The sequence below is a fragment of the Python bivittatus genome, unplaced genomic scaffold, assembly GCF_059951505.1.
Source record: "Python bivittatus isolate LINGU-HERP-01145 unplaced genomic scaffold, Pbiv_v1 ctg000480_np1212, whole genome shotgun sequence".
NCBI lineage: Eukaryota > Metazoa > Chordata > Lepidosauria > Squamata > Pythonidae > Python > Python bivittatus.
In genome coordinates, this window is record NW_028277075.1 from 76,707,428 (window position 1) to 76,821,882 (window position 114,455).

Genomic DNA, 114,455 nt, shown 5'->3' on the forward strand with positions numbered 1-114,455 from the left:
CCACATTTCCCTGTTTTGAATCTCCCACTATTCTTGATTGGATGAACCCAAGTTCTACATGAGAGGGAAGGGGAAAAAATCCCTTTCTCTTAAGCATTATTTTATGTACCCCTCACATACTCTCCATTTTTTTCCTAAACCAAAAAGCTTCCTAAATTGTAACTTTTTCATATAATGGAGTTTCTCAACCCCTTTGAGCCTTTGGGTTGGTTTTATTATACTTTTCTTTCCAATCTGCACTACTTTTTGAGCGTACTGAGCAGAACGATATGCTGCATTCCAATCACCATAAGTTGCATTAAACCATTTTGCTAAGTGTCACATATACATTTTAATCCCTTCCTCCTGATCTCTAACATGACTTAGCTTTTAAGATGTTAAACTAGGATTTCAAAAATTGAAGTTAAGACCCCTTCATGACCATGGAGCTCACTAAATGACCCAATCATTCTGCTTCCAATAAAAACCAAGTGGAGCTTCAAATCTGCAGAGCCAGTAAATTGCAGAAAACCCAATACGTACTATAGCAAGAAAACGCTGAGGCCTAGCCATCTCCTTCCTGTACTGTATAGATGTAATAATGCCCTTAGTCAAAGCTACATCAGAAGATACCTATTTGTGGGGATAGAGTAAAAGGAAACCCCATCTATACTTCCTTGAGGTAGAATGTAAATACTAATGTTAATAGCAATAGCAGAGAATATACATAGCACATAGTTGAAATGTTGGGAACTGGTGTTCAATGAGCTTGCTTTTCTTCTTGCAAACATTTAATGACCAAACTAGGGAATATCATGGGTGCTTTGCAGGAACAACCACAGACGACAGCATACAGGTAAACCAATCAGAAACAGACATATAACAACTCTGATTAAGATACGTAGGTCAAACGCACCTAACAAGCCTGCAAAACTCATTCTCTGATGTCAAAGCACTGATGGTGTTATCTAGATTGACAGTGAAAGATCCGGAAGAAGAAAACCCAGCTCAGCAAACACCAAGATCCCAACGCAACAGTTGTTGCAATAGTTCTGCTTTGCTTACGTTATCTTTTGATTTCAACCGTTTGATATCTTAAGCCTAAACGACGGAATAGCTCAAGCATCCTTAATATCTCTTGGGCTCAAGCCTGCATAGAATCTGGGGGCAAGGCCTGAAAGACAGAAACAACTCGGTTGGTGCAGTTTGTAATCATTGCGTTCGCCTCTTGGGGGCACCTGAGTTGTATCTCAGGGTCTCTCCCTCTCTATTTTTCCTCCTCACAAAGAATAGGAAGTTGAGCGCGGTTCCCCTCACGGCCCTTCTTTTCCTCCCTGGTTCTCTGGATTCTTCCAATCCACGGTCGGCCGCAATTTCCAAGGGACAGAGTTTGGAAAGAGCTTCCGAGAAGGCCTGGAGGAGGGGACGCGGGTGCCGAGCCTCGTCTCGCCTTGCCTTAATCGTCCGAACGAAGGCTGTGTCGAGGAGGAGGATGGGAGCCTTTCGCCTACACAGGCTTCGCTAGGCGAGGAGGGCTGGCTCTTTACTTGGAGCTTAATTCTTATCTGGGATTCGGGAACTACCTGAGAGTTATGTCAGGTTCGATCCCTCGAACCTGGTCCTCCCCCGGGGGCGCTCCCCAGGTAAAAAGACCGTGCTCGGTGTTGGTGGGCGATTCCTCCAATTAGGGTGGGCGGGACTCCGCCGGTCAATAACTCCCTATACCGAGCGGAGGTGGCCCCGTGTAACGGCTGCAACCTGAACTGCGGAGCCAGGTGGCTTCAGAATTGGGCTCCGTCGTGGGAACGAAGCCGGCCTTTTCTCGCGGAGCGGCCTTGTTCTTTTGACCTGGCGGGATGTTGAACAAAGCGGGAAGGAAGGACCAGACCGGTGATCTTTAAACTACGGATTCGACAGCGAAGGGGCTCTCGCTCAAAAGACATCTCATCTTTCCCTCTGTAACAAACGTTGGATTTGGGAAAGGGGGGGGGGCGAAGAAAAAAAGAGAGGGAGAGAAGAAAGAGAACTAAGGGGAGGGGAACTCTGGAAAAATGCCCTGAATGAGGCAGGGCAATTACACGATAACTACTAGTTAGCAGAGTCTTGAAATTTTGAAGTAGCAAAAAATTAGGTCAGGCTTACTCTGTGTTTAGAATTGCCTCTACGAGTTGCATTAGGTTGCCCCAGGGACTGCTGAGATAAACACAAAATGAGTGATCCCCCTAACACTAGGAAGGGTAGAACTCCGAGGCTAAAGAGGTTTCCTGTAGAACAGTATAAAGTGCCAACAGATATTTTGGACCCTAGCCTTAAACTCTTTTATCAGAAGATGTTTGAATCTGGTGCTTTAACAGCTTCTTTTAATGATGTTTATATCACTGTAATCTTTACCTCAGATAAATATGTATTGTGCAAGTGATAGGCCTTTTTCATTAGTGAATCTGGTTGTTAAAATAATATCTGGCATTCTTGCTAACCAATTCCAGAAATTACTGGCATCACATCTTCTGCAAGTGGATAAAGATTTATTATTGACAAGGAGCTGACAATTTGAGACTACGGTATTAGAAAATATTTTATTTAAATCATGTCTCATCTGTATTATGTGGTCAAAAACCCACAAAGTAACATTAAGGTAGATCCTGATATAATTATCTTGTAGGATGTAGAGAAGGCCTTCAGTAAAATTCATTGGCAATAACTGTATTTTATTTTTGCGAAATGTTTTTCTCAGAAATTTTAAGATGGTTTACAATGTTATTTTTTGCAAATACAACTAATACAATCTCATCCTGTTTTTGTGCGTGAGAGAGAGAAATACAGCAAAGTTGGTCTCTTCTCTGTTGTATATTTAGAAATTTTGGTGGGTGCTTTTCAACAAAATAGTGGGAGTTGTAGTTTAACAAATGCTAAACAAATGCTATTCATTTATGTTGGCATTTATTGATAAATCTGAGTCATCCATACCAAAATTAATAAAATTAATGTAAGGTTTTGGACTCTTTTCTTATAGTATCAGTTTGATCTAAATCTGAGTGTATATCTTTCTCAGGATAGATTTGATGGTGCCTGGCAAAATGTTTTGGGCTGAGAATATCTAGAGATCTTTGGTATGATTAAACTAAATTTAAATAGAAATAGCAACAGATTTGGAAAGATGAACCAATGGTGGTGGATTTAAAATTAACAATCAGTTAATTAAAATATTTGATGTGTTATACACCTATCTATTTTCAACTGGAGATGTGGAGCTCAAAATACAACATTGGTTCATGTGACGTAATCATGCAATATAGTTTCATTTTTCCACCCAGAAGTTATTTCATTCATTACAGTAATTTTATTCTGGAAGGTTCATTGGGTTTTGTAGATGCTTTTTAAAAAGTATATATGAATGGTTTGGAAACTAATAAGAGAACAATGGAAATGGATATTGCACGCCCTTAATAATTGCCATGAAATATTGATAATACAAGGCTGGAAAGCCCTTCCATTTGTGACCGTATCACAGCTGTGGATTTTAGAACAGAGATCCTTCCAATGACACTTCCCCTTTCTCCCCGTGTGAGCTGAGATGTATGTGCCATCAATTTCATCATATGTGGTTTACTGGCTTCATCCTTGTACATCTAATGGAGTTGTTACTAAGGGGAAGCATGATGAACAAACATCTAAAATTTGTACATGTGGTTCATGTTTACTTTTGCTTCCTTGAAATGGAGTTAAAAATATCCAAATATGGGTAAAGGGTTTTTTTTTCCCTTGATGGTTTGTGGATGTTAGTAAGATGACACAGTGCATATGTGAGTTAAAATAGGCCACAAGGAACTGGAGTAAGTGAAAGTACTGAATGGAGATGTGATATTCATATTCATTTAATCACCCTGTTGTTCCTTCTCTTCATTTCTAATTGAATGCGAACATTATACATGTTTCTAGCTGGTTAATAGCTTCCAAATGTTCTTTCCATAGAGACTTTTGTAACGAGTTTTTTCCCCTTGCCATTACACATACATGTATTACATATCATATTTGTAGTGTAATGTTTTAAATTGTGATTTGTTGTGAACCTTTTAGAATTCTGTAGAAAATTGGTGGGATATAAATATTTTAAATACATAATACTGGTTGATTAGATACAGGCATTTCCACTACACAGCACTGGTTTATGAAAATATTATATTTGAATGCCACTTGGAAGTGTACATGTCTCTTTTAGGGATAGGCAGAAAATAGTTTGTAACCTCTTGATCAATCTTAAGGCAATTGACAGTGGTTTCTGATTCCCAATTATCTAGTAATATGAATAACCCTCAATTCCCCTCTCAACCTTGGGAGAATTTTTGGAATGGTTTTTTATGTGAAGAGACATGACCCCGGCTTTGGCACTGATCAAAATTCTGGGTCTGAAAATGTTCTCTTAGATTCTCAGTTCCATAGTTCTTACACATATCCATCTGCCTCGGCTCATTGATTATTTCAGATTTCTACTGAAATACAAAATACAAACTCGATCTTAATCTGAAGTTTGCCCATCTTGATTTTGACACACACCATTTTTACAGACAGAGATGAAATGAAATGTTCTCAAAAACATTAATGATTCCAAAAGTTCTATTCATTATCATTCTAAGCAAGTAGTCCCCTGTGCTCAAGTTTACAATATGGGAAGGTCAGACTCAGATTTACCATCTCTGAGACCCTTAGCCATCATTTTTACTTTGTGCAAACTATTTGGGGGAAAGTGTAGATTAAATTGACCAAATACGGTATTATGTTTTAGTTCATCTTGCTGCTTGGCATCACTTTTTTCAATTGAAATTCCATTCATAGAACAAGCTTATGTGTTTTGAAGAAGCTACTGAAAATATTAATCACATCAGGATAACAGCCTGCTTGGGCATATTTGCATATTCGCAGGTTCCATCCTGCTGATTTCTACAGAAAATGATTATCCATTTTGTACTTTCACTTTCAAAGACAGATCTCATCCCTAATAGTACAACACCATCAAATAGGCATCTTAGGACAACAGTAGTGCATGTTGAGTTGTTCCTTTTGCTTTATCTTAACTCCTGGGAATGTCTGCTTACCATAATAATAAACATTTTTATTTAACGTATTTTTGAAATGATTCCTATGGAAATGCATGTCATAATTAATACATTAAAACAATATAAACAATTTAAAAAGTGGAGAGAAAAAAAGAAACAAAAGGTTATTTCATGCATTACTCATAACAAAAGGGGCAATATAAAGGCAAATAAATTATGGATTATGCTCACAAAAGTTTGCAAAATAAAATTATTTTTGCAGCCCTTTAAATGCAAGCAGTAATGGACTAACTTCATTTTAAATGCCTGAAGTTGGAAAGCTGCAGCTTACGAGAAAAAAAGCAAGAGAAGTAAAATGGTAAGATTAAATGCAAAATCAGTATTGATATAAGTTTAGATTGGCACAAGCCTGTTTCTGGGTATCAAAAATTTTTGGATGGTGTATTCACAGCGTAGCTATTTTTATGTGCAAAGTTCCAGAATAAATTACTGTACACACTGTTAGTCCAAATAATTTTACAGACATTGACTTGAATTCAGAAACAAAAATGTGGCTTGTTCATTTTGTACTGTATTTAGCACACTGTTTGAACATAGCTGCTGTGATTTGTAAAGCGTAGGTTCATCATTTAGCATATGATATGAATCCAACTATTTATTTATTTTTATTTTTATTTATTTATTTAACTTGTCCCCGCCCATCTGCCCACAATGGGGGACTCTGGGCGGCTTACAACACACTAAAAACATAAATACAATTAAAAGTTATAAAAACCAAACATTAGAAACATAAAAAAGCTAAAAAATCCAAGAGGCCGATAGGGGCCACACCAGGCCGCTAAGGGGCCAGCCAACCCCATTTCTGAACTAAACTAAACTGAACTAAACTAGTTGAAGTTTATTCAATAAACTGTAGTTAAATGAGTCAGGCTTAATGTGATGCATAAACTCAGCTGTTAGCTGAGAGCAGCTCTCTAGAGTTTCAAACTGGTGTCTTTTTACCCTGCTTGAAGATGCAGATGATTGACTCTGGGATCTTCTGAATACAATGCTGAACTACCACATTCTCCCTTGTTATGGGTGCAAAAATGCCCCAGACTTACATTTAACATTTTTATGTATGTATGCATGTATGTATGTATGTATGTATGTTTCTTTTTTAAAAAAAAGCTTTGCAGAAATTAATTTTTTAAACCTTAACAATCTAAAAGATAGCAACAATGTAAAAGCAAATTAAAAAGTATGCTTCACTGAAATTTACCAAAATAGAATGATCTTTGAAGTCCCTCTAAAAATTAGGGATATCTTCCTATTATTATTTTGTTTATAACTATAACTGCTGCTAATATTTCAAAAAACAGAATTACATGACAAATGCATATCATAAGGAAAATAAATACAGAAATAGAATAAAATGATCCTTGTGTATTAATATCCTTTTTCATTGGTCATTCAGAAAATTAATATAAGGACACAGAAGATGTTGAAAAAAGTGGCTTCTGTGCTTTTAACCATTTGTGACTGATAACTGTTGCCCCCTTTCTGTCACTGCTCTAGAAAACAAGTTTCTACTTTTTCTAGCAACTACTCTTGGAAAATAACAATTGCTGCCAGAGGCAAGCAATCCTGATATTTTCAGTCATTCTATTTTTCCCCCCCAATTTGCTTTGTTCAATAAGATGAGGTAGGTACTGGATGGTAAGAACCCCTGCCCCACTGCCTCTGAGCAATCTGAAGCCCTCCAGATATTGAACTTCGCTTCTTGCATCCCACGCTGTGGGCTGTGTTGGCTCTGGCTGCTGGGAACTGAAACTCAATACCACTTGGAAGACTACAGGTTCCCTACCCCTGCTAAAGACTCCCCTCTTTGGGGTACCTGTCAAAACAGAGTAAGTTAAAGGTCCTAGAAATCTCCCCCTTCCTCACTTCTGAGAGCCATCTTCACTGTAGGAAAACACACCGCATCTGATCCATTTTGCCTTACTGTTTATGCCTGATATGCCTTCTTGGATTGCACTGGAATAGCAATACTAGCTTTGTTAATTTAGAATAAATATTGTAGGAAAAGGGTGCTACTTCAAGTCTTAGCACATTATCCCTGCGCTTGGACAACAGATTACCCTAGACTAAAGGTAATTGTGGGAATCCAGTCATTATCTTGACATAAATCAAACCATTGCTTTAAGGTGTAATAAGGTTTATTTGTTTGGACATTGCATTTTATAGGAATACAGCAATTGTGGTTTTTGTACCTGCATTTAGTCTTGTTTCATATCCTCTGTGTGTGTGTGTGTGTGCATTTTTGCATTTATGTATATGGTTTTGTTTTAAGCATCTCAAAGTTCACTTATTTTTCAGGTGCTGGACAACATGGAAACTCTTGGTGTCCCCCCCCCCCCCCCCCCCGGTGACAAGAGGTCTGGAGCCGAAGGTGGGAGAATGCAATCAGCACAGCCAATTAACATGCAAAGATGTTAAATGAAAATATTGTAGAGAATTAAGGGGCAGGAGAAGGAGTGTTGGCAGTCAGGAAAACTGTGACTTAAGACTGTAAAGAGAGGGCCAAGCTGGACAAGATATTAAATACATATCTTTATTTAGAATTGAGGCGAGGGCTGTTACTGGGGTTTCAGAGTACTAATCAGTGGATAATAAGGTATACTAAGAAGAAGTACGTTCAGCCATTGTTTTAATTTGCATCCAGATAAATACAGCAAAGCATTGCCACAATCATGCCTAGGAGATCTAGTGTGGAGCCATCCTAGCACAGCTACAATTGCCATTTTGTCTGAAAGGTAGTGTTAATCAATGTTGCTCTTTTTCGCCTTCTCTTAACAGGTGATAGAAGTTGCGAGATGGAAGAAGGGGATTTCCGAATTGCATATTGGGGTGGAAAAAAATGTTAGGCAAACCTTCGTTTGCAAGGTAAGTCTGATACCAGCCCCATTAGGTAGGCCAGACCAAGAAATCAACTCCACAAGAAGGCTAAAACTACTTTTATTGAGATCAGCTAAAATAACAGAATCTGACAAGTCTGATTGTGCTGTGATTCCTCCCACTTCTTATGCTTCAGTGAATGAGGGAGGTGTCTGCCTGAGCCACTTTTGAACGTCACCATGTTGTTTGGGACTTAAAAAGTCTTTCAGCCCCTTTTGCCTAGGCAGTGGCTCCTGCTTATCTCCATCAGGGTCATCTTCCTTAATCTCTACACTTGTGCAAACTATAGAACAGACCTGCACAACATGCGGCCCACCAAGCCGCCTTGTGTGGCCCACTAGCTTTTTTAAAAAAGTCAATTCATTTGCTGCTGCTGCTGCCCCAAAAAACGTGCTGTCGAGTGTCTCCAACGCCTTGCTGCTGCCACCCTGCTAGCCGCCAAACAGCCGATCAACCCCCCCCAGCTATTCCTTTGTGGCCTGTGATTATTTTTAATTTATCAGTGTGGCCCTTTCTCCTCTACAGGCCTGCCGTAGAATCTCTCCTGAATCAGATGTTGATGTACTTGGTGCATATCTTAATGAAATGAAGTATTTATCCCCCCACTTTAAAATGTCCTTCATGTGATGCTGGTTCTTTCATAAGCCTGGGGGGGGGGGTGGGCGGGGGAAGAGAGAATGATCAAAAGTCTTTTTGTACAAAAATGATGTCCACTCTCAGTGTTAATTCAGAGCACCGTGGAAGGAATGTGACATACATCGATTGGCCTGTAACCTTTTGCATTTGAACCTGTGGTTGGCTGGGGGGACTTCCTGGACCTGCACTAGAAGCGGCAAGAAATTGGAAGGGGGGATCAGTGAAGACACCTTTTTTTTTTTTAAAGCCACATCTCTTAAGACAGTATTATTCAATTCTGATCAGCATTTTAATCTATTTCACTATAGATTAAGGCTGTACAAGGAAAAATGGTATTTCAGTACGTAACTTAAGCCAAGCCTGTCTCTTCCCATGCAAACTCTGGAGGGTAGCCAGGCAATCCTGAAAAAATATGAAACTGTTTTAAGGGTTGCTAACAGATGTTGCAGGAACATCCCTGCCTCCTGCAAACCATCTTTGCCCCTTCGCATTTGACACATTGCCCAGCCCTTCTCTCTGTGTGGGTTGATACAAATGCTTTGCTTCCTTGTGTGCAAGACCACTGCTTGGGCTATGTTTCCATTTGCAGAAGCTTTCCTGGATCCAAGCTCTTTTTTCCTAATGAGAAGACCACTTCCAATCCATAAAAGATTACCTTTCAACTTGATAAGAAATGACTAAATCTAAACTACTGCAATAAAATCCATAAGAGAGTCTAATAACCGAAAGACAAATGTTACAGTAATAGGTTATATTAATCGTATTACGAATGATTCATACGGCTGTATCTTTGGTCAGTTTGTTGTGAGTGAATCTGGAGTTGGGACTAAAGTTTACTAACAATGGGCCAGATAAAATGGTCAGTGTTTTAAATTACGGTGATATTTTTATTGCGTCGATAAAACATGACTTAGTGATACAGAGATCCCTGAATGGTCTGGAGAGATGACGTGTCTCTAGTTAAATTGGCTAGGTGATAAACCAACAGCTCCCTTACTCTGTCTAGAATAGAAATTCAAAAATTGGTGAAAGCTCCAGTCAGGCTGACAAAATTCCAATACAACATTATGACCCCATTTTTTGTCCCCACCCCCAGCATCGATCCCAGTCAAACCTAGACTAAATAAACACACTTTTTAGTTCTTTTATTTATTACATAGTGTGTGTTTCTCTTACTATTTTCTTGTGTTCATAATATTAAATATTGTTTCTAGGATGCATACATCTCCAATAATATCTACTCCAAAGGGGGAAAAAAAGCCAAACACTTTGTAGTTCTGCTCTTCAAACTTTCTAAAAGAATGCTGATAATCTTGCAGCCTGAGTTAAATTTAGCATATTTCTGGCCTGGCCTGTATGATCTAATATTTCTGGATACTTCATAGCTGTATATTTCATGATTAGCTAACTGGGATGTGTGGTCTGTTAATGTGAACAAATTATCAGCCATCTGTTGGAGATGCTTTAATGTGGATTCCTGCTAGGAGCAAGCTCTTGGTTCAGTGGTTTAAATGGCCCCCTCTAACTTTGTGAAGTTGAGAAAAGACATGACAAGATGAAAATACTCCATATAATTCAGCAAACAGTTTTAATCTTTGCATCAGTTCTTGCTGCCTTGCTGTGTGAGCATCTAAATATAGTCACCCACGACTTTGTTGTTTTGCATTTTCAATTTGTGTCTTCTTTTGTCTTTACAAACAGATTTACAGCATCGTCATCCTCCAATTACTACTGACTGTGGCAATTGTTGCCGTCTTCATCTTTGTGTAAGTCTTTATGGGTCCAAAATAGACAAAGCAGTCCAGGTGGAGATAGAACTGAGAATGCACGATGGACAATGACTACTGATACCTTGCCAGACGCATATCAGTCAGACAGAAGAGAGAGAAGGGCTGCACTTTTCCTCTTTTTTTGTGATGCATTTTGGCTTCCCCCTCCCCCTTTGGCTTCTGAGAGTAGGGAAATAAATTATGTTAGCTCCAGGGGAGCAGGGGGAACCTTAGTTCCTGATGCTCCAAAGCCTTCTGTAGCTTGCCCTGTTGTCAAAGGAGCAACCCTGATAAAGCTGTCCATTACCATTGTATGATGCTTCCAATGGCAGACTTCCCTCTCTACTTTTGGAGAGTGGAATCCCCAAAGTCCTATTATTCCTGAGATGTCCTAAAGGTATGGATTAGCATAATAGAGCTCTTTCACCAAGTTTCTGGGTTCTGACAGCGTAACTTAATTCCATCTGGAAATTCTAATCCTAAATGAGAGAGTTCTGCCCCTTTGCCCCCTTTTAAAAGCCATTCATTTTGATTTTACATTCTTCTAATTTAAAGAAAATAAACCTCTCTAGCAATTTCACAGTGGTGAAATTCTTCAAGTAACTGTCTTGCTATGACATTTGGGTGTGTGCTGTTACTTAGAAGCTGGAGGTAAAACCTTTATTTTATTCAAGTCTGGCAATTTATTTATCCCCTCCATCCCTATAATGTTATCAGCAGGGAAAGTGGTAATGTGTGTAGCTTCCCTCCACATGGACTAGTAGAGTTACTAGTGTATATATAGTGCATTCAAGCAGAAGTGAAGAAATGTATTTCCCTTTGGCTCCTTTTGTTCATATGCTGGAAACCTACAGAAGTGCAAAAAATTGGGTAAACTTGGTAACGAAAATGCCTATTTGCTTGAAAGCCTCTTCTTTGTATTAGGTATATATGTTTCAGTAACTGCATATCAAAAATACATAGCGAGTACAAACTAATCAGCAACTAGATGCAAGCCAAGCTCTGGGTGTGGCCCAGTTAATGGATGAGGTGTTAATGGTTCTTGAACACAAAATTCCAGTGGGAAATGAAAATGTAGACAATCTTAATGGAACTTTAGGCTAATTTATGTCAAAAGTGACTGACAGTCTAGTAATACTTGATCTCATGTGTCATTCTTCTCCACAGGACTCCTGTGAGCATTTATGTGATCAGTCACATTCCATTATATTATGTATCTTAGTAAGTATTATTCAGATACCATTGTTGATCCGTTGCTCTGCTGTAATCTTCCCTAACTTGGTGTTTCGGGAATACAATCGAAGAACTCCAAGCCATGACGGGAATTACCCATGATGTATTGGAATTCTGGTGCTGTAGCCCCAACCCAGATTGGGAAAAGCTGGTCTGTAGTTGACTAAGCTATAGCCTGTAAGATTCTCTGCTCTACTCTGACTTCCATCACCACCACTCATAAGGGTCTTATCACTGTGTAACTGCATTTGGTACTGCTTTTCAGAGGAAGTATGTCCTACCTTCTCAACTAAGCATAGTGTAATAAAACTCTATGAAAAGTCTGATAAAACTTTAATATGCATGTTCAATTGTACGGCTTAAAGGACTTTCTTTGAAAAAAGTTTACTAGATATAGAGGGTAGCTTGCTGTTTAGACTTGTCAGCATCCAGTTTGAAATAACTTGTCTTTTCTACCTTCCCAGTGGTGTATGTTTGATTTGTTACCTAGTGCTGGTGCTTTGTCAAAAGATCCAGTAAGTATCCTTAGGTAACATCTGTGATTTGATGATGATGCATCAAATTCAGAATCTGCTGGGAACTCTGGGAGGAAGGGTGGAGAAGTAGTAAAAGGGTTGGCATTCTGACAGTGTGGAAATACAGCCTTGCAAGATGATTTCTGCCATTTTTTGTCTGCAGCAGAATAGAGAGATGTAAAAATGAGGCCTACATGAGGCACTTCTCTTACTTCCAAATGATGGATGGGGAGATATGTTCATAGGTTTATAGTTGTTGTAGCTGAAAGATAAATTTGGATGAAAAGCAGAATAAGAATAAGAATCAAAGGGCTTAGGGTAGGTAAGCAATGAAAAATAATGGGAATGTCATCTATAGAATAGTTATACGGTAGTATAGCAATGAAGATGCACTGTCACAACCCAGGGATCCGAAAGGCCCCAGGAAAAGAGTTGTGGGTTCAGAAGAATTGGAGTGAAAACTTTCTAACATAGGAAATTGCCTGTATAATCTTTTTGAGGCTTTTTTTTTGTATCCCTTCACCAAAATATGGTTATTGTTGACTTTCTTTGTGATGGAACCCAAACTGCTGACTTTCTCCATATAGAAGTTAGATTTATACCTTTGTTAGTAGGAAAGCAATTAACCCTTTTTCTTAGATGGCTTTAAGAGATTTTCACTATATTAACTCTTCCAGCTGTGGTTTCTTTTATATTTAACATTTTCTTTGCAAATTTCTTAATTGTTTTAAAGTCAGGATGCAGAACCTTTTTTACGCTAAAGGTTTCAAGCTATAGTGGCTTTGCTTAAGAAAGGTGGAGCTAGAGATCAAGATGTAGCTTTTTAAAATCTTAGTCTGGGAGCTGCCTGTGGCCAAAGTAACTTGTGAATCTTGCTCTTAAGAGGCTTCAAATAAAGTTCTCCTGAGTGTGGTTTGAATCCTAAGGCCTTTTTCCCCCCTGCCTTGCTTGTTTTGCCAGAACCAGTATTTTTTTCTTTGCATCTTCTTTGGACTCAAACCATATCCTGCTAAGGCAACTGCTTGGCATAGAACATGGAGGAAGATGGGTGTATCTCTGAAACAGTTCTTCCAAAATATACTTTTTCTTGAAGTGGGGTCATTTGTATGGGTTCTGACTTGGTTTCTCTGATCTCTTTCAGGAGATGATTTCCATGGAAAATAATCCTTATGACAATCTTTGTAGGTAGAATGTTGATGTTACAGGTTGGGCCAGATTTATTAGATGTGAAATCCCTGACATAATGGTAATGGTAATGTAATGGTCGTAAAAGGGCCTAGGATGGACATTAAAGAGGGTAATGTATTTGCATTATTACAGACCTTACAGTAAAAGTTAGTTGCAGTTTATTAAAACACTTGGCAGGAAAATGATTGCATATCCTCCAAATTACAAATGTCTCATTACATTCAGACAGAGTATCTAAATATTGTATTGTTCCTTTTCAAATAAATAGATACACAAGGTTTGTTACTGAGGGAAAAATGGCCTAACATCCATAATTTGGCATTGGGGTAAAATGCAGCACCTAGGCTGTTAACCAGTACAAGTTCCAGAAATTATATAATGCCTGTACTGAAAGATCAGAACTAATTGCCAGTTGCTTAACTGCACAATTTAAGGTGTTACTATTAATGGCTTAAGACCTAATTAAGGGGGACCATTTCTCCCATTATGAACTTGTCCAGTTGTTAAGATCTGAAGGTGAGCCATGTTTTTCTGAGCCATGAGAAAGGGCTTCCCCTGGGCTTCTTCCAGGCTACAAAATACACATCCCTGGGAGTAGCTTTTGCCTCTTCTACCCTCCTAGCTTTTAAAGAATTGAAAAATTTATTTTGCCAGGCTTTAGTTTTTAACTGATTTTAGCATTAATTTATATTTCTAACTTTTAAAATGCTGCTTTAGTTGTTAGCCACCTTGAGCACATGCCAGAGTAAGGCTAGGTCTATATTAACAAAATAAAGAAAAACTACGCAGTATTTTTGGTTGTAATGCTAAGAACTGCTGATCCAGAAGTAGCCAAGATTGTTACAGGAGAAAAGATGCATTCTGCATTCTTTCTAATAGAAAAGTGTGTGTGTTGTATGTTAGGGAGAGGACTCCTCTCCAATTCCAAAGCTAATTTTTGTGACTCCTCTCCTATAGAAAATATATATTTGCACATGTAAAACAGCCAGCCAGTCCTGCAGTCTTTTCTATCCACATTGAATTAAGCAGAATCTCTAAATTACTGATTCAGGAGTCGTAAGATTTATGTACGCTCCGTTTTTTTGTTTACCATCCCTTTACCAAAGGGAAGTGATTTCAGCTTACATTTTCCAGAAAAGACTTGTTGAATCTTGTATCCTCCAATTCACCAGAACAGTATTTTCAATGATAGTTGGTTGCATCTTTGGCTATGAAGTAATATCATTTTGAAAAATATCAAGTGAAATACATTGATGTGGGAATTAGCCCTTATCAACTCTGTCCATATGGCAGCTCCATGGCTCTGGCTTTTATTGCATTAAACAGGCTGCATTGTTAACAGGACTGCTTATTCTTGCTGAAGATGATATAATAGCAATTGAATGAAATAGCCTTGATCTGGGCTTGCTTCTTCATTTATGCTTGTTCCCTTCAGAATGGGGAAGAGAAAAAGTCACAGTGGAATAATAGATAATATATCCATCTTTAGTTTGCTGGCTAGATCAACCATTGCATGTTTGTCTAGATACAGCCAATCCAGTACTACTTAGGTAATGCTTTGCTAATTTTATGTTTTATGTTTTACTTTTTTCCCCAGATGTTGGCCTTGGGTTTTATGACAGGTACCATTGCTAGGTACTGCATGAGGGAGTAAATGAAAGCGGTAAGTCTACAGTGGGGCAAACATGCTGGATTTTCTCAAAAGATAGTGGCAAACTGGTGAATATTTATTGTTGGAAAATGATTAATAACCATAGGCTTGAGAAACAAAGCTTCCTATTTCCTTAAAACTGCCAACAAGCTGTTTTTTTACTTTTGTCCATAAATTGTCATCAGTGGTTGGGCATTGTGTTATGTGATTTATTTTTGCCATTGGCTCTTGGATGGCTAAGCCCTCTTTTAATATAAAAATAAAATCAGATTTTCCTCTTGTGGATGATTTTGTACTAGAACCATTATACAATTTGCATTTGGCTGCCCTCTTCAAGTCCTTATCAGTCTAATTTTCATACTGAAAAAACGTGAGTGAAAAGATGGAAACATTCTGAGCAAGGATTGAATGACTTTACCGATGAACCTGGTGAGCTTTTTAAAAATAACCGTTGAAGGATGGCACAGTAACATTTCTGGAAAGGTTCTGCCTTAACTTGACTAATATGTTCCTTATTTATGTGGGATTAGAATGAGTTGCACATGAGGATACCATTGAAGTTTCTTCAGAAACTTTAGTTGACCTTAGATTGGTGTCAGGGATATTCAGGTCATCTGTTGATCCCACAACACTCCCACTGGTTACCAGGTTGTTTCCAGGCATGATGCAAATTGGTGGTATTTATTTTTAAGAAGTAAACTGGCCTAGATTGAGAATATCTGACTTCCCCTATACCAGCCTGCTACTTTTTGCAGTCAGTCAGAGAGGCCCTTTTCTATATTCATTGAATACAGAAAGTAGAAGTTTGGATAACCTCATTATGAACACTTTCTGCCTGGCCTGTGAAGAATTTTCATTCTTGTGAATCTTGTATAATAATAACATTGATAAAAGAAATCCTAAACACATTTTTAAAAATTCTTTTTTGCAGCATGCATGAGACCAAGGCTGTAATCCTTGCCATGATCATCACTACAGTTATAACAAACACTGTTGCTATTTTCTTTTTCCAAACAAAGGTGAGTTGTCCTGTCACTTTAATATAGTTTGCAGGTTTGGGGGTGTTGATATGCCTTCCATAAAGCACCATCAACATGTTTTAATCTGACTTCTCAATTTTTATGATTATTCTGGTCTTTTTATATATCTCCATCAGGTGATTGGATAGATAGAATGTTAAGATAATTTATTTACTATATTTTTATTTTGCTAACTTTTTATATCACTGTATTCCTAACGTTGTGGCAGATTTTTACTAAACCAAGACTTGCTTTACCATTGTGTTAGCTATGATGTTGTTTATTTGGTTTGGACTTGGCATGTCATGTCATGTAAACCGAGCCATTGCAGTATTTAAATCATGGTTTATGGTTAAATGTGTGAACCCAAACTAATTGTGGCTTATTTCATAAACTGTGATTAAAACATGGCAGCTATGTGAACCTAGCCTAAAAGTATATATGATTTCATAATGAAATATTTTCTAAGCCTTTCTTGATAGCATGCCAAGCTAAAGGTATGCTGGTGTTGTTACGCAGCTGGCTCAATCAATTTAAAGGGATCTACTTCAAGCATGAGTCAGCTTTGTTACAATCTAAAGATTAAAAAAAGATTGTACAAGAGTGTGCTTCTATTCACTTTGTTATACAGTGGTGAAAGTTTGGTATGTCAGGAGAAACAAAAGGTACTTGAATGCAGTGGGAATGGGTCACTTAAAAAGTTTGTGTGGTAAAGCAAGAGGGATCGTCAAGAATGAATTGGTGCTGAATACAAAAGTGAGTGATCAGTGTGAAAGAAGTACTCCAGGATGGTTTAATCATGTAGAGAAAATGAATGAAGATCAAATCACAAAACAAGTATGGGAAGAAAGAGTATGTGGGTTGAGAGGAAGGGGAAAACCAAGGGAGTCATGGTTGGATGGAGTTGATGAGATCCTGAAAGAGAGGCAAGAAGTTTAAAGAACAAAAGGAAGTGTGTGAAACAGTATATTAACATGGGGGAAGCAAGGATGGTTTGCAAGGATGGAAAAGTATACAGAAGTACAGTGCATGGTGTTAGTATAAACTAGATTGAGTTATATTCGATTTTCTTTTTTTTCTCATCGCATCTCATTTCATACTCCCTTTTGCATTTTGCATAATATTGGCTACCCTATGTATGTATATATTGGACAATAAATAGTGTCGCTTGTGCTGTAATATATCATTCTCGTTGGCAAGTGAATCTCACAACCTGAACTGTTTTTTTCTGTATACTGGCAATTGTCCTCTTAATGACTTCTGTCATCACTACAGTTGTCCTGATAGGGAAATATGTAAGTGGCTGGAGTGGGCGACTGGTTGAAATATGGTTTTCAGAAGTACATGCATTAATTAATGTCTCTATGTGTTTTCATTTGGAGTATATATGCTTTGATTGGGAAGCTATGACAGATAATGAATGCCTCTATTTTTCTTTTCTAAAGAATTGATTCCCCTTCATTTGATTAAGGCCTGTTTTGAAATTCAGCTGTGGCCTTACAGAGCCCTTCTATTCATACTGTGTTGTCCCTTTAATAATGTTAACCGGGCTCTCACTAATTGACTGCTTGAATTTCCTCTTGCAGAGAAATGTAATTAACTGGATCTTACCTATCTTCTTCAGATCTATTGGGTCCATATGCTTTATTCAGCCATTTGTGCTATCATCTTTACCCTGGTTAGTAAGAAATTATTTCCTATTGCCCTGAGATGCTTTTTATGAAGATAATAGATGTACAGCATTTTGAACACTCTGTGCACTATGCAAAATAAGATCATGCCTGTGTAAAACAACTCAGCAGTTCATTGTCTAACTGGAAGTGATTCATCAGAGGCAGCCTTTCACTGACCTGTCATAAATAACAATAATATGAAATGCCTAAAGGATAAATGAAGCTGAAGAAGCACAAAAATAATAACAACTCTGGATGGTGGGTTTTGTTCAGCTTCTTCACAGGCCTGGCCTGTGATATTTTTATATTTACTATTATTTTTATATTTTTCTTGTTCTTGACTAAAAATATTTGGGAAATTATGCCATACCATTTATCTTCAGAGCAAATAGATGTGTGCTAAATCCAAGGGAGTGAGGTAAATATTGTGGGAGATGTTTATGAAGGGTCTGCTAGAAAAATGCCAGAAGTGCTTTGACTTCAGCCATGCGAACAAAATGGCAATGTTTGTATGTACAACCCGAAATTACACCTAATTAAGTTAAGCTTTGATATGTTCTAATAAAAGGAATTTGACAGTTTATATTAATGGCAAGTGGGGAATTTGCTGATTTTTTGGTAAGGTAAATTACTTGATGTGATGGGATCACTTCTTTGAGTGCTGCTTCCAATTAGAATATGGAGAGTGGTAAGGAGTACATCATTAAGAAACAGCTCTCTCTCTGGTTGTGGATTATAGGGATGCTAGACACTTCTGTTTTTTTTGATATTTTATCCCTTTATTATTTTTATAAATAACTCAAGGTGGAGAACATACCTAATACTCCTCCCTCCTCCTATTTTTCCCCACAACAACAACCCTGTAAGGTGAGTTGGGCTGAGAGAGAATGACTGGCCCAAAGTCACCCAGCCAGTTTTTCATGCCTAAAATGGGACTAGAACTCAGTCTCCTGGTTTCTAGCCTGGTGCCTTAACCACTAGACCAAACTGGCTCTCTTAATCACATGGTCACATGATTGCTATTTCCGATGTTCCCTGTGGGGTTCCCACAAGCAAAGTCAATGAGGAAGCTAGCAGGAATTTGAAAGTTGTGATCACATGAGGTCCTCACTTAACGACCCACGTGGTCCTCATTTAATGACAGCAACGGGGTCTGCTGGAATTGCTGTCACTAAGCAATGTGGTCATGTGACATTGCACTTTACAACCACATTGCTTAGTGACAGAGTTCCCAAGCCCAATTGCCATTGTAACCCAAGGACTACCTGTATCTCTGAAGAAAGGTTCACGTTGCATCCTAATATAAGTAATATTTATTTAAAAACAAAATGAATTATTTATAAAGTTTGATAGCAATCTTATTTAGAAGACTAGACTTACTAAGCAACTACACAATTTACCAGGCACAAGCATCAGACATATAATAAAGTTAATGAAATAAAGATATACATTATTCTGAAGTAAAATTTCAATTTAGTTGCACTCAGATTTCCATTTTGCTACATTAAAAAATTACTGTATTAAATTAAAAAAAGAATCTGAAATTTTGAAATGAAGCCAAAGGAACTCAACAGGAAAAGAGCATGTTGATAGGATCGCAAGAAACCATATAGATCAACCACATTTTAAATGAGAATGAAGCAACTGATTAAAGATACGTGGCAAGAAATGATTGGCTGGACACTTGCATCTTTAGATGATTTCTTGAACTATGAGACTAATTGCTGCTTTTGTGATTTCCTACAGTTCCTTGCTTATGATACTCGGTTGTTGTTGGGGAACAAGAGGTTTTCCATCAGTCCTGAAGACTACATTTATGGGGCAATCCAGATCTATGTAGATATCATCTATATTTTCCTTTCTTTTTTAAGACTTGGGAGCAGATGTTAGGGAATTTTTTGTTGGCAACTTAAGGAACATTGTTTTCAGAACAGAAGTATCTTTGCCTTCCCCCATATGAATCTGTTGTTTGCTTAATACTGTCATAACACATTCTTACAAATTTTGTTTCTGTATTATCATTCCCATTTTATTGTATTATGTGAAAGCACTGTATACTGTATGAAAACTCATTTTTGAGTATATGGGCTGAACCCAAAGTTCAGTAAACTTAAGTCCTCTGAAAGTATTATGATACTGTCAATGCATGCCCTAGTGGCTTCATTTGGATTTAATTAGATTTTCCAGGTCCAAGCCTAAGTTTTACTGCAACATCTGCATCCATGCCAGAGCTCTTACCTGTAACTATTAAAATTAGAATAATTCATTCATTCTTCCGTTAACATAAAACAATACAACTAGTATATTAATATAGCATACAGCATACAGCCAGAATGTTACTGTATTTCCCTCATAGCACATATACATTGGGAGGCTTGGTCATAGCTATGATCTTATTAGAATTCTTAGATTAGACCAAAGGCCCCTCTAGGCCAGGATTCTGTTTCGCACAGTGGCTTCTTGGATGCTGATGACAGGGCTGTTGTGGTTTTTCAATGACTAATTTAGTTGCCATTTTCTATACCTTTCCAAGCCATACAGTATCATTTTGGAATACCCAGTTGTCGTGATTGTATGTTGCTTACCAGTCATTCACAATACTGCAGGCTGCCAGTCAGACATGGAATACATTCTCATGAAGAGATTCTCTTTATCATGTATGTAGAGAGTCAGATATTCCAGCCCCTTCCTTAGCTGGAGACAGAAGTTTGGTTCTTTTAAAACAAAAGGCAGCAGTTGCTAGACTAAGACTGTAAATTGTAGAATTTACCATTTCCCCAGCAGCCTCCAATTTAAATGGAATTTTTTTACCCACCCAGACTGGAAGAAGTCCAGGTAACTGAAGTAAAGGAAACATGAATGTCAAGAATCTTTTATTTCTTTAGAAATAAAAAAAAAAAGTTCTAGCCAGGAACTTGCACAAGTTTTTGTGATGTGTCCAAGTCTAATGTTCTTTATTTCTTTATTTCTCTGTAAAAGTTAAAGAATTTGGTTTCATATCAGCCTTGAATCATATTGCAGGCATGTGCAAATAGATATACATTTTCTTTACAATTTCCTTGTGATCTGTAATATAAATTGGAATCCCTCACATATCTCTAGTAGGGATTCTACTAGAGCCTAGTAGGGATCATGCCATTTGTGGCAGACCAGCAACTGGTTGTGGTCTATCCAGAGCATTTTATTCCCTTCTGGACTCTTGTTTAATTTGCCAGCTACTGTTTTCCTATGGGTTTCTAATTTGCCAAAAGTGAATGCTTGTATTTTAATGTTTAAAATTTCTTTTTACGCTTTTTAATAAAACTTCATTTTGTTTGTCTCTTATTATGAGGTTGGTTTGTCTCCCAATAAGGAAGGGCTAAATCCTCTAGCAACATAATTCTACACTGCACTGCCAGGAAGTTACTGTACTCTACTGAAATTATTTCCAGCTTTTGCATCACAGGTTGTGAGAGACGTCTCTCATACACAGACTGAATTTAGGGGGTAGAAGGTGGGTGATAAACCCTTTAGAAAACAGATGATGGCAGGAGTAACTTCTGAGACAAGGATAGGATATGAAGATCCAGAGGGCTTCTGGGTTGAGACCTCCAATCTTCCAGCCTGCAGGCTCAGCCATCCGTTATACCAGTATTGCAAATGAATTGCATAGTATTTTTGATCTACATAATGCTGGCATTTTTATTTTCAATTCCTTTCTTAATGATTGCCACAATGTAGCTTGACTTTTTCAAGCTGCTGCTTTGAAAAAAGAGGATAGCTACAGTCATTCAGGAAAAGGGAATCACAATGAATAAATAACTATATGGTTGGCACTCCTCTTTATCATTGTGCTTTCTTCCCCAGATTAATTTTACAAGAAACCATTAAGGTGCAAACCACCTTAGATCTATTTGTGTAGGTGCAATTCCTCCATGTTTTTGTTGTTTTTTAACATGCACTGGCCTTATAAGTTACGTATGATTTGTGAGGTGGGAGCTGCTCAGTTTACATATTACAAGCATCAAACTAAGAGTAATACATTTTTAAGTGAAAATCATGCATTTAAGAGTATGGATGTTTTGTGTATGTGAAGAAATATGCCCAACTAATGAGAATAAAATGCATGTTTAAATAGTGGGGAGATTCTGAATATTTGCATAAAGCTATGCTATTTAATTATTGCCTAGTTATACTCCTGTAGTTCTAGAGAAGGCAGGTTCAGGACCATAAGATTGTTCAGAACAGACCTCTGAAGACAAAGGGTGACGTCTATTCCTGGAGGAGTAGATCTGTTGATGACCCTCCTAAAATCTGCACATTTACCTTTAGGCATTTCCACACAAACAGGGGTAAAGACAAAAGGGGGCCGAGCACCAGAGGTGTGTTCACAGGTGAATTTTAGCTCCCAGACTAAAATTCACCTGTGAATACCAATCTGCCTGTAATATAAATTCTCTCCCATTATAACCATTTGGATGAAAGGTAAAGAAAATCTGCAGTAGGAAGAGCAAATAAGTGGAGAATAAATCCTTCAAGTCTTTTGAAAAAGAAGCCCCTCGTGATCTCACCTGCACCCTGGATTGCTTTTCTTGTATAACGTCTAAGCAATGAGTGGTTTATGGAGCTGACTACGGCGAAATCTGCTCTTTTTGCCTTGTGTCATAGGATCATGTTATGATTATGCTAAGAAATGGACGCTGTGAGCGGAGTTGTGCCAATGTTGCATGATGATGAAATGAACATAGAACATAAAACTTCTGTAGAAAGCACGGGTAACAATAAATCTGTCAGCAATTACTACAAATGGAATTTTCTCATAACAATGTATTGTTATAGACAATGTGATACATTAAAAAGAACCCTGTAGTTTTATCACTAGTTTTAGGAAACTCAGACTAGGCTAAAACCTGTATGTGAAATCTGTGGGTTTACCTTGCCTGACTGTTGGAATGGAACCAATTAGCTTGCCATTCACTCAAAACTGCAAGATTGCTTGGATTCTTCCTAACTATCTGCAATAAACTGCTCTGTACTTTTTAATTTTTAAAATATTTAATGAGCCCAATATTTCACGTAAATTTGGTAAAGGTGCAATGGTGTGATCTGGTGTCATCTGCTAGTCATAATATGAAGAAATACAACTGAAAGAACACACAATTATTCCTAAAATAAGCTGCTCACAAAGTAGAGAAAATAAAGTACAACTTTATTGGGTTCTCATGGCCCACATTATCATTGCTCCTGTGGCTTAATCTTTAATTATCCAGACTTACCATTAAATTCCTTCAAAGCAAAAAAACTAGAATACACTTTAAGCCAGACCACTGTGTCTAATGCTGAGGATTATTGTTTGATGGGAATTTATGATAACCTTGATTCATAGAAATGCAGAATGAGAAATCAGTTAATTTGAAATGCTCTGCAGCACAGTACTGTGCTTCAAATAAGTACCAGAATTTGAGAAGCTGAAGACAGTAACTGAAGGATTGAAATGTACAGTTCCAGTAGTGCTACCATCCAAAACTAGTCTTAGTTTCTAGATGCCTTTCTGCTCTTTTGATGCTATGCTGTTTTGTGTAGAATCATATTCTTCTTTATTGGCTGCCTTCATCTGTTGGCGAGCTTTCATCTGTTTCACACGTTTCTTCTCCACTTGTTTCTTAGCAAGGAAGAAAAGGGCGAATGCAGAGGGCAAACCAATGACCCTGAGGAGATTAAAATAAGCTAAAAAGCATCTGGAATTTAGACTGAAGAAGGCAAGACAACTACCTCCTCCCCCTGCACTGAGAAAAACATGAAATATTTAGTTTTTTATTTAATACAATTTAGGGAATGCACAGGAAATATAAGGGATACGATTTTAGACTGGGAAAATTTAGGTTCTAGGCCACAATTCACCATGGACTTCAACTGGGTGATTTCGGGCCAGTCACTATCTTATAGAATTGATTCTTGAAGATAAACATATGTACCATCATCAGTTTCCAAAAGATACAAAGATAGTCACTCTTTTTGCTAAGGACTAGGGTTAAACCAAATTTTGTCACTCTTTTTTTTTTTTTTTTGAAATGGAGAATGGATTCCAGAGTAGAAATGGGAACAGGAAGCCTCCAATGGACAAATCGCTTCTATTCCCACCTTTAAAATTCTCCAAAATTATAATGGTGTTTCTTCAGTGCCAAATGGCCATATTTTAATGAATAGAGTTGGGCCATTTGTCACTGAATTCTGCTAACGCAATCTCAGAAGGAGGTTATGAGTTGCCTACCTTGCTTTGGAACACAGAAATAATGATAAATGCAATGCTCACCAAGCGATAGCTACTGGGTTCTTAGAGGTCTTGAACCTTCTTGGGGCCATATATTCTACATGTCTATGCATTTGTTCACCAGGCTGTACTTTCTTCTGCATTTCTTCCAAAGCTCTTCGGCTACTGTGAAAAGCTTGAGTGGACATTCGAAAAGGCACCATTACGCCTGCAGACTGTGTCAAAGTGGCAGGAAGGTAGCCTGCAAAGGAAATATGTCATTGCATAGACATGACAAATCATGCTAAGCTCTTTTCTTACAATTATTACTAGCTCAAAAGCCTTGTCCAACCCACCTACTTTATCTTGCCTGACAACTCACAAAGTAGAATGTCTCACCATAAATAATCATTTCCAGTTTTGAAAAACAAGTCCAGTATTTTACATACGGAACAAAATAGGGTATTCCAACAGAAGAGAATATCTGTAGCTGGCTGGGGAATTCTGGGATTTGAAGTCCACACATCTTAAAGTTGCCAAGGTTGAGAAACGCTGCTCTGAGTCATGGCTTGTTTATACCCATGATAAACCCAAGGGGGCTGGATGCACATAACGGACTAAGCCATCATTCCCGTTTTCCAAAGCTCAGTGTCTGGTATCTCTCTCTCTCACATACACACAAAATACACAAAGCCAAACATGCTACATTATGTGAACAAGTCGTTTTTCGTTTTCTCCCTTAGCTACCCTGCCTCCCACGTGAGGACAGAAAAGATGGGCAAAGCCTATATAGGCCCGTCCTTCTGAAAAGCACTTTTTAAAAATCTACTAAGCAAGGGGGAAGCCTCCTTTTCACTCGGGCTACACCTAGGGAGTGAAAGGTGACCTTGGAGGCACTATTCGGAACTGTTACAACACAACACGTGCAAAAACATGCTTTGAGCTTGGGAAACAGGGGAAGCATTAGGAAGAGACGCCGACTGGTACCGCCCTGACTCTCTGGGGCATAAGAGGGAGGGAAGGAAAAACACAACCAGGCTTTCAAAGGTCTGTTCCTGTATAGCCTACATTAATAGTTCCGGTCAAACTTGTGGAGTCTGTTTCCTGATCATACTCCTCTCTCGAGAAACAATTACCCTTCTCACTTAGCTCGCCCGAGCCAACCTCCCTTCTTTCCGCCACAAAGTCCTGCACGGGCGCCCAAAGGTCGCGCCTCTCCTACCGAGCATCCGAAAGCAAAGAGACTCCGTCTTGCCTGGGACCTCTCTTCTGCTGTCTGCCGGGTAGCAAACTACGGGGAGGAGGAACCTGGAACTCCAACTCCCATGACGCCCTTCGCTTCCTTGAACGAACGGCGGTGAAAGGCCAAAGTGTCTTCCCAGATACGTCAGATGCGGATTACATCGACGTATCATTTAGAACGTGAAAGTAGCGAATGAGGGAGACTGTGTTGGCAGCTCCGATTGGCTAGTGTTTTTTCATTCTTTCGTGGGATTGGCACCAGTACTTTAGCTCCTCCCCCGCCACAGGGGGCGGGAGCAAGGAAGAGAGCCCCTAGCAGGACGGTGGAGCCGCGTGTCCGGTGACGGCGGGAGGTGGGAGTCAGCATGGCGGAGCCCGGAGAAGGGGAAGAAGTAGAGCCGGCGACGGAAGCGCTGTTGCTCATGGCCGGCGGCGATGGGGAAGGGGATGCAGAGGAGATCGTGGAGGTGGTGGAGCTTGAGCCTCCTGGACCCGGTAAGGGAAAAGACAGCGACCGGGGCAGGACCCTGGAAACCAAGGGTCTGACGCAAGGCACGAGACTAGAAAGTTGAGCTGCCCTGAAAGAAGTTTGGGGGGGAGAAAAACTGCCCCTGACATCAGGAGAACTAGTGTTATGAGTTCCTTTCTTAGAGGGAAGATGATGATGATTACAGTTGCTACAGTTTAGATTGTATTGTATTCTTATAGGAAATACCACCTTTTATAAAGCATGTGGTAACAATTTTATTAGTGGTGTTTCAGAAGTGCACAGACAGGTATTTGTTTGCAAGGACTTACAGTCTAAAATTCTTTGTGCTGGGAGAGGAGCAAGGCCTCCTTGAGTGGGAGGGATTATGGAAGTAGGGTTTGGATATTTGTAATTTGCTGTTTGCTGATGCAGATTTGTGACTTGTGTTTTTTTAAGTGAAACCGACAACCTGCCTTGTGAGCTATACCTTCCTTAAAGGGGTTAGTGAGAGATCAAACAGGGATTAGTGGGACAACAGAGTGATCGGATAGCTTGCTACATCTGTTTCACATATGAATCCAAGGATGAAGCATTTGCTGTTGAGTAATTTTAAAACGGCCTTTTTCTTTCACTGCAGATGATCTGGCTGATGAAATAGAAGATGTAGATTTAGAAGGAGAATCTACTTGGGAGGAAGATGAGGGGGTGGAGGAAGGCATGGCGGCCCAAGATGACAGTGAGGTCACATTCTCTAAGCATACAGGTGAGCTGCTAAAGGGATGGGGGATGTCTTCTTTGTTACTCGCTGTCCCAAATTTGAATGCCTTGTCTTGTCATTTGGAAGCTTAGGAGGAGTCTGCACTTTTGGTTACGAACTGCCAAGGCACGGAGGGTGTTGAGTAAGAGGTTTGGGGTGAACCTCTCTCTCTATGAATTGAAAAGATGGGTGCTTATGCATGTGTATGTATCAACTTTGCTTCTGTTGCCAGTGTTTATGGTAGCCAAACACATGCATATGGACACATTCTGCGCTGTCTCTTCAGCCACGTATGGAGGGATTGCTGTGTGTACAGCATAGACACCATGATTTTTGTTATATATATATATATATGTGCAGTGTGATGGCCACTGAGCATTTGTCGCTAGCACAATTATCCTGGCTGGTAAAGATTTAATTCAGGTATGATATGGATCACTCGTTTATCACTGACTTCTATCAGTGCCTGTTAATGGGCCAACTGTTATTTATTATAATTCCTTCCATCCACAGTTTAAGAGAAACCTCTCAGACTCACAATCAATATAAACAATTATAAATTAAAGTGCAATAAACATTTTGCAAAAATCAAGGAACAACAATCTTTTAGGATTTTTCTCACAGAATAGTTGGTGGTTAATAGTCTTTTGATATGCCAGGGAAGAGATATCTATGGTGGTTTTCTCTTGCCTTTCTCCCTCTCTCATCGGCATACACAGAGCTGTTGGCAATAATGATCTATAGGTTACAAACCACAAAGGCTAAGCTAAAACCGAACAAATTACATGGTGGCTCGGTGTGATGTGTGAATCAGGCCACTGGCTAATCTGCTCACGTTCTACTCTAGAATTCCATCTTGGCCGTTTAAAATAACCAGTGGTAATGTGAATTGTGCTGTTTCGTTTTCTAAGCTGGAAATAACATTTGTCGTAAATGGCCAGCTGTTCCTTAGCAACAAAGCATGTGAGATCTCCTGTAGAATAGCTTAACACATGAAGAGGAACTATGTCAACTTTCTATCTTGCTTTTCTTTAAGTACTGCTGGATGTTTGAAGCAAAAAAAAAAAAAAGCTGGCTTATTTATATAGTATTTTGCTGGGTTTCTGTTTGGAAGTTTTCCCAAGGACAAATCCAGTTCTAGCTTTAAACAGACAAGCTAAAGTCTTAAGATAGCATGAGCTGGGTGAGGACCAGTGTCCTCTCCTGGTCTCTGGCTTTCATTTATTTGATTGTTCTTAAGTCATTGACTATATATGTTTATGAGGTTTGCAGAGATTTCTTCTATTAACATTGTTCTGTTAATTCTCCCCAGCGTCAGTTTTCTGTGTCAGTCTTGACCCAAAGACCAACACGCTGGCCGTGACAGGTGGTGAAGATGACAAGGCCTTTGTGTGGCGTGTCAGTGATGGCGAGCTCCTTTTTGAGTGCACAGGTGAGACATGCCAAAGCTGGCAATCCTGCTTTCCATGGGTGATAGCTTCTGTCATATTGTTAGGCTTGCAAAAACTACAGGTTCAGCAAACATACTTCTGGGTACTTCTCTTGGCCTGTATGCCTTTTGATGGCAAAACATCAAAAGAAAAGCCATCTGCCATATTTCTAAGCTGGATTAATTTCTCCCACCTCATTTTTGCTTTTGGCATTCAAGACACTAGCTACAGGGGACCACGTGTGAATGGTTGCTCCAGTTTTTCCCAGTGTTGTATCCCCTAGATGTGTGGGGTTGCTGTTTCTATAATTTGCAGGGATCCTGGCCAGCAGGTGCCTGAGCCTGAAGAAGGGATAACCCTACATATCTGAAGGGTGCAGTTTGTGGAAAGATAGATTATGCAGTAAGAATATAGCTCATAGTGGCCCTATTGCATTTATACACACATGCATATACACACATATCATATAGTTTATTAAGCTGAAACAGGGGAGGATAGTATTATTAGGCGTAATATGAATACCCATATTATTAACATTACTGTTTATATAATGCTTTAAGTCTAGTACATTGATCTGATTCACACATTGCACTAAACCATTTTAATGGCTAGCTTTATACAACTTGTGAAGCCAAAACTAAACCACATTATGGCTTAGTGAAATTAATTAATGAATTACACTTGTGTGCCAGCCAGCTCTCAGTGATGCTGGGCAGCTCACAACAATCAAAGAAATTACAATAGAACGTAGCAAAGGAAAAAAGATGGCAAGCATGATGAAGTGAGGAGTCTCACTCTTCCTCGCTGAAGGCATGGATGCTCTTCTAAGCAACAGCAGAGTGGGGGCCATCTGGATCTTGGAGGGAACCTCGTTCCAGAGGGCAGGTGCTGCTACACAGAAGGCGCATTTCCAGGATCCTGAGAGATGACAATGTTTAATCGAAGCCACCTCATATGCGCCATTTATTATCTTATTTTACCATGTACAACAGTACATGGTACTGTACTTTTCAGTGCTGTTATCCTGATATTGCAAGTGTGTCTGATGAGGGCAATTCATTGGACTCCGTTACATTTGTACAGAAAGGGACTGTCTAAGACAGCATTTTGTTGGAGATGTAATAAGGATAATGCTTCTTTAAAACACATGTTTTTACAATGTGCTATAGTTACTAAGTTTTGGGAGAACGTAGTGGACTATATAAATATGAGTGTGTGACAAAAGCTAAAATTTTCCACAGGAATTGTTGACGCGGATAAAATAAGGTTTCAGCCAAGTATTTCCTGTTGCAGCTTTGGTTGCAGTCTTATACCACATACAACATGGAAAGAACATAAAGCCCATCTTAGTTCAGCATTTGTTTCTTGTGGCCAACCAGATGCCTCTGCAGTGACCACAAGCAGGAAATATCAGTTTTCAGCCATTGTCCCCGACCCCCCATCCAGAAGTAGTTTTGAATCTTCAAGACTGATAGCATGTGATAGACCTGTCCTCACTGAATTTATCTAATTGCCTTTTAAAGCCATCCAAGATACTAGAAGTGGAATTCCACTTCTAGCCAACATACAAATGGAAAGTAGGATAGTCATTGATGGAATGAGGAGACACCAGCTGGACATTCTGGAATTGTGGGACAAGAAATTGTTTTGCTAAAGCTTAAATTAAGTCCCGATTCACCTCCGTCTTTCAGCTGTTTGCCATTGCAAACCAGTCTTCCTCAATTTGGTATCTCTAAAACCTGTCTGCTCCAAAACGTGATCATTTTCTTCCCACTCTCTCTAGGTCACAAAGATTCTGTCACTTGTGTTGGTTTCAGTTATGATTCCACTTTTGTGGCCACGGGTGACATGAGTGGACTCATTAAAGTCTGGCAAGTTGACACCAAAGAAGAGATTTGGTCTTTTGAAGTGGGTGACTTGGAGGTAAGCCTGTGAGTTCCATGGCAAAAACTGCCTGAAAAAGACAACTGACTTTCCCAGTGGAGAGCATAACAAACCTGATAAACTATGGTGGCATTGCCCCTAGGGGTGGGTAATCCATGACTGCATGTGGAGCAGTAGCACCCCTTTTTTGGCCCACATCGTTTTGTTAGAGTTGTGAATATTTTATCCTCTTTTTCACTGATGAGGGGCTTTAAGGAGCAAAACCAGTTGTAAGCCACCTAGAGGCTTAAGACATCCAAAGCACCCTTTAAAATCCTCCAACTCCTGCCCCCAGTGGGGAGATACTTTGGGGACAGTATAGATGCCTAAACTTCTGCAATGCTTGAGGCATCAATGCCACTCCTTAAAACCTCTCCAAAGTGGAAAATATGTTTTAAAAGTCCAAAGAATTGGTCCCCTCTCATACTTGCGAAATCAGATTATCCCTGGCTATGCTCTCTGCAGCTTCCAGACAGAGTAGGAAGGCAAAACATCAGAACAGATTGTTTGCTCTTGCCCTGACTAGCTGCACTGAGAGAAGGTGCTGGGGAACTTAAAAGACCATAGTGTGGTGATGGGTGCAAAATCATACTCTTGATTGAAATGATATATTCAAGAAGCTGCTGCTATATGGTCTTTTCTCTTTATTGAAGAAGATCACTTTCCTTGCTTGATGATTGGGAAGTATAAAATGTGACCTTTTCAGAATTAGATGAGATCAGTCATCCAAAAGAAAATTGTCACTGCGTGTGAGGGAAGAAAGGAGGGATGAGCATGTAACCTCTGCATTTCCCACCACTACCTCCAGCATCCAGTGAAGCTCTCTGAGCAAATTTAGAAACCTGACTTATTTCAAGCCTCTTTCTACTGAATGGTTCTTAATAATAAACTGTGATAATTTAGATGTTATGTATTCTAATATAAGTGCCCCTTGAGTGACTATGAATGTCCTAGGTGATCTTTAGGAAGCTTGTAGTTCTCTAAGATGCTATTTAAATCCCAGATATTATAGTTTTTAGTGATATGCTTAGGTCTTAGCTCATAGTTAAATGTATGATAGTTAAATGTATGAATAAATATTCCTAATGTAGGAACATTGACAGAGTTCATACTTTGCACTAAGCCATGGTGTATATAACGTGTGTGTTTTGCTTTGACTTAGCATACATGAACCCAAGCATTATGTTTTTCATGGTTTAGCATGAAGTGTGACTCTAGCCACCTCTGTAGAGTGTTCAAACATTCTGGTTAAAATAAATCATGGCATAAGTGAAATGGGTGAAGAGTTTGTTTGATCAACTGGACAAACAGCCATCTTCTTTCCAGCTTTGTTCATTTTCCAGCCTGTTGCTTGCTTGCTTCTTCCAGTGGATGGAGTGGCACCCCCAGTCCCATGTCCTTCTGGCTGGCACAGCTGATGGCAACTGCTGGATGTGGAAGATCCCTGGCGGAGAGTGCAAGACCTTTCAAGGGCCAAACTGCCCAGCTACATGTGGCCACGTCCTTCCTGACGGTGAGGAGTATTGTTTTTGCTGTTAGAATTGCTTCAGGGATGGGACTGCCCCATTGCTTTGCACTTCCAAACACATCCTCTATTTCCTTTCACAATGAGGAACAGCATGGGATTGTTTGGAATTTTGGAATACGGGCGCAAAAGTCTTTGGGGCCTTTTTGAAATTAAATTTGCCTGGATACGCCAGAGAATGACTAACACAAAGATGCTTCATGCAGGGAAAAGAGCTGTTGTTGGCTATGAAGATGGAACAGTGCGCATTTGGGATCTGAAGCAGGGCAACTCACTGCATGTTCTGAAAGGTACCAAATATTACATGGAAGGGGACCTTTAGAAGTCATCTGGTTGAACCTCCATCCCACTGGGGCATAATACCTGTATCCTGGTCATCTCGCCTCTGCTTAAAGAATTGTGTCTTTTGCCATTTCTACTGTTTTAGATCTTCCTGGAGAGTAGGGTAAGCTTCACAGAAGAATCTCTTTTCATAGCTCCTCCTTCTGAAGAATACTGAAGGCAGGATACAGGTTTTCAAGGAGATACAGAATTCAAAGATATTGATGGGGCTGGTCAGTTAAAATATATTTCATTGTGCAACCTGTTCAGATTTCCATTTCTGTATAGTTCAGCAAGTTGGAATTACCAGGAGTGCAACAAAACATGGCCTTGAGATGCAGTCATAGATTTTAACTGTTACAGTAGGAAGTTAATAGATAAGCATTTCTTGTAAATTTGCATCACTAACATGGCATTGTAGTGTTTCTGTTCACAGATAACAGGAGTTTGGGAATCAAGGTGTTAGCCAAGATAGCACATGAAAAAGGAAAGGGAAACCCCAGCCCTCTCCTTCATTGGATGTGTAATCTTTGTCTTTCCAGGTAATGATGGGCACCAGGGTCCTTTAACTTGTGTGGCCAGCCAGAAGGATGGCAGTCTAATCCTGACAGGTTCTGTTGACTGCCATGCCAAGCTGATAAATGCTGCAACTGGAAAGGTGAGTGCTTCCCTTCCCCTTCCTGTTAGATGTCTGGATGAGCAAAGCATCTGCTTCATCCATTTAGATAAGGTTGTTTAGTAATGCTGACAACTACACATTTATCCCAAGTTTTCTTCAAGGTTTTAACTTACTGACTTAATGATTGGTGTGGAGCTTTCCAGACCTTTGTTTTGCATTCTTGGCTAAGAGTATAGGGTTGTTGATTTTTATTACACACTGCATACTTCCAGCCTGTACTTCCAGCAATATGTCAGTCATAATGTTCTGGTTCCTGAATGCAGAGAAAAGCCCATATTGGCTGCCTCTTTCCTGCAGGTTGTGTCCGTGTTCAAGGCAGAGAGCAAGCCTTCAGCTGGAGAGGCAGAGGAGGCAGAATCCAACTCAGTGGAGTCCTTGGGTTTCTGCAGCGTGTAAGTATTCAAGGGGAAAGGAGATGTTACTATGAGTTTAGTGCAGATGGCTATTGTTTTGTTCATAGATACAGTAAGTAAGAGCTTAGTAAAGAAATAGCCAGTAAATTTGGCTTAGAAAGACATACTGCTTCTCCCACTTGGCTGAGGTTCTAGGTCTCCTTCCCAGATCTTCATGATGGGTATTCTTCTGGATGTGGGCCACAAAGATGAATGGAATTTAAATTTAAAACCAGGATATATAATTTTTGTTTTGTTTTGCTTTGCCTTCAGTGATACTGACCAGATGCTAGGACCTTATTTCTTTCTGACTCCAGAAAAAAATTACTCAGTTCCTGTTTGGCTTTTAGAAACTACTGGGAGTTGATCACACGAAGAGAACGAAAGGAACACCTGCCTGCAATATAATCTAGCGCATGTGGCCTAGATGCCACTATGCCATGAGATCTTAATTGTTAATTGGCTTCTATTTGGCATTACCCACATGATTTCAAAACCATTTCCACTCATAAGGGCTAGTACCTTGTTTTGAACCAGCCATCCTCAACCTGGCCAAGTCATCTCTAACCATCATCAATCAGACAGCAATTAAGGAAGGACCATGGGAGGATGATCTGTGTGGCCTGTAACCCGTTCTGCACTTGTGCAAGTCAGCTGCAGAGCAGGCAAGGTTCCTGAAAGCCAAAATCATACGATATATATCTCAGCTTCCAGGAAGGGAGGAATGATGGTGTGAACCAACCCAAACAACATGCTTTTCTAGCGATCACTGCATGGTTTCATTTTCCAAAGGAGAGAAAGCCAGGTGAATTCTTGGTGCCGGCCTGTGTGGATGAGCCCAGGAGCTCTTTAGCATGCTAGGCGGGAATAATACTCTGATGACTTATTTAATCTTACTACCTTTCCTACAAAACTGGGCAAAGCAATTTCCAGTAAAAGTCCTTCTCTTTGGCTTTCCTGTTGCAGGATGCCATTGGCAGCTATTGGCTATTTGGATGGGACCTTGGCTATTTATGACCTTGCTACGCAGACTCTGAGACATAAGTGCCAGCATGAGGTAACGGAGCATGTTGTGATCACCAGGGGGCACACTAGGAAGGAAGATATTGGCCAGAGGCATTCTGGCCCAGGAAGCACGCTCTTCTCAGGAGCTACTGCTGCTTCTCATGATTTCCTGGCCCCGGGGAAGCGCCAGGGTGCTATTCCAGGTTAATGTTCTAGAGGAAGGAACTGAAAGACAAATGTTCTAGCACTTTTTTTTCCTCCTTTTCAATAGAGAGAAAAGATAATACTGCATCTGAAAAATGCTGTGTTTAGGAGGAGGGTTTTGTGTATTAGTTGCAACAGTTGAGGGCATATTGGCTTCATCAGTTGGCCTCTATGCCTGGCAAATCTGCCTCTGCTTCTGGCTCTGTGTCATCTTCCCCACTGTATTGTGATTTGGTCCTTTTTGCCTTCCAGGAGAGCAAATACTGCAGAGTTTACATTTTGAAATTGCCAACCTTGTAGTTAAACCCTTGCCTGGAAGCACTGGTTAGAATGAACTCCATGGAAACAAGGGAGCAGACTGGCAGGGAAGGAATGGCATGCTCCCTCCTTCTCCTGTGTGCCACATGGAAAGCAAGCAGGCTGCTGGCAAAGAGAATTCAAACTTGGCATCCAGCATAGGCATACTGTACACAGGCAGAAGAGATGGATCTCTTCCTTGTTTGCCTCTCCCAGCCCCCAGCAGTTAGTACACATATTTGCAAGCTGTTAATTTCTGTGGTCATAATGTCATGCCTTTGCTCCTGTTTGAGTATACGTGTTCCCGTTTTATGTAATTAGTATCGTTCTGCCATGCCAACCTTGATTTTGGCATGCCCTGTGTTTATAGGCCAGGCATGGTGCCCAGCCATTTTGCTTATTAGGCAATCTATAAACATGTGTGCATACACACACTCTTACCAGGGTAGGGAGAGAGATTTCATTCATTCATTCATTCATTCATTCATTCATTCATTCATTCATTCATTCATTCATTCATTCATGGCTGCTCAACTCCATAGTGACTCTTGGTGGCTTACAATTAAAAAATTTCAAAGAAAGCAACATATATCAAAGAAAAAGAATACAGCTGACTGGAAAAGAAAACCAAAACTCAAAGGGGCTCAACCACCATCCTAGCCCAAGGCCTGGCAAAACAACCAGGTCTTTAACAATTTGCATAAATTCAGAAGGTGGGAGCAGTATGGATCTCTGAGGAAGTTATCATTCCACAGGACAGGAGCCATCACTAAGAAGGCACACTTCCTGGGTCCCCCAAGGTGACGCTGCTTAATCATTGGGATCTGAAGCATGCCACTCTAGCCAACCACTGGACAGGCAGAAAGAGATGGAGATAGGTGGTCCCTCAAGTAGTCAGGCCCTATGTCATGAAGGGCTTGATAGGTAATAATCAACACCTTGAATTCACTCAGAAGGCAACCAATAACTAGTGCAGGTCACATGAATATAATGAGGCATGCCGGTCACTGTCCACACCACTACTTCTGGACCAGCTGTAGCTTCCAGCTGATCTTCAAGAACAGACCTGTGTAGAGTACATTACAGTAGTCCAATCAGGAGGTGACCAAGGCAGGAGTGATTGCCTGAGGAGCTTCCTGGTCCACAAACGGGCACAACTAGTGCATCATATAAACCTGTGCAAAAGCCCTCTTGGGCACAGCTGCTACCTGCTTTTGAGCAGGAGCTGTGAGTCCAAGAAGATCCCCAGATTGTGCCCTAGTCTTTTATGGGGAAGTGCAACCCTATTAAAGACTAGAGGTGGAATGTCCCCTGAATCAGTGGGGTCAGACAAACAAAGCCACTTGGTCTTGTCAGGATTCAGCTTGAGTCTGTTCCACCCCATCCAGGCCCACACAGCCTCTAGGCACTGGGTCAGGATTTCAGCAGCATCACTTGATTGGTCAGGCTTGAGGTGTAAAATTGGGTATCTTCAGCATATTGATGATACCTGACCCCAAACAGATAGATTACCTCACCCAGTGGTTTCATGCAGATGTTAAAAGGGAAGACAGTTGAGCCCTGTGGCACCCCACAAGTGAGGTTCCATAGGCATGACTTGTCACGCTCTGTGAGAGGGTGAATTGAAGCTAGCCACAGAGAAAGGAGAAGAACCACCACAAGCACCTCCCACCCCCAACCCCCAAAGCCAGCCCAATAAGATTCTGTGGTCAACAGTATTGAAAGCCACTGAGAGATCAAGGAGTACCAGGATGGATGCTCCACTCCCATACCAGCTCCACCACAGGTCATTGCCAAGCATGACGAGTACTGTCTCCATACTGAACTTTGGCCTGAAACTCAGTTGAACCAAGTGCAGTCACTTTCTCCAGGGTCCTCTGGAGCTGAAGCTGAGTTATCCTCTCCACGACCTTCCCTGGAAAGGAAAGGTTGGAGACTAGATGGAAGTTTTTCAGGATGCTGGGTTCGGTGATGGTCTCTTGAGGAGCGGGTGATCAAAAGAGAATATGATGGATTCTCCTGGATTCATGCCAAGAGCATGGGAATGCTACTAATGCCTTTTCCATCTCCATTTACAGTCAGGTATTGTGCAGCTCCTTTGGGAAGAAAGTTCACCTGTGGTCTATACTTGTAGTCTGGATGGGGCTGTGAGCCTCTGGGATGCACGCTCGGGCAAACTGATTAGCGAATACAGGGGCCACTCAGCTGAAATCTTAGACTTTGCTTTGAACAAGTAAGTACCTCAAGCAAGAGCTATTTAGATGGGAAGATGCTGGTGTAGGGAGAAAATGAAAGAAGGAGAGGTAGAAAGCTAGGCTAACTCAAGGTTAGGTTGAGTGATACAGTTACATCTTTACCCCAGTATATGGGGCACTGGAATCTCATGACAGGATTATAGGGTAAGTAGGGAAATGGGCTCAAACTGAAATGTGTAGCAGGTTGGGATATTCAAGAATTGGGTTGAGTGGGAAGAAGAGGCATACTGTTTCCAGAGTGATGCTCTGCATAGGTAACATAGTTTTCATCTTCCCAGTTCCCTCCTCATTTTTGTCTTTGGTGGTTCTCATCATTTATTTGTTAGATTTATATCCCATGTTTTCTTCAGGTGCTCACGGCAGTATCCATGGTGTCCATCCTCCCATTTTTTCCCCCACAACAGCGATCCTATGACCTGCTTGGCTAAGAGAGTGACTGGCCCAAAGTCACCCAGTGAATATCTGTGACTGAGGATGAACTAGAACCCAGGTCTCTCTGGGGCCAGTCCAACACCTTAATTACTACACCACAGGCTCTGAGTAATGGCAAGAGCAGGAAAATAAAATGGATGATCTGTCAGCGTCATAGGCTTACCAATAGAAGAGAATATATGTAGCTCAGGGTTGCATTGTGAAGTCCTTGGGGTTCTCTGAGCTTGGCTGTTTTCTTGCAGACATTTCATTACCCGGCTAGGTAACATCTTCAGTGATGTTACCTAGTTGGGTAACGAAACATTTGCAAGAAAACAACCAAGCTCAGAGAACCCCAAGGACTCCGTCATAGGCTTAGTATGGGGCCTCCGAAGCTTGACTTTTTGATCTTTCAGCTTGTTATTTCTACTGTGTGATTGTTTTTTTACCCACACTGGTGTTATGAAGATGAATTGCACATCTACTTGGGAATAAACCCTGCTGAAATCCATTGGATAGATAAACATAGATAGGATCGAGCTTATAAATGACTATGTGGTTGCTTATTGGTTAATATTTTAAAGGACTTTTTTATATTAATGTATTTGGTGAATCTTAGTTGAGGAAATTTTCCTGGTTATTTCTGGGGACTGCTGCTACATTTCTGCTTCTAAGTATTGATTTTTAAAAACACACTCATTCAAAACATTTTTGCCCTATCCTTTAGTTCCGTGATGGCGAACCTTTTGGGCTTAGTGTGTCAAAAATTCAGAAAATGCCTAACTTGGCTCTGCTGGCATGTCACCCCCCCCCCCGAACAAAAGAGAAACAGTTCTTTACATACTCATTTATTTAAAAAAAATGTAGTCCAATCACGTGTGGAGCTATGTATTATATAAAGAAACATCAAATAATTACAAAAATGAAATACGAGTAAAACAAACTCAGTTTCCTTGGCAACTCAAACAGGGGGAATAGTTATGGGGTGTTGGTGAAAGCTGGCGTGTCATCCAAAATGCTGTGGCATGTCACCTTTGACACGCATATCATAGGTTCGCCATCACTGCTTTAGTCAAAGAATCTCCCAGAAGTGCTTATAAATATTGGCACTAAGATAGCCCTTGCCTTTCGATTTACAAAAATGTGACGGAGGAGGAGATAAATAAGCTGATTCTTAAAAATAGCAGTGTTTATATTATCAGCTGGGATGGAAATAGTTTGTATCATTTGATAGAAGAGTTCCTGCTAGCTGATAGTTAAGGAAGGGCCTAAAACAGCTGGGGTCACAGCAGAAATGATAGCATGAGCCTGCTTCTCTTTTCTTAGCATATTTTAATTTAATTCTTTACTTGCAGTATGGTGGTATTTTTTGCATATCTCCTTTTTCCTTTTGGTTTGGTTTAAACATTTTGGAAATGTGTGTGTGTGTGTACGCACATATTTTAATCATTTCTTTTTTTCTTGCAGAGATGCTTCGCTTGTGGTTACTACTTCTGGTGATCACCAGGCCAAGGTGTTTTGTGTGCAGCAACCTGACCGCTAGCATTTAGGTGACACCGGCCGCGGCAAGGAAGTGTGCCATGTGGATGAGGGCAGCCATACCAGTGGACTGTGGCAGGGTGGATGGGGTTAGCCTGATCACATCCTGCAGGGAGGCAACTAAATGTTTTATTATCACCATTATTTTGAAAAGAAAACTTTGCCACCCTATCCCCGATTGAGTCCAGGGCTATCGCTGGAGTTTTCTACGAGAGGCTTTTAAGTATTCACGTCCCTGGTGTTTTGTACACAAAGCTATGAGAAAACACAAGTGGTGGGGCCTGGATCAGGGTCTGGGCAGTGGTAGGCTGTGAAGTGATGTACCTCAGAAGAGCCTCCGTATGTCTCCCAGGTTCAAAGAGGCTTCCTCTCACATAATTTTTAAGGTGTGTAAATGGAGGTCAGAGGTATCACCTTCCATGTTCTTCTCGTTAAGATGAGGCAAATGGACTGTTACGCAGCCTCTGAAATGACAGTGAGGCTTGTCCTTCCCTTTGTCATTTTGAGCTTGTGCTTCCCCTTCCAGCAAATCACATGGATTTGTTCAAAGCCAATCAAATGATGTTCCTGAGATGATAGCAGGCTTTGGAACTCTGGTGGAAACTGAATAGATCATCCTGGGCTTGAATGTATCGACCTGTCAATGACAATAACAAGACTGCTTGTTCTTGCGTCTCTAGACGTTATGACAAAATAAAAAGGAAGGCTGCCATCTTCTTGAAGGTCTTGCTTGGATTTGTAGCCTGCTAGACCATGGTCTCGTGGACTAGATAGCTAGTCCTTGTGGCAACCAATGACCAGCCTGTTGTCCTAGAATGGACAAGAGGGGAAAACATAAAGAAGAAGGTGTTGCATTGTTTCATACAAGAATTATAACAGGAAGGAGTGCATCAAGTAGAACCATGTAACCATTTCGTGTAAGATATTTTCAGGGTGGTTGGGTACAGATACATGAACAGTGGAGGGGGTCTCACAAATGCTCCCCACTTTTCAGACAGCTGCTTGTTGCTAGGTATTGTGAACTCAAACTAGCCAAGTATTGTGGGGGTTTTTCCTCTATGTTCAGAGAAATTTAATTCCAGTCTGATGGAGAAGGTAAAGAGGCTAAGGATACAAAAGCAATTCTACAATGTGCTTCTGGTAGTGGAAGGATAAGGAAGTATTTACAACAAGATACAAGGATGATTTCTGAGAGCCTACTCAGCTAGAAAAGCAAAAGCTAGAGTGAAACTTAGTTCAGGAGCTTGTCTTACCTGTGTGTGATCAGGGCCTGCTGCCAAAGTGTCCTTTGAGTTAGTTAGACATGGTCTGGAAAATAGTGCTGTTGCCTTCACCTTCCCAGTGATTTTTTTTTACAGTCAGCAGGACGCAACTCCAAATACGCTGCCTGTTGGGCTTGTGGGAGTTGTCCAATGCATCTCATTGCCCAGATTACTTTTCTTCCAGGCTCACCAGAGGACCTTTGTACTATCAGCCTTTTGGCCTGGTAGGGCTTAGAAGCAGTTTATTTATAAAACCATTCTTGGTGCTGCCTGGATGTCCTTGTTTTCATGAGGGGAAGTCCAATATTTCTGATTCTGGCATGCCCTGCAATCTGTAGTAGGTTGAGCGTAAGAGAATCTTTGGTCTCATCTGACATAAACATCCTTTGGATTCTGCTTTCAGACTTCACCTCCTGTTTTCAAACTTCATCATTGACTGGAAAACAGAAATATGTATAATCCAAGATTATACCAACTGATACCACAATGTGCTGGTAGCCAGAATTTCTCAGTAGAGTTCATCCTTGGGTTAAAGCAAATACTCCCTTGCTCTTATTCTTTCTGAATCTGGCCACCTAAACTGTTGTGAAATCAACATAATGCAGTTCCCCAAACACTGCTCAGTGGATTGACCACAGTTCTCTATATAACTTGACCTTATGAAGACCCTAATGAGACTGTCCTATGAGATGTCCTGATTTTTTAAAATAATTTTATTAGAGATTACATTATACAGATAAAACTAATACAAACTATAAAAAAGAAAAAAGGTAAAAGGTGCAGGGAAGAGAAAAATATTTTAAAAAAGAAAAAAAAAGTAACTTCCCCCTCCAACCCAGCAAGAATAAACAATTTTAACAACTTATCACCATTTCTTCAAGTACAACCATCTCCTCACTCCATCTCACCTCTTCCTCTATAAACAAATCTTCAAAACATCACCATCTATTCTAATCAGCAAAAGCCAATTAAGGGTTTCCAGACATAACCACATATCTATTATAATCTTAATCTAATAATCCCACTTGAATTCCTTCCTTTTACATTTATATTTGATTTTCTATTTTTTAAACAAATCCCCCAAGCCTCATCATTCAAATACAATCAGTAAAAATCCAATAAAAGTTACCAGAGAAAACAGCATAACTATTTTAACCTCAATCAATTAAATGTAAAATGTAACAAATAACCTCTTTCCCTTGTAAACTCTTATCTATAAAACAAAACCTTAGATTTAAGTCCATATTTGAATCATTTTCCTATGCTGGTCTATGACCATAATAAAGATTTGATTTGATTTGATTTAAATCATTTTCATTCTTGCCCTGTAGAACTTGTTCCTCGTCCACAGCATCATCTATTTTATCAATAAGGGCAGAAATCCTAAAAAGTAATTTCTGAGTTATTTGTTCACGCATATCTGTCAATACAGGTAGTCCTTGCTTAATGACCATTTGTTTAGTGACCATTCAAAGTTACAACAGTGCTAAAAAAGTGACAGCTGGTGCCTGAAGTTACGACTGTCACAGCATCCCTGCGGTCATGTGATTACAATCCAAGCGCTTGGCCACCAGTTGCAGTTACAACGGTTGCAGCATCCTGGGGTCATGTGATCGCCATTTGCAACTTTCCCAGCTGGCTTCTGGCAAACAAAATCAATGGGGATACTGTGATTCACTGAATGACCATGTGATTTGCTTAATGACTGCATTGCTTAGTGACCTAAATTCCAGTCCCAATTGTCATTAACTGAGGACTACCTGTACATCCATTGTTTTATTTGCTTCTGGAGCCCTCTAGTGTCCAACCTTCAAAGTCCCATCTTGTTATTTTTATTCCAAATGCAAAAATATATCTGGTTTCCCATGGGAAGGATTCTTATCCTTAATTTAAATCCATTTATATTAAATCCATCTGGACTCTTAGTCTGTTTATGACTTTCTGAAAACAACACTCAAATCACCTTTTTGCTATTGCCCAAAAAACAATTTTTTTATAAATCCTTAAGCTCATACTTAAAATTCTTTTGTAAAGGTTGAAGGAAACTCACCCAGTGAAAACCAAAGAACTTGCCATTTCTGGAGATTCTCAATATTTAAAAAGCAATAAAAAAAATTAATTCCAAAGTGATTAAGAAAAGAGGATTGGCTGAACTTTGAGTCCAAAAAAGCTACATTAAGACTATGATGGAATTTTCTCTTGATTCCCAGCCACTCACCAGCTGATTGCAAAAACAATGGTTTCTGCAGTTTACTCGTGAGGAGTAGCTGTCTGGAGTGCGTGTGGGCAATCTCAAGGTCTCTCCTTTCTCTGGAGAGATTTCACTGGCTTGGCTCCTGCATTCAACCTTGAGTTTCAGCCGTAATGTTCCCATTTTTCAGGGATGTCTTCAGTTCACCCTGCCTCACTGGAAGTCTTCAAGATGTCCTGATCTTTTGACATCCTTTTCCTTTGCATGAATAAGATTCATAGAAGAGAAGTCATCAGGTTCAATAATTCTTGACTCCATGACAAATATCACTGCTCCATATGTGCGTTGTGTGGTAAGGGCAGACAGCTTTGTGCCCTTCAGAAGTTTTCAGTGGCAACTCCCCATAATTCTTTCCCGTTTCTGTGGCAGATATAGCAGATGAAAGCTGAAATCCAACAGTTTTGGGGGGGGGCACATTGCCTTTCCTTGATCTACAGTGCAGAGGTAGTATATGATGCATTCATCTTGGATTCTATTCCTCCAAGGTTAATGAAGGAGGCCACACAGTTTGATTGCATATTGGAACATGAGGTAACTAATACAGCTAGTCCCCCACCTCCCCTGGGTTTCAAGGAGAAGACTACACTGGGGCACTTCTTTTAAGTGACACGTGTGAATATGTAAGTCCCCCTTAATATCTTCTGCTAAATTGGAGTCAACAAATTAGACTGATAACTGGTGGGGAAATAACACCTTAGCAGTGTGGTTTGAAGGCATGGTGCTAGAAAGTACCCCTTTCTCTCCCCTTTGGAATATAGAACATGCCTGAGTAGACACCAAAACAGCTTAAATCTTTCCAAATTAATTACGTCTGTGAATAAAGTTGGGATTAATACGGCACAACCTAAAGAAGGTACAGAGTTGCAGAACTCACAATCAAAACCAGATACAGGGGAGAAAAAACACAAAGTCTCCCTCCGCTTGCTCTCTGCCTTAAACTCCATTGCCTTTTCCAAAAAGGTGAGAAACTTTTAGTCTTATTGGACATGATCAGAGGCCCACCAGCCAGGCCCAAGTTCTTGCTATGTCCGTTTGCTAATCCCAGGCTGCCCTATACAAGGACGAAGCTAGTAGAAAATTGGTTTGACGTTTTTATCACTAAAGATAGAAAGTGAGAATTCCTAGTCTGCAAGATTGCAGGATAAGAGGCAGTAATGGCTGCCAACTTCAATTGTTTTAAAAGGGAATTAGACCAATTTATGCCAGGAGAACTATATTACCTCCCTAATGGGGGCATTATGTCCCTCAGTCCTAGGTATTAAGAAGCATAAAGGGCAAAACAGTATTCTTGGCCTGCTTATGACCTTCTCACAAGCATCTGCTTGTCCTCTGCACAAAGACAAAGATTAAATGGGGTGCATAAGTAAACCTGCAGGCTAAAGAATAGCCCGGGCTCAACCTGCTGAAGTTCGTCACCAAATCATCAAATCTTAACAGTGATTTCTTTCCTCTCTCAGCGGCCTTTATCAAGCTTCGCACCAAACGCAGCTGTAACCCTTGTCTCTTTGGGAACTTAACCTTCCATTCAGTAGCTAGCAGAAGCTTCATTGACTCAATACAGCTTAGAAAAGTTGTTTTATTGCAAACAAGAACTGGTATTTACACAGAAGAGCTAACTATTGCAGAACACATAAAACTAGCCCAACATACAGCATCTGCCAGTTTTAAGGTGTAAATTAGGCTTTTTATCCTACACTTTTCAGTCAGTGAACGCATGTCCATTCCTTTCCCAGCCTTGAGATTAGGCGACGCCTGCTCAGAGTTGGTCCAAGAGTTCTGACTCACCGAAGCAGTGCTAGCTCCTCCCTCACCTGTTTCAGCCCTTACAGTCTCCAGTGTCAACTGGACAGAAGCAATTCATTGCATCTCTGGTTTAGTGGCAGCCATATGTTGTTGTTGATAATGTTGAGAACACCAGGAAAATGGGGGCATTTCTCAATTTAGCTTCCCTCATCTGTAAAATGGGAATAATTGGACCCAGCCTATCTCACAGGGTTGTTGTGAGGGACCAGCTAAGGTCAAGATCAACAGAAGTGGAAGATCTATCTATCTATCTATCTATCTATCTATCTATCTATCTATCTATCTATCTATCTATCTATCAATCATGCCTTCATGCTGCATGAATCTAAATCTCTACAACAGAGATAATTGTTCTTACATTGTACAGATTTGATTTCAGAATACAGTCAATATTTGGTTTTGGCTTAGTCTGCTTATGCAAGTTGAGCAGAATATGTTTTGACATATTCAGTGAACCATATTAAAGAACCCATGGTTCATTGTGAACCCAGTCTACTGTATATTCAAATGTCCCAATGGCTTGTCACCTCACTATCCTTCACATGCAATGCAAGGAATTTAAGGAGCAAGGATTGTAGAACAGCTGTAGCTAAGGCTACTGAAGTTCATTTGCTGTCTTCTGTTCTGAGATTGTTACAATGGAGAACCAGGAACTTCCTTCCATATGGGGAGAATGGCAAAAGGGGAGTCAGTATAGGCAGCAGACCTAGAAGGCAGGAATTAAGAAATAAGGATGGGGTGGGGGGAAACAGCAGTAGAGCTGTGTGGGAGGATCTATTCAGAACTCTGCTGGTTCTTTTTCAACTTCTCATGAAGTGCTGGCAAATCAAAGTAAACGTGTGATTTCAAGGCAGCCCAACCTCCTTTGTGCTCTCAGTTCCAGCACTGCCAGAGAAGAGAAAGGGGAACATCCTTTTTCTTTCTTCACCCAGTTTAGATTTAGCTGAACTTTTGAATGGCATGGCATATTAGATCCCCAACCAACAGCAGAATTCTGAGCTGGATGGGGGGTGGGGGGGCATGACTGGAAGCAAACATTCCAATTCCATTCCAAGCTGAAGGGAGACGATTGACACATTTGTGCTGCCGAATGGGCGGGAGGGGATTTGATGACTCCCCACTGGAAAGTATCACCTTGGATTTTGTATGTGCCTTTGTGCTGCAAAGATTGCCACACAGCTGGTTGGCTTTGCACTCCTATCTTCGGCAGCAGGCCCGATAGGCTTTCATGGTCATGTCACTCCAAAATTGGGTATATTGATGGTTGCCAAGACTGAGGATGATGGGTACTGCAGCAGCACTGGCAGTGCCTATACAGATGACAATAGCAAGGGTGATGCTACCCTTTATTTCTAAAAACAGTGACATATGCAAACAAACAATATATGGCACCCAGCAGACCAGGAAGATGGCAGATACACTGGCGATGCTCTTTGCATGCCTCAGTTCCAGTTGTTGCTCCAATTCTGATGGGGTCTGGCTTTGATTCACTGAATTAATCAGCTTTTTAATGTTTTTAAGCTGCTTTCGGGCGATGCAGAGCATTCGGATACCCATTACAGCTATTGCAAAGATGATTGGGATGATGAACACATAGGTTTCTACACAGAGGTAAGGCCAGGGGAAGACAAGTTTAGCAGAGCAGTTCATATTGGAGTCCCGTTGATACCAAGCCAATGGCATGGAGGCAAAAATCAAGGGAGCCACCCATGCTAAGCATATGTAAAGACCAGACCAGCGATGAACCCAGGACTGGTGGTAATGCAGTGGTTGGATGACACATGTATATTTGGCATAGTGCATCACCAGCAGATTGGCTAAAAAAGAGAGGAAAAGGAAATTGGGCGTCACATAACGGAAGAAGCAATGGTAGTAGCCCAGATCATTATCAAATGACATCTCAGGAACATAGGGAAGGGCTCCCCCAGCCAAGAGGTCAGCAATGAGCAGGCTCAGGAAGAACCAGTTGATGGTACCATGGAGCTTGTGGTTGAAGAGGATCCCAATTATAATGAAAATATTGGCCAGAATGATGAAAGCTGATAGGGACTGGGAGAATAAGGATATAGGAAACTCCTTCAATTTGTTGTCCATTTGTGCATCTGATGAAGAATTCTCCATCCTCTGGGCTTCTGAAATAACTTCCTCCAGGAAATAAGAAAATAGTCTGAATTACTGTTTAATAAAACCAGGAGAAATCTGTCAAATTAGCATTTGTCTTTCTTAGCTATTAATTGTATTTCTTAGCTATTAGTTGCTCGGCTATTAGTTGTATTTCTTTGCTATTAATTGTAATACACGTTATGATAAATTACACAGCGATATAAAATCTATAAAAATAAAATAGCTGCTCTCAATAATGTGAATACCCTAATAATCTACTAATTGGTGTAAAACATCCATGACTTTAGGTAAACTGTGTAAAACAAATATTACAAAGAGTACCGCATAAATGTTAAGGGTACGTTTTAACCACAACAGAGAAGTAAATAATTGCAACTCCACATTTCAGAAATCAATATGTATCAAAAATCCTACAAGTCTCTTACAATGCAGTCCTTCGTATACCTGCTCAAAAATAATCCCACTAATGTATTGTCAACCAAACATATATAATTCTTGCCAGAGGAACTGCATAACAGATCTGGTCCAAATGTGATGTTTTTAAAAGGATGGGTTTGGAAGCATTCAACTGTTCTATATCTTCCTCAACTAAGAGAAGCACAACAAAATGTGGGGATGGTGATTTAAAAATAGATACTTTTATGTAAGCGGTAAGCAATCTGGTGCCAAGGACACCTCTCTTGCGTCTGACAGATTCCCGTCTGGTTTTTATTTTTCTAGATGCTTTTCAGTATAAATTGGACAGTGACATGTTGTAAAACAAAGCACTTAGTCTCAAGTTATCAACTTTATTTTAAATAATGCTTTAGGGCACCACACAAGTACTGCACAGGTTCTTTTAGAAATTAAAAATGGGAGGATCAATATCCTCATCCATTTTTGGTAAATGGATGGTTTCTGATAGGCCACCTTGGCAACTTTCTTGTGAATGAACAAGACCTGCCTCCATGATAACCACTGTGACATTCTTGGAATTTCAAAGGTGCCTACTGTCCAATCCCTGGTTTTACACAGTTGAAGGAACCGTTATTTTTAATTTTGAAGCAAAGCATGATGTTAAATATAGGCTGCCCAAATTGCCAATTTGATTCTGTATGGCCTTGAAATCCAAACACGCTATAAAACAAATCAAAACAAGTTTTATCTCCAAGAGGCTTTTCCAGTTAAGGAAATGAGTAAGATAAAATATCTCCCATTGCTCTTTCTGTGAACTCCATGGTTTCTTAAATCTCCTTTCACATGCCCAACTATGGCCAAGTGATACTTTCCTTTGAGTCACACAGGTACTTGGGAAAGTTGTGGAGAACATCCAGATAGATTGCTGAACCCTTAGAGTTTAAATTGTTATTCTTTGTATTAGGACATGGACATGCACTTTGCTATGGTCCAAAGGCTACATGTGGTCTTTTGGAATGCGACATCAGTAGCCTATGGGCGAAGGAAAATAAGTGCGGCCAATGCAAACAAAAAACTAGTGAGCAGCAGTGTGTAGATCTCCTTTGCACACATTTTTCTTAATCATCCCATGTGCTTCTTTCCATAAATAGCCCTTTCCCCCAATTCATCCTTTCCCACTTTCTTCTGAAACCAGGAAGCTTAATTTTAACTTACTTGGAAATCTCTAGAGGCAGCTGTTCTGTCTATAGCTTGAATTCTTCCCTGACAGCCATCTCATCAGAGAGTGCTCTGGAGTGTAGCCACTGAGGAGAGAGCAAGGCAGCGGCAGAGACTGTGCACTTCCGACCTTTGGTGGTAAAACCTTTCCCTCTTCTTAGCAATGCAGTAACAGGCCAGTTGCTAGGAAAGGTGCCAGGAAGTTGGGGTGGGGGTGGAGAGCTCCATGGCATCACCTGGGGTTGCAGTCACTCCACAAGCAAGAGCCACAGAAAAGGAGCAGGAATGTTATTTTAACAAGCTCATAAAGAAGCAGCAACAGGCACTTAGAAGGAGACTCTTACCATCTGGCTAGGTATAACAGGAGTCAATTAAGCTATTACAGGGACAGAATTGCCGGTGGCAGAAGCCATCCTCAATGTGACACCCTCTAGTCTTTCTCAAGAGGTGGAAAACAGCTTGGGACCTCCTTGATGGAAATGCTCTGAACATTGGGAAGGAGAGAAAAGTGGAAAATCCCACTTGTTTTTCAAGAAGCTGGGTAAACGATTTGTTAAATCTTCTGCACTGTTGCAACTGCTTTCCAAATTTCTAAGGAGAGATGTTTTATTACTTTTTTTCTGATCAGAAATGGGGAGCCCAATTCACATTTACACCCCCAAAATACTTAGTTTTATAGGCGCTGGTAGTCAAACTCTGAAGGGTGATGCAGAAAAGGCAAAAGGCACTTCTTAGACAGAGGTATTGTCTCACAGGTTTAAAAGTAATAATGGAATATTGCACATGGATGTTCCCATCGCCTGTATTTTCTCTATTTTCAGATGTAAATCCTATTGATCTTTATCAGTAGGATTTGCAATATTCACATAACTGTAGCTTAGGATGCATTGTGATAAAAGGAAGCACTCTGTATTTATATATCTATAAAAGGGGTACAACTATGTATTTGCTTATTTTGGAGTAAACCATAGTGTACTCAGCAGGGCTTACTTCTGAACAATTATGCCTAGGATTGCATGTAAAAGTATGAAAAATCCAGTACTGAGGCAGCCAAAATTATCTGATTGAAATACTTCTTTTCTGTAGTTAACACATTAAGAGTATTAATTATTATCCCTTAGAAGAACCCCAGTTCAACTCTACTCCATTGTGTTAAGCCATAAAGTGAACTTTGTTTTAGAATTGTTTTCCTAAGCTTGGGACCCCACTGTTTTTGGATTATAACTTATATTATCCCAAGGCAGCATGGACGATGGGATAACATGATTCACCCATGATGGGAACTGTCACCCAACAATGTTCAAAAAGGCTGCTTGAAGCTTAGGTGTAAACTTAATCCCAATCAAAATTAAAGACCCAGGACTGTATTCAGAAAAGGCATTAACTAACCTGTTGCAAGTGATCAGCCTCCTCTAGGCACAACAGGAATCCTGTGGATCACCACCCATTGCATGCAAAATGTAAGGAGGCTTCAATTTGGCAGGCTGTTTGGCTGTACTTCTTCTGCCAAGAGCTGGTCTTCCTTCAGCTCTAATAACACCACCTCCTTATCCAATCTAGAGAGAAAGAAGCAGGCGGTCAAAACAGTCCCTACTGAGGAACAGGAAGAGTCTAGATTGCTATCAACAGACAATGCGTCTCTTTTTCTTTCTGGCCAGTCACTCCCCTTGTAATCTGCCAAGCCCAGCCTTGTTGAACATTACTTCTCTAGGATGCTCAGCTGCCTCCTGGTGGCTCTCAGTTATGTTAGAACAGTGTTTTTCAACCTTGGCCGCTTGAAGATGTGTGGACTTCAACTCCCAGAATTCCCCAGCCAGCATTAGAAGTGTTAGAAGGAGCATTATTGCAGGCTACGAGAAAGAAGAATCTTCTTCTTAGCATCGGATGACATCAACACGTACCTGCTGAATAACAAACTAGTAATGTTATACTATTTGTCTGAATCATCATCTTAATGTAACGGACCAGTTAAAATCAATCTCTAGCTCTGCTGAGATAAAGACTGGGATATTCCTTTACTTGTGCTATCTGCCACACCAAGACTTTGGGTACTTTGCCCTTGACGAATGACCAACTGGGGGTGAATAACCTTTGTGTTTTCAGTATGAAAGATGGGAGAGAGGCAGCCATTAATCTTTGTTCTTGACAGTTAAGATGTAACTTAACTAAGACAACACTACCAATGCATTTAGCCCGCAGTCTCCATCTTAAGACTGATTTTAGACTGCAGACGCTTGAAATAGCTGCCTAAATTGGGGACTTTTCTCCCTTCCCCCCTCCCTTTTTTAAAAAGCTAACTTGCCTAATAAAGGTTTCTGGAGAAGTCAAAAGTCTGTCATTTGTGCTATTTGAGTTGATTCTAAGATAAATATTATGTATACAGTAAGTACGTATGTGGATATTTTGTGAAAGATTCCTCTAGACTGCTTTTGTTTTCACAAAGAAAAACAAGCGGAATTTAATCTGTGTTTAGAGCTCAACTCAGAAGCCCATATCAGAACTCTGTTCCTCTTCTGCTTTTACTGAAATTTTATCATTTTCGGTTTGTTGATGCTCTTTTACATTTATTTTATTGCACTGCTCTCTATTTCCATGCTTGTTTTACAGACAGGTTGTTATTTCATTTTCAGATAAACAATCAGAGAAGGTGACACTCATTTCTACATGTTAGATGTGGGTTCAGCCACAGCAGTTCTTCTTCTCTCTTTTTGCAGTTTCTACCCCCAGCCCCTCTTCCTGCTGAATGCAGAGGAAGGTTGGAGAATCTCTGCTCGTTCAGTGCCATTCGATTACTGTACGATCCTCAAGGTCCCTTTAAAACTGCCGACAATGGTATCTATCCACATATTTTCTCTTCCTTCCTTCCTTCCTTCCTTCCTTCCTTCCTTCCTTCCTTCCTTCCTTCCTTCCTTCCTTCCTTCCTTCCTTCCTTCCTTCCTTCCTTCCTTCCTTCCTTCCTTCCTTCCTTCGATGTACCTGGACTAGTCCCTGCAGTTTTCTTGGCAAGATTTTCAGAAGTGGTTTGCCACTGCCTGCTTCCTAGAGCTGAGAGAGAGTGACTGGCCCAAGGTTATCCAGCTGGCTTTGTGCCTAGGCAGGACTAGAATTCACTGACTCCCGGTTTCTAGCCTAGTGCCTTAACCACTACGCCAAGCTAGCTCCACACCTGGAATACCATAAATGCCACCCACACACTATAGGGGTGATTTGGCAACACAGATAAATATTGTGGTTATTCCAGAGATGAGCTTTTAACATATAATCATCCTGCCTCATTCACAGAGTTTTGAGGAATTTGTGGTTCAGATAGAAGTCATTTCCCATTTCTAATATGCTTGGGTTTTCTCAGTTTCTCTTATAACTATGTCTGTGTTCATTCCGTCTACAAAAAAAGAATATTCTTCCTTAACTGAAGGGGGAAAAAATGGAATGCAATATCCATATGATGATCTAGTTCCCAGAACAGACTCTGAAAATGGATGGGTTCCCACAACACACTGAGCCACAATCTACCCAATTCCATTTTTATCCTAGTGAAACAGGCAGTATCTTTTAATTGGTAATTTATCTAGATCACTCAAGGCCTCTTAGTCCACCACTGGTTGACTGCAGTGGGAAAAAAAAATGTGACAGGATGTGGCCATGAGTCTAAAGTGAGTGATTCCCACAGTGGTTCAATGAACAGTGCTTCCATTTATAGATATCCACCACATACAGTTTACAAACTCTGCAGATAGCGTAGGGCTCTAACTCCCATAATCTCTCAGCCTGCATGGCTACTGGCCAGGGATCCTGAGACTTAATGGGAGTTGATCAGGGAGGTTGGCCAGTGATTGGTCAAATGCTTTTTTAGGCTTTGCATTTGCCTCTTATGTTCTCAGTTATATTCTCAGCTCTCAGTTGCTCAAGAAACAGGATGTCTGCTGTCTGTCTGTCTGTCTGTCTGTCTGTCTGTCTGTCTGTCTGTCTATCTATCTATCTATCTATCTATCTATCTATCTATCTATCTATCTATCTATCTATCTCATAATAAGTCTGTCATTACTCTCACGTATGTAATTCTTTTGAAACCCTCCTATACATCAAGATCCACTTTTCTCCACAATTTGAAGATTAAATCAACTCTTCCAGTGTTATTGATAATTTAATTTTCTTATGAGCTCGAAACTATGTAGGCTTAAATGATCCTGTTATTCCTGCAAATATTCCATATCCTCCTATCTCTTGTTAATTTCAGTATTTCAGAAAATCTCTCGAAAGACAGTCCAATAACCTTAGAGTCAGATTGTTATGTATCAGCCAAAGATTGCTGATTTCTGATCGAGGTCTTTAAAGGAAAAGGACATTATTTCTATTTTTTCTTTATAGGGTAACCTTATGTCCTATTCTGGGGGAAAAAATGAAAATGGGGCAGGGGGAGAGAAAACACAGTCACCTGACATTTTAGCTCTGCCTCCTCTTTTTTCCTTAGATGATATAATGGAGATCTACTTTGCCCTCATCTTCCATACTGGAAGCCTGCAGCTAAGTTGGCGTCGGAAACATGGTTGGGGAAATGATGGATATAAAAAGAACTTGGGAAAACAGGACTAATGGAGAGAGCAAAATCTTGGGAAAAAATGACAGAGGTGGAAGCTGAGTTCCCAACCCCCCTCTGTTCACATCCACTATTGATTGTTTGAGTTCGCCTCCAAGATAATAGATTACGAAGGATAACAGATTTTACACACCTTAAGACTCTCCTTGTCGGTGAATGCTACTTTTAGACCAGTACAGCTAATGATGAAAGAAGGCAGTCTCACTCATGAGATAGGGCAAGATCATGGGGACAAGGAAGGAAAACACTGTTTCTGAGCACAACTGTATTATGGTTAAGTGCAAATGGAGACCAGGATTCAATCACTCCTCTCTTCTCCAGATCTTCCACAAGCAGAGAACTGCCAAATTTCTCTAGATGACTTTTAAGAAGACAACTCAGCCGATGTATGCCCAGGAAGCGACGTCTGCCAGTTTTACAGACTCTCGTCTAGCTGAGGAGGAAAACAACTCAGTTTTCAAAGACATGAAAGATCTAACTGATGAATATGAATGGCCCAAATTCAGAGCTTCTGCGCAATCATTACTGCTTTGGGAAGGGAATGGTGTCTCAGAGGGTTAAGGCTGAAGGGCCTGCAGCCAACAGGTCTGGGTTCTATCAGAGGATGAAAGTCAACCAAGGAAGTCTGGACTTTCAAATTCAAAACCTCCTCGGTAGGATCAAATGAGTCGATTTAAAGTCATGGGAGCAACTCTCCGCCCTATCTCAAGCAGTGTTTGCTCCCATTTGCAAAATGGGCAAGAGTTCCATAAAAGACCAGTGTATTATTTAAACTAGATTGCTTCCACCATCTTATTCCACAGCTGGGTTTATATAACATGCTGGACTAGGCTAAAATGGGGTTAGGTGGTTGGTGTTTCTTCATGAAGTGGGAATATAGCCATCGCTTTAGCATGTTGTGTGAACATTAAGCCACAATACAGTTTGTTTGGGCAGAGCATAATATGACAACACCAAAAATACATTTTCTTAATCCAGGTTTAAGATTAAACATGAAGCCACCCTGTGTGGACCTTCAGGTCTGCCTGAACGCTATTGTGCTGCATCGTTTCCTGAAAGCTGTTTCCTAGTCTCTCTGTCACTGAACTGTGTTTTTGGTCTGCCACTGTAACTTTTCCACATATTCCCCATATATCAATCTCCACTCTGAAGGGGAAAAGATTCACTTCTAAGGTTGCCCCTCTTGTGCTTTTTGCCATAATAATTTCTTTAGGCAATTTCAGTTTATGATAAAGCCTCAGAAGAACAAAAACCTGAGAAAACGTTAGCTGGGGAAAGAGGTGAAAAAGACATTACAGGTTTGCAGCTTTTTATACAACCAACTACTGCACCATCTCCTTTTAACACTCATACTATTTGACTATAATCCAACAAGGAAGCATGCACAACGCCTAATTTTAGATTCAAAAAAACTGACATCCTCTACCCATGGAGTACGCAATGGCCCTCTTAGCACAACATGCTTAATTGTATTAATGGCATTTTTAGTATGTTGTAGAAAACCTCAAAATGGTTTGACTGTAACCCGAAGGAGGGGGCTGCCAGATCCAGACCGCAAAAAAATGGGTGACACTCAAGGACAGCAAAAAATAAAATCAAAGTGTTGGAAGGATCTCAGAGGCATCTAGTCCAACTCCTTGCCTGATGCAGGAACTGCTAAATGAACAGATGGCTATCCGTTTTCTGTCTGAAGACTTCCAGGGAAGAAATCTGTCTTTTATGTTACAACACTTTAAATATCTGAAGACTGCTACCACATCTTCCCACAGTCTTCTCTTTTGCAGGCTAAAAATATCCAAATGTTTTAACTGTTTCTCAAAAGATTTGGTTTCCAGACCCCTCACCATCTTGGTAGCCCTCCTCTGAACTCGTTCCAGTTCATTATATCCTTTTTAGATATCAGTGAACCAGACACAATATTCCACATAGGGCCTGAGAGTACAGTATGATATTTATTTCCAATGATCTGGACTCTATGCTCCTGTTAAAACATTGCAAATAGCATTTAGCAGCTGCATCATACTGTTGGATCATGTTCAATCTGTAATCTACTAGAACACCCAGATCTTTTTCATATGCATGACTGCCAAGCCAGGTTTCCCTCCCCACCCTCCTTTGACATGCCTTTCATTTCTTCTCCTCAGATGCAGGACTTTACATTTCTTCCTGTTAAATTCCATTCTGTCCCTTATGACCCACTATTCAAACTTATCTAGATCTTTTTAAATCTTCTCTTTCTCTTCTAAAGCTCCAGACATTCCTAGTTTTGTACCATCTGTAAATTTGATAATCATCTCCTTAATAATTTCATTCAGATCATTAATAAAAATATCGAACTGCAACAGGGCCCTGTGGCACTTCACACACTATTACTCTCCAGTCCGATGTGAAGACATTACAAGTACTCTCTGAGTGTGCTCATTTAGCCAATTATGAATCCAGCTAAAGGATATCATGAAAAACTTGGTCAAATGCTTTTTGTGTTCGAACTATACTACCTCCATAGCATTCCCCAGATCTTTTAAGCTGGTAACTTTGTCATAAAAGGTTAGTCTGGCTTGACTTCCAAGTATTCAGAAGAAAGCTGTTTGATAACCTGCTTGAGGACCTTACCTATAATAAATGTTAACCTGAAAGGTCTATTTTGGGTGAAATAAAGAGAAAAGAAGAAGAATTAAAGAAATTTCCAGAGAAGATAAGTATTTCTCAATAAATTAAGCTAAATTACCATGACAATTATCTATGTTAACAGTAGAAGAAATGGAAATGGAAATGAATTATGTAAAGCAAAAATAAAATTGAGTTTGCAGATAAACCAGGGGAGTGGCTAGCATATAAAATACAAAAAGAAAATGAAAATGATATTGAAATTACAAGAGGGAGGTACTGCATTAATGAACAATGCAGCCATACAAAAAGCATTCCATCAATATTATTCCAATTTATATAAAGGAAGTGATGTCTCACAAGAGAAAATATCTCCCATTTCTGATTATTGCTTTGCATCCTTCTTTGGTTTCATACCTCCCTGCCTCCATTTTCTATGCATGTTTTCTTTTCAGCATTTTAGAGAGGCCTGTGTATCCACACCAGTCTCTTTAGAGGTCTCCCATTTTTTTCTTCAAGAAGGAATTGTTTGCAATTTAATACTTCATTCACAAGATTTCCCATCCTTCCCAGACGTTTTTCTCCTTCAGAGTTGCAAGTCTGATCTGGCCTACCTTCCATCTGAATGTGTCAACATCCATTATTCTGGAATCTAGTTTTAGGCAAAGAAAGCAAATATATAATTTTTGAAAATCTTGAATAAGCCAATCAAGCCTTTCGAGAACATATCACCAAATTGTAATTCCGGATGTGGGAAAGGGGGAAAATGAGTAAATATGTGGCAAACAATCATATTAACTGCATTAATTAAAATTCCAATTACATTTACACATGAATTGAATTAAATTGTATTCAGTTTTTGTCCCAGCCACATTTATATTTGGGAATATGCATCCTTCAAAACACTAGCACAGAATGTATATATGTATGTATGTATTTAATTATTAAATTAATAATAATGATTAATTATTAAACTTATATCCTGCCTGACTTCCAATGACTCTAGGTGGCTAGTTGCACAATATTTCTCTACTCACTAAGTATATATATATATATATATATGTGTGTGTGTGTGTGTGTGTGTGTGTGTGTGTGTGTATATATATATATATATATATATATATAGTTTCAAATCAATGTTTTAAAGATATTTAAATTACCTCTAGTTTATTTACTGTAACAATTGTCTAGTTCCCTTGTTTGTGTTTTCTGTTAAGGAACCAGTGTGTTTTGCTTAAGGATAAAGGCAAGTATGAATTCTACTGAATTTTATATTTTCCAAAATCATTGTCTGATTCTTCCTCCCAGCCATCACATGGACAGTTCTGTATGCAATCTAAACATGTGAACAAAGGGGGAGCCAAATCTGGCTGTTGACTGACTCTTCTCCCGCATTTCATTTAAATGTTCATTTATGCCAGTTCTGTGACTTCAGTACTAGCATAGATTCTTCTTTCTCCCTCAACTTTCTTCATAGACACAGCTCAATAGGAAAACATCTGCTTTGAATCCAGATGGTCCAAGTTCAGGTCACAGCAGGAAAACCCCTGAACAGTAAAAAACACTGTGTTAAACACATCTTTGCTCTGACTGAGGATAAAGCAATTTCTTGAGCTGTTTTGAAAAGACTAAATATAACTTGTCAGAGGAAGATATGTGAAAAAAACGTGGAAGTTTGTATATTGTTAAAAAGGCAGCACCCTAAGATAGGTTTATCTTATCTTCCATTTTCATCCCCACTTGAATGTTTGTGAACATTTTAAACGTAGACTGATGTTCGTTCTTCTCATTTTGTGGATAGCGTCCCTCAAAAGCTTACGTAATGCCACACTTCCCATGCCAAAGGACCAGTTAGCCTTTTAAGGGCAAATAATGACTTTCATTTCTTAAACTATCCTGAAGTATTGGCTAGTCCCTTTTTGAAGTGACATAAGTGGACAGCTAACATCCTAGTTATCCAGGATTGGATAGAACAATTCAGCATCTTTCAACTATCCAAGGAAGAGCTCTTTTCCTGGCTCTAAAATAACCACTAAATCACCATAAGCAGGGTGGAAAGCCTTACAAACTTTCAGCCTTCACCACCCAATCGTAGTTGCTGTTACAAGAAGAATTTCGCTGTCTCTCATTTGCTCTGCTCTGCTTTGCCAATCTCAGGACTGACATGAAAGACATAAAAACTTAAGTACCACACTCCTTAAAATAGGGAGGGAAAAGTTATGGACCTCCAGTTGTTACAGAACTACAAGTCCCAGCAGGCCCAGGTGGCATGAGGAATGCTGGAAGTTGTATTTCCACAAAATGGGGATGGGTTCAGGGTCCCTCATCTTTTACTCTCATGCCAGTTTTCATAGAAAGTATTGCACTATGAAGTCAGTCTCCTGAGCACTTAGCCCTTTTCGACCTTTTTACAAATTGAGGGGATAGACACAGACAGGCTGTAAGTATTTTAACTACCATTGTCTCTCCACAAAACTCTGGGATCTATTGTTCCATAAGAATGCTTAGGCATGTGCAGTATAATTCCTGCAATCTCCCTTATCTTTCCTTCCTTCCTTCCTTCCTTCCTTCCTTCCTTCCTTCCTTCCTTCCTTCCTTCCTTCCTTCCTTCCTTCCTTCCTTCCTTCCTTCCTTCCTTCCCTCCCTCCCTCTTTCTCTCTCATGCATCTACACACACAAACAATTCCCAGGTTCTTGGAAGAAACTATGACCTTTTAACATTAACAGAAATGTATAACATAGAAATATCTTAACTTTTGGTTTGGAAATGAAGGCTCGTGTTCATACCCACTAAGAAGCAAGCAAACAAAAAATCTGCCGAGGAAGTTGCATCTGTAGATGAAACAGCAACATTTCCTGGACATGAACATCAAAAAACCACCTTATAGTATGTTAGTGTATTTCAGTGTTTCTCAACTTCAGCAACTTTGTGTGGACTTCAATTTCCAGAATTCTCCAGCCAGCATGCTGGAGTCCACACATCTTAAAGTTGCTGAGGCTGAAAAACACTGGTCTATATAGTCACTCAGCATCCTCCACTTTGTGAGACAGCAGCTTTCCCAAATCTCTGGCACTGGTTTTTGTTGTCTAATTCATTCACCCAGATGTGGCAGGAATTAAATTGATCAATGGTCAGAAAGAAATAGGAATACTACTACCTCAGATCAGCCAAGCAGGAAGCCCAGATCAACCTTCTCCAAAGATGGATTGAGCGTATCATAAAAGCCAAAAGCTTATTCAAGGAGGCAGTAAGCAATTAGTTTATCTGGGCTGATTTGTTTGAAATTCTGTGTTTATGTGATTATTGCCTTCCCTTGTTTTCTGTACATTTCTCTTTCCCCAATAAATTCATTTTTACATCTAGAGAGTTGGCTTCACTGGTTTTACATACAAGAGTGCATGGTTACCCAGCCGCTGCTTGACCCAAGGCTGGTTTAGTTCTATATTTCTGGGGTTTGACCTGGAAGATCCAAAACACTTTTCTTCCAGTTGGACTAAGAGGTGGCAGGACAGTCACCCTGACTGATGGCTGCTTACTATAATTATCGTTTACCAGGATTTACCTTAGAAAAAATGTTTAAATAACTCCCCTCCCAAGTTGTAACAATTATATATCAACTTGTATATTTATTATATAATAAGAGAACATTGCAAAGCACTTCTTTCAGCAGGAAGTAATTTCTTGCAATACAGCAAGGAAAGTCAATGATTTTCCCCTCCGGCCACATCCTTGCTTCATTTGGTGTCATATATTCCTCTTCCCCCTGCCCCCCAAGTCTGAACAAGGATGTTAAGGAGCAGATTGGGAGAGACTGCAGTTAAGTATGGCAAAGAGACATAGGAAATGCTTTAGAACAGTAGATGTCTGAGTTGTAGCAGAAGGAATGCTGTACAGCCACACACAGCTGTGTATTTTTCTCCTTCAGCTACTTCCTGGTATATCCTCCAGACTTCTAACTGTGGCAGAAATGATCTCCTTAACTTGAAATCTCCACTCCCCCTATAATCTGAGAATTTGTACCTTTGGCACAATTCTTTGTGTATGTCCCACCTAGAAAAATCAAAACTTCCTGCCTCAGCACAAGCAGAGAATATGATACAAGCTACGAAAAAAAGACAGGCCCTAGATGTGCATAGAGCTGCTGACAGAACTCATGCAAGAAACTGATACCAGCAACACATTTTTCAGGAGCTTTAATAGGAATTGGTACATAGAACATATTATCTGCACCACTTTATTGGCAAGGTAAAATTCAGCCATTGTAGCTTGAAAAAGAAATAGCACTGCAAGGGAGAAAATATGGAGGTATATGAAGTAGGTTATCATTAGAGACTATAAAAACAATCATTTATTTTTAAGTCTTGAAGATACATCGACTTTTTGCTGCTTCTACTACAGTTACTTCGCTGAAAAATGACTGGCCTCTGAAATGATCTTCCCATCCTTGGTCTCAATGGTCTTGATCATCAAAGGCCTCTTCAGTGAGCTGCTGGTGGTGACCGAAGTCCCTGCAGCCCCAGTGTGAGAGGGAAGTGCTGTTCCCTGAGTCAGGAGTCCAGCTGCAGAAGCAATGGATGGATTTAAGAATCAGATCACAGGAGGAAGAAGACCTTAATGAAGAAGTTTCTGATTGGCTCTCCAGAGTAATTTGGCAAAAGAGGAGACCAGAGGACCCATGCAAGCAAGTCAGCAGGCAAATTTAACCAAGAAACAAGAGCTTGCTTAAAGTTTCCTTCTCCATCCTGCTGTCCTTCAAATGTGTTGGGCTTCATCTCTCATAATCCTAAACTATGTTAATTGGCTGGCATTGATGGGAGTTGTTTTCCAATATATCTGCTGGGTGACTTGCTGGAGAAAGCTGGTTTTGACAGAGAAAGTCAAATGCAGGCAAATCACATCAGACTGAGAAATATTTAATCAAACATTGATTCATGAAACATGGATACTCTACAAGGCTCACAGAAGAATCTAGAGTTCTGTTCCATTATCTCAAATGGGCAATGCAGAGAAGATAGCATTATTCAACAATCAAAAGATAAGAAGATGAATTAGATTTAAGGATTATTTTACACACTTCTGCCAATCCTTAGATGAATGCTTCAAGGGTAACTGCATGTAGTGTGAAGCAGCAGCAAAGAATACTACAAGGAAGGCCTTGGGTTCACCCATGGACCTTTCTTTTAGCAACACATGGCTACGTGGCTGGCAGTTCTATTGTCCCTAATTCCGTGGAAATAACGCACCAAGTCAGATTCAGAGCTGGAGCAAATACTTATAATTCTGTATTGGATTAATTTCCCATGCAGTCTTTGGATGAAACCTGCAACTTCAAACTTTGAATTCAGACTGTTAAAATTCAAAATTCACATACTTTACATTTGTTTGCATCTCCTATTTGTTTTGATGTTGGCTGATTTCAAATATCCACTGTTAAATACTATTTCCCATTGCATGTTCTCTGTCAGGTTCTAAATAACCTTACATGTCACCCATTAAATGCAACTGTATGTTTGCCATCAATATATAGCAGTGGTTTTCCAACTACGTTTTAGGAAATCCAGAGCTGTCTTAAAAATTTAACGGCAGTTCTTCAATGAAATAATAATCAATAAATGTCTCCCAAAATCATGTTGCCCAACACAGCAGATATTTTTCTACAATGTACTGTATAGGTAAAGAACAATTTCCCAGTAGATAATGGTGATGCTTATGTATGTAGAATAGTCCCCAGATAATCCTCCACAGTGTGCAAGAGTTATACAACAAGCACAAATGTTGAGATCTGTTTGAAAGTTTAATATTTAACTACTACCACTATTTATCATTTATCACTAGTGGTAACCTCATTGCACATCAGCTTTTGAACTTGAAAATTAAATATCATTATAGCATAAGTGATACCACTATCTAACAAATAATTTAAAGTGCAGGAATATGGAATGTCAAGAGTGACAAAGGAGGATTTTAGGTAACTGTTGGCCTCGATTTGTTTCAGCTTTTTTCAGGATATGACCCAAATACCCAGATGGGGAGAATCAGGATACTGCAAAACATTTGGGGAGAACTGAGAAGAGTAAAGCTATCACATTACCAAAAACCTCAGATGGAGAAAGGTCAATAAAATAGAGATGCTTGATCACCTCCACCCATCAGAACAGGAAGACTGCTTACCTAACTTGTTAATGGCACTGGCCTGTTGTGTTGGAACCTGACCAACCATCCTGGGGAAAGAAAAAAGCATGTTCATGAGTTTGGAAAGTGTGCGAAAGACAACACTGCTTCTTTTGGAGGAAGAGCCACAGCTTACTGGTATAGCATGTGCAAAAGATCCTATGTCAGTTCTGGGAACATCCAAGCAGGGCTGGGAGAATCTGCCTGAAACCTTGGAGAGCTGTATTAAAATATGCTTTCCTAAGATGCTCATGTTGTCCTATCCTAAATGACAGTGAGAATCTTGACTCACAGGTGTGTTTCTGCTATCTGTTCCTGAAGGATTCAAGCCCCTCGTGACCTGATTATCTTCCTGCAGTGCACTTTTTCCTGTTTCTGGCTATTCTAATCATTATGTTCATATATTTGCAAGCTGGCAGATGACAGCATCAAAAGGCCATGCAAAGCAGCTTCCCACCCATAGAAGTTGTCCTTCCCTGTTTTCTTAGATCAACTGACCTCAAACTGTTATCCTCCAGCACTACCCAATTAGGAATTCTGGGAGCTGACATCCAACCTTTTGGGAGAGCCCTAGGCTGGAGAAGGTTGCTCTGGGTGGTCAAGTGCAGAGGAACCAATTCATACACATCCGGCACCCGTGCACAGGAAGTCCAAGCTGACTCTTGCTTACCGGTATTCTTCTCCTTCCAGCAGCTTTCTGTAGGTGGCAATTTCTATATCAAAGGCCAGTTTGAGGTGCATCAGATCTAGGTATTCTTTTGTCTTGGTGGCCATGTCAAGTTTGGCTTGCTTCAGTGCCTCCTCCAGGTCTTGGGCAGTACTCTTGGCACTTTGCAGAGCCTGCTCCCCTTGTTCTTCAGCTGAGGCCACAGCATTTTCTAGATTGGCTCGCTGGGCAGGAGGAAAGAGGAACATTTCTGTTTCCACTATCTGGATGGGAAGCCTTATGGAGAGTCCAGCAGCTAAGAAGAGGCAGCAAGGGCTCAGAAGCAAAGCCTCTCTCTTTAAGTATGATGGGAAATACGTTGCCTATTTTGAGCTACAGCTGCTTGCCTTCCAGTTTGCAAAGTTATTGTGGGTGGCCAAGAAGAGTGCGAAGAAGTTCCAAGTGAAATAACTTCCCAATGTAGGAAGCAGCTAGAAGTCAGCCAAGAAGAGAAGCCAGTACTGGGCTCAGACATTGTGTTGAACCCAAAGTTGTGCAGCTTTTTTCAGGCTGAGGGTTATACTTGGTCTTTGAATGGCATGGCCATGGTTCCCTTCCAAAAAGCAATGGGACCAATGATTGCTTCCAACTGATTTACTACTTTTTGCCTTTGTCACATTAGCAAATATTATTGGTAACAACTGTTAGAGGAGAATGGTAATTTGTTTGCGTTATATATCTCTATATATCTTTATATCTTCTTCCAGGGATATTACACAAGGATCATTTTATCTTCCTAACAACCCTGTAGTACTGGGCTCAGAATCACTCAGCAAGTTTCCACAGCTGAGGTGGACTGCACCCAAGACTTTGGAGGGACAGAGGTTGTGCACCCCTATCCCTACTCCAAACTAGACAAACCACACCACAGCTCAGCACAATTTATGAGCCCAGCTAAGTTTTTGGGTTGAAGACCTTTGGAATGATGCGCTGGCATCCTGACCACAGGATTCATCTAGTGGTGTTAATGGAGTAGAGGAAAACTTACAGCTGGTGGTTTTGAGAAGCCTGTCCTTCTCATAAAACATTGTGCCCTCTTGTGTTTTATTTCAGAGAAGGAGAGGACACTTGCAGCTGGACAAATTAAAACTAGACATGAAAATAGTTACGAAAGAGAGCAAAATGAACAATTGACTGGAAAAGTTAGGCTTCACAGAATGGATTGTAGGTAGAGTCTCTGTGGCATTTCCCCCCAGCATTGTGTGTTCTCTGTTTTTATGAATGTTTTGGGTTAAGACTTGTGATTCTGTCCAGAGGCTGGCAGCTTACCTGATTCTTTAAGGCCTCAATTTCTCCATTGATATGCTGGGCATCGCGAGTCAGCTCAGCAATCTGACCCTTGATGTTTTTCATCTCATCTTTATGCTTCTGATTTTGCCTTACAATGTCATCAATCTGAAAGGGAACAGAGGGGTAAACAGGAATCACTATGATAGTATATTCAGATGAGTAAGATGCAGGCTCCGTAACAAGAATACTAGGACTCTGTCCAAACGTGTGGGCAGGTTTCCCACCCTCATATCTTCTAGATATGCTGGACATCATACACTAGACTCCTTCTAGAACAAACATTGGATAAAATCTAGGAGCATGGAAGGCATAATTAGAAGTCAGAGAAGTTTTCTGCATGAGCTGAAGTCCTTTCTGGTAGTGCAAAAGATTGGGTCCAAGTCATAATACTTCAACCAGGTTCAAAAACATGTAAACATGTATGCTTCATTATTACAGCTAGGTGAGGCCTAACTGTCAGTGAAAAGATCAGACCACGCTGCACTACTGGCTCTGAAATTATTATTGGAATGACAGTTATCCTGAAAATTCAGACATTGGTCAGGCCTTACCTAGAGGATTACAGCAGTTTAGTTGAAACAGTCCTCTGATGGACTTGCAAATCCTTAAAATATTTTCCTAGATTCCACTGAGTTGCAAAACAATGCCAGATTCTTTTCCTTGTTTCTAGAATCTGATTGTTCTGTTTATTTGGATCTGAAATTAGATTGCTTTAATCTGGTAACAGTTCGTATTGGCAAGCTGGATTTCTCAGTTTAATATTAAAGAGGTAGCAAAATAAGATCATCCATTACCAGTGCTTGCATCTGTATGGATTATCTATCTATCTATCTATCTATCTATCTATCTATCTATCTATCTATCTATCTATCTATCTATCTATCTATCTATCTATCTATCTAATCTATCTATCTCCCAATCATATTTATATAGCCGCCCATCTCACACTATGCTTCCATGATGTGGACGCAGGCAGATAAAAGTGAACCAGTTACCTTGCTTTTGTACCACTGTTCAGCCTCATCACGACTCTTGGTAGTCATGGTCTTGTACTGTTCTTTCACCTCATCGATGATGTGCTTCATCTCCAGTTCCCGGTTGTTGTCCATCGCCACAGTGACCATCGCATTTTGGATTTGAGATTCCAATTCTCTGATCTCCTGGATAGGGGCAGGAAAAGCATAATGAGTTGTAGATAACATTGTAGTCCATCTGGGGGTGGGGGAGGCTTAATCATGGGGCAGAACTTGATCCCAGCCACTGCATTATCTGTTCTTTCCTCAGCGCTCTTGCAAGGAGCTACTAGGAAAGAAGTGAAAATGAGAGAAAAATAACGTACCTGCTCATTTTCATCAACTATAACAAATACATCAGTAATTCATTCATTTTTGTCTCTGGTACTCACCTCTTCAAAAAGCTGCTTAAGGTATTTGATTTCATTCGTGATGCTCTCTAGCTTGGATTCAACATCTACTTTCTGCAAGTAAATATCATCCAGGTCCTGCCAGAGTAGAAAAGCAGACAGCAGGATTCTCCTCTGGATACTTGTCATATTCCTTGAATCTCACTAAGTATTGTATGAGGTGGAAGTTTCCAATTTTTGAGTTGTTTATTTAAAAGATTTCTATGGCTGCCCATCTTAAGCAACTAAGTTAATACAGGGCCAAATATATGACCTCAAACCTTTTGATGAGCCTCTAATTTGCCGCCAAATCATAATATTTAATGTGACTGAAGGGGAAAATTATTAAATGGACATTGGGAGTAATCAAAATAATGGCATGTAATTTAATTAATTTAATTTTAATTACAGTCATATTTAATTAAGTCAAATTTAGTTCTTCTCTTGGCCCTATCCATCTTTTTCATGGTGGCCCCTAGCACATCATACAAAATTCAGCAGGCCCCCACCCTTTTAGCCTTTCAGAAGGCCATCAAGACCTGGCTTTTCACCTAGGTGCTGGGGTAGAGTGAGGACGTCTGGAGTTGGTTGTGGGGCATCCCAAGGAGACGAATGAGACACTGAGTTTTGGTTTGGTTTTATGGTTTATGGTTTTTATAGTGGTTGTGAGCTGCCCAGAGTTGTGTTTTTAGATAAAGGCCATACAAATCTTTTAAATACATACATACATACTTACATACATACCAAGTACAGTTGTTACTTAAAAAAAGAAAGAAAAAGACTGTGCATCCCTTATTTAGTACTTCCAGTACTTCAAATCAACAATACTCAGGTGTGTTTTGCAGTGATTCAGGAAATTTGGGGATATCATTTGTCAGTAAAGACACATGGGGAGGATGTGCAAAGCTGTGTCACAATATCATAATGGGGTAGGGGAGCATCTGAGGTCACTGAGCTGCTTGAAAGGGTTCAACAGCTTTTTGGGAATGCTGTACTTTTTCCAGATAGCAAATTTCTCTATTTGATAAGCTTGGTCTGGAAGCATGAGCCATCTTGCATATAGTAGAACAACACTGTTTTTAAAAGTTTTGGAAACTTGAGCAAATCTATGCATTTTCTCTAGTGGGCAGGAAGAAGGTATAGTTGTAGTAAACATCATTTGGTTCTCTCTGGCTGAAGTTAAAGGAGAGTGGAAATCAGGTTAACTCTATCCGTCCGTCCGTCCGTCCGTCCATCCATCCATCCATCCATCCATCCATCCATCCATCCATCTTGTGTGCGCTTTTCCTATTTCATAGAAAGATGCACAGTGTGGAGACAAAAACATTTAACAGTCCCCCTTCCATCATACCATATAGAAACCAGCCCTCTGTCATATTGCCCAAAAAGAGAAGACAAAGCAAGGAGAATGGGTGAATATGGAAAAGCAAAGGAAAACTGAGACTGAGAGCAGTTTGAACTTCTCAAGAAAGAAAGTTGTGTAAGCTGGAAGTTGCAGAAGAGAGAAAAGCAGTCTTGGATTGGTCAGGGGTAATAAAAATTGGTCAGGTCCCACCAATTTTTAGGCTCCAATACTCATTTCACCTTTTTAGTCACCACAAACTCATTTTCCAGCTGATTACGCTGATTTATCTCCTCTTCATACCTACAGATCAGAGACAAGAGATAATGCTTGTGAGGTGCAGTTTAAGATGACTTGTCCAGTGGGTATGTACCATTTACCAACTTCCTGTTCTCTAGCCTCTGCAAGAGTTGCAGCTTGTCTTGAAAGCATCCAATATGTACCATTTTAGATTAATGTTGTAAAATAAATATGAAAACTAGCTAAGTCTGTTGATAGTTGTAGCACTGGGAATATAATAGCTGGAACACTAACACTCAGCTGAGGTAAAGTAAGACTGAATGTGAATTGTTTTTCAGAATTCTTCATCTAATGTGTGGGCAGAGAAATGGGGTGGGTGATTTCTCCAGGCAGAAGAAATAAACAACTTCGCAAGGCACGAACATCTCTTACTGGTGACATTTTCACTGCTACTGAAAATGCCCCATGGCAGGATTCCCCTCATGATATCTTCCCTTGGGATTTCATGGAAGTGTGGGAAGCCAAATGGCAGGTTTCTCCCAGCAAGCTGGACTGGAAACAGATAAACAAGCCCTCAAGGTTTCAAACACTTCTGCTAAGTAAATTTTCTGTAGAAAAACTAGAGAATCCCAGTATCTGCTGTGTATCAAATACAAGACTTATTTACAGAGAAATTATTGTTCAAATTCTTGCATCTCTTTTTCTCACCAGTATGATGTAATGGGCTAGAAGCTATTCTCTTTTGGGAGGGAAGGACAGTTTCCACTTCTCCCATTTTAGTAACGGGCAGATCTGGTATCAGGCTGTTTGCTTGTGACCATTTGAGAACTAGTTCTTACACCAAGGTGGCTGCAGTTGGATTAGTGCACCACCATTCATAATATTTTCACACATCCTGAGCACTTTATAATAAAGACACAAACACCACATTCCACTCATGAGAAATTCACTGAAAAAATCTGCTCCCTTGAAAAAAATTCTGAAGTCAATTCTTTTTCATCAAATTGAATGAGAATGAGTAGAAACAAAAATGCAGGAAAGTTTATTTGCCTGCCACAAGCTTTTATACACTTTTACTACTTACAGCTCAGAGGCCTACAGTATATATTGTGAAGAAGGAGAAGAACCACGCACAACACCGTCGGTGAAATCTGGCTGCCATCAGATCATTCAAACATAATATCTCACCACATACAGAACAATATTTCACAATATGGTGCCCTTGAAATGGTTGCACAGGAGTGCCCATCTTTACAAATAGCATGCCTAGTTTAAATCTGGAAAACCTCCCCCTGCCACAGAGCTACAGCCCTGATCTGAATTTGCCTTGGCTACATGAAGGATATTTAGTTTAAACAGACACATATGTGTATTCCAAACATACAAACGGAATATTAAATAACACATCTCTCATTATCTCTTATGATTTGCTCACTGGCTTTTCAGTTCCTCCAGAAGAGTCTGCGTGTGGTCCAGCTCATTTTGCAATTTCACCTTATCTTGATTGAGGGTCTCTATCTGCTGCTTAAGGGGCTGGCTGTGGACTGTCATAATGTGCCTCACATTGGATTTGTATTGGTCTTTGTCCCTCAGAAGTTTCAGCTGCGTCTCCAGCACTTTGTTCTGCTGCTCAAGTTTGCGTACCTTGGAGAGAGAGAACAGAGAGTTAAATCAAAAACTAAAAAGCGAATCGGGGAAAGGCATTTAAGATCCTTTGATCAAGATGCAGGATTCCACCCCACCTCAGGGGCTATCTAAATAGGCAAAATTTTTATTTGGCTGTTTATGGACAGTCCTACAAATCCACTGTGTAAGAATCTGTGGCCTATCTAGAATTTGCTCTCATATGAAATTACTGTTGACCACTGGCTTATGGCCCAAATACTTGATGGAAAATAAAAGGCTTTGGTTTTTGTTTGTTTTTGAGGGAAATCGTTTTGTAAAATTTTCACCACCATTGTGTGGTGCCAAGAGGTGCAGGTTTGCATGATTGCTCTGCTTTGAATCATAAACCCAGTTGTTTGCACTCTCCCTGGCTTCCCACATCTCAATTAAATTCCAACAAAAGATATCCTAAGAGAACTCTTGCCATGGGGTTTTTTCTAAACATAAAATCACAACTGGTCCAGAATGTGGCAATATGTGCAGTTTTGGGTGCCCCACGATTCAACCATGTTACACCATTGCTGTGCGAGATGCACCTGATTATGATTATGTGCCATCAAGTTATTTTTGACTCCTAGTAACCACATAGATAGGTTTTCTCCATGATGATCTGTTCCTAACCTGGTCCTTTAGCACTTCCAACGATGCACTCATTGCTATTGTAACAGTCCATCAACCGTGCTGCTGGTCATCCTCTTCTTCTCTTTCCTTCCTTTCCCAGCTTTAGAGCCTTCTTCATAGAGCAAGTTCTTCACATAATGTATCCAAAGTAGGATAATTTGAGCCTGGTCATTTATGCCTTGAGTGAGAACTCTGGGTTGATTTGTTCAATGATCCATTGATTGATTGATTGATTGATTGATTGATTGTCTGTCCATGGTATTCTCAGGAGTCTTCCCCAACTCCAAAGTTCAAAAGCATCAATATTCTTCCTATTTTCTTCTTCAAAGTCCACCTTTTGCTTCCATAGAACGTCACAGGGTATATCATGGCTTGCACAGTTCTGATCTTTGTAGGTATAGGGACATCACAGTATTTGAATATTTTTTCCAAGGCCTTCATGGCTGCTCTACCAAGTGCTAGTCTGCAGCAGATTTCTTGGCTGGTTGTTCCTTTACTTTTGATGGTTGATCCTAAAAGACAAAAGCTATCCACCACTTTGATACCTACATTGCCAGTTCTAAGGCTGGTTGCTCTATGTTTTGCCATTAGTTTGGTCGTGAGCTGCACTGGCTTCCAGTTTTTTTCTGAGTGCAATGCAAGGTGCTGGTTATCACCTTTAAAGCCCTTCATGGCACAAGGCCAGGATACTTTAGGGACCACCTCTCCCTGAAGGTATCTGCCTGTTCCACTAGGTTTTATAGGGTGGAAATGCTCCAGGTCACTTCCCTTAAATGTTGCTATCTAGTGTAACAAAGGAGAGAGTGGGTGGGGAGGAAACCAGCAAAGTGGTTGCAAATTCCCAACACAACTATATCATGTGCATAGGATGACTAAAGACAAAGGAGAGAGGGCTCTATAACTTTGATAACAGGTTAAAAGATAAATATTGGTGGTGGCAAATTTTTGTTATTGCTATTGCTGCTGCAAGAGGCCATATTGTTAGAGAATGAGAAAATTCTTCTTCTATAAAAGTATTATATGAAACAAATGCAAGTTTATATCTTGGACTCTTCTCTTTAAACACCCCTCACTGATATGATAATCCTAACAGCATAGTTTTAAAAAGTTATTTCTACAGATCGTGTTGAACTAGGTGGCAATCCCTAATCAACTTTGGCTCATCTCAAAAAAGCTCACCACTTGTGTTAGATGGGAGTAACTTACAGCACGTGTGTAGGTTAGACCAAAAGGTAAAAAGACATTTCTGAAGGTAGCAATGGAGAACTCCTTCCATATTAGTGTAAAGAAAAAAAAAAACTAGATGGGTGCACTTGTGTAGTTATTAGCAGTCAAGCCTGACTTAAGCTTGTGTTGGCTAACACGGCTTTAACTAACTGTTAAGTTCTCGTATAGGATGGTATAGCTAATAATTGTGGTTCTTGATAGAGAAGATATACTAGGAATAGAACTTGACAAGAGTATATATGCTACTGGGATGTTAAGTAGCCTCCCCATAAATGGGATTGTAAATGCATCTTAAGGGGGAAGTTGATGATAGAAGTTGATCCCAGTTATCTTATTATATATTAGATGGATAAGGGAAAGCCACTAATTTTAAACTGCATCTCAGAACAGTTTCTATGTTTAGACTGCTAATTTGTTAATTTAAACTGTAACTGTTTGGGGGTGGTTTGTTTGAAGGAACATTTTCTCATTCCCTCCATTTATTTATTTAAATTATATTTTAACTATAAATTATTTCCACGGCCTCATGCTAGCTGGTATTCTTATCCTCAACAAAGCTGCAATGTAGATGAGACAGACAAACAGTGACTGGCTTATAATGATCCAGGTTACTTCATGACTGAGTGGGTATTCATGCAAAGTAATAGTTCTACTTTTTTTCAAATATTGTGTCCCTTTCTGGATGCTGCATTTTAAGGAGGATCCAGGAAGAAAAAAAACTGGATTCCTTCCTAAGAGATGAATGAGTTTAGAACAGGCTATGAGGATCATCAAGGACCTAGGAAATATGTCTGATAAGAAGAGGATTGAAGGAGCTGGGTATGACTAGCCCTGAGAAAAGATGAGGTGGGGGATATGACAGCACGCTTCAGAAATCTGAAAGGCAATTACACAGAAGAAAGACACAGTCTCTCTTATTCCAGAGGGTGGGACATCGGATAATAGATCTAAGTTACAGGAAGGCAGGTTCCCATCGAATGTTAGGAAAAACTTCCTACCAGGAAGAATCACCTGGTGAGGTGGTGGACGTGCTCAAGTGGAAGCTAGACAGCCATCTCTCTGGGGGGCTTCAATTTGACAGGTTGGATTCAATGGCTTAAACAGCCCCTTTTAACTCTCTGCTTCTATGAATTATCTTTAGCCAACACTGTAATTATACACCATACACCAGCTCTTCTGGCAAATAACAACAGAATAAGCATTTGTGATGAAAAATCCATTCTGGATATACAGTTTATAAGACAGATACCTATGGATGTGGAAAACCTTTGACAACTTTCCCAAAGCCATACGAATGTACAATTTCCCTAACTCACAACTTGGAAAATATTAGTAAGCTGAATGCATTGCTTCTGAGAGGCACATACTTTTGATCACCAGATGCAAATGGTTTACAGTAAGTTCTTGTCTGACTTCCTAGTCTTAAAACAGAAAAACCTCAAATTTACAACTATTCTCCATTTCAGTGCAACTGAACAGTGTGATGTTTAACATATATATGTTATAAAATATATAAGATATATATGTTATAAAAATATAAGAGCCAATTTGGTATAATGGTTAAGGCGGTGGACTAGAAACTGGGCAACCTCAGTTCTAGTCATCCCTTAGGCATGAAAGCCCAGCCAACCTCACAGGGTGGTTGTTGTGGGGAAAACAGGAGGCGGAAGCATTATGTATGCCACCTTCAGTTGTACAAAAGAAAGCTGAAACATAACTCTATAAACAAACAAAACCCTTGACCTGGATTTGGAGACACTGCAGAAACTTTGCTGGAAATCAGAGCAGAGAAGTTGTCACAGTGTGACTAGTTTCTTTCAGAACCGGAGGTGTATTTAGACTTACAAGGATGGCATTTGGCACAGAGAAACCAAGACAATGGCGGCCATAGAAGTATCTTTTTTCATATTCATAAACATCGAAGACTGCATAGAAGCAGAAGGTTTCCGTGTAGCGAGAGCCATACCCAACTTCTGAAAGCTTTTATTAAAGGGATGTTGTTGATCTGGGAGAAAAAACTTGCTAACATGGGGTGGATGAGAGCGGAAGGAATGTGCTGAACTCCTGCAACTGCTTTATCTAGCACAGCACCGCTAGCAGCCTTTCAAGATTTGAGACAGAAGACCTTTCCCACCCGGAGGTCCTAGGGATTCAATCCCCCCCGCCTTGCAGAACATGTCCTCTACTGCTGAAATCTCGTCCTTGAAGAGATCAGTCAGGTATTATAACCCTATCCTAAGATCTGATTTTCTATTTCTTTAAAATCTCTTTTCAAGCTAGCCTGGGAGTACCCACATGACACTGGAACCATAGCAAAAGGAGAATTAGCCATGTTTCCCCCACCCCTCATCCAATCCCTTGGCTCGTGCTACCGTTACCCAGTTCAGAAAACTCTTAGGATATTCTGGCTTGCATCATTTTTCTTGAGTTACTCACGGAAGGAAGGACACCTGAAAACCACTATTTTACCCTCCCATCTTGTGTTGCTGTCCTTGTTTATTATAGGTTTATTATATTTTTTTCTTCTCTTGCGCATTGTTTTCATGGTGCTCCATGGCTGTTGGAATCCTTATAGTGATTTTGGTCTCATGTTTACATTGCTATGTTCTCTGTTATTTCAGTTAAAAAATTTTTTTTTTATAAGCGGCATTCTTTTGCAATAAAGGTAGCTTTAAAAAATCCCCCCTTCTCCAACTCTTAACACAACCCTTGATGACTTTATGGACACATCCATGTAGTTTTCTTAGCTACAAGGTAAGAGAATTACCACTATTTTTTTCCTGAATTTTATTTACTTTTATTTTATTTTCTTTACAGTCTAATGTACAGCTTTAGACTATTAAAATGGTGTCTAGGCTAGTTGAAACACTAAACGGGACACATAACTTCGAATCCATGTAGGTCCGTGATACAAACTTTTAAAAATACTTTTTCTTCCAGAACTCTTTATTGCTGGCTGTGCAAGCTCCAACACATGGACGCAAAGTTACACTTCCCTCTCTCACCCATGCACACGTTCGCCTTAATACGCGTCTCTGAGGCCGCACCTTGTCAATGAAGGAGGCTAACTGGTTGTTGAGCCCCTTGATCTGTTCCTTCTCTTCCGTGCGTATCTGGTGCAGCTTGGGGTCGATCTCCAAACTGGGCAGCGGGGAGAGAAAGAAAGGCGTCGAAGTAGAGAGGGGATAGCTGGAGACATCCCTGAAGGACCCTCGGGTTAAGAATCCCGAATTGGCTCGGTACAATGAGCTTCGATTAGGAAGGGATCCGTGGGAACGGCTGCTATAGTTCATACTCCCAGGGCGATGGTAACTGATGCTCATGGTGCAAAGCACGCTTCGTCTCCGGAGGCCACTGAAGTGAGTAAAAGAGCTTCGCTGCCTCGTCCGAAATAAAAACCTGGGAAGATTCTGAAGGCCCCGCCCCGGCGTGCCCAGGCGTGTTATTGGCTGAGGCGAACGCCCACCGAATCTTCACCCTGACGTGGAACACGAAGGTCTGCTTTCCTATTTACGTTCACCTACCGTGTTCCCGCTACCTCATTAACATAGCCCCACCCAAACAGCCACGCCCGCGGCGCGATACCTGAGCGGCCAGTGTTAATGTCCCGATTTATCCCAGAGGCGAGCAAGAGTCTTTCTGCGTACCGCACCCCCAGCCCTCCAACGCCTATATGAGTTTTGCGCTTCTCTCGTCAGTCTCCGTAGCTTGGTTTTCCGACGGGATATTTTGCGTGGTCTAAATAATTTGCCTGAAGATTTGCTGGGCTACAGTTAAGGCTGACCTAAGACACTTTCCCTCGTCGTGTGACTAAAAGAGATTCAGGCGAATGAAACGCTCCTTCACTGGCTAGTTTCTCTCGGTCCGTGCAGATTACGAGAATTCGCGGGTGCTCTTCAACCAATGAAAAACACAGCGCTTTCCTCATTGGCTGGTCGCCACCTGGGCATGCAAATGAGAACCCCAGGCGATATAACGAGGCGGTAGGCACCAGGGAGCCCCGGTAACACGATGGCTTTCTCGCCTCCTCATCCCCGGAATGGCTCCCTCTCGGCGGGCTCCGTGCGTCTCTTCCCCGGTTCTTCCGCTGCTTCCGTGCGCCGCAACTCCAGCGGTTCCGACGTTCTGTTAACCCGGCTGCGTGGGGCGCTCCCGGCAGCCCGAGCCAGTGTAGCGATGGCTCCTTTGCTGCTGGGCCCGGGCCGGCAGCAGGAGGCGTTGCAGGGGTTGAACGAGCGCCTGTCCGGCTATCTGCAGCAGGTGCGGGGGCTAGAGGCGGCCAATCGAGCCCTGGAGGAGGAGATCGCCGCCGTCCGGTCGAGCAGGGCCGGGGCACTTGGTCCTAAAGACTGGGAAGCCTGCGAGCAGCCCCTGGCCGAGCTGCGCAAGCAGGTGAGGGGAGTCGTAAACAGGGCGGGCGAAGCAGCTCCCCGGAAGAGACGGGCGAAAGACCAGAGCAGACGGCCGCAAAGAAACGAACGGGGCTGCCGCGAGAACGGGGGCACTCGCCGGAGTTTGAGCAAAGGATAATCCCCGCCTTCCTCAACCTGGTGCTCGAGAAGTGCTTTTGTGTTCAGTTCCCCTAATTCCCAGCCTCGTTAGAAATTATGGGAGTCGAAATAGAGGCTGAGGGGTCAAAGCAGAACTCCTGGCAATGGCTCCGTTGCGTCTGGGTCATGAGGCCAGGTGGGAGGGAGAGGAGGCAAGCAGGCTAACTGGTCATAAGTATTCATTTTACTGTATTATCTTTTTACTTTAGCCATTCTTTTCTTCTTTCCAAGCAAATAGGCTGGCTATTAGGGCAACAGAAGCATATCCCATTTTATTCCTGTAGTGATACTAATACTATGATTTAAGTGTGTGCGTATGAATGAAGCAGCGCACAATAGATTTTAAATAGGTAGGAACATTAAGTATGTACACTGCCTTGAGTTGACAAAAATAAAGGCAGGATAAATTAAAAATGAATAATAATTTTTGTTCTAGTTGTTTTGGCGAAGATTTCCCGCCCCCCTGTGGTACAAACCAATTGTAGAAGCAATTATAAAGCACAGGATGAGGAAAAGAAAGCAGCCAGATGCTCCTGGCATGACTAGCATAGTACATGTGGCCATTTAAAGCTCCTCCCAATATGACCATTTAAACTCTGGCTCTAACATTACTTTACCACCTCAAAGCAGCAAACAAAATCCTGTCACTTTATTCCTCACAGATTTTTTCATCCAACCCAGACTGTGATGTATCACAAGTAGTTTATAAAGCCAAATAAAACTATACTGACCTACTTGTCATTAGATGCGTTCTTGGAGCTCTCCCTGTTGAATTTCACAGATTTATTATCTATCATATCCCATAGCAAACATCAAATAGACTCTTAGTGGCTCACAACATAGAACAAAACAATACCTAATAAAAATGAAAAGTACATAAATGTACAAATTATCAGGTAAGTTATATTTTAAATGCTGAAAGAAATAGTGTATCAGTAGTCATCTGTCAAATCCAGATGAGTCAGACAAACAAGCTGGGCATAAAGGAACATAAATGATTGCATATGAGTGAAAATAATAAAATGTGGATGAAAAGGAGCCAGGGTTGGGTGAGTGAGCCAGGAGATGCATTATAAGATTTTGAATTAATCTTGAATTAATCAGGAAGATAAGAGTAGGAGAAGCAGGAAGAAGGCAAAGTGTAACCTTACTCTCATGTATTTCTGTACCTTGAAAATGCCAAACAGCTTGTTCAACCTGGTACTGTCCAGATGTGCTGGATTCTCAGCTCAGGCCATGCTGGTTGGAGAAGGCGGCTTTAGAGCATTCAGAGTCCTTTATGTACACTTATAACCTCAAAACAGGTCTGAGAAGTAGATTAAACTGCTAAACTTCATTGTTAGAAAGAGGCAATTAATAGAAAAAGTTATAGAGGAATTACATGGTGATAAGTATATTCCAAATTTATATGGAAGAGGGAAAAGATACACTGCATGGGAAGCAAACTTCTTGTTTCCCAAATCTTGGGAAATGGGCTGCAGAGCCACAATTGAAAGATTTAAGTTGGATGCACACTTTTTTTTAAAAAAGTAGAACATCTCTAAGGAAGACTTGACTTGATCAGGTTAAATATACAAGCAGTAACTATGTGGGGGATGAAAGAAGCACGTGCATGATGAGATTCTTTAATAGATATTTGCCCATCTCAATGATGCACGTTTGTAGCAATGGGAATTTGTTGGTGCAAGGTATGGCAGAATGTAGCATAAATTGGGGGACTATCACATGAGGTTTTGCCACTTCGAAAGTGATACTGAACCTTTGCAATCCTGTGATATCAGCTGTGTTTGAGGGCTGACCTATTGTATTTTTGGATCAGCTGTGTTGAATTTGCAATCAAAGTAAAACCAATCTTTGTCTTGTTTTATTGTTGAGGCTGTATCAAACTATTGGGTGATCTGTTTCTATACTTGCAAGAATTACTACATCATCATATCTCCTGATGTTGGGCTGCAAGTCTTTTGAAGAGATGGATAGCTTGATGTATTTTTTAGCTCCCATTCACAGAAACAGCTGGGATGTTTTCTTTTTGCAAATGACTAGACAAATGCACAGAATAGGAAGGTCATAGGCAGGTGGGCTGGGAGTTGGATTAAGGGGAGTTTTGTTACCGCAGGACCTGCTGCAGCTTGGGGCAAGGTGGTGTTATTTGTTCCTTGGTTGTCTTGAGATTGACAGGTTGGATTGCAGGTAGTCTTGAAATTGCTTTGGAAAAAGGGGATTGGAGTGGTATTTGTATGAAACTGCCCTTAGTTGTGGCTATGTCCTGTTGCAATCAGTTGACAAAGCATTCATGCAAGGTATCACATCCCTGCTTCCAACCGGATTTTGCTTTATACTAATATTTACTTGAATAAGCTCCAAACAAGGAAGAGAATTAAAATAGGAGGGCAGCCCAAGTACAGGGTGGATTTTATAACCACAGTATTTTCAGTAAAACTAGATTCCTGGTCAACAAAATTAAATGGATGGAATTTGCTCAATACATTTAAGAGATAGATTCTTTTAATGATTCTTCCACCCTTGAGCAGTTGCTGCAGAACATTAGCTCTTGGGCAGTGAATTAAGGACAGTATTACATTCCTTTTGCCATGTGTCCCACTTTCAAAAATAACTTCTAGGCTTTGAAATGCTCTAGTTTGGGATAAAATTGCTCCCTTTTTTTCCCCTCATATCACAGAAGCTATGGTGGTGTAGTTGTTTTAGTTTTGCTATCCAGGTTTGAGTTGTGGAATGGTGTAGCTCAGGAAGCTAAGTGGGTTTCAATTCGGCTTAGATGCCCCCACGTAACAATCTGAGCTTTCTCGGGGCCCAGGTAGGATATTCAAGGAACAATGAATGGGATCATTGAGGGGTTCTTTCCTTTTTTCTTTTTAATACTTTCAGACACATTCTTCAGGAGATGGAAAACGATTACTAGAACCCTTATTACACATGGTTTATTTGCTTTTAGGGCTAGGTTTTGTGGTTTGTTTAGTTTTGGCTTAACTTATTATAGAAGCCCATGCAGTGTGGTTTGTAAACTGCACTTCATGGAGCAATGTACTGTGTAAATTTGTGATTTATTCAAAAGCAATCTGCCGCCTGCCAATCCATTCTTAGATTTTAATTTCAAGAGATATTGAAATTAGAATAGATTCTCAGTAAGAATTCAATTTATTATAGTTTATAATCTCAGTCAGTGATTTATACTGTATTAACCATGGCTCCTGATATTTATTCTTAGCTCAAAGCTTAACAGTGATTCTTAGTCTTTTAAAGTGATATAATATATCAAATTATTCATAATTCATTAATGACATATTAGGAAACTGTAACCTCCATGATATTTTTAGATCCCTTGTGTGCTCATTTGTATTTTACTCTCTTACTCTTTTTACTAGTCATATATTTCTGTTTGCTTATACTTTTTCTTGAAAATGTCTATATAAATAAATACATGAAACTTTTCTCTCACAACCACACTTTCATGCAGATTGTTCACTTTTACAACAAGGATGATGTTTCAAGCTTGGGTGCCTAGAACAGCAGGTTTGATTTAATACCCTGTGAAACATGATCCAATTGAGATGCAATCAGCCTGTAGGGTAAAGTTGATTAATGTGAGAGAACAAGAATGCTAATTTGAATGCTTGAGTCATTGATATTCTTATTATCAGTTAAGTTACTTATCAACCAAATGGCATCTCATAAGTGACTCACTCTGGTCAATACAACAGTCATTCATTCCTAGATTTTAATAACCCAAGACAAAGGACCCATTATCCATGCAGATCAAAACAAAGATATTAGTTTGTTTCGCAAATTTCAGATTAATTGGACAGGAACCCATTGTTTGTTTCCAAGATCTGGCTAGTTTCAGCAGGAGTTAAGAAAATGAGATTGACCTGAAGGACGGCATAATATGTCATGGCAAAACCACAATAGTCAATTAAATCAACCTTATAGCTTGGACCACCTAGCTCCATGTTGTTGGCACTTGATTGGCAAGGGCTTTCTAAGGCTTTTCTGTTCTTATCTGAGGATCCATGGATTGAACTTGAGACCTTTGACATTCAATGAATGTTACACTCTTCTCTGGATATAAGAAAAAAATGTTTGAGAAATTGCAAGGCATGTTTCAGTGCAGCAGTACTCTGAATACAATAGGATTTGTTTGCTGCATATTACATGAAGGCAGCAATATACTTTACTGTCTAAAGGGAACTGTTCAGAAGACTTTCTGAAACAAGTGAAACAATACATAAGCTTCCCACCACCACCCGCACAAAAACCATTTGGTTCAGGGGCTTAATGACCTAAGAAATGCACCACTGACTTGAAGACATGTGTGTGGCTTCTGATGGAGGAAGAATGCTTAACTACATGTACTTTAGATCAGATCCTGGTCCTTAATTATGAATTGTGTATGTACTTTATTCAAGCTATACCTTGCTATTTTATTTGAGTTCCACACATCACAGCTGTAAGTAAAGCAAAGTTTATGTGGGCTCACAATTCATACGTATGAAGGATCAGGCTTAATCCAACCTTTTAAGGAAGGAACGGCTGTTACCAGCTGTTTGATTCTGACAGATCTAAAACATAAGGAGATGGTAAATTTGGCCTGAGTGCTCTTTATCTGAGGCTAAATCTCAGTGAACGCAGCGGGACTTGTTTTTGAATAGGTTGTAGTATGCTGTCATCTTTAAGAGTTCTTTTTCTATGACAGGTTGAAGAGCTCAATATGGAGAATGTCAGGCTGCTTCTGCAAATTGATAATGCCAGGCTGGCAATGGATGACTTTAAGCACAAGTAAGCAATAATGTTCTAGTACCGTACACTGTCAGTTAGTTATGTGTCACACATGGCTGCCTGTATATTCATCATGGCTTCCTTTTATAATCTCTTACTCCTAACTATATCTGATTTTCCCATGCCAAAATTCTGATCTGTGCAGTTCAGGAATAAACATGTATTTTTGCTTTGGATACAGATTAGAATCAGCTCTGGATTAATGTTTAAATCAAGGTTAGGCTACCTCTTGGAGGCCAAGGGCTGTATTTATTAGTTGGGAGGAAGTCTTTCATATTTTAAATTGCAGGAAGCTGTGCAGTCAGTTTTTAGCCATCATGGTCAAAGGGGGCTCTGAGGGCTGCAAAAAGGGAATCTGGTGGCCTCATGCAGACTTCGGGCTGCAAGCTGGTCAACTTCTGCTGAAGTTCTCAAATGCCTACCCTGGCTAAAAAGGTTTCAAGATGGAGATCTTTGAAAGCATGCCATTCTCCATCTGGATTTTGAAAGGGAACAGCTGATTCAGTGAATTGTAGGGTGCTGGTCTTGTCCCCCAAATAAACAGTTTATTCAGTATCTTGAGAAGTTGCAGTTCCATTAGCTAGAATGTATAAATAGCTGCCGACTTGGGAGGAAAAAAACCCGATACTGTATAGCTTGTAAATATACTTGAATGAAATATACTTTAACATAACTTATGTTAAAAAAAGGCATGCATCCGGATTCGGGTGCCCTTTACACTTCATTAACAAAGCGTGAATCAGCTTATTTAGTGCACAGTTTTGCTTAACTATAAAACATCTTGTGGCACTATAAAGGCTGGCAAATGTATTATACAAGCTTTTGTGGATCACTTCATAAGATGTCCTGTATCTTGTTTGGATTTCTGGCCTCCTTTTCTAGGCTGGAAGCAGAACAGGCTGCATGTGACAGTGTCCAGAAGGACACCCAAGGATTGCGCAAAATCATAGATGACACCAACTTCCTACGTTTGAAGCTGGATGGGGACCTGGAATCCCTCAGAGAGGAGCTGGCTCACTTGCGCAAAAGCCATAAGGAAGTAAGGCTCATCTTTGCACTTCCATAGTTTCAAAAAACAGCTGCCTGTCTCAGGTCTGCTGAAGTTTACCAGCACTGAATTAAGGTTGGATTCTGTTCTTTTTCTCATGCAAGTCTTTCCAGGTTAGCCTGAAATTAAGAACACGAAAGGAAAGTAGAAGTTTTTCACTTGAGTAATATGGCTTTTAATCATATAAACTAAAATATGACGATTCCGCAAAGTGTTTTATATTATCGTATGCATGTTAATTCTGTGATAGCAGCACTATTCTTTGAGCATGTTTTTGGCTTTTCTTTGTCACAATGATTCCCACTGTGTATTTGCCTGTAAATGTTGACAGGCATTAAGAGGTTTGGAACTGGAATTTTGAATGGGGAGAATCCAAATTAACATCATCCAAATGTTGAGAGGAGCCAATTACCCATTGCCCCCTCAAAAGGAAATGTACTGTATCTACATGTAAAAATGCAGTTCTATATGTACAGATGCACATTAATAAATTAATACTGTAAATTAATTACATTTATATCCTGCTACAATCACAAATGGACTCTTAGCAGCTAACAAAATGAAATAACATCCATAATAAAATATATACAGTCCAGTAATGAATATCTTACTGTAGTGGATCTGTACAATCTTGATGCCCAGCTGTTAATTGTTGAAGAGCAATTTCAAGACTCTGGATTGTTTCTGATGGTTCCTTTTTGGAGAAAGGAACCTTCCTAGACTGGACTTGGATAATTCTTCAAACAGAGAATATTTTTAAATAAAAAACTTCCCTCTTTAAATTTAGACATAAATTCACTGTACTGCCCGGTTGTTGGATTGCCTCCTTAATCTCTCTCATTAATAATCAACAGTGCAATCCAATTCATACCTATATTAATTAAGCTTGTTTGTTGAGTTCATAGTGTTATTGCAGCCCTGCTTCATAAATTTCTTATTTACAGGATTTCTAAGGTAGATAGGAAAGGAACTGAAAAAACACAGCCTGCTCTATAATCACTATCTTCATGTTCTGGGTTCTTTCTTTTTTTGTCTGTATTAAACTTTTTTTTTCTTTAATTTCTCCCCTGTACTCATGTGAGAGCTGACAGCTTGCTTTCTTAAATAAAAATGATTGCACTCTGGCTGTTGTAAAAGGCTCCTGATAGCTTCTCCTACTGCATGAGTCTGGTGGCAAAATAAATTTGTCCACACTAAGACTTCTCTAATCTTGATGTCAACCAGGTGTATAGTATTTAGCTCTTATAATTTCCCCAACAGCATGACTATTGCTAAGAAATCTGGGACTTAAAGTCCATACTTCCAGAAGGCACCAAGGATGCTTACATAGAAATATTTGATCATTACTTTTGTCTGAGAGAAAAAAAAGTTGGGGGGCGCTTTAGGTCCCACCCTCCAATCCAGCTAGTACATTCATATTGACACAAAATAGCAGAGTACCACATGCTTAGCTAGAGCCTAAAACCTAGTCTTCCATCAGCACACCTGACACCTTTTAAAAATGTCAGTTTTTTCCTGTCTAAGCAGAATTCGAGAACAGAAGAAAGGGAGGCAATTGTAAGCATAGAAGAACTTGCATTTATTTCAATTGCATATACACAGGCTTGGTTCCAGTAGGGAATAGGAATGAGGGGATGATGCTGGTGGTTGCTTATTCCCTTCTTTCCATTGCAGGAAGTGGAGACTCTCGCAGCTCTGGTGGCCAACTCTGATGTAACAGTTCAAGTAGACAACCCACAGAAGCATGACCTGAGTAAGACCATTGCTGAGATACGCAACCAGTATGAGCAAGTGGCTGAGCAGAATCGTGCTGATACAGAGAACTGGTACAGAACCAAGGTGAGGACTGGTGGAAAGTGGGTAAAAGAAAGCCTGGATTTTTTAATCACCCACCTACCCCCTTACTGCTGTCCCTTGCTTTTGCAGTTTGACTGCATGTCCCAGGAAGCTAACGTGAACACTCAAGCCCTAGAGCAGGCCAGGAACGAATTGTCAGAGCTTCGTCGGCAGTTGCAAGGCCTGGAGATTGAACGTCAGACTCTCCAGAAAATGGTAGGAAGGAATTGCTCTCCTCCCCTTTCAATCTCTGTAACAGTTCTTGGTCCTGTGTGGCAAAACATTTTTCCTTCCAGAATGATAAATAAATTAATGAGCATTAGAACACTCTGCAAGTGGTTGAGTCTTGTTTATGCAATCCTGTACCCATATAGCTGAGAGAAATCTTGAGAAAATCAACAGCGCTTACCTTATTTTCAGACTGTGCATGAAGCATCGTCATTCTGGAGAGGAGTCCACCCAGACTCCTTGTGCCCTTAACTCACTGCATACTTGTGTCATTTTTGACTATCATCTGTTTTGCACCAAATTATTTCTGGCTCAGCTGTGGCATATTTGAAACTACATTTAAAAAAAAAATATCTTTCAAATGATGTAAATCTGTGGAGCATATGGGTATTCTATTTCCATATTTGCAGGAAATCATGCCTCATTACACCTGGGTCATGCCTTCAGTTGTCCTTTCAAGGGAAATGCAGCTTCAACCCTCCATAGAAAAGTTGGGGGGTGAGGAGGGGGGAGTTGCATACAACCAGACATATGCCCACAAGTTAAAGGAAAGACATGGGCTTGCATGTGTGCACTTGCAAACAATTTGTTTCCCTTTTGCCTGGAGTGACAGGGAGGAAATACTTGTTCATCTGGGATCTATTTCCAGGGATGGGTCAATGGTTAAATGATATTCTTTGATATTCTTTATTCTTTGTCTTTAATATTTTGAGATTGACAGATATCTTCAAATTGCTCTTGGGAGATCATGGACTGAAAACAGTGGTGGGTGGAACCTCCTGAGATTCAAAAAGGGAGGCATGGCAGGTTTTCTCTGTCTCTCTTCCACTCCAATACCAGGAGTGTAAAAAGCAGAGGACTGCCCCTCTCCTAAGCTGGGTGCAGCAGTTGCCTCAGGTGGCAGATGATGGGAAGGTGGCAGTGAGGTGTTGGAGAACAGAGCTGTGTATACCACAAGAACTGTCCTACTCCCTTAGCTGCCCTGCGTCTTTTAGCACAACTGGAGGAAGAGATTGTTCTTTGGTCAGGATTGATGTAAGGTTCAACAGCAAGCCCAAGATGCCATTTTAGAGGCTTAGATCTTTGCAAATGCTTTTTTAAAATACACACAATGCTTTTAAAAAACACTCAGCTCCAACATTTGGTCTGAAATATTGTGAATATTGTAACATCTCCTGCTGGCTGCTGTTTGTTGACCAGGCATTCTTAACCTTTTTGTGCCATGGAGCCCTTTAAGAGTCTGGTGAAACGTATAGACTCTTCAGAAAAATGAAATACATAAATATAGATTATATTACAAAGGAAAGCAATTATGCTTAAATATAGTTATCAAAATATTAAAAAATAACAAATATGCAATATAGTAATGTACATTCTTCTTCATGAATCTATCCATGTTATTGATCAATAACAACACAAGCTAAATTTCAGAGGTTAGTGAAAATAAAGTTATATTTTTTTCCCTATCCAAGTTTGTGGACTCTCTGAAATCTATCTGTGGACCCTCAGTTACGAATCCCTGCTGTAGGCCAAAGTTTTTTTCTATAGTGAAAATATAAATGCAAAATCTGTTCCTCTCTGTCCTGCAAAGCACATAACATTTTGCTCTTATGCATAGTTCTGGAAAGAGGAGGTGGGTAGTCAACCTGTTTTGTGCCCAAAGGCCTGTAGGCAAGCAGGTTCATTTCATGCAAATGCAGGGTCAGGATTTTCTGATTTTTCATGGCTTTTGGAGATGGGGGAGATTGTTTTAATTTCCACTATGCTATATACTTAATTTAAGTCCTATGTACAATCTGTATGTTATTTCCTGTCTCTGCAATGGCAGGAATCACGTTGCCAATGTTTGGTAATTGGGGATTGGGGGTGGGGACCTGTAGAAGTTGCATGGGATCCTGAGGCCTTGAGTTTTTCAGCCCTAGATTAACACAAGGTACTCTGTGATACAGGTGGATGCTCTGGAGAACACGCTGAAAAACACAGAAGATCACTATCTCAGTGGCCTGGCTGATCTGAACCAAGTTATTGCTAGTCTGCAAGAGGACCTGGTGGCCTGTCGGGCTTATCTAGAGACACAGTCCAGAGACTATGAAACGCTTCTGGACCTCAAGACAAAGCTAGAGAATGAGATTGAACACTATCGTGCTTTGCTCGAGGATGTAACAGACAGGTGACCAAGGGCTGGTTTCTCTTTTCTCTACTCATCTTTCTTGGGCCCAAGCCTGTTTTGGAGGAATTAAGTGTCCTGCTTATTCTGCTAGATACACAGAAAGTTGCAGCCAAAAGTGCAGCCAATTTTGGCTCACTGATCTTTCCTGTCTTTAGAACTGTTTATTTTATAATGTTAACCATTTGAAAAGACAAACGGAGTAACTTCATAACATAGTTAACAACAGTTGGTTACAAAATAAGCCCTTGGAACCTTTTCTCTGTCTTGAGGCAGCAGTTATGATCAAAGACACTTCATAGACAACATAAATGTCATCACCTTTCAGAAAAAAACTAACAAATATACCTCTGAAACAAAACAAAACTTTAATATAAATTTGTATGTAAATTTGGTCCTGCGTTATAATATATTTGCTTAATCAAAGGGAAAACCAAAAATATTTGGTTATCCAAATGCAGGCTATGTGTAATTCTCCATTTACAAATAACAACAGGGCAGAAAGTACTTTCAGGGTAGGCATTTCAAAAATCAGAAAATTCTAATCACTGAAGAAACATCACAAAAATTAGTAAAGTAATTATGGGACAAGTTTTTGTGGACTTCAGTCCACTTCATCTGCCATAAATAATTTGATGTTAGGTGTGACATCTCTTTTGTTGCTTTTGATGCAGCAAATTAAGGCAGCTACCTCTGTGGGAAAAGGTAATTAATTTAAACTTCACTGTTTCCCCACTCAGGTGTAAGTCAATTTTTTTAGGACTCAAGCCACAATTTTTCATATGTCTAGTTGCGGCCAGTATATGATTGAAATATTGCTCTCTAACTTAACTATTCTCTGAATGGGATCAGATGACTCATTTTATTATGAAGAGGAGAAAACCATTGATTAAGCAACTGGTTTGTAGAATACATATTCAGATACAGAGAAGGATCATGTGTATTTTAGAATGGCACAGATAAAAATAATCTTAACAAAAGGCTGTTTTTTTCCAACTTGTAGAAGTGAAGCTGCTGTCTAGTGAATTTTATCCTGTGATTGTTTTAAAAACTGATGCAGCTCTTGCAGGATTTAATTGTGGCTACTTTGTGAAGTCAGGAATGAATGGCCTTCCCAATCATTCTGAATTCCTTAAACAGCACCCAGAAAACATCCTGTCTTCACAAAGGTAGCAGGTGGGAACTGTATTTGTAGAAGCTGATCCCATGGGTGCTGTGACACAGGAATAAACAAATATGCAGCAGGAAGCACACTGGGTAAGCAAATGGTTTGATGACAAAGCACACAACACTTGCCATGTTTTGTATTTGCAGAGGGGATGTGTTGAACTCAGGAAAAGCAGGTAAGTAGCAGTAGAAACATTAGCACACAGAGCTATTTGCTTCTGGCATCGGCTATTTGTCAGTCTCACAGTTCATTCTCCTGAGCTTCATTTGAAAATGGCAGGGGTTAACGATTGCCCCGACTGAGTCAGTTAAAGTCCATAGGGATTGTATACATTTGTTCTTGCCAAACACCAGCAGTACTACTTTTAGGAAGTATGCATACACTTACAAAATCAATGAAGCCAATGCATTTGATAGTAGCTTCCCTCTGAGAAGCAAGAGATGCAGTTTCCCTCCATATAAATATAGAAAGATTAACAAAACACTCGACCTTTTTTTTTAATGTGAATTTCAAAATCACATTAACCTAAAACTTATTCTTTTAGGTACCTGAGACAACAAACACAGAATTTCCTATTGGTTATTCATTCAGTTAGCAAATCTAGCTTTAAAGCATCTACATCATATAGTTTAAATCCCAGGCCTATACTTTGCAGATGTTCATTCTTGTCTGTACTTTTATCTGCTCCTTATGACCATTCCAATCACCTTGCCCATGTTCTTCAACAAATCCTAATGGGAATAGACATGGATGCATACAGGTTTTAGAGAAACCTAAGATTACAAATGAAAGGGGAAGATCGGCCCAAGAGCAATTTGTTATCCCTTTCCCATGCATGCTGTTCTTCCAGCATCCATGCAAAAAGCATTAATACTCCTAGGTCTGCTAAACCCTTGGGAGGTGACTCTTGCTGCTGCTGCTGCTGCTATAACCGCTGACTTGTAAAGATACTGTATCTAATTTAGTCCTAGTTCAAATGTGGTCTGTTTCTAACCAATTAATATCTTTCCATTTTCTGCAGAAATCAGGAGCCAGACCATTAAAAAGATGGTGGTCATTACACACAAAATTGTGAATGGGCAAGATGTGACACAGAGATCTGAAGAAATAACTCAGTAGGATTTCCTAATACTTTACCCATCCATCAACAATCTCTTCTTCTGTTGACTAAAGTAACAATGAGCAACTTTACATCATGTTGTGATATTTGCCAACTTGGTCATGTTGAGTTTTTAAAAAATCAGTTATTACTTATAATAGAGATTGAAGCTTACTTAAGATAGTCACATTGCTACTGATCTTTTCTTTTTAACCAAACATTGCTACTGATCGTGTGCTGTTATCTGTCTTCCTCTCTTCACAATCTTCTGAAAATTTGGGCATAATTCCTATATATTTGAAAGGGGTGGGACACATATATTCCCCAAAGAGACGAAGAAATGGCAGGGGCTTCAATGTTTTTCTTCAGAGTTGTACTGATGATTTCCTTCTATGCTGGAAATACAACAAAAATCTGGGTAAAAATAAAAGGTAGCATTTCATTCCTTTCCTAATGTTTTAAGTGCTTGAGCTTCATCTGTATGGAGGCTTTGGTTCAAACTCATCAGATTTCTTCTCCTTTACAACTTGAGTTTTTAATGCATTGAGGGAATGCATTAAAAGCTCTTGGTAATATTTTTATCTCCTATAAACTTTTTCTGATTCTGTTAAGCATCAACATAATGAATATCCATAAATCATGCTGGATAAGATAGAAAGATCTCCTTTATTAATGAACCCAACAATATTTCTTCAGATACAGGAATTGTGAACTCAAAATACTTGGAAGAAAAACAAGTTAATATTGCATTATTACCATAAGAAATACTGCAACTCATAACCGGTAAACATATTGCAAAGCAAAACAGCTTGAAAAAGGGGAGCAGGGAGGGGAGAAGAAAAGAAAGAAAAATTAATCAAAACGGAATTAAAGGATGTTTTCATTTTTTTTTTTAATTAAGTCCTTGCAAGCACAGCTCGATGCCACAGATCACTTTCCAAACTTGTGTAGAAAACATAACCCGATTGGATTTACTTCCTTAAGAGCCCAGAGAGGTGCAATGTTAAAAAGCTACGATTATCAGGTAGCAAGTGCTCCAGCCTTCTACCGCAGTTGTCTGATTTCACCTTGCCTCAGGCTTTAACGGGACGCAAAGGTCTTCCCCCTGGCAAGAATTCAGAGTGCGGAGGTGAGGATGGTTCTAGCATATCTTTAACCATGTAACCATACCTTATGATTTTTGGATTTCCAAGACTTACTCATGTCCCATTCCTTTTACCCAGCAACACTCATACAAAAAATCCTAATCTTACATTTCAGACTTAAGTACACATAATTGATTTTTTTCCCACTAACATCAGATTTCTAGTTTATTTCCCTTCCTTTCCCAAGTGATTACTTTCCCAGGAAATTTCAGCCAGTCTAATCATATATATATTCTCTTCTATTGAAACTCTCCAACCTCAGAAGCACAGCCTTCCTCATGCTAAATCAGTCTACTCTATCACGCTGAACAAGTGAAGAGCCTCTGCAAGATTCCCACTTATTTCCTGGAACTACGCTACTGCAGCTATTACTCTTGCCCTGCCCTGCCAATGCCTAATGATTCCGTGGCCAATATTTCTTAGTGAAGCTTATACCTTCATCAACCCTTCTTCAATGACAATCAAGACAGGAATAGGAATGGTTTGAGGGGATTAATCAAAAACATATTCCCAAAGGACATTAGTAGCTCAGGCCCACTAAGAATTGTGGCAATCTAGTACATTTCATTTTCACCTTCCTTTCAAAGTCAATACAGTTACTTTGACCCCTTTCACCTTCATTACACCCCAGTCTTGCTTTACATCTGTCCAATAGGCCACTATAAATAGAATACATATCAAGATATTTTGAGCTAAATTTCTTTATGTGGTGTAGCAAAAATTATGTATACCGCACTTCTATAAAAGTCCTCATATTTCTAGTTTTCACATATAGTCTGCATATGAATTCACATACTTTTGTGAACTAATACATTCAATAAAAATACTTTTGCTGTTTTTCTAATCTTCAATAAAAATAGCAACTGAAGAAACCTCAGGTCCTTAACACTTTTTATTTTAAAGCGGAAAATGAACAATTATCTATACTCATGAACACCCACACACCTTCATATCTTTTGTACTCTGGTTTTCTTATTAAGATTAACATAGGAAATTATTCCAAGGCAACATTTCAAAGTTGAAGTGAAGAAGAAAAGGACCATGGTGGCAGTATAAACAACAACTAGTTGGGTTTACAAACATCTTACTACAAAGGAAGAGTTCATGCTTACAACACAAGCATGAAGGGAACTCAGGGAAATCAAAAGATATTCTCTCAAACTTTATTTTTATTTGGTTAATAAGACTCAGCATTCAGTCTCAGCAACAAACAATCTTAGGGATTTATGTGAAATAAATGCCATGAAGTTAAAAGCCCTGAAATATGATACAAAGGAGATAGAAAAGCTAGAAACATACACATTATGTATTAATTCAGACTTTAGCCTGCAGATATTTCTGATTCAAGGACACAGATACTAACCCAGCAAGAGTACGCAATGGAGGCTGAGTTGTACTTCATAAAGAGCTTGCTAAAGTAGTTGCATTCTAGATGACCAATCATGACTTAACTTGTTACATTTACCATCTTTCTCTTGGAAAGTGAGCTGTGTGATCTCTTTTGGCATCTGGTTACTTGTTTATGAATATATCTTCTGTTCTATCTCAGATCAGTTCAGTTCAGCCCTGGGTGATGTTAGTCAATTATTTTACTTTGATCATCTATCTATATATTACTTACCCTACTGGGTTAGCAGGAAGTTTAATCAAATAATTTCATTAACTGAGCCACAAATAAAGCTACTAACTTGTGTTTGAGGGAGGGAGGGAGGGAGAGAGAGAGAATCTGATGCACAGATGTAGATGAAATCTGAGCAATAATAATAAAAATAATACAAATGTTAAGACTATGTTCTTCACATTTAGTCTACTTTTTTAGCAGATCAACCTTACATGTGCATCATCCTGTTTTAAATACTAAAACGTGATTATGGGTTCTTGTGTTCTTCTCCAGGAATGCATTGTATCAAATGGTGAACAGGATAGATTATGTATTGCTAAGGAAATTAAGTGCACTTTCCTGCAGATTATGGGGGATTTTTAAAAATGGTTTTAAATGTTCTTTACTGTTTTTAATTTTTAATGATTTTTGTTGTTATGTTTTTGGTTTTGTTTTATTTTGTGTTTTTAACTTTGTACGCTGCTCAGAGTCATGTATGTGAGATGGGCAGTTATACAAATTTACCAAATAAATAAATAAAATAGAAGAAAGAAACTGCCCCTTTAATACTCACGTGATTGTTTTCATTTCCTTCTTTTCTGCATCTGGCCGGGCACGATTCAGCACTTTGAGGAAATCTGATGTTTTTGCCCTCATGCGCGTGTGAATGTAAGCCTGCATTAAAGAAGAAGAAGAAAAAACATATCTAAGGGCACTACATAGTACTTGAAATTCAAGCTCTCTCTAGTTAATCAACAATTATAACTGACCCAGAAGATCTGCATTAAATGGCTTGCTGAGTTTCTGCATTCAAGACAACTAGAATGATGGAAAGGGAAGCATCTGTTCTCAAGAGAAATCACTTACTGAGGGGAAAATAGCTTGTTTCTTTCTCAGGAGTATGAAAGGGGTAAGGGGATAGAATTAGATGGAAGCCATAATCTACTATTGTCTCTCAACAACAACAAACCAAACAGCACACTATGTCATTTTTTAATACAATGAGCCAATACTTGCTATCTTGGTTGGAAAAAAACTGTGAAATCCTAGGATAAGCAGCTTTCTTAAGGGAGTAAGTTGAGCCTAGTCTTCCAATGAATAAGATGTTCAGATGTAAGATTGTGATCACACTGTAGGTCACATTACTGCAGGGTTACAGAGAGTTTTAAATGTTTTGCAAACTTTTTATCAGCATTTCCTTTTCCCAAACTATGTTAGGCATCTGCATCCCTGGGAATCTAGATACCAATCATATACCTTGGAGCATTTGATGTGATAGTGCAGGTAATCCCGGAACGTGTGGATCAAATTTATGGTGTTATCCCTTGCGGCAGCATTGGTATGGCGGGGAAATAGCACTGCAAAGAGAAGACAACAAGAAATACTCATTCCTTAGCAATCATTTCAAAGCTACATTGGACAATTGCCAAACTGACCTATTTTATTCTAATGAGAAACTTTTCTATTTCAATGAAAAATACTTTCAGTTTGACAATAAACTGTATTGGAAACAGAGAAAAAAAATACATACCTTAGAGTACCAAATTCATGTAAAGTGCTGGATAACCAGTATTAACGTGTACTTTTAATGCCTAAATAATTTTTTATCTATTTCAGCAAAGCCAGAATCTCTAAGCTTACTTCTAACTGCTGGATACTGTTGCACTAATGTTATCTCAGAAGAATGTCTATATAAAGGAACTCATTTCAGCAGTACACTATATATGTACATGCAAAAGAACACCAAATAAGTACTGCAGAACTACTGGCAAAGGTTTTTAATATAAAAGATTGTTTTTAGCAAAGAGAGAAGTTTCCAGTAGTTGAGAAATAGAAGAAACAGAAGAAAATATAGAGAACAATACATTTACTTAAAGATGACTATAGAGAGATCTGTGCTTCACTAAAGCTTGATGCTCAGCACAGCCAAGCACCAAAGTTTAATATTAATGCTTCCTGAGGAAACTTTGTGCAAGTGGACTTGCAAGTAATCTTCTGACTGCATGGCAAGATTCCCCCTATCCACTGCAGCCGATCCATGGACACTCAAAATATATTTTCAAAATGTATGGAATCTACCAAGATAGCTTTTGAAACAACCTCCCATGCAGTTAATAGAATTGGCTTTTAACAAAAGAAATACGTTGTTACACTGCACCTTAATCCTGTATAAAAATATTAAGAAAATGTTCTTTTTAAAATGTTCAGTGAATGTGCAAGGTAAGGAGAGAGAGTGAGAAAGAGCATATTGGTATCACACACACCCCTCGCTACCTGCCTCTTTTTCAGTGCAAACTTCTGTGCAGAGAACCGTTCTCCACATGTACAGGCCCCCTCTGTATTTTACAACTGTAAAATTCTGACAAATCAGGGGTTTACATTGTCCAGAAAGCCTTAAAAGGACAGTGAATGGCTTTCCACAGCACAGATGTGGAAACACAAGATGGATAAGAAAGATGTGGAAAAAGAGAAGGGAAGTTAGCATGCTCATTTTCCCTCTGCCCATCCCATGAATTATACAGCTGGAAGGGGCCACCTAGGCCAAGTCCAGCTCTTTGCTTAGTGCAGGTATCCAAATTAAAATACCTATAACCATTGTCTATTTACCCTTGCTTGAAGACATCCTATGGTGGGAAGCTCCCCACCTCACTATAGAATTGTTCCACTATACCAGTGTTGTCCAAACTTGGCCACTTTAAGATGAGTGGACTTCAACTCCCAGAATTCCCCAGCCAGTATGGCTGGCTGGGGAATTCTGGGAGTTGAAGTCCACTCATCTTAAAGTGGCCAAGTTTGGACAACACTGCACTATACAAAGGCTCTCAGCATAGCTTTCCAGTAACTAATTTTTCAACTTTCTGCCTGTCCAGACAACAGAGAAGACTTGGCTTTCTTTTCTGTGACATCCCTTCAACTACTTCAAAAGGCTGTCTTATATTCCTCCCCAATTATTCACTGAATGCTTTTAATAAATGCTGAATATGGCATCTGTGTGTTAGACAATATTTTGAAACTGAACATTTTGTGCAGTGATGATACACTAAAAACAGCAAAAGAACAAAGGGATTGCTATACACAAATCAAAGGCTTTTCAGTGGAAAGAAATTCTGTCACTCCTGCTCCCTCGGAAATATTATAGCTAACTATTACTGCTGCATTCTGTGATGCTATGCGGCATTTGAGCTGTCAAATACGACACAGCCTGTACTCCATGCTCCAAAGTTCAAATGCTCCATGCCTCCAAAGTTCTAACCAGTGACCTACACTGCTTTGCAAATCAGCTACAACTCTACAAAATCCTAAAACCTAAAAATGTGGTATTTTAACAATATAACTATAATCTGTAAAACGACAGCACAATGAGACTGAGGGGGAAAAAATCAATAAAATTATCCCCATACCAGCTTTTGCCTTATTTCCATTGTGGCAACATAAAACTAGCTACTGAGCAGATGATGGAAGATTTCAACTCTTCTAAAAGGAACTTCACAAGGTACTTGTCCAATTTTCCAACATGATTGCATAACAGAGGTAAAATTAAATTGATCTGAATGTCCTATAAAATTTACAGTGTAGTAGTATGTGGCTGAGTGTTTCTATCTCATGAGCACCACATAGGTAGGTACGCACAATTAGTGGAATTTTAGTGTACCTACCTTAAAGCAATCTAGAAGGCAGGATGCTATATCCAGCCCTAATGAATCCTTAGCTTGGGAAAAGTAAGGGTATGCCAATAGTTCGCTGGCTCCCACATACCCTTAGCAACCCAAATTCTTCTATTCTGGGACAACCTATTTATTTCAGCCTGAAGTTACATATCATTCATTCTTAGGATAAGCATTTGCTTAGCCTGATTGTTAGCCTGATTAACAACATTAAAAATGGTACCGAAAGCCTGTGTGATGCAAGTTTCTGCTCTACCACCCATTTCCAATCTGAGAGGAAGTCATCAGCAAAAATTAAAGGTGGCAACCATATTGGAAAGAACTGAGTTTTCACCAATAATTAGCCATCAACCTCCAAGATTGTATCTGTATTTGGGGAATTCCTGTCCCCAACGTAACCTGGGCATTTGCTGTCCTGTTAGGGGCAACAAGTATAACTCTCAAGAAAGCAAATGGAAGTAGATTGCTTTTTTCCAAGTATCCTGTCAATAACTGAAATGTGGCTCAGTGGTATTCTGGATGCAATTTCTGAGTCCATTTGCTTAAGTAGTGACCTCCAAGGTACAGCTATACACAAAGCATACTAAGAACTGCATATCACAGTGCTTTAAAAGAAATGTTTACTGCTGTGTTGCCTGGAAAATAGAGAAAGGGTAATTTCTTAGAAATAAAGGATTTAGAGAGAAAAACAGCTCTCACATATTTACCACTCAATCCTAGCCTGGCTGAGAACAGGTTTACTTACCAAATGTGATATATCCAATATTATCTCCGACAGCTGCATCTGTATCTTTCAGCTCCAAGGGGGGCTCCCTGTGACTAAAGAGCACTTGAGGGGCTGTGTGACTGGCACGACGGCCCTCCTTAAATTCCTAGGGTAGGAAAAGACATGAGGTCGTGGGATTGTTAAAAAAAACACACACACACACTGAAAATATGGAAGAGAAGTCTAATAAATGAAGGTTAAAAACTATACTGTTATTTATTAGTTAACACGTATATACTCGATAATTTGCTTGCCTAGATTACAGTGATCAAAGATTACAGTCTTCTAAACACAGAGGTAATAAAATCCAAAAGCTCAAGTGTAGTTTACAAGAAAGCCAACTCCTTCACACCCTTCCCAAATGGCTTTACCGAGGAGTGCACAAAATCATGTGCACTGTATCATCTGACTGTACTGAAGTGGTGATAGCTAAATTATGATGCTTTGTAAAATATACTGTATATCATCAGTGATTTAAAAGAATTTTTACTACTCTGTCCATTTTATTCAGATTTAAATGGTATTTCTGTCCTAATTTTTTCTGTTCATAATTTAAATTTCTTCCCCACTTTAAAGTTCTTACACTTGCAAAAAAAACCCCCCTCAATGTTCCTCTTCCTATATTTCTTTCATTTTCCACTAATGCTGCTTCCTATATCCCTTGCTCTAGCATCACAGTATTAACTTTTTGTTAATGCATAATTTCTAGAAAAACAGATGCTCATAGTTAAATCAATTTGGAATTACCAGCCTCTGGCTTGACATCTTTCTTCTCAGTCCAAAGTATGAAGGGGTTCTAACATACTCTGCATTTGCATTTATATATTATTTTCCATGGCTGAACATGAATGTGATGAAATGGTATTTGGCTGTTATATTAGAATAAGAGTAGAGAGCCCCTTCCTCTGGAACAGTTTACCTGCTGAACTGCAGGTGGCCCCCACCTTTATGGTCTTTGAGAAGGTGAAAATAGGGCTTTTCTGGAGGTCCTTTGGATATTAATTACACACAATGGTACCATTTTCTATAATTCTAGCTTCTCTAGTTACTATTTTAAGTAATCTCATTCTAATTTTTGCGTTTTGCTTTTATTACGTAAATTCTATAAACAGCTGAGATTCTAGCTGGTTTCAGGTGGTCAGATAAATTTCATAAATAAATTTCATAAATATATAATTCAACCCACTGGAATGGAAACACTTCAGGAAGCCCAATGAAAGAGTTTCCAGTAACTGACATTGGGAGAGTGGGAAAGACAATTGTGCCTCAACAGAGCAGCTTAAATTTTCTTCCTCATCTTCCACTTTGCATCCTGCTGGAAATGCTGCCTGCCAGGTGGCTGTTGAGACCAAAACAGATAATCTCTCAAATGAGCCTTTGCTTTTCTGTTCAAACTCCCTCTTCCCTTTAGCCTTCCTATAGACAACAAGACAGATGGTAGGTATCCTTTAATAAGTATTAAAAACAAGTAAATTTCGAGAGGCACCAGCAATGTAGTTAGTGGAGAAGAACTTCACTTTAAAGGCAATAGGATATTTCTAAGATAGATATGCCAGTCATAATCCACTAGACCTCTACAGAACATAAACAGACATACCTGCATAAACACCTTTCCAATCACAACATCATCATCATCCTTAAATACCGTACTGAAAACCACTGTGACACGATCTTTCTTTGATTCCACGTACCTAGAGAGAGATTTAAAAAGCCAAATGCTTAAGAATGTCATATTTTCAATACTAAGAGCCTACAGATGTATAGGATGAAAGAGAGAGAGAGAGAGAGAGAGAGAGAGAGAGAGAGAGAGACTGATTGATTCACCAATAGTTTAATAGTCCTAGTGAAACATTCCAGATCTCCAATGTGAGTATACACAACAGACTGAGAACCAGATCAGTGCCACTTTGCAATCCTTACATCCTTTTGGAGTTGGCATATGCATTTTTGGAATTTTGAGAAAGTGGTACACCACAAAACAGAAGGGTCTTTCAAAATATGGTTGCCAACTTGAACATGGCCAGTCACAAAACACCCAATTCAGTGAAAAGCTAGTTGCTCAGAAAAAACTAAACAGAGATAGATCTTCCTCCCAACTCTTGCCTTCTCTGATCCTCAACACAAGACAAAATCAACTACTTGTCATTCATTACTCTTTCAAGAACTGCCCCTCCCCCATATCTTCTCTTCCCCCCTTTCCTCCTAAAGCATCTCATTGCTCTCCATAGTCATCCTCAATACACTCTGGTCTCCCACTTCTTCCTCCTTCATGTTGGTTGCTGCAACTCTGATTCTGCCATTTCCTCCTCCAACTTCATGAGATCACCCCCTACAATCCATCGTAGGTTTCTCCAATATGATCTCCTTCATATTCAAGCAAAAGTTACAAAGGTTAGAGCTTTCCTTTTACTCTAGGCAGCCAATATTTCAAAGCAAAGCTCACTAGACTTTTTGAGTTTCTGTACATCCTCACACAGCAGTTGGGGGTGAGGCTGAGGAACAAAAGTGGGCTGGATTATTTTATTTTTAACATGGTATGCCTATTTTAGGATTTGCACTTCGGCAATTCTCTACTTCAACAGCAAGAAAATTTCAGTTTTCAGCATCAGGGTTAGAGGAGACTCTGAGACTCTGCAAAAGTGGGATTCAGGGGCCACAGGCTGCCACTCCTACTCCAGTATAAGGGGACAGTGCTTCATGATTTTAAACCAAGTGAAGTTCTTTAAAAAATAATATATTAGGAGGGCCTTTTGAATGCAGAGTGTATATATCTGCAGACTCAACAGAGTTCCTGTTCACCATGTTGTGTATAGTACTTTACATATAATGCTATATATGGGAAACTTATGTATGTTGATTTGTACTGCACATTTCAAACAAGCATTAGCTTTAAGCAGCTGCCAAAACTTATCTAAAGAAAGATTTGCCATTGCCTATCTAAAAGAGCTTTTGGATGCCAAACAATAATGGATAGATGAACACGGAATATGTTGAACATCTTGAAAACTGAGGCCCTGGAAGCTGATCAAGTCATGGGATAAGAAAAGGACAATACTTCTTACATTGTCTCATCATCTCGGTAATGGATGACTGCTCTTTTCTCCCCATCTTTGCCTTCCTCTTGGAACTTGAAATATTTCTCAAACACCGAGGCAAAGCAGTTACGTTTCAGCATGCCTGCTTGGTGGACAATGGAGTCTTTGGCAGCCGGAAGGTTTTCCAAATCATACAACAAAGAGACATTGTAACCTAGAACAGGTAAATAATAATAATATTTGCAAATTTCCTTTCACTCTAATTCTTTCTGGAGAAAGCAATATAATACTGGTCAGTCATTCACAAGTCATTTCTCTCCAATTCTGTAGCAATAAGATATTCAAATAAAATATTTGCAATATTAAACATGCTTTTCTTCCTTCTATCAGGCAACTGTTTCTCCTCCTTTTCCCAACTCTAAGAGAAAGCAATTCTGAGTGGGAAGTAGTACTGTTGAAGGTAACCATGGTTTTCCAGAGCTCCTGAATGCCTGTCACTCTCTTTACACAGTACAAAGAATTCCTAACTAGATAAGCATGGCCTTGCTTGGGGGTGGAACCAGAATCATAGCTTATGCTGCAGAGAAATACAGCTCTTATGTTCTCAGCCCTCCATGTGGAACGCTGAAGAGAGGCGGTATTTTTTTTAAATAGCACTGTAACAAGGAGATCCCAACTGTGAGCTGGCTTGAAAACATGGAGAGCAATTTCTCTCTTTGAAAGGCAGAGAATGATTACAATTGAACAGCAGACTGAATAAGAATCAAGACAAAATTATGGTGAGGCTTACCAGACTCTGGAGTTACCAAGTAGTTTCCATACACTCTCTTTAATAACTAGGAGACAAGAAAATTGCTGTGAGCTTTGACATATCTTCTCATTTGGTCCTTCAGAATTTCTCATCCTTAAAATCTCTAAATCTTCTAATCACTTCTAGGTGTCAAATCATTTTTTTAAATGCCCCAGTTATTATTTCTAACTATCTCAAAATAAAAATTCAGGCAGCAGTTATTAAAGAATGGAGGGAGAGCTAATGCACAATGAAACCAAACAGCCTAATTCACCACTGTTATACTGTTCATTTAGATGATGTTCAGCTCAAGATATGACAGATATGTAAACTTCACAATTTGTTGCCTTTAGTGGGGCCATATTGTCTATACTTTCTTTTCCAAAAAATCAACCTACCACTGCAGGAATGTGGGAAGTAAATTGGTGAGCAGTATTCAACTGAATCTACGAATGAACTACTTGTGATACAATTTGCATAGTCTCTGCCATAATGCCTCTATCTGCATTTTCTCCAAGGAGGAAATGAATATAGTATGTCCTTCAAATATTAGTATTTCCCACACACAGTCTTGAGAATCTGAAATTAGGCCACGCCTTTCAAGTTAACAGAATTGCAATTTATATATTAAGGATAATTACCTCATACAAAGAATTCTACAATGTTTTAGCTAAATACACCCATGTTTGCTATCCTGAAGTTACTTGCCGGTTAGTGCATTTTTGTACTATGAATTTTATATATACAACAACTTTATAATTTATCATAATGCTTTCATCTGGAAAGAAGAGCAAAAGGGAGAGCCAAAGATCTTTCCAGTATTTGTGGATTAAGCACTAGAGCCAACCATAACCTGAGCTGAAAGAGATCTATTTCTACTTTCTTCTCAGAAACAAATCCACTGCCTTTCTCAGACAAAACAGGCACCAGGGTTTCAGAATATGTATAGTGGCTGGCATGACCCTTAGCTCCTGGGCTTTCATACCCTTCGGTTCTTCTTAGATGACCCTCTAAACGATTCAAGCAATGTTATAAGCTGTTTTTTGCATAAGCCAACACCAATTGCAGCATGAATGCTACAATTATGAAACATCTGAAAACCATTTCAGGAACTGAGTCACACTTTCTGCTGAGACATTCAACCACAAGGCACAGAAAGGACTATTTTTTCTACCATAAATGGTTCTCTTCAAGATACTTTCAATATAACACAAATTTATCAGTTCATTCTTCAGGAGCAGACTAAGCTAGACTTTAACCTATAGTATGAGTCTCTCTGCTCTAAAAACTTCACTAGAAGTTTCCAGGTTTAACACAATACATTCTATATCGTTTAATGGTAGTGCCCTAGTCAACATGAGAAGGACTGGGGTCCTTCTCTCTGTTTAGTTTCTACTTTGCTGTCAGGACCAAAGTTATTAGCTGAAACACAGGTAATGTTAGAAACTAGCATCAGTAGATAGCAATACCAAACTGAACCCGACTGATTCAAATGCTAAGCAAGATTCCCCTGGTTGATATTTAGATGGGGGGTGGGGGACAGTCTTAGGGCTACAGGCTAGACAGGGAAGTTGAAAAATACATCACAGGAGAAGGCAGAGCAAACCATTTCCATAACACTGCCAAGAACACTGCATGGATGCAATCATCAGGAGTTGTGTTTAACTTGAAGGTGTCTTTATCACTGTCTAATACTGGAAACAAAATTTAGTTTGTTCCTTGAGAATGTGTTGGTTCTATTACTTCTATAAATATGGACATATCACCAAATGCACTTTAGACTGATGCTCTCTACTATCAAATCATAAGTGAAAGCACAATTATAACACAATTAAGTCAAGGTGGTATTGTTAATAAAATTATCTCTAAAAGACTGAAAGAACATAGACATTTAAAACAGATGTGGGCAATTAAATCCCAAATATGCCTTTCTTTGAAAATAGCTCCACGGCTGCAAATATTCAGATATAAACTACCCCCAATACCTATTGTTCTACAGAAGGACGGCATGAAACAACTGGACTTTCAGCAAGTCAGGAAAAGGAGAATGTATAAGAAAGTACTTCAGAGATGTTGCGTCTAAACAATTTAGGATTTGATGGGTCAGAGCTGACATCCTAAATCACAGTCATAATATCAACTTCTGTTAAAGCACTGAATATTTTATGTTGCTGATTGTATACATGCAAACCATTCTATCCTCTGTTTGTGATGGAATGGAATTATGAAGGCCACACTCAGGGAGGCAAGCATCCTCTTTCGTCTCCAGAAGGGCAAGGAAGAGATGAGAGGATGAGGCTGGCACCTCCCTGAGGAATTCACTCTGTTTTCATAGCTACTGTGGGAACAGAGTTTCAGTCTGGGAAGATTCTTGATAGAGGTTGTAGCTAATAAACGTTGCTGAACAGAATTTGCATGGTCTCCTGGAGTTCCTCGGGCTAGGCCTGACAGTTTGTGGAAATCAGTAGTTTTAGAATATTCCTCTTGACTGGATGCATCTGTTTACTTAATTATTTAACTGTCTTGAAAATTCATATTATATGACCAAAACCCCCCAAAAGCCGTGAGGAGGAAACAATGAAGTTTGTGCACATTCTTAAACACAGTAATAACAAAATGCATTTTAATAGAAAGAACAGACTGATGACATCAAGATTAGCCTACAAAGAACTAATTGATGCATATGGGGAAGCTTTCCTATAAAACACACACAATATATCCAATCTCACCTCATCAGCGCCATGTTCCTGGAGCTCTTTGTAGAATTTCAGAGAAATACTGACCATGACCTTTGTTTTATCACCATTTGGATTGGAAATATGATACAGGACTCCATCAAAGTCTAGGAAGAAAGCATTTGAAAATTCGAAGTGCTTGCATATTTACAACTTAGGTACATATTGGAGGATGAAGCTGTTTAAACAAGGTACAGAGCATTTGTACACATTGTGAACTTATTACCACTACAAAGTCTATAAATGGCAATAAAAAACCCATTTCATGCAACTATCTGTAAAGAGTTAATCAAGTTCAACCTGAAATATAAGAAGGATGGACAAATCAACCAAATATGGTTTCTCCCAGTTTTTATTACTCCATCTTACATTTGTTCTGTTCTGTGCATCACTGGGAGTTTTCTGAAGTCCCATGAAATTCTTAGTTATACATAATATAAGTAAAAATACAACTTTTTTTGCATTTCTCTTTAGATAAATGCTTCTCTGTACAAATCTGCATTTTGGATGTATTTTGGATGGAAAACTACAAAATAAAGTTCAGAGTATGAATACTAAAGGGCAGCTGCATTTCAATCTCTATGTTAGTTCAAGAAACTTGAATTAGGTAAGGCTGCATGAAAGATAACCAAGCACCTTTATCTTTCATACCTAAGATTAGTGCAAAATGATCACTTTCACCAAACTTGTGTCTTTCAACTATTCTGAACTACAATTCATGTCATCGCAAGCAATGGCTGAGCATGGTGGACCATGTATTCCAATATATCTAGAGGCCCCAGATTGGAGAAGGCTGAACATCTGGTTCTAAGAATTTTTATTAGAGCTACAAACTCACAAACCTGAGAAAAGGAACACATTTCAAAAGCACAGAAGCTATTATCTGATGCTTGGAGAAATTAACAGAAAATCTTTACAACGGCCTGCTCCTATGAGGTGCTACATTGGGGCAATCAGCCCAAGCATTCACTGTTAAGACTCCAGAGCTACAGAAAAAGCAGAATGAATACACATAGACAAGAAAATAGTAATATTTGTAGTAAAACTGCAATAAAATGAAAGATGTCGTCCTTATTAAGATCACCAAGTAAAAATAGGAATCAAAGCCTAAAGTATCTTTCACAATGGGTCCCTGGATAAATTATGATATATTAACAGGGTATTATTGCCTTATAGATTTCAAGGAACATCCCACAGCAGAGCCAAGTAGACCATAAAACCAGTGATTGAATTCACACATTATGCTAAGCAATAACGAGAACTGTTTGGTCTTGGATTATCACAATCAGTGAGCTGAGCAATTATGATTTGTAAACCATGGTTTGTGATTTAACAGTATGTGAACCAATCTACCGCTTGTTCAACAAACCATAATGAAAACAAACTACATCTTACAACAATATGCAAAACCAATCTGTGAAAGGATCTGACTGGTTGCAGCCACTAATATATCAGCAGCAACAGATCAGGTACTGAAAATTCATCTTTAGATATTTTAGTTCCACTTCTTGTTTCACAAATAAGTTTTAAAAAATCAAAAAGTGAACCTTACCTGCGAATGTTACTTCTACTGCCTCTGGCTTGTTTCTGGGGGAGGAAGAGGAAAATAAAAGATGAATTATTATAACAAATTTAAAGGAGCTAGAGCACACTTCATCAGAAAAGGCTGAATTTTAGGTTTTCCTCTACTCTATATCCTTTCAAATATAGCTATAACTATTATGCATTTGTCATGTTCTAGCTTTTAATTAATCCCCCTCCCTTGCCTCTACAGTGAAATAAACAGAAATATACACTTAATTCTGGAAAACACATTTTCATAGACTGAAATAAATAGAACTCAAATACCCATTTCCTCTCTAGTACAGCTTAATGATAGACATTTCTGATATTTTTTTGGCTGCATTAAACAGGCATACAGAGTTGTAAAACAGCTCTGGAAGACCAGATTTCCACATACCATATTAAGGAATTTGAATATTGCTTCATTGACTCTGATAAGTTACTGTTTGATTATCTACTTATTGAAAAGCAATATACAAGCAATATAAATGAATGAATCAATTATTTTATTCTAAAAGCCTACTCTTAAGTTGCTCAAATACTAATCTTATAACGTGCACCTCTTCAAAAGAAACACTGGCTTAATTCAAATACTTGTTACTGTAGTCAATTGTTGGGGACTTCGAAGACAAGGACTTTATGATGCACCTGTACCCCATCATAAATGTGATTGTAATACAAGCAAAACAGTTGAGATTTAACTTAAGGAAAGTGTGATTAAAGCTTAAATTGGAGGAAACTACCTTCATGCTAGAGTACTGACTCTCTTCCCACTGTCCTACCACCTCAGCAGGATTGCTGAATCCAGCTTTTGTATAAACTGAAAAAAATCTCTATCCAATTACAGGGACCTACTCCCCATGTAGATAACACAGCCAGCCACACTAGGCTGCAATACATCTAGTAAGTCCATCCCCCAAATCTTACCCTTTCCCCTTTTATTCCAGTTAGACCACACACAAAGTGCACTACTTTGACAACCCTGGGCCTTTCCTCTTTGAAAAAGTGCAAGGTAGCTGAAGGCAGGTTTCAGGAAGCTATACAGTGCAGACATTTCAGCTGAGAATGAAGTGGTAGCTCCTGTTTCCTCTGCTCTAATTGAGGCTAGCAATGTCTATTTGACCAGAGGAAAGAAGGCTAGAGAGGGCAGGGTTTCTTCTTCCAGATGCCCAACACTGACATCTTTTGCCCACAACAGAATAGAGGAGAAGTGAATCTGGTCAGATTGTCAGAATCCAACAATTAGACACAGGACCCAGGAAAAAAGATCACTGTAGCTAAAGTCAAACATGGCTTCTAAACTACATCTTTTGTTTCAATATTGTAGCACACGTGTCTGAACAGGTCACTGAGAATATTAATTTCAAACTTACTTGTTTCTACTACTACTTTTATTAAATCAAAATGTAACTGTATAGGAAAAAATGAGTATGTTTTCAATCCAAATTTTTTTTTTTTGTCCTTTTCTCTTGGTTTTGACAATTACTTCTTCATTCTTGTCCACAAAAGAACAATGTAAAATCTCAGTGCTCTTAGGTAATTTAACATGTTTTACAAACCTCAACACATTTATTAGAGTGAAGGATCTGGGCACCAAAAAATTAACTCAGTTTTTTGGCGATAATATAGACAACTGAAAGCAACACAATTTGATTGATTTGATTTGATTGATTCAATTTATATAGCTGCCCATCTCACATTTGTGACTCTGGATAGCTTACAATTAAAACATAAATAATACCAAAAAAAAAGAAAAGAAAACAGCCATACAAACAATACAAACATTAAAAACATTTAAAAGCCGTACAATAGAATCACTGGGAAAGCACAGCCATTCAAAAATGATACAGCCATTTTATGGGCTCCACACCACTCTCTGATCCCCAGGCCAGATGGCAAAGCCAGATCTTCAGGCCCTTCTGGAAGGTGATCAAGGTTGGGGGCAGCTGGACCCGGGAGGGGGATGTTCCACAGGGTGGGTACAGTGGCAGAAGAGACCCTTCTCTTGGAACCTGCCAGATGACACTCTCTAGTGGACAGAACCTGCAACAAGCCTCTTCTGCTGGACCTGATGGGGTGGGCAGATGTCACTGGGGAGAGGCGATCCCTCCTGGCCCCATGCCATGTAGGGCTTTATAGGTTATCACCAGCACCTTGAACTGGACCCAGAAGCAAATTGGTATTCAATGCAGCTCGTGGAGCAGAGATGTAACATGCACAGATCTCGATGCGCACATAACTGCCTGCACCACTGTATTTTGCACCAACTGAAGCTACTCTTCAAGGGCAGCCCCATATAAAGCCCATTACAGTAATCCATATAGGAGATGACCAGAGCATGAGGGACTGAGCCTCCTGATCCAGGAATTGGCACAACTGGCACACAACTCGAAGATGTGCAGAGGCCCTCCTAGCCATGACTGCCACCTGCTCTTCAACCTCCAGATTGTGTGCCGGGGGTCTGTCTGGGGAAGTGCAACCCCATCAAGAACCAAAGATGGTAAATTCCTAGATCCCTGTGGCCCCAAAACCAAAAGCCACTCAGTCTTGCCAGGCTTGAGACCCATCTAAACCCCTATAGCCTCCAGACATTGAGACAGGATGTTGGCAGCATTGCTTACTTCACCAGGGGTTGAGATATATAGCTGGGTATCATCAGCGTACTGATGATACCTCACCCCATGGCTACAGATGACCTCACCCAGCAGCTTTATGTAATGTTAAATAGAAGCAGAGAGAGTACTGAGTCCTATGGCACCCCACAATTAAGGGCCAAGGGTGGGACCTCTCGCCCCAAATCAGGACTGACTGAAACCGGCCACTGAGGAAGGAAGAGAACCAGCTCAATACTGTGCCATCCACTCCCAACCCCCGTAGCCGGTCCAGAAGGATACTATGGTCGATGGCATTGAAGGCTGCTGAGAGGTCAAGAAAAACAAGGATGGGCACATTACCTCTATCCCCCTCTCACGAGACATCATAAAAATGTGCGACCAATGCTGTCTCAGTCCATACCCAGCTTGAAACCCAGCTTAAAGGGGTCCAGATAATCCACTTCATCTAGGACCCTCTGAAGCTGTTGCGCAACCACCTTCTCAACAATCTTCCCACATTTGCACAAATATACACATATACACTTTTTCAGCATTTAGAGAATAAAAAGAGGTAAAGAGAAGAACAATGGAAAATAGAAATAACAGAAATAGAAATAACTGAAATAGAAATAAGGAATGAATTCTGGAAAGTAGCAATACTCTTTTCCTAACTAATTATAGAAGATCCATTTTAAATTTCCTTGCTTTAGCATATAAGAATATACTGTCTATATAGTGGGTGCTTGTAATTCAGAATTATATAAAATGAATATAAAGAGGCAAAGAATTCTCTTGGTGATACCCCTTTCTGCCTATATCTATAGGTTCTCCAGGCACTTTCTTCAACGAAAATACAGTACCAAATATATAAATGCCTGACTTCTAATATTATGAAATAGGGAGAAAACGGTTTCCTTACTCAGTTTGTCATACCATGCACAGAATGTAATCTCTTGTAACCACTTCCTATTACAATTTCTCACAGATCTTATTTGCTGTTCCTGTTTGAAAGTTCCCTGAAATTTGCAGAAGGGCTGTATCATTCCTGATCTATCACCAGTTAATGTAACAATTTATCTTAAGTAACAAAACACCTTGCTACAGGACTATGTACTAATGCACACAGTTAAGACTAGGGAAAAGAAAGAAGCAAAAGTTTATTCCTTCCTGGCCTCATTCAGCACTCCCATATAAAAGTCTCTAGAGTGTAAAAGAAGGGAGAGTAAACAATATCAACCTATAGTCCATATTGGTCTAATGATCACCAGATGCAGACTTCTTATCTAGAGCAGATGTTCCACTATGAAAAACAGTAATTAATGTATCAAGTCTAAACCTTTGTCCCATTTACAGTGGATAAAGTGGTACATAAAATATTAAACTAAGATGTAGGATGTTTTCTCAATTTTTCTTCTGATAATGTACCTCATGTTCAGTGTGGTTCTCATATTTTCCGCATATTATGCTAGACTTTAATGGGGTCTTCTGCCAGGCTATGAAAATGTGTTGATCATGCCCAAAGGGATTCTATGATGTATTTATTGCATTCTCTGGCATATTCCTATCATATTCGTTATACATCCATACTTCTACCAAGACAAAACTATAATATAATTTATTATATTATAATAATTATAATTTTGTATAATATAATTTTTATAATTATTTTAATTTTGTATAATATAATTTTTATAATTATTTTAATTTTGTCTAGAAAGGATTCAAATGGCTAATTATATATGCATAAAGCCTTCTTTTCCATTGAAGATTCCACTTTTTCTAGAATCACGACAAGTTATATACAGCATTTCTTGTCCCCAAAGGAAGGCAACATCTGGGATTTCATTTTCAATCTCATATTTGCAATCATATAAGCTAAATCCCAAACACTGGATTTTATGTCTCAAAACCAACCCTACCCTTGCACAGTGCAATGATAAAAGACCCATTGCTTTAGGTGCCATTATAAAAGACTATCACTTTTATAAAGCAAATCTTGAATACTTAACTGCATTTTAATGAGCTATTGCCAGCTAAAAGCTTCATAAAGCCTAGATCATTTATTTTCACAACAGCAAAGCATTATACAGTTAGAATATTGTTTTATATTATCAACTCTTGGTAGCTACTGAAAAAGAAATTATGATGATCACTATTTTCATTTGCACTATATCTTTTGGGACTCTATGGCAGCAAGAAGATACTAATAACCAAAATGCAGCTTCCAGTATTTGATGCCGCTATTGGACAACTGGATACACCTAACATTTCCAAGATGATTCATTATAAATATATCCCTCGGGCAAAAAGCTGGTAATATGTATCAAAAAATCATTTGTTCCTTACATGTATACCCTGCAAAAAAAGAATGCTGGACCACCTGTGAATGAAAGACATGCGGCCCAAAGACATGAGTTTAGTAATATTAGTTATTTAGTCATATTCATAAGGATATACCATCAGCGTTCCACACAACATGCCATGCATATTTTTCTGCACTGAAATGCAGGAATGCATTGATAATACACTGAACCTATTTCCTATTTCCAATAGGTGTCTTCCCAATTCACTTGCCTCCAAGTAACCAAATGATCTTACAAGGCTGCATTCATTCTAAAACTTATAAACAAACTATTATTTTCTTCTACTGATTAGTGAGAACATATCTTATTTTTTCATGAGCTTCCTACAGTGCAAACCACCTGAAATATTAAGAAACATGAATGGTTTATTTTTGCTGCTCTCTGCTCTAAGGAACAAACTAATACAGTACATAAACCAAAAATACTACTCAGCAGTCAGTTGCCTTCCTATTTCTCACTCTAAATGCAAGAGAGAGGTGTTTTGACAAGCTCATCTGAACTTGGAGGAAAAAACTAGCAGACTTTTTTTTTTTTTGGCCAAAGGTGACTCTCTGTTTTCCTCATTAACATTAATAAGCATTGAATCCAGGCTTTTCAAATGCTCCCTGAATCCAAATGGAAGGACATCTACCCTAATGCTAGAGATGAGAAAGGGCTCTGCCTCGTTTACTTTTTTCCTGCTGCCCTCTTTCTCTCTCCAATCAACCAAAGTTATGTACTATTTTTATATGAAATTACTCTACTTTTGAATCAGATTGCCCACTTACCCCCAAAACCAATGACCAGAGAGACTGGCAACTAGTATGGATTTAAGTGAGCACATATTTAAAACTGTCATCAAATCCTCACTGAACATATTCTTAGTTTTCACTGATACAAGACAAATGCCACAAACAGTAAGTTACAGAATGCAAAAGATATTATTGTGTATCTTATATAGAATTTGCCTCTTATCTATAAAATCAGAACAAAGTGGGGTCCAATGCACATTTGAGGCACGCATGGACAATGCAGCCGAATTAAGGAGATTGCTTCATTCACAATTAATGTCTGGTCCAAATAATAAAGCAAAGGGAGGACTCCAGTGTGCACAAAACAAGGGGCACACTGGGTTTTGGAATACATGGTACTAGCAAGCTCACATGCTACAATCCTAAGCAAAATTACTTGGGAAATAAGCTTTTGCCCAGAATGACAAACATACTACTCTTGAGAAACAATTACAAATCTGTACAATCAAATACAAGAAATAATCTATCAGATAACAAAGAAGCAATCAATATGAGATAGGGCTAGCCCATCTGCCTTGAATATTATATTTTTGAGGGGAAGGATAAGTCAACACATTCTTTTGATAAACAAAGGCTATTGTTAATTCAGCTACCACTGTGCCATCTCTTCTTCAGAATGTCTGCTTCAGTACAGTGCTTCTAGTATATTTATGTATTCTTTATACAGCAATGCTGATGTCTCAGATTAAAGGATTGATTGAAGCATTGCATTAAAGTGTTCACATGACAAGAAGAGCCAGTACAGTGGTACCTCGGGATACGAACTTAATCCGTTCCGTGACTCTGGTTGCAACTCGAGTTGGTCTCAAGTCGAGGTAAAGTTTCCCATAAGGTTCAATGTAAATCTGGTTAATCCGTTCCGCCCTCCGAATTTGGTCGCAACCCGAGGCAAATTTCCCCATAGGGTTCAATGTAAATCCGGTTAATCCGTTCCACCCTCCGCCCGAATTTGGTCGCAACCCGAGGCAATTTTCTCTTCAGAGCCTTACTCCTGCCAAGCCTGCTCTGCATTTTCTTTGGAGCCATGCTAACACACACACCAAAAACCTTCGCAAAACACCACAAAACACACCACAAACCTCACCGAACGTCTCCTTGCTACCGTGACCTCACCCACAGGAAGCCGCGACCACGTGGCAGCAGGGAAAATGGCCGCGGATCCGGTTCGTAAGTCGAGGCGAGTTTGTAACCCGAGGTAAATTTTTCCTGCCGAAGCTGGTCGTAACCCGAAATGTTCGTTAGTAGAGGCGTTCATAACCCGAGGTACCACTGTACTTGCATTTTCAAGTTACAGTACACTTCAGCATCAATCACCTGATCTGAAGTGCCTAGCAAGGACTGCAGCACATATTCCATTTCTTTCTTTTTATAAATTTATTTATTATTCAGAAAGTGAATACAAATAGTCACACAAAAAGGAGAAAAAGAAAATATGTTATTAATATACAAGAAAAAGAAAAAAGTTCAATAAAAACATTATTAAGAAACTACTTGGTTACAAATTATACTCTTTCCTCCCATCGTACCCCAACTAATAATTGCAGTCAATATATTTATAAGCACTAGGAACTGCTTCTGATTTCTATTTCAGTCCTTTTCTCTATTTTTCCCTAGAAATTGTACTTTAGGAATCTAAGTTTGCCATGTTGTATAATACCCATGATATACTTCTAACTACATATTGAAATGTCTCAGAAAAGAAATTACATATCCAGAATGACAGCATAAGCAATCACTTTACTGAAATTCTTATAAACTGTAAAATTTCCTGAGAAAAGAGAAAGTGAGGAAACCAGCTACTATGAAGAAGTTACAGTATTAAAAACTTCCATCTGGCCATTTTTAGGAGACTTTTTAGGATGGCATGCAGATTAACCAATCAGAACTGTCCACAGATATTCAACTGCAATCATTTGTTGCTGAGTGATTATGTGCCATCAAGTCAGTGTCAACTCTTACCAACCACACAGATAGATGTTCTCCATAATGATCCGTCCCTAATCTGGTAGGCCTGGAAAATGTAAGAAACCTTTTACTTGTTGATATTTTCAGATTACCAGATTTTGTTCTAAATTGGTTATTGTAAATTATTTATAATTAGGCCTAAATTAAATCTGATATTATAAGGCTTAAAGGATCATGTGAAGTAAAAAAAATCTGAAAAGGCATGCCAAGGACAGCTGTACAGATTACCATGAAATCTTAAGTGCTACACTTCTGCACTAAAGTTCAAAATATTTCATTGTGTGTCACTTTCTCATGTTAATCATAATGTGGGAAAGAGCAACACGTGCCCTTTATAATTACACTAAAATTAAAGTGAAAACTGCTAAATAAAGCAGCAGGGTATGACTTAGCCCAGCATAAGTGGTGTAGGCATAATGCTCGCAGATTAATACACCCACCAACACTGATAACAGAGGATGCTTAGCATTCTGGGCTGCTCTAAAGCTCTGTCTAATTTCTAAGAGAAGCTATTACTTAATGTTCTTGAACACTGATAAAGTCATGCAAGTGTTTATGCAAAAATGCAAACAAAGGGAGCTTGATCTAAAAAAATGAATGCCAGATATATTTCCTAGAACTACTTTGCCCTTTGTTCTCTATTATATAAACATAACAGTCCAGTTCAAATTCAGTAGGCATATGGAATCAAATCAAGAACACACATCTTAATTCAGCAAGCATTTCACTAGATAATAGTGGAATGTGGTGCATAAATGAATTCAGTTCTATGACCTGATCCAACAGTGAGCGTAACCCTTTGAAAAACAGCATTCTATAACATGCAATTCAGAAGAGACAAGGAAAAGTCTCCTTGCTCCTCCATCAAACAAAGGTGAGGAAGGGCTCCAAATTTTTAATAAGAAATGTCATGTAATCTATTGAATCACAGCTGTCACATATTAGTCTGACATTATTACTGGGCTTTATCTAAAACCACAACTAAGAAACCAGCAGCCCCCAAATGAAAGTCAAGTTTTATAATCATAAGACTCAAGTGCATTATAGCCTGCCTATTTAGCATAGTTACTTGTTTCATATTTGCAACTGCAAAGATCATCTTATTATCTTAAGGAGACTCAAACCAGTACAATATATTATTTTCAAATTTAACATGCATATTTTTAAAAGAATAGCACCCTGAATATTGGGAAATCTGGTTATTTCGCCAATTAATATAGGAAGCAAAGCTCTCTGTACACACCCATTAGGTGTATTTTAAGGGATGACTCAGCTTGAAACAAATAGCTTAGCATTCATTTCAATTCTTTGTCTTGACTCTGAGCTTGTCAGGACATGGCTTCTGTCCTTAAAAATGCAGAAGTTATAACTTCCTTTCTGTTTATATACCAGTAGTACCAACACTAGTTCTCAAGAGAGCTTTTTATATTAACTGACAGATACGTTATTCAACTGGATGTTACTAAAACTTGCTTAATATATTAACATTTTAGTGGGCATGACAATTACAGAGCAGACATTTTTGCAAATATGAATGCCACTATGTACATGGACCAGGCAGACAGATGCTAGATGAATATAAATTAAAATCACCACACAGTGTAAAAGCTCAGTATACAAGTTTGGGAAAGTTAACCTCAACAAACACAGAGATTAATAAAATAGAGGAGATGCTTTGAATTAACCAGAGTAAAGGCAGAGTAAGACAATAAACACACACAACTGCATGTAATAAAGAAGGGTAACCATAAGCTCTATAGGATCTCCATTATCCTTCTGGCAAGCATGAGCTTAGTGCATAAAAGACAGCACATTCATTTCTTTTCTGCAGTCTTCAGAAGCATCCATTGCAAGCAGCATAGTAATTTGCACACATATTTACTTAAAGCAATATCAATGCAAAAAATGCATCCCTATAAATATGAAACTCCCAAAGATGTGACTCTCCAGAGTCTCACGTTATTTGGGACTGGTGCTAAGAACATGTGAACATTCAGGACCACTAGATATGGCTACAGCTACTGTCTGCCAACATAGTTCAAGTACTTACAGGACTGCATATTCTCCTACAGTCCAGCGACAGTATCAGGTCATAAACATGGCACCTCTTGTGAATCCCACAATAGATGCATTGCACCTGAACAGCTGTAACTGCCTTCCCCACGGCTAAGCCCAAATTATGGAACAAACTTAAGATGACAAAAGTTTATTACAGGGACCAAAATATATCCAGGTATTTTAATGTTTTTGTGGTTTTATGTTAAGTATTCACTGTCTTAATTTTTTAGTGGTTTATATATTTTATTTTTAATGACTGCCCAGAGCTGTTAAAGGAGTAGGTGGCACATGCATTTTCTAAATGAATAAAAAAGTGATATCTGTTGCTCTCCAGATTTCACCACACAACATTATCATGGGATATACTGCTGTATTGCACAGAAAGGCCTACTCAAGTATGACAATGAAGTTAAAAGGGCTGCAAACTCAGCTGTATCTACTGCATTAGAGAAATGGCTCTTTTCCATTTAAACTAAGTTCCTGACAGTACTGATTGATTTAATAGCTTTAGTTAATCAGGCAATATTTTATGCATAGTTAGTAGATATAATATTTTACCAAAGTTAAATTTATAAAAAAGTCATCACAGACACACTTCTACTAGATACCGGAATATAACATAATGAGGAGCAGCAATATTTAGAAGAAACAGTGACTTAAACTGTCTAAAATCAATTTTAAGTACTATGGGAGGGGTGTGTGGTAGACTACATCCTAATTTCCAGCAAACCAATTAGCCACTGGGAATTGGGGGGATTTTTAAAGAAAATTGAAACATGCAGATCTTTACTGTATTTATTTTATCTTGCAAGGCATTTCTTGACTATTAATTGCAACAAAACTCTTGGTAGATAGGCTGTGTCAACAGCTACATCAGACAAATGTTTTCAATGAGTTTATACACACAACGGCCAAGAGACCAGAATATCAAACCCACACAAGGAATAGTGAAAGAGAAACCACACCCAAGATACATTCAGTAGGCAGGCAATTTGGGAATTCAAATAGTTTTGCATTTTTCGAAGTATGAACGTCTGGATTTTCTTAGATGCCTCACTCTCCTCTGAGAAAATGCTAAAGATGCTTGACTTTCCTACTGGGTCAGGACAGTTAGAGGTATATCTAAAACATATACTGTTTCAATAACGTAGGGAATACATCCAGATTCAAATGGTGTATTCAAATTATTCACCAGGGAAAGGACACTTCCTGATGAACAGAAAAGGAAGCCCATGATCAAAAGCCGAGGAACTGGCAACATGTGTGTGATCGCCCTACTGCCTATAGTTACCCTGACACAAGTATTCTCCCAAAAGACTTCCACCGGCTGAATCCTTTCGGGCCCGGGAAGAGAACTGAGAACATGCTGACAGTGGGAAGGGAGAAATGCCAGAAACCGCCTCCAAGCTGGGCCGATGGTTCAGCACCGAGTCACTTCTAAATGGCGAGGTTCTTTCCAGCGGAAGAGCAGCCGGCCTGGCTCCGCTACGCTCAACCGAGCCCAGAGTTCATGCCCCTCGCCTACTCGAGGGGGTGTTTCCCACCAAGAGTTCCGCCAGCGGGCAGTAAAAGTGGCAGCGGGAAAAGAACCGATGACAGCGTGGGAGGGCAGGGGTGGGGTAGGGTGGGAGCTAGGCCTAACATCCCAGTCCGGTCGCTCGGGAGCCCTGCCAGCCTGCCTTCCTTGGCAGGCAGGCAGCCGGCCGGTGGGGCCGAGCACCGAGCACCCGCTCCGTTTGCCGCCCGCCCGCTGCCACTCCCACTCTCCCAGCCTCTCACCCAGCGGCCGCGCCCTCGAACTTGAGCGCGAGCGTCTCCTCAATGATGCGGTTGTTGACCTCCAGCAGGATCATGGCGATGGCGACGGCGACGGTGAGGAGGGGTACGGAAGCCGGGCGGGGGAGGAGGAGGAGGAGGAGCGGGGGACAGGGGAGGGGAAAAAAAAAAATCCACCTAGCCGAGGAGCGCGCTGCACGGGGGACCCGCCCGATTCCAGTCGCTTCCGCCACTAGGGCCCCACCCACCTTCTCCGAGCCGGCACTGTGCGTCACTTCCGGGTAGGGGAAGGCGAGTGCGCGTTGTGCACATGCGCTCTTTCGCATTCTCCACCTGAGACTCGCCTAGGGAAGTGCTGGGAGCTTCTCCGCGGGCGCTGCTCTTTTCTGAGCTGGGCTGCGCGCGCAGATTACTTAATCGTGGGCCTGGAGTCGCTTAGGGAAGGAGTCCCATTGGGCCCTCTACCTGCTCTAACGTCGCGCGTGAGGTTGGATGATCCTCACTTTCAGTAGAAGAGAATACTGTATATGTAGCTCGGAGTTGAACTGTGCTCTCTGAGCACCAAGGAGTCCACAATCCTCACTTTCCACCAACATACGCGTGCCTTGGTTTTTTGACACTCCTCTGCACGCAGTCACACAGGCGATCTGGAACGTGCACACGTGATTTTTGTAATTGGCAGTTGGAGAGATTTCATATCTGCGAGAAAATTATTTTATTTCTGTACAGCAGAGCATTCCAGGTGTGCAGTTGAGGCGACTGCATACTGAATTTTCACCGACTCCGTTTCCCTCTCGTTATTTTTTTGTCTTTTATATTGTAAGAACCTTAGGTTAGTAATTGAACTTAGTAGAGCACAATTCCTGTTGATGGAGCAATACAAATAAAATAATGTAATGTATGGCTTTCTCACTAAATGGTTGCAACATTAAATAAGAGGAACATGCATTATTTTATTGTATTGTGCAATCATGATGAACTTTCTAGAACTGAACACCGAATATTGACAGACACACTGAAAAATTAAAAGATGCATGAGATGATGTGAGAAACAAAGAATAGTAGAAACCTTGCTGGTATTCTTTCCCATACAAGCTTTGGTAATTAGCTCTGTAGTATTCCCTCTAAAAAAAATGGTGTTTGTGAGTTTTTAAATGAAAAGAAATCAACTTTAGCAATAATGAAAGGATTTGTTTACTATTTTGTCAAAGACAAAACATTTTATTTAATGAATAAGAATAGAATATATACCAGGAAAAATGACAAAGCATACAGTAGTTAATTCAGATTTCTATACCTTTGAAAAAATTGTTCAGCAATCAGTATAAACATTATTTGGATCTCCTGTATGTTACACCATGGTGTATTTAACGTTGGGTTACTGAATACAGTAAACTACAGTTGGTCAATTTACACATTGTAAATCACATTGTCTCTTGAAGCATTGTAACATGGAACACTTCC

The 114,455-nt window shown here is 39.6% G+C and overlaps 6 protein-coding genes and 1 pseudogene across 8 annotated transcripts; 3 read left to right on the forward strand and 4 right to left on the reverse strand.

Moving 5' to 3' along the window:
* The first annotated feature begins 3,766 nt into the window (after nucleotides 1-3,766).
* Nucleotides 3,767-20,548, forward strand: LOC112541332 (protein lifeguard 3-like; annotated as a pseudogene). The gene is made up of 11 exons (XR_015796899.1): nucleotides 3,767-3,782; nucleotides 7,872-7,958; nucleotides 10,308-10,372; nucleotides 11,543-11,596; nucleotides 12,073-12,123; nucleotides 13,265-13,304; nucleotides 14,909-14,946; nucleotides 15,894-15,985; nucleotides 17,182-17,276; nucleotides 17,606-17,659; nucleotides 19,401-20,548. The product of XR_015796899.1 is annotated as a protein lifeguard 3-like (transcript).
* Nucleotides 20,549-21,419: 871 nt separating this feature from the next.
* LOC112541331 (PNKD metallo-beta-lactamase domain containing) lies at nucleotides 21,420-25,259 on the reverse strand. The gene is made up of 3 exons (XM_025170324.2): nucleotides 25,106-25,259; nucleotides 23,947-24,145; nucleotides 21,420-23,341 (listed from the first exon to the last, which is right to left on the reverse strand). Exons 1-3 carry the CDS (start codon nucleotides 25,110-25,112, stop codon nucleotides 23,173-23,175), a joined length of 375 nt encoding a protein of 124 aa, XP_025026092.1. The 5' UTR covers nucleotides 25,113-25,259; the 3' UTR covers nucleotides 21,420-23,172.
* A 156-nt stretch (nucleotides 25,260-25,415) lies between these two features.
* AAMP (angio associated migratory cell protein) lies at nucleotides 25,416-39,048 on the forward strand. The gene is made up of 11 exons (XM_007433937.4): nucleotides 25,416-25,620; nucleotides 26,232-26,357; nucleotides 27,664-27,783; nucleotides 29,565-29,704; nucleotides 31,073-31,217; nucleotides 31,436-31,519; nucleotides 32,093-32,208; nucleotides 32,527-32,621; nucleotides 33,588-33,678; nucleotides 36,206-36,360; nucleotides 38,261-39,048. Exons 1-11 carry the CDS (start codon nucleotides 25,491-25,493, stop codon nucleotides 38,334-38,336), a joined length of 1,278 nt encoding a protein of 425 aa, XP_007433999.1. The 5' UTR covers nucleotides 25,416-25,490; the 3' UTR covers nucleotides 38,337-39,048.
* Nucleotides 39,049-44,713: 5,665 nt separating this feature from the next.
* GPBAR1 (G protein-coupled bile acid receptor 1) lies at nucleotides 44,714-47,852 on the reverse strand. The gene is made up of 2 exons (XM_007433940.4): nucleotides 47,384-47,852; nucleotides 44,714-45,793 (listed from the first exon to the last, which is right to left on the reverse strand). The coding sequence occupies exon 2, from the start codon at nucleotides 45,767-45,769 to the stop codon at nucleotides 44,846-44,848; it is 924 nt and encodes a 307-aa protein (XP_007434002.1). The 5' UTR covers nucleotides 45,770-45,793; nucleotides 47,384-47,852; the 3' UTR covers nucleotides 44,714-44,845.
* A 10,930-nt stretch (nucleotides 47,853-58,782) lies between these two features.
* Nucleotides 58,783-72,772, reverse strand: LOC103067556 (keratin, type II cytoskeletal 8-like). Its single transcript, XM_007433936.4, has 9 exons — nucleotides 72,303-72,772; nucleotides 67,178-67,386; nucleotides 65,745-65,805; nucleotides 64,164-64,259; nucleotides 63,754-63,918; nucleotides 62,738-62,863; nucleotides 61,433-61,653; nucleotides 60,763-60,812; nucleotides 58,783-59,150 (listed from the first exon to the last, which is right to left on the reverse strand). The coding sequence occupies exons 1-9, from the start codon at nucleotides 72,576-72,578 to the stop codon at nucleotides 58,990-58,992; spliced, it is 1,365 nt and encodes a 454-aa protein (XP_007433998.1). The 5' UTR covers nucleotides 72,579-72,772; the 3' UTR covers nucleotides 58,783-58,989.
* A 396-nt stretch (nucleotides 72,773-73,168) lies between these two features.
* On the forward strand, nucleotides 73,169-86,712 carry LOC103067174 (keratin, type I cytoskeletal 18-like). Of its 2 annotated transcripts, XM_007433934.4 has the most exons (8): nucleotides 73,169-73,647; nucleotides 78,517-78,599; nucleotides 79,482-79,638; nucleotides 81,322-81,486; nucleotides 81,574-81,699; nucleotides 83,661-83,881; nucleotides 85,193-85,221; nucleotides 86,068-86,712. In XM_007433934.4, the coding sequence occupies exons 1-8, from the start codon at nucleotides 73,267-73,269 to the stop codon at nucleotides 86,163-86,165; spliced, it is 1,260 nt and encodes a 419-aa protein (XP_007433996.1). In that variant the 5' UTR covers nucleotides 73,169-73,266; the 3' UTR covers nucleotides 86,166-86,712. The 2 variants fall into 2 exon arrangements, with proteins under 2 accessions (XP_007433996.1, XP_007433997.1); XM_007433935.4 differs by lacking the exon at nucleotides 85,193-85,221 and having other exon boundaries at nucleotides 73,171-73,647.
* Nucleotides 86,713-86,792: 80 nt separating this feature from the next.
* On the reverse strand, nucleotides 86,793-113,228 carry ARPC2 (actin related protein 2/3 complex subunit 2). Its single transcript, XM_088146383.1, has 10 exons — nucleotides 112,995-113,228; nucleotides 101,434-101,468; nucleotides 99,876-99,988; nucleotides 97,147-97,192; nucleotides 96,384-96,570; nucleotides 94,919-95,012; nucleotides 93,301-93,427; nucleotides 90,148-90,248; nucleotides 89,465-89,565; nucleotides 86,793-87,250 (listed from the first exon to the last, which is right to left on the reverse strand). The coding sequence occupies exons 1-10, from the start codon at nucleotides 113,066-113,068 to the stop codon at nucleotides 87,226-87,228; spliced, it is 903 nt and encodes a 300-aa protein (XP_088002509.1). The 5' UTR covers nucleotides 113,069-113,228; the 3' UTR covers nucleotides 86,793-87,225.
* Between the last annotated feature and the right edge of the window lie 1,227 nt (nucleotides 113,229-114,455).

Bases quoted from the DNA above. Each gene is read 5' to 3' on its own strand.
- LOC112541331 (XM_025170324.2), bottom strand. The intron at 23,342-23,946 runs GTGAGCATTGCA...TAATCTCCTCAG, and splicing joins AACCCAGTAGCTATCGCTTG to GGTCATTGGTTTGCCCTCTG.
- AAMP (XM_007433937.4), top strand. From the start codon at position 25,491: ATGGCGGAGCCCGGAGAAGGGGAAGAAGTAGAGCCGGCGACGGAAGCG. The intron at 29,705-31,072 runs GTAAGCCTGTGA...TGCTTCTTCCAG, and splicing joins TTGAAGTGGGTGACTTGGAG to TGGATGGAGTGGCACCCCCA. The intron at 31,520-32,092 runs GTACCAAATATT...TTGTCTTTCCAG, and splicing joins CTCACTGCATGTTCTGAAAG to GTAATGATGGGCACCAGGGT.
- GPBAR1 (XM_007433940.4), bottom strand. From the start codon at position 45,769: ATGGAGAATTCTTCATCAGATGCACAAATGGACAACAAATTGAAGGAG.
- LOC103067556 (XM_007433936.4), bottom strand. From the start codon at position 72,578: ATGAGCATCAGTTACCATCGCCCTGGGAGTATGAACTATAGCAGCCGT. The intron at 63,919-64,163 runs GTGAGTACCAGA...GCCCCTATCCAG, and splicing joins TTAAGCAGCTTTTTGAAGAG to GAGATCAGAGAATTGGAATC. The intron at 59,151-60,762 runs GTAAGCAGTCTT...TTGCTTCTGCAG, and splicing joins CAGTGCCATTAACAAGTTAG to CTGGACTCCTGACTCAGGGA.
- LOC103067174 (XM_007433934.4), top strand. From the start codon at position 73,267: ATGGCTTTCTCGCCTCCTCATCCCCGGAATGGCTCCCTCTCGGCGGGC. The intron at 73,648-78,516 runs GTGAGGGGAGTC...TTTCTATGACAG, and splicing joins TGGCCGAGCTGCGCAAGCAG to GTTGAAGAGCTCAATATGGA. The intron at 81,487-81,573 runs GTGAGGACTGGT...TTGCTTTTGCAG, and splicing joins AGAACTGGTACAGAACCAAG to TTTGACTGCATGTCCCAGGA.
- ARPC2 (XM_088146383.1), bottom strand. From the start codon at position 113,068: ATGATCCTGCTGGAGGTCAACAACCGCATCATTGAGGAGACGCTCGCG. The intron at 101,469-112,994 runs GTGAGAGGCTGG...TTCCTCCCCCAG, and splicing joins TTCGAGGGCGCGGCCGCTGG to AAACAAGCCAGAGGCAGTAG. The intron at 93,428-94,918 runs GTATGTCTGTTT...TTCCTACCCTAG, and splicing joins TTGGAAAGGTGTTTATGCAG to GAATTTAAGGAGGGCCGTCG.